At 34.8% G+C, this 144,179-nt stretch overlaps 2 protein-coding genes across 2 annotated transcripts; both read left to right on the top strand.

The window, feature by feature from the left end:
* Positions 1 to 30,631: 30,631 nt before the first annotated feature.
* On the top strand, positions 30,632 to 45,375 carry LOC145693287 (clavesin-1-like). Its single transcript, XM_081769139.1, has 4 exons — positions 30,632 to 30,875; positions 34,492 to 34,602; positions 42,589 to 42,694; positions 45,061 to 45,375. Exons 1-4 carry the CDS (start codon positions 30,639 to 30,641, stop codon positions 45,210 to 45,212), a joined length of 606 nt encoding a protein of 201 aa, XP_081625265.1. The 5' UTR covers positions 30,632 to 30,638; the 3' UTR covers positions 45,213 to 45,375.
* Positions 45,376 to 72,486: 27,111 nt separating this feature from the next.
* On the top strand, positions 72,487 to 126,702 carry LOC145691863 (retinol-binding protein pinta-like). The gene is made up of 5 exons (XM_081767174.1): positions 72,487 to 72,647; positions 78,427 to 78,577; positions 88,391 to 88,640; positions 113,033 to 113,143; positions 126,442 to 126,702. Exons 1-5 carry the CDS (start codon positions 72,509 to 72,511, stop codon positions 126,457 to 126,459), a joined length of 669 nt encoding a protein of 222 aa, XP_081623300.1. The 5' UTR covers positions 72,487 to 72,508; the 3' UTR covers positions 126,460 to 126,702.
* The last annotated feature ends 17,477 nt before the right edge of the window (positions 126,703 to 144,179 follow it).

Below are 144,179 nucleotides of genomic sequence, written 5' to 3'. Positions count from 1 at the left end.
GAAATTAACATATATATATATATAAACTCGAATGTATTCGGAAGGAAACCCGGTGTCGGTTTCAATAAATGTATTTTGCCTGTTATGAGAAAGCTTAAATACTGGCAGAATCAAATGTTTATTATTTGCAAACAAAATAATGAGATATTGAAAGCAGCGATGCCCATCTTCCTACGTCCTCATTTGCAAATGACACCCCCAAAAGAAGTAGTAGAGGAGGCCGCTGCCCCTCAAAAAGTTAATGAGTTCGTAGACTAATTTGTATATCAAATACATTGCAGGCTACTTCACAAGATAACTCATTTCTTTCTATGGAAATATATTATTTTAAATTGTTGTTCATGGTAAGTTCTCCGTCGCAATCAGCGTTCTTGGAAAAAAAAATGAAATCTTTAAGATTTACGTCCCACAGTTATGCCGGTTAGGCTAAAGGAGACGGTGAGAAGATAAGAAAGAATGAAGTGGTGGAATGAAGAAAGTGGGAGGGAACGGGAGAACCCCGAGAAAACCCACGAGCACGGTGTTTGTGTAGATCAAATTTTCAACATAGATGAGGTTTGGGCCTAGAATAGTTTTAATCATTCTACTTTTAAGATACAATGTAGGGGAAGGGGAGGAGATATATAAAAATAAACAAAACTTAATAACTCTTGAATCACGCAATCGATCTCGATCAAATTTGCCACATAGATGAGATTCTTGCCTGGGATGTTTTATATCATTTCACTTTGACGATGCAACTTAGGGGAAGGGAAGGGGAGGAGATATATAAAAATAAATAAAAATAAAGTACGATTGTGACATAAAAACTTTTGAACCACACGACCGATCTCGATCTTTCCACATAGATGAGGTTCGGGCCTGGGATGATTTTTATCATTTCATATTGACGGTGAAACTTACGAGAGGGAAGGAAGAAATATTTTAAAATGAAAGATATTAGTGCCAAATCCATAGTTTTCGGGGTCACTAAGATGAACAGTGAAACTTCCGATGCTGGTTAAATCTAAATTCAGCCCCACAACTTGGAAGAAGGGAGGGATATATATATATATATATATATATATATATATATATATATATATATATATATATATATATATATATATATATATATATATATATATATCGAATCCATAGTTTTCGTGGTCGCTGAGACGAACAGTAACACTTCCAATGCGGTTTAAATCCAAAATCAGATCTTTATGTCCAAAATTAAACTTATCCTTCCCGTGCAAGAAACGGGCATTCTGCTTGTTATCGATAAAATTTAACAACAAAAATAAGAAGCTCAGTCAAAATATTTAATTTGGTGAACTAAATGGAAACTCGTTTAAATAAGTAAGTTAATAAAGTGTATGATTTTGCTAACTACAAATAGTAATACTTTCTCATAAACACGGTAAATTATTAATATGTGCAATGGTCAGTTTATCTTAAAAATGAAATCTTTAAGTTTTACGTCCCACGATTATCTCAGTTAGGCTAAAGGGGACGGTGATGATGAGAGATGAGTGAAATGGTGGAATGAAGAAAATGGGAGGAAACAGGAGAACTCCGAGAAAACCCACGAGCACGGTGTTTGTCCACCAAAAAGTCCACACGGCGTGAGCTAGGATCGAACCAGGGACCCCAAGCACCGGAGATGAACGCTCTACCACTGAACCAGCGCGCTCCCTTAGTTTATCTTACTTTTTACGTTTTCACTAGATGTAATTGTCCAATACTTGTAGAATTTGTGATATATTGTAGTGAATATTTTCATTACATAAAACTAGTCCTTAATGCATAGAATTCTCTTGAAGTTAGAGAGAAAAACTCTCGGAAATCCTAGAAAAAAAACTATTTATGGTGATAACGAGAAAGGAGAACAGCATATGACCATAATAACTCTTTTTTCTATTGATTAGATAAGAAGATCCAAAGTTTCTGGAAGTTCATTCAACTTCTGATATTAATTCCTTGCCACATTGTACACAACGCGGAAGTCCTTTCTGATTGATACAAAATACATCAACCTACTTCTTTTCCTTTTACATATTGATAGAAATTTTGTTTGTTTATTTAATTCAAGTAATTTAATTTGAATAATTTATTACATACTTTTTTCAAAACTCTTGCCTCTAATATAATGATACCTACTAAAGGGATAATTACAAATACATTTACGAAATGTTAAAGACATGGTTTGTCTTTTTTACTATCTTAGTTACTGTCTTTGCTTCCTATTTGTTCCTTATATCAAGCGCACAATAAGTATGAATGGAATTTGTTGATTTTAAATTAAATCTAGTTACTAAGCTGACTTGCCTTAGACAGAACTAACAACCTATGGCTTTCAGTTGAAGCGAAATAGCTTTTCTCTCAAGTAAATATGATGAATACATTATTTAGGGGGGATTTAAGACTTAGATTTTTGGGCTTTCGGCATTGAAGGCCATTTAGCCTGTCACGTTTTGAGGGATGATGTCACTCGGCGAGAACACTATCTGGATAAAGAGAAGGAAGGAAGGATTGGGGAAGAAAGGAAGCGGCCTGGGATCTATAAGTTAGCATTTGCCTGGTGTGAGTGAGGAAAACTCAGGAAAACCTCATTCAGGGTGGCTGGCTTGAAAAAGCATTTTACACTTTTTCAACCGACTGCCCCCACCGGGAATCAAACCCGAGAGGTGCAACGTGATAATATCATATCACTCGTTCCGGTTACTTTTTAATCAATCATATAAAATTTCGTTTGCGGAAGAGTTATGGGCGTATGGATATAAAGTTTGAGTTTATTGTGAGAAAAAATGTGACATTTGATTTACCTCACAGAATGGGAGACTCTTGGGAGCAAGTACTCCAAAGGATGGCTCTCATAGGATGTAACGTAATGAATAAGGTTAGAATATTCAGAATAACCTTTTAATCCGGCCAAAGAGTTGTTCTAAGTTTTCAATGTCTCAGAACTAGTTTTCCACATATATGAACATCATTGACAGAGAGCAATTAGAATGTTAGATGTCATCACACAAAACTTGTGAGCTCCTCTGTGGCTAAGCGGTTAGCGTACGCGCCTTTGGCGTGGGAAACCCGGGTTCGATTCCCTGCGGGAGCTCATGTGGTTCGGATTCCACGTTAATCAGTAGATCCACGTCTCATATAGCCTCGTTGCTGAAAGGAACGTTAAAATCACTTCACAAAATTTGTTTCATTTTCAATTTCAATATCGATTATGAAAAGGATTTCTATTTGTGCTTTCAAGTTATAATACTTTTCTTTTTTGTAACATGAAAGTATAATTCTGATACTCATATTTCAAGGATGTGAGCGTTGGTCATCGATGCACAGAGAACAGAGATAGAAGGTTTTAGAAAGTTTCTAAAAAGAAATTTCTTTTACAGAACTTCACGGTCGACATACTACATGCTATTTACTAAGGAGTTTCTAATTTAAAAATAGTACGTAAACCACATCACAACAAAATACCTAAATTTAAGTTTCTTTGCTTGGAATATAGATTTCGGAAGAGTTTGGGATGGGTTGATGTGAAGGTTTGGAGACAGAAAAATTATATTTGGATTGCCGCATAGTACGAAAAATCCTTGAGAGCAAGTCGTCGATAGATTGGCCTACTTTCACAAGACGTAGTTAACATAATGACCAAGACATTTCAATTCCGCCAAAATGTCGCCTGCAGTTTTCAATCTCTCCGGACTGTTGAAACTCAGCCTATCTTATGCATTAAATCACTTAGAAAATATGAGTTTTGTATTTAAGTCTAATCAATAACAAACCGAACCCAGAAGTTCCTGGCGTGCAAAATTGCGGAACACAGCCTCTTTCACTGGGCTACATGCCCACCAAATTTTGATCCTGTTAATAGTTACCGAGAAAGAATGAATCATTACACCTATGAGTTTTTTCTCTTATTCTTTTCTACGGGCTAACTATCTGTTACCCTGTTCGTTTAATATTTTATTTAACTCTATATAAGTTCACGTATTGTTATACCGGGAGCTAAAAAAGGCGAAGCTTTGTCGAAAGAATACATTCAGTTCACACAAATTCCACCAGCTATTAATGACCTTAGCAGTTTACCTGCTACAATCTGGCAGTTTTAATCAACTAAAACATTCACTAACAGTAATGTTGCATTACTTGGATTACGGTGCATTTTGGAGCGTTTTGTAAGTGGTAGAAAGAATGTCGTCTGAGTTTTATTGGCTTTGTTCTTAAGTTACCATTTATCGCACCAGACAGTGAAGGTATCTATTGTTTGTTACAAGGCTTTGTTGAGTTCCTAAATAGTGAGGTCTATGGCTAGAAATACTGTGTCATTGGCGTATTGGAATAAATGAATGTTGTAAGGGAGAGAAGATATTTCGGCAACACAATAAGGATGATATCGAGAGATCCTCGAGGTACGCATGAATGCAGAAATGTGCTATAGGAGTAGGTTGATTGATGGAAACACAATCTAGGTGTCCAGACAAGAAATTAGAAACAAATCAAACGTATGTAACTGGAAGGCAAAAAATTTAGTAGTTTTTAAAGAAGTTCCTGTTGCCAAACTTTATCAAAAGTCTTTTCTACATCAAACGATACAAGGCAGGAAGGCTTGGAAGTATTATAATGATTAGTAATGTAGTTTAGAAGGCGCATATCATTTATGCCGAATTCCAGTTTGAATAGAGTATTAAGAAAGAACATGATACATATTTTCTTAAAACGCTAAAACGATTCCGAGAAGTCACATCTCGCTTTCTCTTATTTTTTCGCTTTGTGTTGATCAATATTGAATCTCTATGTTACAGTGGATTTGTTTACTTTCCCTTTTAGTAAAGAGTTAAGAATGTAGATGAAATATACTTTTGAGACGCTTAATCGATTGCAGGTCTCTATCTATTATTAAAGTTTCTGCGCTATAATGATCATCTTGATCAATGTTAAAACGGGAAATGATTTATTTCTACCACTTTCAGTTGATGGATCATCTTCATTAACGAACTCGATTCCTAAAGAGCTCTACATCTTGACCAAAGTTAATGGTCATCCATTAGGTATATTTGTGTATTAGATTTTTGTATCCCGAACGGACAAACACAAGGACAGACAGGAAATTTGGTAAACGGAACTCCTTGAAAAATAAAGTTGCAATATAATTTATTCAAGTTGGAAATGGAATTGTCGCCTACATCATTAGTCTCGCAATTTGCCCCCAGGACTCCACAAATTGACGTTACGATTGTGACAACCTTAATGCATTATAAGGAAGTTACCATATATATAGTTGGGAAGGTGCTTAATTTGGGGAAATGAGATTTCTCAATAATAGAAAAAAAATTGACTGAAAGAAATTATATGAATGAATATTTTGTGTTTTGTTCTGTCAATAAGGATCATGCTATTTACTTTGACTGTCAATCTCCTTTGTCTGAGCTGAGATAATGTGGTCTGTGAGTGCTCATGTATTTTTAGTACACACTCATATTGAAATCACTGCATACCCATTTAAAGACACAAAATAAGTATGTAAAGTAGTTTTTGTTTAATGAATAACTTGTTGAGATACGGGTAGGGTTGCCTAGTATGGGGAAATTTGAAGCGCCTAATATGGGGATCACCTTATTAAGAACACTTAGTTTACTTACGGATCTTTGAGTAGTTTTCTCTATCTTTCAGATACTAAAAGGGAAACAATGAATGCTACCCTTTCCAATGTGTGAAAGAGAGAAATGGCCAATTTGGAGGCAGCTCGAAGTCATAATGTGCCTCATTAGAAAGATACGTGAAACATTCAATTGGATCAAAAGAAAATTTTATGATTGTAATCAAGTACAGAAGTAAAGAAGATTGCAAAATATTCCTTAATATATTAAAGAAGGTCTTGTAAATCATTGCATTACTACGGAAGAACAATTGTCTATGACTGATGTAAGACATTTAGCATATCAACTGGCAGTTAGAAGTCGAATACCGAATTAGTTTTCGAATCATGCGAAAGCAAGAAATAAATCTTTGAACCAGTTTCTTAATCGTCATTCCAAATTGTCGATTAGAACATCACAGAGACTTTCTCAAGCTTGGGCTCAAACATTTATTTCTGAAGCTGTAAAATAATAATAATAATAATAATAATAATAATAATAATAATAATAATAATAATAATAATAATAATAATAATAATAATAATAATAATAATTAGATCCCAGCGATTTATCAGATTCGAGTGTTCCACATGTCATAGGAAGGAAGCTCAAACAAAACAGAATGTTTCTATTGTAGTTTGTTATTTTATGAAAATTGTTTACAAGAATGGATATAGTGTATGGTATGTTCATTGTGGGTTCACATTTTCTGTGTAATTGCCGGAGAAGAAGTTTTAATTTACTAGAGATGTTCAGCATGAAGTGTTATATGTCCCGAATAACTTTCATAATGATTTCTGCATTTGTAGATCCTAATTAATTTCACTTTGTTGAGTCGAGTTTCTATCATTTTAAGTTTGTAATAACGGCTGAAACACTTGATTCAAAAGCTACTTTTTTCTTCTGATCTCAGTTAGTTTTGCGATACACAGAACCACATGTTTCCCTTCCTGCAAATGGTATATACGTTGGTCCCGATGTAAGGCTTTAAACTAACGTGTACATCTATCCTTTCAGGTACGCTATACCATTTGCGAAACGATCACGTGCTTAGTGCTTAAAGTGGAAGAACTGTGTGTTCCCCGCTTTTGTTTTAGAATCACAGTCTATGTATTACTTTTCTTTTCAATTGCGGATAATTTTACACTGGTATAAAATGAAATGAAAGAAACGGTTAAGAACTGTTCTCTACTTTTCTTGACCTACTTCGAGCACTATGTGCAATCGTCGCAATACAATTAGTTATTATTGTATGTAATATCATATATAAAAACTAGAAACAAAAATATCCTCCCTAACTATATATAAAACTACATGAGCTGACATAAATTATTGAGCACTTCCTGTAGGGCTACAATGATTAAATTTGGCATGATTGTAGCTTTCCGAAACTAACTGACAGGAAAATTGCCAAAAGTGAATATTTTAAATTTTTAGGAGATCTAAAGAGTGGATGAAGAATTTACCCACGTTATTTAAATGGTAATTTTTTTCTTACATATAATCTCATGTTTTAGGTACTTAGAATTGGAATAAAAACTTGAAATTCGGTATGCTTGTACGTTTTCGTTAGCGTTACCCAAGTGAATCATCAGCAATAAAAATTTCCAACCGTAGGGTGGTTTTTTTATGGGGAACTGAAAAATCTTTCCCATGTTATTTATATGGGATGTCTTCTACATCCCCCAAAATGTTTAGGTACTTCCTACAGGATTAGAATGATGAAATTTGGTATGATTGTAGCCTTCCAGGACTAAGCGACAGAAAGTTGCCAAAAGAGAACATTTTAAAATTTTTTAGGGGTCTAAAGGGGGATGAAGAAATTCCCATGCTATTTAAATGGGCGTTTTCTTGAGGTACAAAATCTTATCTTTTAGATAGTTGAAATAGGAAAAGAAACCATAGAACTGTGGGTTCAAGAGGTGCGAGGCCGTAGGCCGAGCAAAGACAGGGTGTGGGGGGCAAAGTCATGAAATATGAAGAGCAAGTTCTCGAAATTCACTGTTGATGCAAAGGCCGATAGATAAGAAATGCGAGGCCGTAGGCCGAGCAGAATCGGGGGTCTGGGGGCGGAGCCCCCACCTAGCATAAGGCTAGTGTATAGTACTCCTAGTTTTATAATATTTGTGAAAAAAATAATAATATTAAAAGTCTATGTTCATAGTCCAGGAGGAGACGCGCTCCCTGTGAACGACTTTTCTGAATCCATTAGTGATTTGTAGTTTGTTTAATACCGGAACTTTTAAATTTTGAATCAATTTGTAAGTTCAAATCTTGAATTTGTATATTTTTTTGTACTCTTTATTCTCTTCATTTAAAACGAGTCTAAATATTTTATTTAAAAATATAGAATAATGTGTTTACGTTTAGTTCACTTAAAAGTGTAAATCGCTAGTTCATTCCACTTACTTAAGCTGAGATTCGGTTTGTTATCTAATTTTTGTAGCTTATTCAATATTGAAATGCAAAATTTTGAATTTATTTAATCTAAGTGTGTGCGAAGTGTTCCCTTAAAAGCATAGAATCATGTATTCGCTTCAGGTTCATATAAAAGAAAGTTTGAATTCGCTGTTTCATTGCCATTTACAGTATCAAGCGTGTCCATATTTGCCACGAATGTTATTGTGGGAGATATTTCCAAGCGTTCAACTTGGTTATTTTAAGATTCAAGATTATATGTTTTATATTCCTATATTAGGAACCCAATTCAAGAACCAAAAGCGATCATTACGTGTAAGAGCTGTTTCCAAGAGACTTATTTTAGACTTTTTGTTAAATTTGACAAAAACTACCTTTGGTTATATACAAATCCACTTGGAGAACAGTTATGGAAATTTACAACTAGATTTACAACGTTTCATACTATCTATAAGAAATGAAATTTCAATACATTAGAAACTATGTGCTTTTAAAAGTTTCGAAATGGATGACAGCACCATTTCCAGTAACAATTGTAAACTTTTGTAATGTTATCTATATGCGACCACATAAATAAGATTTGAATTTTGATTGTTTTACGGTAAAAATATTTGTGAAATGTACCGTAAATTCAGAAGGAGCTTTCTTTGCCAATTCCTTAATATTGAACCATGGAGATGAAGAATTTTTTTTAAATGTTTGTAATTAAAATACAATATATAATTTGGCTATTACATGTGTTTAAAATATAGTAATTATAGATAGATAAAAATATCACACAACTAAATAACTTACGTATGCACAAAAACATCCTGGAAAAACAAGTAATTGATGGAGAAATGTTCCCAATAAATTCCTTCAAATTGGAAGCATTTCATAAATAGAATAAATAGAATTTAAAAATCACTGCTAATGATCAGTATTTGAAAAAGACGAAATTCCTTGGGTTAAGTTCTGACCCGTTAAGCCGAAAATCTTATTATTACTCTTGCTTACCTTCATTTTTAATATTCCCGCGGAAACAGCGGCTTGAGTGTGTGTCTTGACTTCTGTCATTTTCATACCCTCATTCTGTCCGTCGTGTATCATCAAAACGCCTAACACGAATTTCAGACATCCACCGTTTTTCTTTTTGAAAACGATCTTGCGTATACTATAAGTCATTGCTTGACAACATGTATATTACATCGTCATTTAAAAACCATATATAATAACTTTCTTTAAGTAAAAGGAAAAACTTGTGACTTATTGGAACGTTTCGATTGCGAGCGTAGCGAGCAAAAAAAAAAAAAAAAATCTATTTATTTGCAAACCGACAACAATATTGATTTAATGGGGCGCAAATACTTTTTCGGGACGACGTGTCGATTACTCATTTCTTAAAACTTTTTCTTTATTTTTCCTCGTTCGGCGCTCTCTTGCTATCAGCTCCCAGGGCAACCGTCCCACTCGCCCCGCTAGCTATGGCTCTGTACCCCGCAGATAGTTAGGAATAGCCCAAAAAGAAGCTTGTCACCCAATTTGAAATTTTTGAATAGCCCAACTTAAAAGATCGCCCAATCCGCAATTTGAAGCCCAATCTGGCAACACTGACTTTGCATTTATAGGTATAGAGCCATCAAGAGGTGCAAAAATTTTCTAATTATGTTACAGAATTACTAATAATTTAGTAACATTCGTCAAAATTTAAGAGAAACGATTTTTGTTTACACAATTCATTAGAGCAATTGATTTTATTATTGCATAGCCTCTATGAAATGTTCCTTTAGCAGTAATGCGCCTCAGAAATTAACTGAAGTGCCATCTATTGAACGGAAGTATGATAAAGACAAGCTCTGCCCTCTGTTGATAGTTTCGTTACACTTAGGTTGATGATGTTTTCTAATAGCTAGTCAATATCAAGGACAAGACACTAATAAAAGGGCAACACACACTGTGGTTAATGAGATATCTTGACCTACTAAAACTATTATTACATTTTAAACTATTAATTACTTTAAATTCCTTTCAATTAATACTGTCAGAATTATATATGTTTCTTGAAAAACAAGAATAACTGTGCTAGTTTTGAAATGATTTTTCGTTGAATAAATACGCAAAACAGACCCTATTGTGTTTATACAGTGGGGGCCAGAAACACCTGACGGTTTTGAAAATAGCACTTCAAGGGAAAGTGAAAATACGTATTTAGTTTTTCACAGAGATACATTCTTCTTTTTATGTCCAACTATTATGTATTGCTTTTCTTGAAAATAACATTTCGTAAGTGTCCACAATGCAGATTAACACAGTCCCGTAGTCTGTCCGGGAAAGATAGCATAACTCGCTGGAACAGATTATTTGGAGTCTCTCGAATCCCGTCTTTTAGCTCGTTGATACTGGCTGGACACACAAGTTTTTCGTTTCTTAAAAGGTCGGGCGAGTAAGTTATGTTATAATTTCTGGACAGACTACGGGAGTTTGTTAATCTGCATGGTAGACACTTACGAAATGTTATTCTCAAGAAATAACAATATTAATTCTCCATAAAATAAGAATGTAAGTTTAGTCTATGAATATATATACCTGTTTTTATTATTATTTTCAAAACCTTCAGGTGTTTTGGAACACCCTGTATATAATGTTTAAATGCATCGTGCAAAAATTAAATGTTCAACCCATTACTAATGACGCATATAACTTACAGTTACATAACAACTTGAGTGTAACAACGTATAATGAACTTCAACCTGGAGGGAAAAAGATTCTGTCTCCTCCATGATTTGAACAAAGAAGCATCTAGTTAGATGGTGTTGTTAGATGCGCTACGAAAGGAAACAGAAACCTTTGGGAAACTTTTTGTTTATTTCTTCTAAATTGAGCTTGCCATTGTTACATAACGTATTTCCCTCTCGTTATGTTTAGGTATGCGGAAATGCATGATAATAATTAATCCCAATTATATTTTTTCTTTCTAGAAAATTTATATTTTTTTCATTTGTTTATCTTACCTAAGAATACCAATCAGTATACACGCTGATAGACGCTATGTTCTTAAAATTGCTTCGTCCAAAGTTGTTAAAATTAGTATTGTTGTTTGACTTACGTTATTGTTTTATGGTAGAAGTTTGCTATAAAAGATTGTTGAGAAATGCGTGATTTGATTTGAAGTGACATAATCGTGATCATGCAAGTGACATTGCAACCATATGTAATTTTAAATTTCTGACATGAGCCTAATTCTGGAAGTTCTAAGCAATCTGCCGTGCTAAATCGATGTGAACTTTCAAGTGCATTCGATCATATGTTACAAGAAACAGGAGATTACAATGTAAGTAAAATATTTATTATCGTTATTATGTTAGTAGCAGTTGTCCCATATTCAGCAATATCAACACTTCTATATTAGATGTAGATCTAGTTCAGTGATATCCGAATTGCAGTTAGAATATTATCACCGGAGATGGAACTCTTATCCCAGTAGCAAATGGAAGAATGGTAACAGTTATCAAGAAGTTATTTAATAACTCATTTGAAATATGAAATTCGATTTTAATATGGGATAGGGTTAGGGTTGCCATATGTCCGTATTTTGTGCGGACTGTTTGTACTTTTGGGTCCGTGTCCGTATCATACAAAGCATGAAACAGGAAAATGTCCGTATTTGACAGCTTTGGAGCTGCCCCAAAAATTTCCGAGTCGAGAATCACTACAATCTCGGGCGAAAAGAATTGTGTTTTCATCATATAACTTAAAATTTAGTTACTGTTAATCAAACAGGTTATGTTTTTAATAAATGTGTCATTTTTCCATTCCAGGGTTCTTTTGGTTAGATTTAATATACGTAATTGAATGGTATGATTTATTACATTTGTGTTAATGAAAAAATTATAAAACATGTTAGTTTCCAATAGTGTTTTAAGTATTACAGTAAATAATTGTGTGATAACCTAAGAAGGTGATTTTTAGATAAGAAATTTTAAAATGTGTATTCTGAGTTTCTTTGATGTGTCGTCATTTTAAGGCTTGTCTGTATTTTGGATCAAAAAATTATGGCAACCCTAGATAGGGTGACCACCCGTCCTGATCTTGCAGGAACAGTATCGATTTCGGATATTTTCATTTCATAACAACACACATAAATATTTTTTTTTACTACTCTGTTCCAAAAAAGTTTCTTTCGTCATTTCCATTCTTATTTTATTTCACATTCATACTTCAGATCTTTATTATTAATATTTAAGCTCACAAACTAAATGTCTTGGAAACCCGGGAATTCGTCACCGCAGAAACAAATAATTATATTAGTTACTTAAAATAATCCAGTCAGGATTGGTACTGCTAAGTCCTAAGTAGTAAAAATTCGTCAACTGTTCTATGTTTTCCCCTCCAATTTCCAGTTTTTCTTGTTACTTAAATTGTCGGATTTACGAGAGTCGCGCTAAAATATTTTAGAATCAGTGTAATAAAATAATAACACAAATTTCAACTTAAGTACATTTGTAATCTTTCACCTCACGAGTCAATTATTGTCGGGACAAATCTGTTTATGATAATATAAACTTGTGTTGATCATCTCTTCGCAGTGATCTAGTATTTAGTTTGCGCGTTTAATGCACGGATCTCCGGGTTCGATTCGTGATGGTTGAAACATATAACGGCGGTTCAGATTCTTCCTTAAATTATAGGTCGATGTTCCATGTGTTTTTGGTGCTGAAAAGTGACGCTTAACTTCGACAAGCAAAAATTGGATGTTTTCGAGGAATGATAGTGAACCAGTGACAGCAGCAAACTTGCCATGGAGAGGACTGAAAGAAGGCTCTCGGTTGCATAATTATTACAATTTCATGTATAAGTGTAGGAAACTGAATCGATTGGTGAGAAAAAGTAGTTCTGCATGAGTATCAACTCTTTTGCTTTTTTTCTTAAGAATGCAATATCACATTTCTTTTTCCCTTTTGTTTCTTTTTACACTAGTCTATTCATTTTGCAAAGGAAAGAAGAAACCTGAACTATAGAAAAATTGTCATCATATGAGTTTCTTCGGTTTCCTTTTGATGTTACTTGGCGTAGTTCAAAAGTAACAAGTAGATTTATCTTTCTTCATTTTGTTCTGTTGAAAGTTTTAAAAAGGAGGAATGTTAATGTTATCTCAATAAGAAAGGATTTGGTCGCTAATGATTATGCTTAGAGTTTCAATCGCACTATCGCAAGTTGAACAATACCTAAAGAAAGTACGTCTGAAGCTTCTATTTCTACTAATCAAATTGAAATTCGATGTTCCATAAAAGCTGACGATAGCATTTTTCTTTCGAAAAAAGTATATATCACTCCATCGTAAATATGTCCAGAATGTTTATTAAGTATTTTACAACTGGCTTTGTTAATAGCCGATATTCTTTCGTGTTATATTATACTACGGCATCTAGAAAATATGAGAAAAAACGAATAGCTAAGGATACATAAGTAATTTATGTTTCACAGTGTGAAACCAAAGTAGACTTCCAAACTGTGCGAAATCAATACTCAGACTTGAAGTATGTATAGTACATTTATAACTACTGGTTGCAATAGATTAATAAGATCAAAGGAAGGAGCTGTTCCTCGGACGCTGAATCCATATCAAAAAGCCATTCCTCGCTATCACTTACTACTTTTGTTCTATGGCGATAAATGTTGAATTCGGTAATGGTTAATTTGAACTACTTCCCGTTTTAATAGAGCGTTACTGGTTGTGACAATATGATCTCCTGAGATCTTGAATAGTTTGCAAAAAACTGCATCACGATATCTTACCGTTTTTGCTCTTTGAAAATCAGTATTAAAACCGGTAGTATTAGTAAATTTGAACCACTTCCTGTTCTGGTAAAGTGTTGCGGATAGTCATAGTACATTGCCTTCAAATGCTAAATCGTTTACAAAAATCCACTTTTCGCTATCTGCTACTATTTTCGTTGTATGGCGAAAAACGGTAAAACCGGAAATTGCTAATATGAACCACATCCGGTTTGAATAGTGGTTGACGTGAGACGGAACCTGGGACGTTGAATCGATTGCAGAAAACAGCTTATTGATGCCTCTTCCTGTTTTTGCTCTGATATATGTTGATAGACGGACGGACAAAGCCGTTCTGTAAGACTTCCTTAGAATTTGCATAGCATAGTTTGGAAGTGTAATAATGTATTAGTTGTGTTCTGTTTCAGTAATGATTGCTGAATAAATTGATATTCTCAGTCATATTATGATTAGCCCTACATTGTCTTGCTTCGACATAGTGTACGTGATCCATTTAACAAAAGTCCAGGTTGCACTGGATTTCAAATAGGAGTAATATATTGGTATAAGGATTTCTGCTAACATCTGTATGCTTTTTGGTGCATCATGGTAGCATGATTTACTATCAAGTTATTGCACTTTGAGTGAGAAAGTGTGTATGGTACGTAGTGTCGAATTTTCAGGTGGTGTAGAATGAATGGTCTTGCTGTGCAATGTGTATGTGTGAAATTTTCTAGAAGCTCTGGAACTGCACAGGGACGTTCGAAAAGTATAAGTATGCGTATGGGGTGGACTAGATCAGAAAAAGTTAGCAGTGCTTCGAGTGTCTAAAAGCGCTTCAAGTTGGTCAGCATATCGACAGAGAAGATGCACGTACCAGACTTAGGCCTCATTCCCTATCGTTTGCGTCAACTCAACACAAAATCAGTGTTTTCATTTGCAGGAATGGGCATAGCAGCTATGGTTGATTTGTGAAAGTTTTGCACTGTATTACGCTCCTCAATTCTTACTAGGGCTGATACAAAATACGACCGCTGAACGACTTTCTGCATCAACAAACGCTGACCATGTTGAAAATGTTCGTGCTCTGATCCGCGTAAATAGTCGCTTAACTATCAAAGAAGTTGCCGAGGCATCAGAATAGAATCATGCAATGCTGATTTCAGACAGTGGCAGATACACAAGAAAATATGAGGCAACTAAGACCGATTCCAATAAACGCGTTTCAGCCATGAAAAAGATGTGTGCAGCAGTATGTCACTAGCAGAGAAGCCAACTATGAGGAGGACAAGATTGGTTAAACAAGTCACTTGTCAATACAAATTTTGCATCACCAGTCCCTTATTAAATTGAATGGATATTGTAACAAGGTTCGTTTATGGTCCGAGACCTGCCGCACACCAAATTAATCTATTTATAAAATATTTGAATTTAGTTACAGCAAAAGAAAGTCCGTATATATCCAGTGGCGTGAACACAATTTTATTAAAAGAGTGTTCAAGCTCCCAAGGAGCTCCCAAGTTCATATCGTTTCAGGATTTTTGTATACATATCTTAATATAGTAAGGTATTTTTTCGTAATATTATATTAAAGAGGGTGGTTATAGACCGGGTCTTTTGCATGCACCATTGCGTATATCAAGTTCTATGTCTATATTCCATTTTTTAACTCTTGAATAAAATATTGATGTAGAACTAACTTTAATTCCATTGTTTATTGTCTGTATCAATTCTTTACCAATTAAAAAAATTCCAAGTTAATGTTAGAATTTAACTATAAACTTTGTTCCGTCTTTTACCAATTCTTTGTCACAACGGATGAAGATTGGAACTGTAATTAAGACATTCTTCTTCTTCTTTCTGCTTTTCTCGTGTTTATACGTGTTCAGCATTTCTCCTTAATTTATTTTCTCCACTTTATTTCATTCTGAGCGCCCTCTTATATATATCTTCCATCCTTTCTCTTACAAATCATCTTGCCCTTTCATCTCATATTGGGTCTTCCCCTCTTCCTGCTTCCAGGTACATTTAGTTCTTCAAATCTTTTTCCTACATAGTCGTCATGTCATCGTTCTGTATGTTCCACCCATCTCAGCCTCCACTCTGTTTTTTTGTCGAGGGTCGTATCTTAACAATGTCTTTTGTATAATCTTCCTTATTCCATCCTGCTATTCTATCACACCGTACTACATGTTGAAAATCTCATTTGCGCCACTTCTATTTTTTTCCCTGGGCCCTTGTGATTGCCCAGGTTTGACTATTGTACATCATTATTGCTCTTATTATTGTTTATATATACACAGCCTTTTAACCTGGAAATTACTTTTTTGTCATACAGCATCCCGCTCTCCTTCTTCAGTTTAGCCAATCCGACTGTAATCTGTGTTGAGTTTCGGTATGTAGTCCTCCATCCTAGACGAGGTACGATCCAAGATACTTAAATTTTGAGGTAGGTGGTAGCTCCTCCCCTCACAGATGTAAAATATTTTCATCTTCATTGTCCCTGCCTTACCTTTCGATGTTTGGCATATAAAGACATCATTCGCAACAGCATATTACATATCTCTCTAATTTTTACTTCCTCAGTAACACATCCATTACCAAATTAAACAAATGGACTGAGAGCTGATCCCTGATGCAAACCAACTTCCACAGTAAAACCCACTGCCACACCCACACTACTCTTCGCTTGGATCTCTCGTCCTTCGTAGATGTCTATTACCAGTCGTATATATCTACAGCCTTTGCTTTTACTATTGTCACATCTCTTTTGGATTTCTTATTTGCTATCTTGTATGCCATCTTGTCTTTCATGTTCCATATTTCACTCCATTTTTTAAAATTTATTTTTCATACTTTATTGCCACTTCCACTTCCTCGTTCCCCCACCAAGTCTTCTCCAGCTCCAACTACATTTTCCCTCTTTCATTTGCTTCACTGTAGGAAAGCTTGTATCCTTTCCCGATCTCTCTTGCTTTGTTTCTTTCCCATCATGTCTCTTGTAAATATAGGATCTTCACTTTTCTTCTTGCATCATGTCTACAATCTTCTTGCTCTTTCTATTTAAAGCTCCGATATTCAGTGTTCCAATTCTTACATTGATTATCTTGCTTTTCGGACTATCTTTTTTTTTTTTTTTTTTATAGCTGAATCCGTCTATGTTTTGGTAGTTCTTGCTCATCTTCGCAGTTTTCGGGTGACATGAGTGCACGTCGCTTCTGGTGGACGCCCTAGCCTTAACCTTTTCTTTATGATACGTACAACACTTCCTAACGTGGTTTTGACAAGTTCTTTTTCTTTTTGTTTAACTTTTTTTTCCTTTTTATACGACTCGATTCCCTTCCTGATGCCAACCCCCACCATTCACTCGTTCTTTCGACTGGTTCCTCCAGGAGCTGGATTGTTCCCCTTTTCCTCAATACCCAGTTTGGATGTGTAACTAAGAGCAAGGTAATGCATTTTGAGTTTAATTTATTGTCAGTAGCCTTTATGTAATTTACGTTTGATGTAAACATAATAATCTTTATATAAAAAAGTTGTATTTTTGGGTGAGTTTGAAATTCTTTTCCTGTCGTTAAGTCTTCAATTGAGATTTGTGTAAATAAAAATTATTACACTATTATAACTTTTTGTATTTCAGTATTTACACTTTAAACAATAGAAAACCATTAATATGGCCTTTGCAACTGTAAGTATTCATGAGGAATTGCAGCTTTTGGAGCTACATAAAGAGAACGAAATTGATCTCTCCAAGGACCTCCTACACATCAAAGAGTGGCTGAAGAAACAACCACATCTACCAGCTGTATTAGGTGAGAAGGGGATTTAACTTTAAGTAGATTAGGCAGAAAAATCTGTAAAATGTGCTAACAGAAAATTCCACATACGTGGAAATTTATATATTTATATTTAAAAGTATCTTTCATTCCTGTTTAAAAAAAAAAAAATAAAATCTTCATTTCATTTAGTCTCATATAGAACAGTGTATTGCTGGGGGAAAATATTTTAAATTACTTCCTTTCCCTGCATCCTACTCCTCTTCATCTTCAATATTAAATACGTATATACAAATGGATAACTCAAAAACAATTTTGAAGATTTTGCGCTGAACAGTTTCAGAAACCTAGTGAACAAAATAATAATAATAATAATAATAATAATAATAATAATAATAATAATAATAATAATAATAATAATAATAATAATAATAATAATAATAATAATAATAATAATAAATTATTCAAACTTTCTCTCCTCCTCCGAAGTTTCCCTTAGGGAATACATTTCGCAAAATACTCTTATCTACAGTTTGTGGTGAACAAAAACGTTTATATAAAATTTCAAAGATTTAGGCCTAGCAGTTTCGTAGATCGGGCGAGCGACAACCATTCAACTCCTCCATATCAACCCTTAGAGGACACAATTCACACAACACTCTCTTATTTGCAGCTAGGGTGCAAGAAGAATATTTATACAGAATTACATGGTTCTACACCAGACAGTTTCAGAGTTATAGAGCAGCATGGGAAGGAAATGAGAATACTACCACATTATTTTTTCCCAGAAAGAAGAAAGGAGGGGAATAAATACGATGATAGTTCTTCCTGAGGTAAATCATTCCGGAGGTAAAATAATCCCCCTTTTGCATCTCAGGGGTGGGAACTACTCTGGAAAGAATCATCAAAGGAGCAAACAAGAACAATAATAATAATTTTCATTTCAGTATAGGAACCTGAAACGTATGAACTTTACAAAGTGCCAGTAAACTCGAAAACTTAAAAGTAAAAATGTAAAAATGCAAAGTAAAGGTAGTAGGTTCAAGTGAAGTGCGATAGTCAGAAAAGGGTAAAATAGTACCGGAAAATTACACAATATTCTATTCGGGTGTCGTTAAGGTCGAAAATGGTGTCGTAATAACATTAGCAATGAGGAACAAACTGGCAAAAAGCGTAAATAAAGTGGAATGTTGCTTGTTCAATGTTTGTAAAGCTAAGTGCAAAACCAGTGGATAATGTAAATGTATATGCCAACAACCGAATATGATGAGAATGAAGTAGAAGTAATATATAACGAGATTAATAATATGTTGCATCAGGAGAGAAGAGGTAAGGTTAAGGAAAGAAAACCAAGCTGTATGGGACATGAAAAAGTCCAGGATATAAGAGACGCTACGAAATCGATTACATTCTTGACAAGTAACGTTTCATGATTAATGTATCAGGCGTGAAAACGCTACCGGGAACGAACATTGATTCGCATCACAATCTCCTAGCGGCGGAGTGCAAACCTGGTTAGGTTAATCAAGAAAAGTAGGAAGAGAAATCGAGAATGAAACTTAGAGCAGCTAAGACGTATGGACAGTGATTAAAAGGGGAGATTGAAGAAAAATTAAAAGGGAAGGAAAATTTTGCTAGACACACTCCACAACAACATTGGCAGGATGAAAAAGCACCAAGAAAACCATGGATAACTGAAACAATGCTTAAAAAGGTGGAGAAGCGCAGAAAGTCGAAAACTACTCACATCAAAAATACAGAAAACTGAATAACGAATTGAAAAGGAAGACGGAAAAAACAAAGAAAAGTATGTGGAACAGATATGTGAAGAAATAATGGAACTTCAATGGTACGGCTGATATGATCTGATGTATCAAAAGGCCCAAAAATTAGGAGAAGCTAACAAAAGTACATGCACGTTTGGAATCCAAGATCAACAAGATAATGTAGCCACTGACCATCAAAGAATCCTTAGAATCTCGGTGGAAGACATAAAGAAACTGTATGAGCAAAAGAACCGCCCTAAGGATATTGGTATCGAAGTAAGATGTGGATGATGAAGGAAAAGGACCCAATATATTAAAAAGTGAAGTAATACAAACCATTAAAGACATGTGAAGAAAGAAGACCAATGAAGACTACGACATACCAGCAGATTCACTAAAGGAATTAGGAGATAACGCGAATGAAGTGCTTATTAACAAAATCTATCTGAGTGAAGATTAGCCCAAGGATTTTCTTAAGGTTACAATGGCTGCATTATCCAAGAAAAGCCAGAAAAAGCTAGCAAAGAAGTGCAGTGATCATAGAACCATTGGCCTTATTTCCACACTGGAAAGATTATTATGCTCATACTGAACAGGCCGCTGAAAAGGAAAATAGAGAGATTTTGGAGGAAGATCAATTTGTATTTCAGAAAGGAAAGGGCACCAAATATGCTATTGAGTTGATGAGAACGAGTTGATGATATCAGAACGAGTTCTTGACATGAAGGAAGATTTGTGTTTGTGCTTTATCGACTGGTAAAAAGCTTTCGATCTGATCAATTGGACCAAACTTATGAAAATATTAAAGAAATCGGGGTCAACTGGAGAGACCGACTAATCTTTCGCAACATGTGCATAAGACAACGAGTGAAGTTGTGATTGAATGAACGAAAAACAATAGTGTGAAGATCGGAAGAGGAGTTAGACAAGAAAGTAGTTTTCTCCAACATTATTTAACATTTACAGTTAACGTTTAATGAAGGAAGAGTAATGGGAATTGGAGATTTCAAGATTGGAGGGGAGAGCATTAACAGGATCACGATGCAGAAGATACATAGACGATTATTATAGCTAAAACCGAAGGATTACTACAGGAGATGATGGACAAAACAGTTGTAATACAGGTAAGTAATATGGATGAAAATCGACATCCAAAAATTGAAAGTCATGAGAATATCCCGTGGAAATGCGCCCTTGTGGGTCAGAGTAGAACACAGAGAAGTTGATGTAGACCATTTCAAATAAGTGGGAAGTATTTTGACGAGAGGCACTTACTGTACTAAAGAGATAAGAACAAACATTGCTGTAGCCAAAGAGGCATTCATCCAAAAAGGTCACTCTTAACTAGCAAGCTAAATATTGGACTAAGAAAGAAGCTAGTCAAGTACTATATATGGAATATTGGACTGTGTAAGTCAAAGACTTGGATATTACGGAAGTAAGGGTAGAAAAAGTAAGAGAGCTTCGAAATGTGGTATTAGAGGAAGGCGGAAAGGATAAAATGGACGGAGAGAATAACAAACTTAGATGTTTTAAAACGGGTAGGAGAGAAGAGGATGTTTTAAGCAACCTTCGTAGGAAGGCCAACTGTATTGTACACATCTTGCGAATAAATTACCTTTTACTTATAAGGCCATAGAGTGAAAGATGGAAGAAGAAACCAAATAATCGATAATTTGAAAAATAGAAGAAATAAAATATTGGGAGTTAAAAGAGGAAGTTGAAGATCGGCAGGCAAAATACGTAATAACAGTGAACGGCAAAGAATCATCCAAGCTCCCCCTCCAAAAAAAAATTATCTACAGCCTAGTATGCAAGAATAATAATTTTACATAATTTCAAGGTTCTACGTCTAATAGTTTTGAAGATTGTTCAGTGGCCCCGTGTAGGCTAGTCACTAACTGGGTTCGATTCCCGGTAGGGACATTCGGTCGAAAAGGTGTGACAGGTTTTTCAGGCCAGCCATTCTAAATGTGGTTTGATTTGTTTTTCCTCATTCACACCAGGCAAATGGCGGGATTGTTTCTTCCCTATTTCTTTCTTTCTTTCCCGGTTAGTATGCTCATCGAGGAACGCTTTCTCTTGCCGGTAATGCCCAGAAATAAATAAGTAAATAGATTTATTTATATTTGTGTATTTAGTAGAAATAAAGTTAAAAGGGAATGGAGATTGTTGTGATGAGTGAATCAGGTTAACCCGTGATCTATGTTTCAGATAGTTTGGATATTGTAAAGGGATAGAAATAAACAAAGAAATAATAGGAAAATTTAAAAAAACAAATATTTAATATCTTATTTATATTTATTTCAGATGACAATCTTCTAATATGCTTTCTTAGGCAGTCAAAACACAGTCTGGAAGCAACTAAACAAAAGCTTGATAGCTATTTCACTCTACGAGGATTAGTGCCAGAAAGTTTCGAAAATAGAAACTTCGACGAAAAAATGAAGAGAGAATTGGATAAAGAGTAAGTTGTTATGTTGCGTTATGTTAAACAGCGAATTTATCAATGATCAAATATAATTATTTACTTATAATAAGCTTAAATATTCTTACAAGTTAGGTTGAAGTTAATAATAGACGACGTGATAGCTTGTGTACATATTAAATTTTAAATGTTTCAGAAATTAGATCGCCTCGCTAATTTTTCAGATGAAACAACGATATATATATATATATATATATATATATATATATATATATATATATATATATATATATATATATATATATATATATATATATATATGTGTGTGTGTGTGTGTGTGTGTGTGTGTGTGTGTGTGTGTGTGTTCTCTTTATGTGCAGTCTTTTAGAAATGTACGAATCCACTTTAAAAGATCATTATCTTCTGGTTCAAAATATTTTCCTAGATACCACGGTGTCTTATTACGAAAATAGATTAAGAGCTTATCGCAACAATAAAACAATGAAAATTTTCGCAAACACCCTGCAGGTTTTGCTCAGGATTCCCATCAGATTACATAAATTCTACAACATTGTAGTGAGAGTCAGCCGTGCATCTCGCGGCTCCAATGATACATGTGAGATATTTGATTCACCACACGCCGAACTTAAAACTAGCGTAAATTCTACCTATCTGGCTGTTATTGTGTTAAATCCAGTTGCTTATGTTAATATTGTGTTAAATAAGAATTAAAATACATTTAAATTTCTGAAGTGAAATATTTTCTTATGAAACATACACGTGCATCTTTGAGTCGTTGAGTATTGTAATTATTGTGTTGATAATAATAATAATAATAATAGTAATAATAATAATAATAATAATAATAATAATAATAATAATAATAATAATAATAATAATAATAATAATAATAATAATAATAATAATAATAATTTATTTGTACTTAACACCCGAAGGCAATTACAAAGCACAAATTGTTAATTTTATAATGGTGCAGAATGTGCTACATGTAAAGTAATTCTAACAACTAACCATTACTCATGTTTTGTTCACATACAGTCAATAAGTACCAGATATAATAACAATCTTTACACTTTATTAAGCAACATTTGGACGCATCTTCGTTTAAATATTGAGCATTTTAATTGAAATATGTCCAGACCCATAGAATGTATTTTATTGCCTCTATCACATATCCTATACAATTGATGTTAAGAATGTGGTTCTAAAATTTTAGTACATGGATAGGAGCCCTCTTTTAGTAAAATCTTTAATTTAAAGTTTCATGTTTATGCTCTTTAGGTTAAAGGAGACTAGTGATTCTTTAAATATTAATAAATTATATTTAAAGAATTGGTGGAAGAGAATATGGAAGGAAATACAATAATCTCTGAAAACCCCTGGATACGATGTTACAACCTGAAATGAACTGCGATGGATTGTAGCGCACAGCATTGAAGTATTCCTTCTTTTTAATATTTCGTTGATCTCTTACCTACATGTTCAATCATGAAATGGTCACAGAATTATATTTTTACTTGCTAGTTGTAAGTTAAGGATGTGCAATTACGGTCTACAGTAGTGCTATAAAAATTATTTCAAGAATTACTCAAGTTCGTTTTTCGAATGTTTATGTGCTGTTATTCGAATATCCGAATATTCGTTTCAATTTCAGAACAATTATTTGAATAACTATTCTTTATCGAAATATTTATTTATTTATTTAGTATAATTTATTACTTGAATTTTAACAGCACGTCAAATGTTGTTTTGGAGATAGAAATGCAATATGAAATACCTAAGAAACTTTTAATTGTAATGAATACACATATACTGCACTATAGACACATACGACATACATACATAATTTTTGTACACAAAAACATCGAAGAACAGTACTTTCAAAGTTGTTCACTGTTCACAAAGAAAATGACCTCCCTTCACTTCTACTATTGTATTCGTGAAATAGTGCCCATCAGAATAAAGTAATATATTAAGAAAGAATTATTATTATTATTACTATTATTATTATTATTATTATTATAGAATTAAAAATTACTTTTTTCTGGAAATGAAATCTTTTATTTTAGTATATATATACACAGGGTGGTAGTAACTGCACCGAAAAACTTTGGGAGGTGATTCCTTATATGAAATGAAAGAAAAAAGTTCTAATAAACATGGGATGAAAAACGTCTCCTTTCAGAGTTATGAACCGCCGAAAATTCGAAAATTCACGTTTCGAAACGCTCTGCCTTAGAAACTACAGGACCGATCCCAAGCGGTTTAAGGAATTACAAAGGAACTAGTATGCGAACTATCTAAATATCAATGTTTTACCATCCTCCGTTAACGGCGAAACGAACTGTAAAAAGGAAATTGAGGTATAGGGATACTCCTTTAAGTACTAATACCGCGTTCGTTTCGAAACGAACTGTAAAAAGGAAATTGAGGTATAGGGATACTCCTTTAAGTACTAATACCGCGTTCGTTTCCCCGAGAACGGAGGATGGAAAAACATGGATATTTAGATAGTTCGCATACTAGTTCCTGTGTAATTCCTTAAACCGCTTGTAATAGGTCCTATAGTTTCTAAGGCAGGGCGTTTCGAAACATAATTTTTCGAATTTTCGGCGGTTCATAATTCTGAAATGAGACGTTTTTCGACCTATGTTTATAAGAACTTTTTAATTTCATTTCATATAAAGAATCACCTCCCAAAGTTTGTCGGTGGAGTTACCTACCAACCTGTATATATATACGTATATATATATGTAGTGTGTTTCAAAACAACACCGACAACGTTTGGGAGGTGATTCCTGACACAAAAATAAGGCAAAAAGTACAAACCAACCTGGGTGCACAAATGCTTCCTTTCGGAGTTATAGGCTGCCCAAAACATGAAAAAAAAATGACTTTAATTAGGCCATAGCTTCAAAACTATGGGACCTACCGTAGTTGGGTCAAGACTTTACTTACTGTTAGGAACTAATATGTACTTTATCCAAAAATACATGTTTCAGAATCCTAAAGTACTCACGGAACAATTTTTGTACAGGCAGTTTGGTTACGGCCGTATAATCTGAAGTACTCACTAACTACCTCTATAAAAATTGTTGTGGAAGTACTGCAGGATTCTGAAGCATGTATTTTTAGATAGAGCACATATTAGTTCCCTTGTAAAATTTTGATTCGACTACGGTAGGTCCCATAGTTTTGGAGCTATGGACCTTTAAAGTTCATTTTTTCACGTTTTCGGCAGCCTGTAACTCCGAAAGGAAGCATTTGTGCACCCAGGTTGGTCTATACTTTTTGTCTCATCTTGGTGTCAGGAATACCCTATATATATATATACCTTCTTCTTAGCCTGCTCAAATATCTCGAAATGGGATACTGTAGTTGGGAAAGTTTAGATTATGATGGTTCATCTTACATGGTGATCTGTGCATCCGCCAATTTCACCGCACTCAGACCCCGGTCGTGGTTTGAAGCACACGTTAATAGTAGTTCCCGTCTTCATGTGGTATAAAGACGCAAAACACGAAAACTCAAACTTAACAGAACCATCTTCACCAAGATCGTATATCACACGACCTCTTTTGTGTGACTCTCCGAGTTCTGGAACATTTCCCTTCGCTTTTTTGCTCAACCACAATATAACAAACAAATATTTTGCTAAAAAAAAAAAAAAAAAAAAAAAAAAAAAAAAAAAACCAAAAACATACACAGTGTTAGGAACTACACCACAAAACTTTGGGAAATAAATTCTCACACGAAAAATGAAAATAAAATATAGAGAGAGCACTCAATAACAAAATGTCGGATAGAGGTTAGGTAAAAGAACATAATACTTATTTTGATCCTAGATTACATTAATGCACACTGAACGTGAAATAGGGGCAGCGAAGAGGTTAGGCTTGAAGCATAGAAGGAGATTCATGGGGTCTTGTAGAAACGAAAAATGATAGCTCAGGAACTAAAAAATGGCGCACATTCCATATCTAGTGATGTGCTAATGAAATTTAGGCACCAAGTAACTACAATGTTCTATTACCCGACCCACATTTGACATTTCGTTCGTTCGCCTTTTAAATCGTTCCGACTAAATTTCGGCGAGCTTCAATTCCGAAATGATGTATTTAAGGCGTTCAATGCACGACGGAATCAAGTCCACTTTTTGGTTATTTCAAACATATTACATCTCTAACTTACAAACTCTATCCGAAGCTCCTTTCAAAACTTAAAGGATTCAAAAAACTTATAAGACAAAATAATGTAAACTTTTCCCTGTAATTAAGTATTGTGACACTACCAATCTTAGATTTTATTTCGAATCAAATCTAATTCTCATTTTAGTTTATGAAATATAAGAAAATACATAACTAAGTTCACTTGCAAATAATTGTATGTGAAGAATTAGATCACGAAGTAAACTGTGTTATACAATCATGTCTCTGAATTTATCTTATGCGCTTGTGACAACTTTACTTACATAATTGAACTAATTACGGAAAGCTGGCACAGATATATTTCTTTCTTTCTAAATTCCGAAATTTATTCTGGAACAAATGGAACCCGGATTCGGAATACTTTTATTATTGCGCGTTGCTTCATGTCACGTCCACGAGCTTTTAGATTATCAACCTTAGCAAAGATTCCGATTGTAAAATATTAGGTAATTTTAAAGAGGAGAGTTCTAGCAGTTGTGGCAGATCAGTTGATCTCGGAGGATAAGCGACGTAAAACTCTATGTCCATTGTCGTCATGGACATAGCTTAAGTTGTGTACTCTTTGTTTATCTAACATCAATTTAAAACAGTATTCATACTAAATTTAACTCCGCCGAAACGGAAGGGGGGGAAGGTTCGGCATTGTCGTTGACTTGTAAAAGAGTACTAAGCATCACTACTTCGTCTCCAAGTTAAGAATCCGCCGCCAATCAAGGCCAGATCAGATCAGGATCGGAGCTGAGATGACAATCAAAAGCGTGAAACTGGATATTCATCATAATCATGATCAATCAGGTATGTGTCAGAGAAATCTGTTTGTGTTTGGCTTTCCAAGTGCATAAGACAATTTTCTAACAGACACATAAATTCACATTTAAAATTAAAAACTTTTAATTCACATTCAAAATTTTAGAGAAATTGGAAGCTGAACAAGTTAGGCAAATATATCTGAGGGAAAATACTAGTTAGAAAGGAAATAAGCATTTTTTTTAGCAAACAGAAAATTAAGAGATCGACAAGCTATTTCCGATGATTTTGCTGAAACATATTTATTTTACTTGTCTCGACGACAAGCTATGTGGAAGGCCGCTGAAGGATCGTTTGTATAGCATGTGATTTTTTTTTTTATTGTCGATTTACTGCTATGATTTCCATCGAATTAGCCAGTATCTATGGAAATACGAAATTAATTATTGCAAAATAAATTATATTTAAGAAAAAAATGAAATGAAATCTTTAAGTTTTACGTCCCACGGTTATGCCGGTTAGGCTAAAGGAGACGGTGATAATGAGGGATGAGTGAAATGGTGGAATGAAGAAAGTGGGAGGAAACGGGAGAACCCCGAGAAAACCCACGAGCACGATGTTTGTCCACCACAAAGTCCACACGGCGCCAGCTGGGATCGAACCAGGGACCCCAAGCACCGGAGGTGAACGCTCTACCACTGAGCCACCGCGCCCCCAAATTATATTAAGAATTATTTATGAAAGCATTGGAGTAAAGTAAGTTCTTTTACTATTACATGAATTTTACTAATTCATAATAGAATAGTTAATATGAATTTTAAACAGGTACTCACGTACTGTAGACACATATATGTATATTTCGACATTGAATTCTAGAAGCAGGAAAGTACTAACCTGGAAAGAGAGAAACATAATTGCAAGATTAGACCAGAATAATCAATGGATTTTACTAGATTATAATTTACTAGATAAGATATTTATTATAAGTGTATAATAATACATTGAAATATTAGTGCACGGATGTACGAATATATAAAAATATTAAATATTGAATATAATTCTATGAACAACTACATATGTTGCTTAAGATAATGATTGCAAATAATAATAAATGTAGAGCCCTAAGCAAGAATTAAGACTACTCAAAGAGAGCCATAGGTATGCGTCAGTAAACAAGAAATAAAGATAAAAGAGCTTATTGGGTCAAAGAAAACAATTCAAAGAGTTGTATGGTATTCCCAATTTGCCACTTGGATAATTACAGATATGATTTTATTATAGTGTAGCGCAAAGCACCGACTCAGGATATCATTTACTAGCTGGATTTTAATAATATTAATATAAGAATAGGATAAAACTTTTTTGCACTTGCACTGTGAGAAAAAAATTGTAGGTGGCGTACTTAAAAAGATAGGTTACATGCGTAATTCCTGTAGCTTTGGACTTAACGTACAACAGACGCATAACTGAAAACGCATGTTTTATAATACTTTCTGTATAAGTGTTCCATCTATACGTACTTTCCATATGAAATAATGTAGGCGGTCAGGATCTCACATACAAATGGACATATATTACATATAGCTGACGAAGGTAACATAAGTATATATATGTGATATACGGAAAACTGTTAGATGTCAGACATCCTGCAACGGCATGATGTAACATCTAAGGGCAGTGCTTATGTAGCATACGGATAACGTATGCTCCGTACTGATTTCTATAGTAAGCAAGAGGATACCGTATATTTGTACAATATACCGCTGTCCGGAGAACGGATTTTTCTCTGTGTGATAAGTGACTATTTTTCATGATTTTGACAAAATATATTTTCACGGATATAGGTAATATTTTACTCCTGAATAGACTTAGTGCACTAAAATGTAAGGTAACTAATATATACTATATAATGACAAATAATTTCCAAGAATAGAAACTATTAAGTTTCTAATAACAATGACAATTTTACGGGCACTATAGTACTCGCGCCGACTCGTGAAGCTTGACCTAGATCTACCGGTTTCACCACCCAATAGAACGCGAGGGTGTGTTCCAGTCGTCAACCCCCACCCATGAAATTTTGTCAGTGTCTTCTCTCGCGCTACACGGAAAACATCTCCCAAGAGTACAATGTTGTCGGATTGGCGTCAAGTTCCGTTTTGTTATTTTTTTTTTTTTTTTTTTTGTTGCGTTATATTTTCGTTGTTACTATTTATGCTATTGTTACCATTTTAGAATAGTTGTTACAGTAGTTATTGTTGTGTAGTTTTATTATTGGCAATTTTTAAATGCCTTTTTTATATAGGCCTACTCGTTTACTATGTCTTCAAAGTTTGGCAACATTGTTAGTGAATTTCAGGTGTTCGACGTTTCCCCAAGTGTGCGCTCGGGAAGCGGCTCCACGAATTGTACCGAAGTTTTCCGATATGCTAGAGCTCAAGCAAAATATTTCTATGATTGGTTTAGAGCCCAAGCTTCACGACTCGGCGCGAGTACTATAATCTATGACAACTTCAGTGGTACCTAAACTACGACAAATATCTACAATTACTATGATAGGTAACGGTACATTGCTAGATTATGACTGAAACTAGTGCTAGAATATGATTATTCAATCTATATCTTATATTTAAGCCGAATAATGATTTAAGATAGTGACTATTTTATGGACAAAATAGATCTAAATAGGATATCCAATATATAATGTATCATCTTACTTATGACAATGTTTGTAATCTTTTACACGACTTTACTTACAAAAGATGAAATGAAATCTTTGAGTTTTACATCCCACGGTTATGCCGGTTAGGCTAAAGGAGGCGGTGAAGATGAGAAATGAATGAAATGGTGGAATGAAGAAAGTGGATGGAAATGGGGGAACCCCGAGAAAACCCACGCACACGGTGTTTGTCCACCACAAAGTTCACTTGGTGGGGGCTGGGATCGAACCCGGAACAACAAGCACCAGAGGTGAACGCTCTACCACTGAGCCATCGAGGCCCCGACTTTATTTACATATTATATTAGCAACTATTATAGACATTAAAATTTTGAACTATTTCGGATAGGGAGGACGCTCGTTTTAGCCCATAAAACAAAATTGATACTGTCAATCTTCCCAAAGTTTCGAAATTTGTATTTTGTGTAACAAAATACATCGAATCCATACCCTTGGGTCCGTTGCACAGTTTTTTTTTTTTTTTTTTTTTTTTTGGTATGGCTGTGTTACATGTATCCTCCCTATCCAAAATTGCTCAAGGTTTTCGCCCATAAACAAAATTGGTACGATCAATCATCCTGGGGGTTCGAAAACAAAATACCCTGAGGAATCCATACCCTGGGGTTAGGTACGCAGAACTTTTATTTATTATTGTGTGTGTGTGTGTTTGTGTGTATGTGGCTGTGTTATCCTCGTGAGTTGGGTGAATGTCACCCAACACCCTCCAGCTGTCCCCACTTAAGTGCTCGGCAAACCATTGCACTGCTTGACTTAAATGAATGCATATCGATAGACGCATCCAGTTGTTGGTTTTCTTCTTTTAACCGAAGTTCGCTACATCTTTCTCTCAGATGGTTTCCCAATTCTCCTCATGATGTTGAAACCTTTATCGCACTGCGAAATCCAGGTAATTTCCCCATCTGTCACCCATTTAAATACTGCCCAAACCACCGCACAGCCTGGACTTCGGTTATAGCACGGAAATCTATGCGGAACTAGCGCAACTATGACATTGAATATTAATAAAATCATTATATTTTCTTTTAACATGAGAAGTTAAATATAAATGAGCTAATAAATATAATAATGAAATAAGGGAAGAAATAGTCACTTGACATAAAGTGTAGACAGCTGAAGCATCTGAACTTGTATTCTCAGGATTGTATGTTTCATGCCACGACTCACTCCAGATGGATATCGAGTTCTTGTAGTTCAATTTGCCAAGGACCCTGCAGATTTCGAGTTCTCGTTGATAGCTGCGAGATTTCTGATGTGTATAGATGTGTTATATAAAGTAGATGTTCTCCGTAGAGGCTTGATTGTGATATTTGATGATTCTACCATTCAACTACAGCACATTCTTCGAACTCCTGTAGCAGCGTTAAAGAAACATCTAATTTGTTTTCTGGTAAGTAATATTGGTTTATCCATAACTTCCATATTATTGTATCATATAACTTCGAGAGTAAACAAAGATGCGCCGTAACAAACTCATGCGTTTTCTCTCAGACAGTAATTTTCAACTGGCCGAGGTATAACGTAGAAGTACGATTGTGCGATCAGATTAAGGAAGCAAAGGAGGAGAAGAGTTGAGGTAATACAATGAAATAAATCAAGGTATGTAGTATACTAGTATTCATGGATTCTCACGTAACGTATTTACAAAATCATCGACCACGCCATTGACATTCTTGTTTCCTTGTAAAAACTGTAGGTTTAAACACAGGCTTGATGTTTGCTCCTTGTTTCTTTTGCCTGGTTTGCCACGAATAAGAATATCAAACTGTGACGTCACTGAGCATCCAGTTGGAAATGATTGCTATAAGATAATAAAAGTCTTGGATCTCTAAAGTACTACTCTTGAAACTTTAGTTCAGAACTGAGAAAAATCTTTCCAATTTTGTATATATATATATATATATATATATATATATATATATATATATATATATATATATATATATATATATATATATATATATATATATATAATACAAAGTTAATAATATAATATAATAGTTTTTGCTTTACCGTATTAGGGCTAACGGTATTTCGTTAGAAACAGATTGTTGAAACTTACTGTATATTCGAGTATTTGGGAAAGTTGACGTTTTAGTGTAAAGTTAACGTAATTATGTATTTTTGTGACCTTGAGAAAACGAAACGAAAGAGTTTAATTTTTAAATCTTTTCTTTTAATTTTTAAGTCTTTTGACATCGGGGAGATTACACATGCGACTGTTCCCTATAAGAAAACCAACTGAACGAGATAATTAGAAATAGGAAGAACTAAATTAGAAGCAGCTTTGGACGAAGGCACACAGAAGGATATATAAACAGAGGTTCTGAATACATAGATAAAGAAATTAGGGAAAAGAAAGTAGAAGAAGGGATTAATGGATGTTTCTTCGCAAGATAGCAGGGATCCAAGATATGACAACTGTCTCGCATCAGAAAGACCAGGAGATAAGGGTAAAGTAACGTCATAATCAAGAACTTCGAAGGTACTGAACAGACTTTGTGAAATCTAAGATTACGAGCGAGAGAGAAGTTAATCTTCGAACGAAAAGAAACTTGAATATCAAACTCAAGCAGTGTACACAGAATGAAACGAGTACTGAATATACTCACACATGGATAAATATGGATTCACAACCAGAAATCATCAATCATTCTACTTTGCAAAGAATGGAAAAGCACCTAATGTACAAAGAAATAAGCACGTGTTATCAAAGAACACATATAGAAATTAAAAAAATATATATTCGTTATTAACTAGACGCATAATGTTATATTCTATATGGCTACACTGATCAACTTAATAACAAAAAAAAAAAAAAATAGTTACCTTGTGAACTCCGACTACGAAATTTAATGGATTCAACAATAATTACAGTCATAAGACCTGGTCATACAGGAATTTAAATTATTATGGAAGGTTTTGGTTACAAGAAATGATTTTCCACCAAGAATGGAAAACCTTTGCATTTCAAAACAAGGTCAACTCTTCACTAATCGAATAGAATCGGAAAAGTAAGTTCTTTGTCTAGCATGTGTCTGCTTTATGCAAATGAAGATGCAAATTATTTGGAAATCATTTTATTTAACAGGTGAGACATTGTGGTAATTTCATAACAAATTACAACCAAAGTTGCTTACAATTGGTACGTATTTACCCACTGGATCAATTTCTAGAACTTCATCGGAATTCAGTCAAGCAAGAGATCCTGTAATATGATTCTACTCTTTTCCAGTGAGCCGAAACAAACCTGTAATGTACGCTTATAAACAATAGTTGTATGCTCAGAAATAGAAGCCATAAAGTAGAAAAATTGAAGAACGAACCATTCAAGGCCACCATCGTGTTACAATTGTTTCTCATACCTACATTCTACTCAGCGATCAAAAATACAAGAATACCCTTTCGTTGGAGACAACACATGTAAGTCGTCTGTCAACAAAAACTTCTGCTCTATTTCCAATAAGCTAGATCACTGGTGAGGAGGAAGCTTATGGTCACAGTAGCAATTCACTGTAAACTTCAGAGCAACTCATAGTTTATAACTGTAAAAAGGAACTCTACCCAATTCACAAATGGTAAATGGCCTTTATCATAATCAAAGTGATTAACACTATCTCAGAATCGTCGGAACAATACAAAGTAAACAACAACACTCATGAATCTCCCTTTACAATAAAAAGGACAATCAACAAGTGTAAGCTGAAGATATTCAAGAACAAAACTAGACTGTCGTCAAATTAGAAATTAAAATAACACGAATATACGTGTTATGATTTATGTCCCTCCATTTGTTTTACAACCCCAGGCGAAAACATTTCACTTCTCCAAATGACACTTCAAGTTTTCAAATTATTTCATAACAAAATGTAAATTTAATGGCTACAACTACAGGTACATATGGAATGAACACTCAGTTACGCAAAAGCAAGAAAATTCAGCCACATAGATACTGTACAGAAATTCTTTTTTAATACAACTAAGATTTATCACCTGGAATTGCTATTCTCTTAGTCGAGTAGTGGAGAATACTAATACAACAATTTTAGGAATGATTCAAAAAAGGATCAAAAGATTGCGATCTTGGCCAACAATTAGTTTCTGGATCAGGGACCACAAAATTTTTGAACGGCTCCTAAATCGAGTTTTCGTATTATCTACGGAATAAGTACATCATACTGAATGATAGTTTGTGTTTGGCTACACCATGTGTAGTTCTCCAGGTATAAGACCTACAAGAAATTTTTTGATTGAAATATATTGGATCTTTTGATTAAAAAAAAAAAAGAACAATAGTAAGCGTAAATAGAAGCAAGAAGGTATGGAGCAGAACAATTAACAAGCTATTAACAAGTATTTGAAGGAGGGAGGATCAGTCTTTGAAGTTAGTGATTTAATTCACAAATCTGTTTAAAACACACACTCATAAAAGACAAAGTACTCGAATCACTCTGATATTTTTTTCTTTGCACAGCTCTACACATCTTTGTAAACATCTTCAAAACGCATGTCTTCATATTTTATAAAATTTTCATCCATTTTGAGAATGTTTCAACCAGAAAATTCATAAAAATAATTTTTACTACCATATCTGTATTCACTTATTATTGATTGTAATCTAAATCTTTGTATGTTGTTAAAAACCTAGCATAAAAGCAAGCAACCTGTGTCCAATTTTATAAAAACTAAAATACATAACCTGGTGAGTTCGCCCTCATATTATCAGACCATATAGCACTCAAGAAGTAGTTTAAATTCAATACCTAGGCTATCTTTAAATTCAATACCTAGGCTATCTTCAAAATAGTAACCTATATTTTATAAGTATTACTGCAGGGTCCAAAACTACTAATATAAACTGACCTCTCAGTCACTCCTTTAGCAAAGCCGCTGATGTAGAGATTCAATAATGCACTGTTGAGAACTGGAATTCTGAAACCAGATCAAATGTATCAAATCTAGAATTGTTTTGTACTTAAAACCCGTTATTTTTATTGTTTTTGCAGAAGGGATATCCTGAGAGGTTGAAATATTTAATCTGTGTTAATATGCCGGACTATGCAATAAAATTCCAGAAGACCTTCCTCTGTCTTCTACCAGATAAACTGATGAAGCGGGTAAGTGAATATTGTTTCTTTTTGACTTGCTTTCAATAGGAAAAAGAATCTAAAAAAATAAAGAATTTGATAAACTAGGACTAAAATTATTTTATTTGTAGATAGCTTTTTTCTTTCTTTCTTTCTTTTTTTTTTTTTACATAATTGTATCTTTTTTTCTCAATTACGTTTTCCTGAAGGTATTCTACCTTAAAAAAGGAAATAAATAAAAATAAAATAGGGCTATGTGGTAGTTCTATATATACTGTAAACCTATACGGGGGGAATCGTGTTTCCTAACTTGCTAGATAAAATAGCTATGCACAGACAACAAACGATTTCTAGCTAAACCACTCTGAATCATACGCTGTATGCATCCAACAGTCCTTATGGGAAGGACCTTCCAACATACAGCTGCAGTATTTGCAAGCTTTTACCGGTATTCTATTGGTACACAAAGTCTACGTATGAATAAAATGCATCGTACCATAAAAACAGAAACATAGAGACAGATTGATAGGGAACGAGAGAGCGTAAATGTACTCTGATGTTCAAAATTATTGTCGCATGTCTATAAATATGTTGTTGTAGGAATATAATTTGATAACTAATTCGACCGGTGTTTCTTATAATGTTAGTATGTGTATAATCGGCAAAGACATGTATGTGGTAAATTTCATGTCAAAAGAGCAGTAAATAGGAACAATAAAACGAAAATAAAACTTTCTTGTCCGTTTAGCAACATTTTGTTTTACTCATTCTAATTTTCGTATTTATAATTGTTTTTCTATGAAATTTACCACAAATATACATTTCCCGATTATACACATAGTATCAGTGTTAAAAGTGCCCTGCAAAATCATTATAAAATTATATTCTTACAATAAGACAATTATAGATATGCGACAATCATTTTGGGCATAAGTGTATAAGAAAACGTATGAAATACCTGTACTTGATATCCTTCTCTATTGTGGCATGTGAAATATCTTTAATGTAAGTAGTCTATAGACAGTTTCCTCTGCCACATCTGGATTTTTTTTAAATGTCCTCGATATTCCTATGTTCGTAGCAGTGGCGTATTTAGGATTTTATTTCGGGGTGGCTATTCTAAACACGTGAATAAGCACTTATATTTTTCCTTTTGGGCGCCGACAAATTTTAATGAAGTTTTGCATATAACATTTATTTCGAGGGACTTGAGCCCGACAGCCACTCCATAAATACGCCACTGGCTCGTAGTCTTATTTCCTACAGTCGTGGATATGTTCGTGTTCCACAGATAATTCTTTACGTTCGCTGCATGGCGTTTAATACTACCGTCTACTTGGTCGGAAAGTTATCAGATTAACACATCCTACATAGCATGTTTTCGTTCCTCGCGTACCACAGGCACTCTTCTCTTCAGATGAGAAAACAAAATAATATGAGACATTAGCAAAATAGTTGTCAGAAATTCAACTAAAGTTAAGTATATACATTACAAGAACTATCATTTATTTGGGATGAAATGTAAAATACAACAATTGATTTAGAACACAATACTTCAAGTATCTACTTTATAATATTTCATTCATAAGAATAAATATAATATATACAGGGTTAGCATAAATGATTCATTCGTTTTGAAAATGCTATATTTTCAAAAAGTATTACACGTACAGACATGAAAGGTACATGAAAAGAACCACAAACTCACCAAGTTTGCATTGCGTGATAGCAAGAGTTTATTTATCTGTCCGATCGGGTGTGGCAGTGTGGCAGTTGTGGAAAATGGAGGGAAACTAAGAAAAAAGACGTAGAGTATCGTCTAGACGTGTGTCGTGTCACCAAAGGGGCACATATTGGTAAACATTTTTAGAGAGTGTATAAACTTCATGAGTTTGTGGTTCTTTTCATATACCTTTGATGTGTGAATGTGTAATACTTTTGAAAATATAGCCTTTTCAAAATGAATGAATAATTTATGCCCTGTATTTTCTTCCACAAAATATTAAATTAACTTGAATGCTATTGTTTCATTTACTAAAAAGAATAAAATTAAAAACAATAACACTAAAAAGAATAGATTTAACTGTCACTGAATGTTGTTTCGTCAAAATTTAGGATCGATTTCACTTACATTATTATAAATTTTGCCTAGAATTTTTACTAAATGAACCACTTCGTTATCAATTTTCTAGGTAACTGGTAATTATATATTTAACATTCTTGTTTCCGGCGGTGGGTGGGGGGAATTTACATTTAACACCGCTCAAAATGCATGTAGTAAACAGTATATTAATATCTAATATAGCTAAAATTTACATTACACTCTATATAAAACTTTTTTTCAGCTTGTCCTTGAAGGTATCTTCCGTAGATTTCCAATTTATCATTTCCTTCACTATGAATTATGTAAATTTCAATAGTATTTGATAATAGGCGCAAGCCATGGAATTAATTTATGCTACAACATACCTGCATATGTTATAGAATCTTTTCCATCTGAATTTCCAAATAATTTTAAACTGTAGTTGTCGCGAGTTACTAAAATTTGGATACGGACTATGCTTATTACTTACGTGTACGTATGAAATTATTTACTTACAGTTTAAGATCTGTATAAACTAGTATGTGGCTATAGAAACATAGGATTTAATTTGTTTTTTAAGTTTCAAAATAAGATTAAGTATTTCTAGATACATGACTTAATAAATGATATTACTTGGTATAAAGCATACTTTTCCATTCTGTTCATGTTTATTATTATTATTATTATTATTATTATTATTATTATTATTATTATTATTATTATTATTATTATTATTATTATTATTATTATTATTATTATTATTAAAAGGAGAGAAAATTACTTGTTGAGTGACCTGTATGTATTTTAATTCTAAAGTGTAGGATTTGAGCAGAAAGTGTGATGGTTAAAATTGTAAATAGACTATTTAGATGTTTACGAAGAAAAGACGTTATATATAGTATGCGACAAAACATAACCAATTTTTTTCCTCGAAGGTCAAGATCTAAGGGTTTACTTGTCCATACCATAAATCCTTCATTATAACTAAATTTCGGCGTTGCCGTTCCAATTCAGGTAGAACTGTATAAAGCTCTAAGTATGGCTAACCCCATTACGGTTATCATAGTAGCATCGTACAGTGTTTGTTCCGTCTGGCATCTTCAGCGTTTACAGCGTGATTGAAGAACGTATATTTCGGTAGCTAGGCTTTACAATCAGCCCACATCATGTGACAATATATGAAAGCGATTTTCAGCGATCTACTTTGTTCAGCTTAAAACACAAATTATTTTGTTGTTTATTATGTCGGGAAGTATATAAATGTTATCGAATAGAGCAAATCTTCTTTACTCCCGATCCAAATCTTTGCATTGTTTTTTTTTTCATAAATGACGTAAAGGCAATGCTCTAAATAGAAGAGGAGGAGTATACGGGGTATACTTTCTTAGATCTTCCACTTCGAGCACTGCATAAAGGAATAGCAACACAGTTTAAAACCGAGATCTTCCTATCTCGAATATTTTCAGTGCGTAGCTGATGCTTGTTGCATTGCGACATTGGGTAGGCACAGCCCCTCATGGACCGTAGCTCCAGGGAGTCAGTTTAGTACTTATCTGTATTTCCTAGCTAATTTTCCCACTATTTCAATAAGCATTTATTATTTTATTACAAACGTCCTAGCCACACTGGAATATCACTCCCCATGAGATCAGCGAAGTCAAACAGCCCTGGGTCTTGTCAGAGGAAAGATAGGTGTGACTATTCGTACTCACCAGACGGTGTTGGCGTTGCGGCGTCCACCCAGCGTCGTGAGGACAATTGGAAGCTACTTGAAAGAAAAAAGTAGTGAACTGCAGCCTAGGAAGCAAGCATTAATGGCGAGGGTAGCTGATCTGCTAACAACACATCACCCCACAGGAATGAGTGCCATAAGTCCAGGCCTTCTAAGGGCTGTTGCGCCAGGAATTTAGTTTTCATTAGGCCTATTATTATTTCTAATAATAATAATATTAGTAATAGGCTTAATAAAGATACGGCCTGTTTGCCTGCTCTGCTCGTAAGTACATTATTTCTAACTTTATGATATGCCTATAGTTAGACAGGCCAATAATTGATCAGTTTCTCTCTCATGTGATTCGTCACGTTACTGGACGATAAAAACTGGACAAACTACAAATTAGTATACTATACACAGGAAATTAATAATGATAGCTTTATTACTCAGATATTAACCTGCATACATTAATAAATATAAGGATCTAGGTACTTAATAGAATGCTTTTTAATCATTTCCTTTTTAAAGAAAAAAGTTTTAAATTGTCATTATAGACAGATGGCCTGTCGAATAATAATAATAATAATAATAATAATAATAATAATAATAATAATAATAATAATAATAATAATAATAATAATAATAATAATAATAAACATGTTTCCCAGGACATTCAAGAAAGTTATCGTGTCTTGCAAAATATATTTGAGGAAGACAAGGATCATGTTGTCATCGAGATAGATCAATCGTAATCAGAAAGTGAGGATAACGAAAACGAGAACATGTTTTAAACTCTTGGAGTGTGAAGTTCCAATTCATTTTATCTATTTATGTGAGAATTTTCAAAATCATATTCAATCAGGTCTGATATAGTGCTTTATGTGAGATTGATTCTAAGTTGCATGAATGGCATAAACAACAACAATAATAATAATAATAATAATAATAATAATAATAATAATAATAATAATAATAATAATAATAATAATAATAATAATAATAATGCTATTTATAAAAGACTAACATTAGTGCATCACGCTAACTCCTAATAGTAAATCACGTTCATGCTCATTGCAATAATATAATGCAATAATTTAGATTTGAGCATTTATATTTATGTATCCGCAAGTTCGTTGGTCGACTAACTTAGAAAAAAGTGAATACAAACAATTAGAGCTCTTAAGTATGATTTTAACCTATAATTTGTGCTTGAACTTTTCAGGTAAACAGTATCCGCCCGATACCCGTTGCGTTTGGTTTACTCGATCCTTAGACCTGCCCGTTTGACCCGTGTTTCGCCTGTTTGGACCGTTTGACCCGATAGACTCATTATGAGATCGTACATGATAAGTAGAACAATTTGTGTTACGATAATAAAGTGAAACAACACACCAGTTACGAACATGGCAGACTAAGCTTGTTTTCATAAAAACAGGGTTATCAGGCCAACCTTATTCATACGGTTCAATCGGGCAAACCTGATTCATACGGGTAAAAATACAATGTCGGTCCAACGGGCGGTCCAAGATCGATTCTATTTTCCGAGCATTACCGAAAATGCACAGTAGCCCGAAACATCTGGGACGTAAAAACTATATTATTATTATTATTATTATTATTATTATTATTATTATTATTATTATTATTATTATTATTATTATTATTATTATTATTATTATTATTATTATAAATGGTAGTTCGTATGTATACTTGTATAAGACACTTGTTAGATCTAAATTAGAATTTGGTTCAGTTGTCTGGAATAGTCTATCCAACACACTTGTTAACAAAATCGAAGCTGTACAGAAATGTTTCGTAAGGCTACTGTGTTATAAAATGAAAAAAGATTACTATGCACATGAATATGGATATTGGTTAACATTTTGGGGGCTTCAAGAACTATCGGAAAGGAGGAAAGTTACTGATAAATTATTTATTCAAATGGTGTTGGAAAATAAATATAGTAGCGAATATTGCTTAGAAAATATAGGAATAAGAGTGCCGACTTATAGTGTTAGGAATCAATCGACATTGGTTGCATTAAACTTAAAACGTGAAATACTAAGAAGGATGACAATGTCTTACAATTTAAAATGAACAAATGTTAGAATAAATATCAGAACATTTCTTACAAAATTAAACTGTTTTAACTTTATGACAAGGGTTCTAGCTGCTTATCTTTATTTTATTGTTATTGTGTATATTCAGCGTATTTTTATGTTATAATCTTTTACTCAAAGAACCAGTCTTTTACGTTAAAATATGACAATAAGTGAAAGAGATTTTTGCATGTCAAGGTCAAATTTTAAGTAAGGTTGTTGTTTCATTATTTCAAATGGTAGTTAAATAAGACTTTAATTTGCATAGTTCTTTTAATCGTATATTTTGAGACTGACAGCTTTCTTTTATTTTTTATTTTATATATCTGTTTGAAGCTTATAATTTTAATATATTAATCTTCTGACCTGCTCTAATAGTCATTTTACGTTATATAATTTCTGGTCTGTTTAAAATGATTATATAATGATTTTAACATAGTGCTGTATTTTTGCTTATGAGCTGTTCATAGCACTTAAAATAAAGTTATTATTATTATAATTATTATTATTATTATTATTATTATTATTATTATTATTATTATTATTATTATTATTATTATTATTATTATTATTATTATTATTATTATTAAAAGGAGAGAAAATTACTTGTTGAATGACCTGTATGTATTTTATTTCTATTTTAAATGGCTATTCTTGTTTTATTTATCTGCTTATTGGTTTACAACACTCAGAAAGAATAGTTCGAGACTACATTGTTTACCCTGGCGACAGGGACAGCAGCTAAGCTTTTGTAATACCGGTAACATCCAACTGGTTGACAAACCTCACGTGGCCTCTAAAAACCAAATGACAGTTTTACTGCTGATAAGACAAGTTGGTTTAGCTTTGAAAATCACTATACAATATTTGTTTGTAATTTTGTGTTGCTAAATGGACTTACATGTTGTGTTTTAAAATACAAAACTCACCAAAATTCAAATACATATTCTGGGGAAATAGTTTCTTTCTTCAGGTCATAAGGGAGAGATACGTGACCGTGTCATTCTAGCATGTATTTCAAACACTCGTGGCCCCGTGGAAATGTATTTCAAACACTTCTGGCAAATATTCGTAGCCCCGCGTACTGTATTCGCTAACGCTCTTGCGTTTTGTGCGAGCCGGTCAGGTTCGATTTCCGGTTGCGACACTCGGTCGAAAAATGTAAAAGCTTTTTCAGGTCGGCCATTCAGAATGAGATCTTCCTAGTTTTTCTCATTTAAACCAGGCAAATGCTGAAATGGTACCTACCACTTGCTTCCTTTCCATTCATTTCTTTCTTCCCAATTCCCAGGGAAGTGTGATCGTTCAGGGACAACATATCTCTAACATGACCACATATGCCAAAAGCTCAAAAATCTAATTCCTAACTTATACATATACATTTGAATGTTTAAACTGCTTGCTACACTACCTTGAAGATCTTTACCAAAAGGCAGAGTGTCTTACGAATATAAAATGATCCTTAAAGGCAAATATCTTTGTACTTTATTACTACTCTGTTTATGTATACGCAGTAATCAGTCTCGATTCTAAATTTATCCCTTAACTCCAGTTCCCGTTTTAGGGCATGGTAGCTCAGTGATAGAGCGCTTACCTTTGGTGCTTGGGGTTCTTGGTTCGATCCCTGGCTAAGTAAGGTTGTATTGAACAACATCGTGCCCGTGTGCCTTCTCGGGGTACTCCCGTTTCCTTTCTGATATACTTATTAAAATCTTCATTTCAGGCACTTTCTATTACGTTGTTCCTATTCTATATTGCTATCAAAAGATTACGAATGGTAGGTACAATGTCCTTTTTATAAGCTTGTATCAGTAAGGGAGTTTCTTGTATATTTGGCAAACTGAAATAAAACACTTGTTTGTAAAGCTAGTCAAATAAATTAACACCCTGCATTATAATTAGCAGAGGGAATGTGAATAGATAGAAGCAATAGAAGATGGTTAGACGATACTAGCACTACGATGATAGCAATAAGTCTAATTCAAGTGCAACTAGATAAATTTTGAAAATAGGGGCCCGGATGTTTCAACTAAGTTGTTGTGTTGAGTTTCCACAGCGATATAACTATTATGTATCACATTCTTGAAAACAAATGTGTTAATATCTAATTTATTAATTAGGTTGTTAATTATGGAAAGAACTACTCAGAATTATACGACCTTGTTCCTCGAGAGTGCCTCCCTGCCGAACTTGGTGGAAGCGCCGGATCATTGAGAACGCTTAATGGTATGTCTTTTAACATGGAGTTATTGTAATTAATCGAACTTAAATGAGCAAGAAATATATAATTGCAGAAAGGATATTATAACACAATACTAATAATATGCTACAATGAAATCGCTGTAGTATTACAATGAAGCATGACATGAGGAACACAGTGGATCTAATAGCCCTGAAGATCAATCATTGTTCTTTAACGAGTTTTGGTTTCAACCTTTATTCCATGGATTATAAGCAGTAAGGGATAGCAAGTAGAGTTTTTTTTTTTTTTTATATATATATATATGAATTCAGCGTCTGAGGAATAGGTTCTATCTTTGATCTTTAGATACACTACCTCAAGTTTGAGTTTTGAATTCACATAGTTTGGAAGTCGCAGTTTCACACTGTGAAACAATACATTTTAAACATATGAATAGTATTTCTCGTGTTAGTAATAAAGATGGCATACGAGTAATATTTTCCAATAATGACTTTAGTGACAAATCTTATAGTGAGTGATGTTTACTTAATCTCATCCTGCTTTATAATCACCACAATCAAGCTGTTAATGTGGATGATAACCAAAATGTGTAATTCACTGTATTCATTTTCTGCACAATTATGTATACTGTAAATTTCCCTAAACATGTTTTATTGTACTAAACAAAACATATACTGCCTTAACATTTATTCTAATAATTATTTGAGACTACTGATTTAGAATTGATCAAATCAAATTGATAAGTTTGTAGTAGGTCTACTGATCAGGAAAAATGTAAACAACGAAAATAATTGACAATTTAACTGGAAAAGATTCGCCCAATATGAGACGATAATGATTAAATAATTGAGTGTAAATAAAGATTTGATATTTAGTATATCGTCCCGTTCAAGAGCGTGGCAATATGAGACATGGACCTACAGCTTAACGTGGGATCCGAACCATATGAACTCCCACCGGGAATTAAACGCTGGTCTCCCACGTCGAAGGCGCTAACCGCTTAACCACGAGAGAACTGCTATGGAATATATTTGCTGAGACGAATATCTGGGCTTATGAAGCAATCATCGAGAAAATTGTCACTAAATTGATTGATTGGTTGATTATGGTGTTTAATGGGCTACCGAGGCTACTTATCCACTTATAAAAGACTAATGGGCTTCTCAAAAAGTAAGTTCAAAATAAAAACATTGATGAAAGTAAGACTCACAGGAAAATGTTTATTAAGTATAATATCACTGATATAATGAAACAAAAATTATCTACCAAAAAAATAAAACAGATTGTGAAAAATCTAGCAAAATATAAATTAAAACAATTTAAAAAATGACTAAATGACTCATAATAGTAACAACAAAAGAATGCACGCAATAGATTTTGTTAAATAAACTCAGAGAACATTAATTTTATAATCCCGTGAATAAAAGAAAGAACACGTTCAGTAAATATAGTGCTACCCAATTACACCTAATATTGATAGGTAGTATTATGTGGTCGCTACTGTTCGAGTATTGCAGACACCTTACAAGAACGTGACGGACGATCTGTCATAAAAGCTTAAAATAATACCTACGATATCATTATCGTCTTACTCTAAGAGTTACTACTTCCGAAGTAATCAGTTTCCACTTTTATAAAAACGAAGAAATCAAATAGCAAGCTTAGCAGATGTGGTAATTTATCAGATAATTTCCAAGTCTCCAATTAATCTTCAATCTTGCACTCACAGGAGAGTCAATAATAACTTTAAATATGTAATATGGAAATGACCGAAGGATTCAGAAAACAGAGAAGCCCGCCAAACAACGAATATGTTATTTGTTGTCCAAAACATCAACTTAATAGTCTGAAAAAAAAAAAACGAATTTGACGATACTTAAGCCCAGTGTTAAGAACTCAGAACTCATAAAACTGAATCAAATTTGACGAAAACATTAATTAAATTGGCTTTCGACTGAGAAACAAAATCATTGTAAATATTCAGTGTAAAATTTTTTAACTTGCAATAATGGTATAGAAATCAACTCTTACATCTACATTGATGTTTCTTCCCAATAGCGTTTCAAAAGCGAATTCACAATATAAAAATATTTGAATTAAAAATAAAACACGAAAATCTGCATATTCTTGCTGCACAATTATATTATATAAGAAAATAATAACTCTATTTTGACAATTTTATGATAGTCTATTTAGTTTTGAGGAACAAAATTTCTAGATAGACGTAAAACTAAAAGATTTCATTTCTTTTCATTTTACTTTCTAGACAAATGACATGGTATTAAATGCAGTTGGTTTTATATTTGTTATTGGTAATTTGAGTAACTTTTAGGTAAGTAAAATATCTTTTATTTTTGATTATCTAATATAGGAAACTGTTTACTTTCAGAGAAAACTAATGCTATGTTAATAGAGAATTCAGAGTGGTTGAAAGATATTGGAATGAAAAGATCTGCTGAAAAACTAAGACCTGGATCCCCAAAGTTTTACAACGAGCTCTTTGGTATGGAGGGAAGCTTTAGATCGCTCACTGTTGACTGATTCAACTTGAATATGCAACATGTTGAAGAGTTTTAAGGAAACATCTCACAGATCATTATAATGGTATAAAATAATGCAATTAGCAATTAATCAATATGGGATCTACTTTTATTTTTTAAAAAGTATTTTTAATACTGATTGCTTTTTAGAAACTAATAATGAAGAGAAAGAGACTAGGCTCGAGGCAATGGCGTAGCCAGGGGGCTGATTGGCTCAAGCTCCCTCCCTTAATGCAGTGTTCTTAAAAGTGGATTACTTTTGTGATACCAGTATTTTGACTTTTTTAGGATACGTGAACATATAATTTCACCCAAGAAGTATGTATATGTATATATGTGTGTGTATGTGTTGTGCATGGTACTTTCTAACTAGGTAACTACTGGCCGGATCTAAACCAAATTTAGTGGGCAAGTGGCCCATCGTCTAAGGAATAGAGAAGGCTATATTTGGTCGTCGAGATGGACTAGTGACAGACTCGGCTCGGCTTGATTCATCTTAGTATGGCTGCTTTATTTCTCAGTAACTCTTGGCCAGATCTGAACAAAATTTAGTGGGCAAAGTCACCCATCGTTTAAGGGTCACCCATCGTTTAAGAACTAGAGATCGCTACAGAGGCCAGGAGTGAGCTCTGTTCGGCTCGGCTTATATGGGTAAACTTACTCTATTTTTCAGGCTTGGGTCGGCAACAGAGATGGCGTGGGGCAATGAAAACTTGACCCATGACCCACTAACCCATCATCCACCATGACCCACTCTGATCCACCATCCACCAAAACATCGTCATCAACTCTGACCTACGTTCCACGCCCTTTTCTTCACTGACTAAAGAGTTTACACTTGTAACAAAAACAAGGCTGTGAAATCATCACTAATCGGAGCTCAAGTTTCTATGGTCAATCGCTCTGTTACAATACCGGTGGATCTAACCTTTACGATATAAAATGGTAAAGTGTTTGTCATGGGCCATATTATGATGAATTTCAGTTTAATTATCATAATATAATTATTTCCTTGTTGAATTACAGATACTTTTCAGTGGAAAATAGGATGTGATTTGAAAGTATCAAGGTAAAATAGGCCAACATAAAGGGGGAAAACTTAAAAAAGGTAAAATTCGACTGTCACGAAAGCCAAGTAGTAAGTCCTATTGCTCTTATTGCAATTACAAATATTAATATCCAAAAGCGCCTGAAGGTATTTTTTCACTTAAATATACTCATCTTAGGTACCGTAAGTAAATAGAAACAGATGAAGAAGGAAGAAAAATGGAGGCCTTGAAAAATGGAAGAAATGATTCGTCATTCCCTTGGAAGATTCTCAATGCAGCCGAACTAATTATGTTTTACTGTAGTTATTAATGATACATTTTCTTCTGAAATACGAACAAAATTATATGGGAAAATTTTAAACTAACAAAACTCACCCTACAAAGTAAACTACCCTTTGTGAACTTTTCATAAGAAATTATTTACGCAATATAGTAGAGTTATTAGTAAAAACGTTTATTTATGAAATATTAATAACATCACCTCAGTCGTTTTTGAGAAAATCATCCGGAAAGAATTTACTCCCAAAATAAATTGAAGTTTAGTTTAGAGTTTTCCAGAACAAATGAATTATATAACATTATCAAGTTATTAACAAAATATGTTATGAAATATGAATAAAATCGCTTGAGTTGTTTTGGGGAAAATTGTTTGAAAAGAATTCACCTCAAAGCATAAACATGTTCTCTTCAGTATATAGGTCAATATAAGCGGGGACTATACTAACCATAATATCGTTCAATTCAGTAAGAAAAAGTCCAACATTTTGATATATCACGCATATAAGTGGCGCCAATTATGTATGAGTTATAGATTTTGCAATTTATTAACCACTCTCTTAACCTACATTCAGTAGCATCCTTTCAGAGCTAATACTTTTTAGTGTCCATGTACTGAATTTTAGTTCGATCGGCTTAGTATTTTTTGCTGCAGCATTGCACAATTGTTACATTCATCATTTCCTGGGAAGATTCTTCTTACGGTCGAATCAATAAACGCATGTGAGTTCATGTGTCTATGTGGGAACAACCGTTCCAAAGGTATTAATCATTACTGTAATATACTCAGAAAAAATTTATAATCTTCCTATTACTTTGTGGATAACTATTTCCATTTAATTTTCAAATAAAATGTTTGTCACTTTTAATTTGTTTTTATTTACTTATACTTAAAATAATGGACAATACACGAACAATTTCTAAGGCACTAACAATGTCTAAGATTACAAAAGCATGTTGAGTTTGATAGAGAGATTGGAACGAAATCTAACACGAAAATACGTATATGTTTTTATTAAACATTTATACCAAAAATGAATATGTGATTGTATGATTTTTTTTGTATTATGATATATACAAGATGTAATTAGTGAGTAAAGATACATCGAAATGTATTAAGTAGTACATTTAAAAAGCAATTAATTCACTAAAGAATTATGTTATAACCAGAGCATTTTGTTGTTTTGTAATTTTATACATTGTATCAAACATGTGGCAATGGGGCCAATTCCATAACCGCTTCAATAAAGTTTTCCTATTTGCTGCTGTCTTTTGGTTGAAACCAAATACATTATGTTCATATTAATATATACTAATTTACTATTGTTTAAATAGTGATATTGAATTGAAAAGTGTATTGTATTAAACGTGTATTTTAAACCAGAAATATAATTTTTATTCTTACGACTTTACATGTAAACCATTATTTAGAAAAATGTGTTACAAAATCATTACTTTTGTTTCAAATTTACACTGCCTTTAGTGTTGTTAGGGAACCTCTCCTTAGCATAGTTGAACGTTAAAAAAAATATTCAAAATGTACTAGATAGAATTATCCTTATGATTTCTTCAGATACCTTGGAAAATTGACTCTAACCATTGAAATATTTTCTTAAGAAACAAGCACATTGAAAGATGGTAGTGAAAAACACTCACATCGAAATATTCTCTTAAGGAACATTCACATCGGAATATGATGGTATGAGACATGTACACTCAGCGACAAAAGTTCTTTCCGTTTGATGAAATTAGTTTCGTAAATAACTTCAGATTGGAAGGATAAATTTGAGTGCAGTTTTCAGTAAATTAAAAACAATGCAATTTTCTGTACGTACCACCGTTGTACATTACAGCCATACCACCTTTATTCTCAAAATAAATTTTACCAAACGGAAAGAATTTTTGTCGCTGACTGTACATCATTCCTGACTGTGAGCTCCTCTAAACTGAATGGTTAGTACTCCAGCTTTCAGTTCGGAAGATTTGAGATTGATTGCTGGTGGAAAAACAGTTGTTCGTATCTCAGGTTAAGCTAGGGTTACGGATCATGCAGCCGTGATGCACAAACCATGAGTTAAAATCCAAATAAACAAAAAACTAATGCTGATGCAAGTGAATTAAACAAATCCTTTTCACAAATTATGCACATTGTTTACACTGAATATAGAGATTCAGTTGCTTTGGTTTTTGGAAGACGTACATTATAATGATGGTATTTGAAACGAATGACATCAGTAGATACAAGAAAGTAATTGTCAAAATTTTCCACGCATGTTCATACGAAGAGTATTACTTGAATATTTATGATTCGATTATCATTATAGATCTACTACAAAATTTAATGGCCAAGGACCGACTCAGTATAATGATATTTCACTTGTATTCTCAAGGTCCGAAACTATCAAAAACACATTTAAAATAATAATAATAATAATGAGATAGAAATTGTTGAATATTAGGTTAGTGAGAGTGATATTAAGTCTGACGCCTGGTGAGAAACTCACCTTAGCAACACAACACGGAGATGAACTAAGGTCACGCATATAGTGTCACAAACTCTGTACACGTCCTGCAAACACACGCGGTAACCACACAGTAAAGAGATAGTGCGTGGTTAAACAGGGTCGTATAAAATCGCACCATAAAGAACAAACAGTTGCATGAAAAAATTAACAGTGCATCTGCTCCAAGAGTGGCGAATAAACGCACCCATTCGTGAATGGTTTGTCAAATTACGTTAAGTGACAGCATTGCAAACTGAACCACATTCCACATACACACGTTTATATGAGCTCCTTAAGTACACCGTGGAAGCAGACGGAAAACACTCTCAGAGAAATGTTCGGTCCTCTCGGGATACGGTGTTCCTTAGCCTCAGAGCAGAATCTTGGGACTAAAACTACTATATTATTAATCCTTATCTGGAGGTGTGCAGTTATTCCACACACTTAAATGATTCCCTGCATCGATTGTCATTTTGAAATATGAATCTCCTACCATAATCATCAATGGTCAGGGCAGTGGTTGGGTTGTGATCAACCTCCAACTGCCCGAAACTACCCCTCTACCCATAAAGGTTGTTGCTGTTGTTATGGTGGATGTGATCCATCATGTCTTTTTCCATCGAGGAAAAACAAAACTGATGATAGTTATAGTGCTGAACTCAATGAAACAAACCAAACTTTTCAGCAAGCATCCATCTATGCTCAACACACATCGTGTCCTCTCTTGCTTGATAATTCATGTCTCCATGTCGCTCAATCGACGGTACAAACTATCCATTGAGTTACAATATTAAGCTCTAACTCATCCACCCTCTTTTCCTGATGTCTCTTACTTCGACTACCACTTCTTTCGACACCTTGATCACTTCTTAGGAGGGAAGACCTTCCATAATGAATGGATAGTGCTACGTGCAGTTAAGGACTTGTTACTGTTGCAGACAACAGATTTCTTTCGCCAGGGAATCCAATCTGTCTGAGCAATTGTAAAAGTATGATTGCAGACTGCGACTAGTTTGAATAACGAGATATTATTGGTTCTTTGTTTGTTTTGCCTTTAAAAATGACGCGCCTGGGACGGTCACTTCATTCGCAGAAACATAATAGCGAAGAACTCCGACTATGCACATTCTGTTTCATCACATCAAAGATTTATTTAAAATGTGAAAACTTCTATGTTAAATTTTATATACTGTATAGTAATACATACGTAATTACACTTATGAAAGTTTATCACAAGAAATCTTATCAATTAATTTATCTTTCAAATTAATTGCTGACTTTATAATAATAACACAATTTATACAGGGTGGACCGGAAGTGGGCGTACCCCCTTTAGTTTCAATAGTATAGTGTTAGTTATGGTAGAATGTCTGTACACAGTTACCTTGAAGTCTTAAGAGTCATAAACATCGGTATGATCACCATCCATGTCGTAACACAACTGAATTCTGCGCTAAGTTCTCGTATATGTTTTGCGAGATACTTCGGAGTCACAAGGGTGAAGGCTTATTCCACAGCTGCTCATAATTCCTGCGTTGTCTGATATCGAGTGTTTCTTACTTGTTGCTTTATGAAACTCCAGAGAGCATTGTCTGGTGTCGTCAGATCGGGACTTCTTGGAGCCCAGGCAAAGGGAGCTGGTGAAGATGCACAACATCTTCCAATACAGCGGCCAGGAAACGTCTGATTCAGGTAATTGCGCATGCGAATTGCGAAGTGTGCTGGTGCTCCATCCTGCTGTATCACAACAGCGTGTTTGATACAATTTTCTTCCGGCTGAGGCATTAAGCATCTTCAGGTAAGAATGTGCATTAACATTGTCTTCGAAGAAGTAAGGCCCAAAAATGTGTGTTGCATTCATTCCAGCTCACACCATTACGTGTGGTGGATTTCTCTTCATCTCTTTGTAATGGGTTTTCCTTACACCAAATTACAACATTCCGAGAATGCATACTCTGGTAGATAGCACACTCGTCAGTGAAGAGGACTGCACCACGAGATCGTTTGGAACGGTACACCTTAAAGAGAGTTTAGCATGCCTCTTTCCGCACATCGATGTCGGTGTCACTCAGTTCATTCACATGCATTGGATGGTAAACCTTCAATTTTAGATCTTCTTTCATGTGCCTCATTATGGTGGTCCGAGGAATACCAAGCTCCGAAGACCTTTCACGTGTTGATTTTCAAGGCAACTGCTGCACTGATGTTTCCACTTCACGGCACGTTTCCCTCCGTTTTATCGGTCGACCGCCTCGGGGAAGGTCTTTCACACTGCCCGTAGCAAATGCACATTTTTTCCACCCCAACATTGTTGCTTTTCTTGGTGGATTAATACCAAAGCGGTCTGTAAGTTTCGCTTTAACTCTTTCCATAGTGTCACTTGTGTAACGCCTTTCGTGAAGCCAAACCGCAACAACTAATCTTTGTTCAATGCTATATGGACTTTGATCACACATGTTGATTACTCCAACTTCACTGCAAATAACTGTTACCAAGCAGAAAACAGCAGAAAACAAATAAACATAGATAGCAATGTTGCCAGACAATGCCAAGCAATGTTACCAAACAAATCTGGGTAAAAACTAAAACCGTCAGAAAACACCAATTATGGGTACGCCCACTTCGGAACCACGCCGTGAGAAAGGAAATAATAATAACTTAGTATGTAATATTTAAATCCCTAGTAGGTTTCAAAATGTGGAAACAGAGGTAAGTATAAGAAAACAAATGTATTATCCTTTCCCTATTTTAATTTTTCTTAAGTACAGCATAAATAAAGAGTTCGAATCAACGAATTTACATTAAGATGTTAAAAGTGTTCTCCTGATGAAAATAATGTTGTTATTGAAACATTTTTTCAGGACATTATGTTCCTCTCTGTATAGAATTTAATAATCTATTTATGTTATAGAATATCACTTTATTATCTTTTTGAACATACATCAATAAGTTTTGATTTTTCCGTTTGGCATATTATTCAATGTTAGATTTAAAATTTTTACAGAGATTAGAAATGAATTTGTTTGTTAATGAAATGCTAACCAAATTTTACAGTACCATTTTTTTCTTAAGGTAAATATGATAATTTAAAAATATTGTTCCAAAGATACATTTTAAAAATCATTGTATTACCAACCAATTAAAAAGTTTCAAACATTAACTCATTCTTGTTCAACGTCTTGTCCAAATATAAAGGTATACAGATTAAGCTTTTTTTTTCTTTCTGTTTTACATTCCACGATTATGCTATAAGAATAGGAAAGATGGTGATGATCATAATAACCGAAATGGCGAAATAAAGAAGTGGCGAATCGGGAGAATTCTGTGAAAACCTATGTACACGATGTTTGTGCATCACAAAGCCCAGTTGGCAAGAGCTGGAAGGACAAAGAGACTTCACGTACCGGAGGAAAGACTATAACTGAATCACCAGGGCCTAGGTTAAAATTACTAAGAATATATTGGAAGAATAGAGGAAGAAAATGAAACATTTGAAAAGAGAAAGTGACGAAAAGAGTTCTAGAAGCAAAAATGGTTGCATAAACTAGTAGGTCGAATTTAAAATTGTACGAGGATAGTTCTATATACATTAACTATCAACTATTATATTCAAACCTTCAAGAGCAGATGGTATTCAGAGAGAATTTAGGAGAGGAAAAATACTATTGGTTACTTTGAGTAGCAAGTTTTTTTCTTTTTCAGAGAAAGAGAGGGAACTGAATTATGTTTTTGTTTATTTAGAGAAGTTTTGCAGTGGGAAATTTTGAGAGGTGGAGGCTATTAAGGAAAGACTGAATGCAATAGGAGGATTAAGTAAGTACTTTATGTACGTGTAGCAGCGAATAAGAGAATAAGAGACAAGTGTAAGTACAAGGGTGTGTCTTTCATAAAGTGTTCAGAGACATGCAGAAGAAATAGTGAAACACTTTATTTAGATCTCTCAAGAATATAAAATTATAATAAATATTAGAGGAAAGCAATAGTGATCGGTAGGAAGAGACGTTTAACACTATAGATGTTTCTGGAGAAAATAAATAAGGAATCTTCGGAATCAAAGTAAATTGATAATAATGATGAACATCTGAATTATCATGAACAGAAGGATTCACACCTTGCATTCAGGTATGATGGCAATAAAAAACACATGCTGCTCGCCTTTGGTCCCCATTCAGGGAAGTATGACTAGTTCGTCGTATATTCTGTTATTCGACCTTAAGTGGACGCTTTTGCGTGAGTGTCCCATCTTTCAACAAGATAAAACGAGTTCCCATATCGCTAGGACAACCCAGTGTCTTATGCTTGGTACACACGTTTTACTCTAGCTTGCTTTTCTGGACTTAGGGCCTATCGAGCATGCGTGGAACATAATGCAGTTGAGCCTGAGCACCAAATGGGCTCCAACAATAACCAGCGTTCAGCTACACGAAAATCGAGAACTAACGTACCCAGGCAGATATTCAGCATCTGTACAACCAGTTGCTTACTCGAACTGTTAATTATGTGGCCGCTCGGGGTGTTTATATGTGCTGTTAAGGCTTGCGTGTTTTTGAATGCCATGTTAACAGGTTCGGGATGTTGAGATTACTACCACATTCTCATTTTGTACTAACTTTGGACCAGATCTGAGAATTCCTACTGAGTCCCCACTAGTGCATATTGAATTTATATATATTGGCTGCATGGTTGGAGACCAGGATCAGTGTTAGGCTCCACACATATATTGCACTAGGTGTTCAAGGAATTTAAGAAACTGGCTACAAAGAAAACGCAGTCCTATGAAATTTGCTGTTCCTATGATTTAGCGCGAACAAATGTAACTGACTGTTGCTTTTGTCTGACAGATATAAAGGGCTTTTCCTCTAAATCTAATCAGATTCAGTACCCTAATTTAAAGTCAGCTATTCGACCATTTCCTCACAGTAAAGATCTTCCAGTACCTGAAACTCCAGAACATTACACTATTGATTCAGAAGAAGATACTTCAGATGTTCCAAGCAAATAGAAAATGTAGACTTTTAGCCATCTATATCCCAATCAACGTCACCTCATTTGATCACACAAGAAGAGCTTAACGATCTTTTGCGAGAGTTAAATCCTCCTAAAACAAAAGAGAAAAGAGGCTCTTCATTTGTTGGTCTCTGGGCTTCAAAGTTGGAATCTCTTAGCTCAAGTAGTTAAAATAAGTTTATTTAGAAACCGACAAAGTCATTTTGAGGACTATTTTGTTGAAAATGGAGGCATTATTCATTGCAAAGATGTAAATGGCTTATTTCACTCTTTGGGACATAAGCATAATCCCACAGAGTGGACCTTGTTTATTGACAGTTCATAACTAACCGCAAGTCTAAAGGCAGTTCGCCTCCATATTGGAAATGTTCACCCACCTGTTCCTGTAGCATATGCGACTTATACAGGAGACGTGTGAAGCTATGACGCTGGAGACGTGTGCGATATTGGACTTCATTTAATGTAAAATATTCAAATGATATGTGTGGGGGGGGGACTTGAAAGTTATTGGTATTCTCACAGGAATGCAACAAGGATACACTAGGTATTGATTTTTGTGTGAGTGGGATAGCCATGATAAAGCAAACCACTACGTCTAAATACTGGCCTCAAAAACAAGATTTCATTCCTGGCACCAAGAATATCTCATAAACCAATTGTGAGCCCTCAAGATGTACTTTTCCATCATTACACATCAAGCTTGGGTTGATAAAGTTTTTTCTTAAAGCTCTAGAAGAGAAGGTATTGCTTTCACCCAATTAAAGAAGGAGTATTTGTTGGTCCATAGATTGAAACAATCATGCAGGATGAATACTTTGAAAGTAAACTATCTGAAATTGAGAAATTAGTTTGGCTACCATTTAAATCAGTCTGTTCAAGTTTTCTTAAAAATGTAAAGGCTTAAAATTATGAAGCTATTGTTAGTGACATGTTAGGCAGTTTTCAACTCATGGGATGCAGCATGTTATCAAAATTACACTTTTTGCACTCACATTTTGACTTCTTTCCTCAAAATTTCGGCGCAATAAGTGATGGACACGGAGAACGGTTTCATTAGGATATTGCCACATTTGAAAAGCGTTACAGTGGATATTGGTCTGATAGTATGTTTGGTGAGTATTACTGGTCTATCATTAGGGAGACTCCACAATATATCTACAAGCGTAAGCAACCAAAGAAAGTAATTTAAAAGATAAGTCAACAAAATTTAATATTAGTATAGTACGCCTTCCTACATTAGATAGTAAATATATGTAAATATGTATATTTCGTATATTATGTTGTGATCTGACCAGCAAAAACGTGACATGATGGAACATTTTGGTTTCCACGAATGAATTCAGCACCTATTATTAGTTTAAATTACATAATTTCATTTGAAGAACAAAATAAGTTTAAATTTGTTGCATAGTGAAATTTTAGGGGTTGTCGTGAAGGGGATTTTTTCCTCGGAGCATTTTCCAGATTGGGCTCAAGGTGGGTTACCAGTATTTTTGCAGTACTAGTTTATACCCTGTTTATTTTGAGTCCTCCCTCTGAGGAAACTTTCCTAAATCATTACTGAGGCTGCACAGCCATTCTCAAGCACAAACGTATGTCTCAAACAAGCAAATAAGCCGTGATTTTGCAAAAATACCAGCTCTTGTTGAGTAGAAGTTTAGACGGCCTAATTCGTAATTTTAAATGGCCTAATTCTCTCAATGATGATTATGATGTAGTGCAGGGCTCCCAGGTGTCCTATTTTCCTATTTTTCATATGTTTTGGAAATTTGTTTGTATTTGTCCTATATATGTCCTATATTTTAATCTTGTCCTTTATTTCCTATATTTTTCAGTGATTGAATTATTAAAAATTCAAGTCAAGGACAATTCCAGTGATGATTTAAATTGCTACATATTAGTAACATGCTAAATGTGTCAGCATTTTTTCTGAGGGACTAATCACTAATCCTTACTATTATTTTTTAAAAAATTTGCTTTCCATATCCTCTCATGTCCAATCTTTTTTTTTTCCTTTCTTTATTTCATATGTGCTTATTCTTCCCCAGTGAAACTTAGCTGAGGAACTTTGCCATGCTCCAGTTTCTTATAACGCAAGCTGTGTTAGCATTTTCTTTCAGCAGTGTGTGCAGCAGTATTGGCTAGGCATAGAGGTGTGTTGGTATTCACCAACATACCCCAACGACATCCAATGTTGCTGTATATAGTATGCAGGATTCCCACGCGTCCTGGAAAACCTGATAATAAAAATGTATCGTGAAAACACTCTGGAAAAGTCATGGAAAGCAGAAAAATTGTGAAAACCCTGGAAACATTCGGCTTCAGACAGCAATAAAGCATCGGCTCATGGATGAGTTGAGTTGATTTTGGGTTTAACGTCCCGTTCAGCAGCGAGGCTATATGAGACGTGGACCTACTGATTAACGTGAAATCCGAACCACATGAGCTCCCGCCGGGAATCGAACCCGGGTCTCCCACGCCAAAGGCGCTTACGCAAACCGCTTAGCCACGGAGAAGCTCTCGGCTCTTGGATGGCCTGTCAGCTGCACAAACCCTGATTAAAGCTGGAACCAAAAGATTTTAAAATGTCATAACAAAGGTGCCAAAAGTAACACGTGTATTGGTGTTTTACAGTTCATTATTGTAACTTTAAAATGTAAAAGTAAAAATGTATAATAGTGGTGGATCCAGGAAAAGGCATGGGCAACTCCGACATTTTTTTCTTTTAATCAGTAAATCAAATTATTTATTTCAATGTTCCTTTCTTTAAAAGAAAAACAATACAGTAGATCTACTAGGTTTAAAACGTAAAAGATTATATACACTTTTATTCTGTATTAATGTAAATCTTATTTCCAGTTGCCCATTGGAGTTGGCATTTTCTTACAATACATTCATGTTTTCTTTTCTGTGCATCAGTGCATAATATTCTATTGTATGAATCAAACTGTCCTATATTTTCTCAATGTTCTGCTGGGTGGCCTGTGTGGTGTTCTGCCTGAAGGTAGGTGTAGACCCGGAGGTCCCTGAGCATGGTAGTTTGCCATTGTTTTCCATGAGATGATGATGACGTACTAAGGTCAGGATCTATATGAAGGAAGCTTAACTTGGGAACCCGAACCACTTGTGTCCCCACCAAGAATCGAACCCGGGACTTCTTGATTACCAGGCAATGAGCTTAACCATTCATTTGGGACACATTCTCTCAATACTAGCATGTAATTTATTTATGTAGGTTGTAATTTACTGTCCGAAGAAAATGCATCCTATTAATTCTTAATCATTATGTTATTTTTATATTTCATAATTTTAGTTGAATTTTGATTGAATTTCTTAAATATTTACTCTTAAATATTTACTCTTAAGATGAATAATGACAGTTTTATATATATATATACTGAATTTATACATTAAACATGCACGAAAAAAAGGGCCAAGAACACAGAGAGCCGAATTGGAGTGGAGCTTTAAAGCGTTCCGGTGCAATAACATATTCGCTTGGTAAAAGTATTTGTTGGTGTGTGTGTGTGGGGGGGGGGGGTGTTGGGCAAGTGGATGTGAAGAGGGATGGGTCGTTTTGTTGTCGACAAGAGACGTTAGGTACATTTTCGTGAGTTTTTCTGTTATTGCTGCAAGTACATTCTGTTAACATTCTCTTGCGCATGTACAGTGTACTACCATTTGCGTACATCCTGTTCGTTCCAATTGGTCCATTTATTGACAAATGTGTAAACAGGACCAAGGCGGACGTACTATGTTCATGTTTTTATAGATATCCATTCTACGTCCAAGAGTGAACGTTCAGGGAAGGTCCAATGCGGTACCTTAAGTTATTAACTCCGAAGGAGATAGGGCCTCTTGAAATTTGGCTTTTTCACGATTTTGGACAGCCCTAGCTCTGAAACTATGCACTTTCCGCGGTAGGTTCATATGAACTTTTTCTCTTATTTTGATGTGAGAAATTACCTCTTAAAGTTTGTCGATATAGTTCACTAACACCCGATATATATATATATATAGGTTGTACAGACCTTGGTGTAAAGTAGTTGTAAACCTGGGGGCCCCGCAAAATGTTCGCAATCGGGCCCCGCACCACTTAAGACCGGCCCTGTATAAAGGATATAACTTACTTGGTTTATGATTATATACTTCAACCTCATAAATGACATTTACTCTTGGAATTGTCATTGACAACTTCCTTTATTTCCTAATAACACTTGCAAAATGGCTGGCAATACATTACTGACAAACAGCAGAATATTTTAACAGCATAGCATATATGTCAAACGTTTCAAACGTTTTTTTTTTTTTTTTTTACACACTTCTCATATCTTTCTCTTAAGGATTGTGTATTATAGGAAAATAAAAATTAATTATCGTATTTCTGCCATAAAAAATGCATTTATACATTTTTTTAAATAGTTATATTACAGTGTGTAGTAGGATGCTTACTTCAACATGAAAAAGGTAAATTAAGCTACGTATTATTTCATCTTATCAGTTTTATAATACTTCCTGTGTCAAAAGAATAATTCCATGATTAGCACTAACAATGGAATGACAAGGTAGGATAGTTAATTGTGAGAATATACTTGAGTATTTTTCCCCCTTTCTTTTCTCATCCACAAACTGCCCGAAAGAAAAAATAATTTTAGTTATCTGAGAGAAATTTATTAAGTATTATCTAATAGGAGGTGACTTCTCGGGTGATAATTTTTATACTGAACATTTAGCCAACTCATTTTGGAGTGGAGGTTACACTTATGAACTGCTGCAGTAATTATTACCAAAGGTAAGTGTTTAAAGAGAAAGTTTCCTATATGTACACCATCATTACTTACTCAACTTTTATCTGTAAAATGTTAAATACAATAATAAATGAACTCAGAATATATTTCCGATACCAAGAAGGAGTAAAATCCGCATTAAATCAGCATATTTCGTAAGTTTTAGATTTACAAACTATGCGAAGTATGGGAAGTATTGTAGAATTGCTAAGTACCGTCTATCTGTCAACAAGTATCAGAGCAAACACAGTAAGAAATATCAAAAAGTGGATTTCCGGAATCGATTCGTCATCATCTTCATAGATATTCTGCCCTTATTGGCAGGTCACTTGCCGCGGCTGAGAGGCTTCCATGCTCCACGGTCTTCCGCTAACCTCTTCGTCTTCACGTATGATTTTACTGTTTTGATATCGTCCATTAATTGTAGTCTATTTCGCCCCTCCTCTCTTCGTTGCCACCATACTCTCTAGCATGTTCCTCAAAATGCAGTTTCTTCTTAGCCAATGTACCAACCAGTTTCTCTTCCTTTTCTAGATAATATCTAAAATTGTTCTTTTCTCTCAAACCATTTCTAATACCCCCTCATTCGTTTTCCGCTCAACCCAACTATTTATCTCCATTCTTCTCCACATCCACATTTCGAAAGTTTCCAACAGAATCGATTCAGCACTTCAAAATTAAGTTCCATCTCATCTATTAACTTTCTATTCAAATCGGGAATGTTAGAGATCAATTCATCGCTAAAGAACAAAAAAGATAACAGCGACAAGTTTTTTTTTTTAATCTATTCAACGTCTGAAGAAAAAATACTTATTATCTTCACCATATCTCTTTACTAAGACCGAAAGTGGTAGGAAATTACTACTACTTCCGGTTTCACAATGAATTTTCTTACAGTAAAAACCAGTAAGAGGTAGTAATAAGCGAGTTTCCTGTAATCGATTTAGTGCCTCAACTATTCCAGTAACACTCTATGTAAACCGGAAGTGGTAGAAATTAACCATTTCCTATTTCAACATTGATCGCAATAATAAAAAAGCATAAGAAAGCAGCGACAAGCAGTTTTTAATGTGGATTCCGTACCTCAAGAGTATCTTCGATTATAATCCTCTATTGCTACCGGAAGTGATAAACATCAACTATCACTTCCGGCTTCCGTTTTCATCTCTATAGAACAAACCTAATAAGAGATAGCAATTCAAGTCATTTTGAAATGGATTCAGCGCCCAAAGAACAGGTTTCATCTTCGATATTATCCCTTTATTGCAACTAGAAGTTATGTACTACCACCAGTTTCAGTATGAATTACATTACACTGTGAAACGGAACTCACTCGCTTCTTTCAAATTGAAGGAAATTCACCCCCATGCCCTTAAAAGATTTCAACTACGAGCAATAGGGATAATTAATAAGCCTCAAAGAAAATATTCATTGTGCTTACTGAGAATCCGCAAATTTTATTAATGCCATTTTGAAATATTTTCTTAATCCTTGGATTGACAAGACTGTTGAAATTAACACAGGTACTCGAGAAATGTTACTGTGTTAACTAACACATAGACGCCTTAAATACTACGTATTCTTCAAATACACTGAGACGACAAAGAAGAGATAGCTTAAGACAGAAAGGAAGACCTTTCAGACTTTGTGTCATATATGAGAATACTGCGATAACGTAGCAGAACGTCCAGCGGTCTTAGCATATAAGTCCACCATGGGCTTCCAGAACGGCTGCATCATGACAACACATAGGAAGGAGTGAGATACGTTACTAAGCTCATCAACTGCAGCTGGAGGGAGCCTCTTTTGTATGAGGTATTTGTCAATCATAAACCTGCGAGAGATAAGTGAACGCGTTGGCCACCAAGATCAATGGAAGATCGTATCCATCTAGGAAGAATGTTGAGCGTCACGTACCTAGCGCATTATCCTGTTGATGATAATTCCAAGCAGAGACCGGGATGGAAAGGGACCACAGCCGGGTCGATATACTGTTGGCTGGTCAAAGAACCATCGATGCATCTTAAGCGCGAGAGGACACGACGGAATCCAATAACACCCTATATCGAAACACCATGTACCAGACAGGTGTGGCAATGTAGGATGTAGGTATCGACGTGTCTGTTTGCTACGGTACCGTTTGCCACGGATGTAGTCATCATATGCAGAAAAGACAAGTGTGATGCGTCCGAAAAGAGGATGTCGTGCTATTCGGTTCTCCATGACTGATGTTCGCGATTCATTGCAGCTACACGTGTCTATGTTATACCATCAAGGGAAGCAATGCAAACGTGACCCGCTCGCCACATGAGATCTAACTGTTCGTGAGGACTCTCGTTACTACACAATAACTCATAATTCGTGCTCCAATGTTTGTGATGCTACTATCAGATCCATCATAGTCATATGCAGAAGTTTTTTTCTCTCTGGATCCATGGACTATTGCAAAGAATAGGCCTAATCCATAGTCGTGATATTTCGCCACTCTTCCGCGATCAAAACCGGATAAATTCTTTAATTGCTGCCGCAATTCTACGAGACTTTCTTCGATCATCAAGACACACACATATCACGCCAATACTCGCTCACTATGCTCATGTTCTCTGCGCTGCCTTCGAGTGCTGTTTCCTGGAGTTTTATCGAAAATCTTTAAGTTTAACGTCCTACAGTTATGCCAGCTAGGCTAAAGAAGACAGTAATGATGAGAATTGATGAAATGGTGGAATGAAGAAAGTGGGAGGAAACGGGAAACCCCGAGGAAACTCACGCACACGGTATTTGTCCACCATAAAGCTCACTGGTGGTGGGATCGAACCAAGGGCCCCATGCACTTCCTGTGGTTGTGGCTAATCATTTTGTTGTTATTTTATTCTCTACATATTCTACAAATGTGAGGTCAATCCAATGTCATCTTCTTCGTGTTTTATTTTTAAGGTCAAGCATGTAATCGGTTTGACTTGGCTTTTGACACGAAACAAACCGAGAACAGACTTTCCGTTTCTTTAAATACTTTATCAAAACAGTGAATAATGTCTTTCGTCGAATGTAATTTCTCCGCCATCCATCTCTTAGTCGAATTCGCATCGTGGACTATCATTTCTGGCACTTGTTCCACCAACTCATCGCGATTTCTCTTTCCGGTCTGCCTGGCTTTGGGTCGCCTTCCAAGGACTCACGACCGTCCCGGCATCACGTATACCACTCAAACAAACGTGTACGAGATAAACATTCATCACCATACACGGTATTTGTATGGTAAATGTGTAAATGTATTGTGTAAATGTTTTACCTAGTTTTAAACAAAATATAATATTTTCTCTTTGCTCCATCGTGTTTTTGTAACGAGGTGACACCAGATATTTTTGCATTGTTTGAAGCTTTGTGTCTTCGTAACTAAGACACAATTTTTGAGACACTTGGTATACCTTGGTATATTGAAAACTAGCTGTTCACGATCGAATCATTAAATTAAAACTTTTGTCGGAAAAAAATGTTCATTGAAGTTTATCACTGTGCTTCTCGAACCACTGGAGCATAACATTGGTCTTCTGACAAGAAGTGTTGTCCTGCTTGAAGATTCTACTGTCAGCTGGAAATATGACATGAAAGGATCTACATGACCTCCCAATAGCTAGGAACCATCATGGTGACCCCCACACGCACTACTGTATTTATGGATGACCTATGAAGGTTCTCCAAATCATTATGGAGCTACCAGTTGTTGTCCTACTGTGTACATATCAACGGATTCTTGCCCCAGACATCAAGGTTTTGAAAACAGTATCGTGACCATGTAACGTTGTGGCATTTTTCGGCGATCTAATAATGACGAACACATGCCCATTGCAGTCACAATCAGCGATATCGTCGGCTAACACCGGTACACTGTGGGATGTGAGCTGAGGAGGCTTATATCGAACAGTGTATGAAAAACTGTGTGCTCAGACATACCCGAAATGCTCGTTCCCAGCCCTCTGGTCATCACAATTTGCCTCCTATGAAACTGATATATTTGCCGTTCTTCTCTATTCTACACACAAGTAACACACTGACTGCTCGAGTGTGATTAGTGCCAACATCTGACGAACGGTTTTGTTTTGCTTCATGACTTGTACGTTAGCCCAAGGACTTCGTTCAAAAAGCAGGTCATGATGATTTGGCTAGTCAGTATTAGTGTTGTAAAGGCCTGGAAAAAAACGGAAATTTTGGGTTTTAAAAAAACAGTTTTTTACCGTTTTTCCCGAGCTGGAAAAAACGGAAAAAATGGGAAAAATTGAAATTTTCGAATATTTTACTACGTTATGCTTTTAAAATGAAAACTATTTTATATTTACTAGTTTACAGTTAAGATCAGTGAATAGTTATATTTCTTGTATTAGAATAAGGAAATTTTGTAACAACAAATATATTTGCATCACTCTTTTAAAGTAAGCACTTTGATAGAATGGAATTATGTCTACAAAAGATACTAAAATATAATCCTAGTTAGATTAATTAATATAGGCGTATTTAAATTATCTTAAGTAATCTTATAAAGTTACCGTTTTACGGCAGGGAAGTGTTAAAATAACAGGGCCAGAATAATTTTAGTTATAACCAGTATGTTAAAATCAAATATATATTTTATGGAGATACGTATCTTTCTTGTGATGCGGAAAATTTTCGAAAATTTTGAACTCATTATAAAAAATATTTTGTTCGGAATTATTGGCAAAACCTGGAAAATATAATTTAAAAACTATTTCTTCGTCTGATGCTAATCTTATTTGCTGTAACGTGTTTGCAGAATTTATACCTAGGTACAATGTATTTCGCTAGCAGGAAAAATATTTAAAGCAACAGCTTTTAATTTTACATTTTAGTTTTCTGATTTCTGATAAAAATCCCTCTTTATTATTTATATATTTTTCGAACAACTCAAAAAAAGAGATGATCTTATTTAAACATACACACACATACGCCGTACAAGTGCGTAAATTTGAGCAGCGACAAATATATTAATAAATTTAACATGTGTAACTTCTGTTCGTTACTATTAAATACTAGCAGAATACCTGTTCTTCACACTGGAAGAATAAGTTTCATTTTGAGTATAAGGGGCACCAAAACTGTCACCAATGAACTTAGGAACCCCAAAAACTATGAATTCGACATAGTATCAGTAATTGTCAATTACTTTTAAATGTCACGCTCCCCATTTACTAGTACTAATGGGGCTGAATTTGGATTTAAACAGCTTCAGAAGTGTTCATGTTCATCTCAGAACCCCCAAAACCATGGATTCGACACTAATATCGGAAATCTTTCCTCGCCCCTCAAGTTACGAGGATGAATTTTGATTTAAACGGCATCGCAAGTGTTACTGTTCATTTCAGCGACCCTAAAAACTATGGATTCGACACTAATATCGGTTATTTTCAATCATATTTATATATCTCCTCTCCCCTCTAGTTACAGGGATAAATTTAGATTAAAACGGCATCGGAAATGTCACTGCACATCTCAGCGACCCCGAAAACTATAGATTTGACACTAATATCGGCCACTTTAAGTTATTTTTATATATCTCTTCCTACCCAAGTTGCGAGCCTGAATTTGGATCTAAATGGCATCGGAAGTGTTACTGTTTATCAAAGCAACACCAAAAATATGAATTCGACACTAATATCGGTCATTTTCGATCATTTGTATATATAACTTCCCTCTCCCCCACCACCAGGTCACGGCGCTGAATTTGGATTTAAACGGCATTAGAAATGGTACTGCTCATCTCAGCGACCCCAAAAACTATGGATTCAACAATAGTATCGGCCGTTTTCGATCATTGTTATATATGTGTCCCTTCCCCCTCCCTAAAGTTCTGGCGTTGAATTTGGATTTAAACTGCATCGGAAATGTCACTGTTCACCTCAGGGGCCCTGAAAACTATGGATTCACACTAATATCGATCATTTTGCATCATTTTTATATAGTCTACCTCCCCTTCCCCAATTTGCGGGGATAAATTTGGATTTAAATGGCATCGAAAGTGTCACTGTTCACTTCAGCGTCCCCGAAAACTATGGATTCAATACTGATATCGGCTATTTTGCATCTTTTTTTATATACCTCCTCTTCCCCTTCCCCCAAGTTGCAGAGCTGTATTTGAATTTAAGCTTCATCGTAAATGTCACTGTTCATCTCAGCAACCCCGAAAACTATGGGTTCGACACCAAGATCGGTAATTTTCAATATATATCCGCATTTCCTTCCTCCAAGTTGCACCTTCAAAGTGAAATGCTAAAATTCATCCTAGGCCCTAAATTCATCTATGTTGAAAATATTTATTGAGATCAGTCTGGTAGTTCAAGAGTTTTTAAATTACAAATATATTCACTTTCATTTATATATATATATATATATATATATATATATATATATATATATATATATATATATATATATATATATAGATAGATATAGATATAGATATAGATATATAGATAGATAGATAATTTGTCGCACTAGAAAACAGGTATTTGTTTACTTACAAAATTTTGTACATAAAGTTTATAGTAAATTCTGTATTTGAATATTAAATAATAGTAATTATATGCCTAAGTGCATGAGTAATAGTGAAACTTACCTACTGCTCTTTCTTTTAAGAAATAATTTGATTAAAATTAACAAAATTTCATCAGATCAAAGAGCACATTAAGGACTTAGTTTCATTCAAGAGCCCTATTTGTTGCAAAACAGAAAGCTTCATGATTGTAGATGTATATGCAATTGTAAAAGTTGTGTAATTAATGCACATCCAGGTGTAAACGACTAAATGGCACATAAAGGAAATGTGTACAGACTATTAATTTTCAAGAATAATTACAACAATTTTATTTCCGAATACTTCTCTTTTTTTTTTTTTTTTTTTTTTTTTTCAAATATTCGCTATATTGAAATTTATCAACTTACATGGGACAAGAAGGTCCCATTACTAGTAAAACTAACCTAATACAAAGATTTTTATTTACCCAATTTTTCCGGAAAGAAACCGGAAAAAACGTTTTTTTTTAACCAGCAGGTTCAAAATTTCCGGAAATTTTACAACACTAGTCAGTATATCATTAACCATACTGTGTAACGTCATCTCGATAGTGCAATAATGAGAAATTTGATAAGAGTATATCTCGTATAGCCTCGCTGCTGAAAGGGACATTTAACTCAAAATCAACTCATTCTTGGATTTTCTCTGTGTTAAGAAACATGTGAAAAAGTGGAGGTCAAACCCTTGAAGTACAATTTTTAAAACAAATTGTAATTGTACATCTTTATATGAGATTTCACATGGTGCAATTTAATACAATGGCTACTTGATTCCTTTTTGAGACAAAATAAAGTACGTTTACGACTTCATGCATCTTTCAGGGTTGCAGTAATAATACTATTAAAATAAGTAGCATCATGAAAAGATTTCGAATAACATCGTTTAAACTTATCTACTACTCTACTGAGTTGCTTGAATACGTGTCGCTTCCCCTTAAGTAAATCTTGGCTTAATCGCTTCTCCTTAAGTAAAGGATTTTTTATTTCATTATATGAATTTACGTAATTTTTCGACCTTTAATTGTACAATTACGTATTAACTCCTAATGTTGTTTGTGTGTCACAACTCAAAAACATAATTATGTTTAATTACTTCTTGGAAAATAGTTAGTCAATGGATATTCTTAATATTCGAATGATACCATACGCATTGGGCAGTGTCGGATTTACTTATAAGCTAAACAAGCTATAGCTTAGGGCCCCACTCGCTTGGGGTCCCAAAAAATTTAAAGGGAAGAACTGATTGTAATGTAGTTTTCAAATAACAAGAAAAAGCTAATAAGATAAAACGCACATGCAACAATAATGTTTTGTATTGTTATGTACTAGGCTTATCAAGCAAGTAATAGGACTCTTGTTCAATAGTTTAGGGCCCCATCAAACCTACATCTGGCACTGAAACTGGGTGAAAAGATTATCGTTGTGTGGCATTTTCCCGTCGTTCTGTGATTTTCTACTTTCGTGGTTATTGCCCAAAAATCACGAGCTCCGAAGCCGATTCCGAGACTAATGTTGAAAAGTTTCTTGACCATCTGAATCCTAAATCGCGAATAAAAGCAACAAAATTAACCAAGAAAGGTGAATAAACTCGTAAAAAAAAAAAATCATCTTCAACTGAAACAAACCGCCACACCATAGTCGAAAGAGAAAAATAGTGTATACATATTATATTTTAGAGAAAGATCTATACATTTTAGATGTTTGAGATAAGAAGAAATTAAGTTTAATATCTGGTGGTTGAATTGTATGAGATCCTTACCTCTTTTGTTAATTTCCTCGAAAGGCGAGCATTTTTCAATAGTAACTTTTAATTTGCAATGGGTTTTCAAATGTCTTATATTAAACGAAAGGTCGGTAGGTTAAAGGAAATATAGTTTGTGTAAAGATGAACAGATATATCATTTCATTTTAACATTTTTGTTCGTGGTTTGTTCTTTCATGGATGCAGAAATTCTTTTATTCTATTTTTACTAATCTTTCAGTGTTTCGTTCCAGTTTTGATTTGATTTGATTTTCAGTTTAGTGCCCGTTTCAGCAGTGAGGATATATGAAACTTGGACTTACAGCTTAACGTGAAATTGAATCATATGAGCTCCCCTTGCTAAAGTCTGTAAACACCACATCTACTTTATTTTTGTTATCAATTTCTGTAGTTAAATAATGAGTAAATTCAATAAGGTTTGCTAGTGCTGGCTTGTTTGGCAAGAAGCCATGTTGGTCTAGGGAAATAACTGGACGTAGGCGTACATGGGAATATATTTGTTCCTCTGTAACAATTTCGAGTTCTTTGGCTGGTGCAGAAATGCAATCGGTCAATGATTTTTTTTACCTCGAGTGCACCAGCCACGTTGGGTATTGAGCAGACATTTGCAAATTTAAGTGTTTTAGATTATGCTTTGATAATGTGCGGTGGAATTTTGTCTGGTCCAGGGAATTCTAGGCTTAAGCTCTTTAACATTTTCAACATCATTAATATAACAACATTCAATATAATCAATTTAAATTTAATCGAGAATGCTAGACTTGACATGGTCAGGTAAAGGTCTTAGATTGTACTCGGACTTGTTAGACGCGCCTTGAAAGTGTTGCATGAACGCATTTGCCACACCCTGTTCATCATCTAGAAGCTTTCTACCATAAATCAGGATATTGTATTGTGTGTTTCGTGTTTAATTCTTTACATAAGTCCAAAAGAATTTAGGATTAGCTAAAATGCTGGATTCTTAATTACGAACATAATGTTCATGCGCAATAGAAATTTCCCTCTTTGATATAGCTCGAATTTCTTTGAATTTATTTAAATGGTAATTAAAGTCCCCTATGCCTCGCCTCCATTTTTCCCTATGATACTCTTACTCTTTATTAATATAATTATGAGACGGGTGAACCAAGTAGGATATTTCTGGTTTGTTTTCCTACGCAGTACACATTTGTCAAAAGAAGTGTACATTATTTTAACAGCCAGGTTTATTTGGCACTACAACCATCTGATGAATACATACTGAACGTTTGAAAAAATATACGCATTTACTTTTCACCGTTCACGCAAAACGTGGAGCATATTTCTCAGCGAGCGACTTCTATCTACATATAAATTTAACTGACAACTCTATTTGCAACGTTGAAAATTCTCCGTTCGTTACAACTTGTCAACTCTTCCCTTCCCGCATCTAGTTCCTACACGAACTACTTTACAGTGCAATCTCTCCTGATTTTATCCTATTTACTCTGTCCGTCCGGAAGACAGTCTCAAAAACTACTAGATGGTTCACTATCAACTTTGGCCATGATGTTGAGGATGAAAAGTTAGGATTAGTTCGTTGGTGGAGATGATCCATCGAAGAGAAACGGTGATATCAACCATTTCTGGATTTAACTTTGATTACTACTGTATAGAGCAAAAACGAGGATAGGTAGTAAGAAACAGTTTCATGCAACCGATTAAGAGTCTCACGTTTCTATCTTTAACTCGATACTAATGCTGTCGAAATCGGTTTTTAAAAACCGAAAACCGGTTATTGAAAAAGTGAAATTTCATAAAACCGAAATGTCGGTTTTAAAAACCGGTTTTCTCAAAAACCGAAAACCACAAATGTCACAAGAATTCTACAGCACTACTGATATTACCGTCAATTTAGGCATTTGGTAGCATTTCTTCGTTGAGATAAACAACAAGTTTATAAGACACTGATTCATACAGGTTAGCGATACAAATATAAAAGATCTCAGTCTAAGTGGATGAGATTTCAAATTGAATTTCATGAGTTGCACGTGTAGTGATCTTAAATAGGGATGTATAGTACGCGACAAAACATAACTAATTTTTTCCTTGAAGGTCAAGATCCAAAGGTGTACTTGTCCCTACCATAAATCCTTCATTGTAACTAGATTCCGGCGTTGCCGCTCCAACTCAGGTGGAACTGTATAAAGCTCTCAGTATGGCTAACCCCATTACGGTTATCATAGTAGCCCGAGCCCGTGCAGATCTCTAAGCACATTACCTACACAGAAATGAGTGCCATTAAGTCCAGGCCTTCTAAAGGCTGTTGCGCCAGGAATTTAGTTATCATTATTATTATTGCTAATAATAATATGTAATATTAGTAATAGGCTTAATAAAGATTCTGCCTGTTTATCTACTCTGCTTGTAAGTATATTATTTCTAACTTTAAGATATAGTTATACAGGTCAATATATAATTGATCAGTTTCTTTCTAATCTGATTCTTCACGTGTATAAAAACTGGACAAACTACAAATTAGGATACTATACATAGGAAATTAATAATGATAGCTTTATTACTCAGATATTAACCTGCATACATTAATACATATGAGGATTTAGGTACTTAATAGAATGCTTTTTAATCATTCTTTTAAAGAAAAAGTTTTAAATTGTCATTATAAACAGATGGCCTGTCGAATAATAATAATAATAATAATAATAATAATAATAATAATAATAATAATAATAATAATAATAATAATAATAATAATAATAATAATAATAATAAAAGACTAACATTAGTGCATCACGCTAACTCCTAATAGTAAATCAAGTTCATGCTCATTGCAATAATATAATGCAATAATTTAGATTTGAGCATTTATATTTATGTATCCGTAAGTTCGTTGGTCGACTTACCTTTTTTTAAAAAAAAAGAAAGTGAATACAAACAATTAGAGCTCTGAAGTATGATTTTAACCTATAATAAGTGCTTGAACTTTTCAGGTAAACAGTATCCGCCCGATACCCATTGCGTTTGGTTTACTCGATCCTCAGACCTGCCCGTTTGACCCGTGTTTCGCCTGTTTGGACCGTTTGACCCGATAGACTCATTATGAGATCGTACATGATAATTAGAACAATTTGTGTTATGATAATAAAGTGAAACAACACACCATTTACAAACATGACAGACTAAGCTTGTTTTCATAAAAACAGGGTTATCAGGCCAACCTTATACATACGGTTCAATCAGGCAGACCCGATTCATACGGGTAAAAATACAATGTCGGTCCAACGGGCGGTCCAAGATCGATTCTATTTTCCGAGCATTACCGAAAATGCACAGTAGCCCGAAACATCTCGGACGTAAAAACTTTTATATTATTATTATTATTATTATTATTATTATTATTATTATTATTATTATTATTATTATTATTATTATTATTATTAAAAAAAGGAGAGCAAATTATTTGTTGAATGACCTGTACGTATTTTATCCCTATGTTAAATGGTTATTCTGGTTTTATGTATCTGCTTATTGGTTTGCAACACTCAAAAAGAATAGTTCGAGACTTCATTGTTTACCCTGGCGATAGAAAGAGCGGCTAAGCTTTTGTAATACTGGCAACATCCAACTGGTTGACAAACCGCACGTGGCCGCTAATAACCATATGACAGTTTTACTGCTGATAAGAAAACTTGGTTTAGCTTTAAAAACCACTATACCTTATTTTCTACTTAGCTGTGACTTGTACAACCAACGAACTATCCCTTTCGCACAGTGCTGCATATATTACCATAATAGTCTTGGAGCAAATAAAAAAAGTTAAAACACACATATAAATCAATACAATTGTCTCGATTGATAGATACTTTCACAATTGTTAAAAGGTGTAATTAAAAAGAGTAAACATTGTTTCTTCTTTGAAAAGGACAAACATGGTTTCGCTTATAAAACCGCAAACAGTTTCGGGCGGCTTTCGCTTTCGAAAAGAGCTTTTGCGGTTTCCGTTTGGAAATCCGCTTTTATGGTTTCGGTTTTGGAAACCGCTTTTGCGGTTTCGATTTCGAAAACAGCATTTGCGGTTTTCGGTTTTCAGAAAACCGGTTTTCTCAACCGAAAACCGCAAATGTCACAAAAATTCAACAGTAATACTCTCTACTAAATTTCTACCACTTCCAGTTATAGTAGAGATATGCCATGAAGATATATTTCCTTCAGACACTTAATTGATTCCAAAAGAACAGAGATAATACTGTATCTATTCAGTGCTCCCAAAACAGGTTTGATGTTCTATTAACGTTAGAATCAGAAATTGTTAATTTCTACCTCTTTCGATTTGAAGGAGAAAATCAAACCTGTCGAGAACGCTGAATAGATACAATTGATTCTCGCAATATTAAACCATTACTGCCGATCTGAATGGAGGGTTAACGGAATAAATGAAACCTATTGTTAGGATGCTGAATCGATTCAAAAAATATATTGACGTTATCCTTTACTATTTTTCCTCTATGGAGATTATAGTGAAACTAGAAGTTCTACTACTTCCGGTTTAGTAGAGAGAGATACTGGTAAGGATAGTAGCTTTTCTTCAGACGCTGAATCGATTCAAGGGAACAGTTGGTTGCCATCTGTAACTCTTTTAGTTGTAGGGCAAATAAGGGTAATAGCTTGACTTCCACCATACCTGTTGACCGTTATCACCTGTGCGCCACTGGTAGTAGTCCTCATGATAATACTTTGTTTTCGCCCTATAAGTGTATAATTTTCATTGTATATGATTTCGCATATACGCGAATGGACATTAAATTTTGACTTCTACACCATATGTATGTAATTGTATACACATCTATGGAACGAACGTGACAAAAGTGCAATATATTGTTTGTGAATGGAAAATCATGTACACGCGGCGCTGCACGGGAGAGCCGTGTGTATAGAATTCCATACACATGGCTTTCAACGTGTCAAAACCAGAAATTATCAATTTCTACTACTTTCAGTTTTAATACGGGCTTAAGCGATAAGATGCTGAATCGATTTCAAAAGAACTGAATCGAAAAAACTTTGCTCAGGATGCTGAATCGATTAAAGAAAAAACTGCTTCTAAATATCTCTTAACTGTGTTTGCCCTAATACTTGTCGGACGACGAACGAACATACAGACAAATGGGCATAGCTGTTCTATAAGTCTTCCGATACTTATGCACAGCATAGTTAAGAAGTCTAGAAAGGAAGATGGTATACGTATGTAGTCAACATTCTAAGCCAAGCAAAGCACTAATCACATTTGCAATTTTCTTTCATGAATATTATTTTCTCTTGTTGCAGTGGAAGCACCAGTTAGCGCCTTAGTTATGGCACTTGCACCTATTAGTAATGAGGAGAAACAAAGGCTTCTGAAACTTCACAAAGAAGACTCGCAACAAGTTTCCAAGGACTTGGAATATATCAAAGAATGGCTAATGCAACAACCTCATTTACCACATGACATAGGTAAATACATTTCCTTTCATTCAACTTCTCCACTAGCATGTTCATTTGTTAATTTTCCCTTTTTACGATTTCACTTCAATAAAATAGCTAGTAATAGTACATTATTTTGGTATTTTCAGTGCACTCCACTTTGATTTCGTACCTGTTTAATTGGATTACTTCTTGAACAATGCTCTTTCTCATAAGTAGCTCATGGTGGGAAACAGTTTTACTTATTTTATTTCCTAAAATAGAGTGGTTGCTTCGCTTGCTGCTGTTTCTTTGACCTCAGTTTCATGTTTGCAGTAGTTTTACTTCAGAGTTCACCGTTATTCGCTTCAAAGCTAACCCTCTCTCATTATCTTTTCTTTTTCTTTCCTTGAATTAACATTTTGTTATGGCCTTAGTGAAATAACAAATCATATTATAAACAAGGACCTTTTCATACCGTTTTTAGTGACAAACATTTACTTATGAAAACGGCCCATTGCCTCAGTCAGATGTGGCGAGCTCAAGGAATCGACCCCGAACACAAGAGGATGCAATAAGTTTTTGCAAGCAGCTCAATTCGAGCCACTTGCTGGATAATAATTTATATATTAATTATATTTATTGATATTATAATTTATATTATTATTTACATATTTATGCGTATTAGTTTAGTCCGGTTTTTTTTTCAACCTGGGGGTCGCGACGCCTAAGAGGGTTGCGAGAGAGTTTCATTGTGGTCGCGAAGATAAGCGGAAGAGATACATATAATTAGAATCTAATACCGGAAAATATTTTTAAATATCATTTTGGTAGGCATAGGTCTACTAAACATTCAACAGGTACAGAATTGTGAAAAAGTTAATTTAAATGAAAGAGGTTCAATATGAAACTAATTAGAACTGCGTATTGAAATACCTAAAAAATACAAATGCAACAAAATCTGCATATTGAAATACGATTAAAATTTCAAGCTAATGAGATACCTGAGCATGATGTGATTTCACTAGTACGGCAATGTGCGGCTCAATCTTCGTGACGTACATTATCAAGTCATTTAAACTACTAAATAACATTTTAAAGAGCTATCCATATTTTTTAACCGAAATGAGAAATCACTTCATTTTTCTATGATACGATTCAAAATTAAGAGAGTTCTGAAGTTTTAAAATTTTCAAACAGCTTCATTTTGAAACAGTATGACGGATCGGATTCGATAATATAAATGAACTCACCAAATTTGGTTTCAATACGTTCGCTTTCAAGGAAGTTACTGTATCCACTATATACAAGAAATGGATTCTACTAATACAGAAGTACAAGAATATCATGAGATCTCCGCAATAGGTGTAGGCCTATTAAAAATCTCACACAAACTTATTACAAACTAAAAAAATAGAAGGGGATCGCTGGCAAGAGAATGTGATAAAATGGTGGTCGTGATAGGAATTAGGTTGAGAACCACTGGTTTAGTGTAATCAAAAATGAAATGAAATCTTTAAGTCCCACGGTTATGCCGGTTAGGCTAAAGAAGACGGTGATGATGAGAGATGAGTTAAATGGTGGAATGAAGAAAGTGGGAGAAAACGGGAGAACCCCGAGAAAACCCACGAGCACGGTGTTTGTCCACCACAAAGTCCACACGGTGCGAACTGGGATCGAACCAGGGACCCCAAGCACCGGAGGGGAACGCTCTACCACTGAGCCACCGCGCCCCCATTAGCGTAATCAAATCTGGCATTAAGTTACATAATTATAAAGAACTATTATTATTATTATTATTATTATTATTATTATTATTATTATTATTATTATTATTATTATTATTACTGTTATCCTTATATATATACATATATAATGTTATATTTGCATAGGCTCTGTGTATGTCTATATTTACAGCAGAATCTATAACATAAAATAGTTATAAGATAATTTTCCTTTTTATACTTTTTTACTTAAGTAACAACATTGCTTTTAGTTGCAACTGTACATTTCTGGCCAAACCACAACGAGAGGGGTTAAGGGCCAAGCAGTCGTGAAAAGGCTGTTCCATACATATTATTATGAGAATTGTACTGGGGCGGCTAGTGACGTCAGAGTCACAACCATTTTGTTTCTTACACAGTGGAGTCTCGTTAATTCGAACTTGGATAATTCGAAATATTGGATAATTCGAACGGAAGTCCATTCCCCTTGAAAACTGTATTGAAAACAATAGTAAAAAGTCGTGGATAAATCGAACTTTTGATCCTATGTTTTGGATAATTCGAAGTAAATACAGTTGAAAATGTTTAATGTTGGATATATGTAAACAGAGAAATACAGTTTTAACGTGTTTTCAGTTATCCAGATGCAGCCATAGAGAAGAGTAATACAAAAGATAAATAGAAAATCTATGTAATGATAAAGATGAAGGTGAGTTGGGGAAGAAGTAAAGATAGAGAACGTGTGGCAATCTCATCTTATTTCACAATTGGTTGAAAATTTAAGATGAATTGTTGATAAAGTCAACCAAATGTTATTAATATCGTATTCCACGCAATACATGAAATTCAAGATTTATTGACGGAACAAAAACAATCAAATTTAAGCAAATGAGGTTTACGACTTCTTAAAAGTGAGAACAGAATATTTAAATTGTTACTAATGTATAATTCTTTGGGCTTCAATGTATGTTTTAGTGTTGTACGTAAATATATTTTCCATTGTACACGTAGTTTGAATTATGTGGAGTCAATATCGTTTGTTAGTTTGCAGTATTCGATCACGCAAATATAAGCTGCTTTAAAGGTAAAGTCTATACCATATGAATATGTTTTAGATGCACAGTACTTTGGTTTGTTTGTTGTTATATGTGTGAAAATGAATGGTGTTGGATAATTCGAATTTTGGATAGTTCGAAGTTTTTTCTTGTCCCCTTGGACTTCGAATTAAAAAGAGTCCACTGTATAAGGGATCGAGGTCTCTTCGATAGGACTGATGAATGAAGGCGAGAGCGATAGACTTAGCCGGGCCAGTTGGTTAACTTATTCTAACGTTACAGTCTAAATGCTGACTGTGGAAATATGTTAGGTTTTCCCATAGATATAGGTTTTTATTTTAAAATACTTTAGATTTTGATGCACTCCTCTTTTGAGGATAGTGGTTATAATTTATTTTTATTTCGGCAATTTCTGATCTTTAATTATCAGGATATGAATATTTAGTGTGTACCGTCTGACAAGTGGCTATTTAAGGCTTTTCTGATAGTGTTTTGTGCAGATTAACTCCTTGATGGGAAAGCAAAGACAGTTTTGAATTTTAACCTTTCAATCCGATGTTAACTGAAGACCGTTCGACTCTTATTGAGGTTTTACTCCTATCCCTGTCAATCTGATCCTTTTACATTTCGTGTGTTAGTTACAAACAATTTCATTGTATCTAAGAACGGTACTCGAGCATGAGTAAGGTCCATAAGCCAGCTACTTGACAAATTCCGACTGTGCCTTTAGAAAACCGAGGGTCTGAGAAATTGCTTGTTATTGAATACTTTTTTTTTTTTTTTTTTTTTTTTTTTTTTTGCGTCCATAGATGTCCAAGCCACTAAGATTTATATATTAATGATTTAAATAACTCCTCGACACACCAAAGTTCTGTTAAAAAAGTGAACGAGTTCTCTGAAGAAATTGTGCTTAGAGACTATTGGAAGAACAGGCAGGGGTTTTAGGATTTTAATTTTCAATTTTGGGTAGGCCCGCTTCCTCTCTTATGGATACCTATGCACATTCGATTGATTACTAACACTAGAAAGTTACTTTTACAGTAGTGGTTGGTGCTATTTGTAAAATAATTGTCTACTATTAATATAAATAGTGGAAAATATATCTTCTAGCGCTTAAATATTTTTCAAAAATTTTGGGGTATGGCCGAGCCTACCTAGCCTACTGGCTAAAACCGCCACTGAGAACGGGAGTCCCGCTTCCATGTTGGGAATAAAATATTTGAGAATATATATTTTTTTAAAGTTTCATAACATCCCAACTCAATATAGAACCAAAAGAGTACCATATAAAGAGGAATTCTCGGTCCTTAACATAAAGAGATGAATCTACTTTCAAATTAGAAATTGAACTCCTAAACGAACGTGCTTTTCATCACAGGTATTCTTTCTGTGTTAAAAAGGATACTGGAGTGGCTTATGAGTTAAAGGGGCAAAACCTCTGTAGAATCATAACCTTTTAATTTTATTAATTGCTAATACCTTTTTTTCTTACCTAAAGAACATAATCGCAAGACGTAATGTCCGGATTGACGTGGAGAATGTCAGGGGATTTTCCCCTTCACGAAGATTTACCCCCCCCTGCCTTGAAGAAGAAAATTTTCACCCCTGGCAGAGAGAATTTTCCCCCTCTAGAATTTTCTCGAATGGTCGTGAGGATTTGTGAAGGTACAGGGAACAATTATTAAAGAGGAGCATCTGCATAATTAAGAGTATCTCTTCCATTGTTAGGAGTATTAGTATCACCATTAGCAGGACAAAAAAATGTATACAATCAGTTCGTTAACAGTCTATCTTTGCATATACAGTACATAAATTAATAAACAATATCTTTAAGCAAAGAACTCATAATTAATATTGACAAAAAAACTACATATTTTTAGCAGCATAAAAATGAGTTCTTCTAGATTTTCCCGAAAATTATGCGTGGGAGTTTAACCTGAAACATGTCATTTTATTCACTTTGAAGTCATTTGTCGACTTATATGACAATTTTAAAATATATCTCATTAATCATTTTATGAAGGGTCATCTTGCTAATCTCATAATGAAGAATTAGATCGTGATATACTTCAACATAAGTTTCACCTTAGAAGGTAGCTTGGTTTTCATATAGCATCCGTTTTTAGGTTTACAAACAAATCGGTTTTTTAAAAAAATATTTCTCATCACTTTTCTTGCTTTAAATTATGCTTAGTATATTCTGCAGTGTTATTTTTATGTGCATGCACAACTATTGAATACAGACTGATAGTGTGCGTGCAAATGGATGTGTTATAAAACCTTTCATCGAAAGAAACACGCACTAACCTGTGTCAGTTGGTCAATAAAAATAAAAATTATATCTATTTATGTTCAGGGCAGAGAGGAGCTTGTGTGCCCACGAAGTTTCGTCCGTACGGAGCAGACGCGAAGCGACGGTGGGTATAAGCTAAAATGATTTTTCATGTGAAGAACAAATTTGGAACCACAAACTAGAATTGTATTTATTTTCACTATGTAGGTATCATTGTTCTTGGATTAGAAAAATATTACCATTCCTTTCTTCAAACAATATTGACTAATTCGATAGTCCTGATAGATTTATGGATAGTTGTGACGCTATGTATTGTGCAACTACTGTAAAAATGGCATTCGGGTTGCAACATCCATATACCTGGATCATTGTTATGTTATTTTTTTTCTGTGTGTTATGTGTTTCAATGTTTATGAGAAATATACGATGAATTTTCAAAAAAAAAAAAATCATGATAAGAAGCCACTTCATGCAGCAAAATTTAATGTGAGTACTTATATATGCGACTTAGTAGTAGTGATTTCGTATGTGTAACCCTTCCCTATTAGGGATAAATGCAACTTTTCTACATTGTGCAGAAATACTGCGCCGATTGAGATTAATGTCTTATATGCCTCTTCTTCATGTGCAGTCATTTTAATTGTAAAACATCTTTACACCTGGTAAAATTGCACGATTTTTTTTTACCTCATCATAAAATTCATGAGTATATTTGATATTGGATGATGCTAACGTTTAACATTTGTTCATTTTTACAGATGACTCTATTATACTAACGTTTCTACGCCAATCAAAATATAGTCTGGAGAAAGTGAAAAAGAAGTTGGACAATATTTGGACAATACGAGGACTTATACCAGAAGTATTTGATATCAAAGATTATCAAGACTTTGTATTAAACAATAAGCAGTAAGTTGCTTCAAGCCGTAAGGACTCTAATGCTGTATACAATGTTTACATATCATCTTTCTATTTAATTTATTTTGTCCAAAGCCAGATTCTAACCTATTTACCTAATATAGCTAGACGGGACACTAAGATCCTAATAAATTTTTTCTAGTATGATTCAAAAGTATATCGAAAAATTGGAAATTAAGAAGTGAGGGTAAAGAATAGTTTTAGAATTAAGATTAATTATACTGCATAATAAAATAAACAAATATTATGACTTCATTGCGCAAATATATACTTGAGTAGTATTATTTTTGCGATATAAAGGAACTCTGATTTCTTGCTGTCAAAGAACCAGTCTTGACAGGTATATTTTTATGTAAATTACAGACAGTTTTTTTAGACTTATGGTAACGAATTTGATCGCTAGATTGCTACATACGTGAACACGCCCGAGAAGTTATTGTGAATAATTCGAAGGTGATGCGCATTGACTTACAACAGGGGTTAAGTTCCAAAGTTGGGCGTCCGTTTTCAGCAAAATTTTTAAAATTTACAGGAAAGATATGGATAATTTGATCGTTTGTGTGCTTGATAATATATGAGAGTCTCGAAAAATCTGTTTATTTGTTATATATAAGCGACTATAAACATGGAACTATACGGCGAGCGGAGGGAACTACTTGGCGCAAGGTAACCGAACAGTTGCATTGTGGGAAAGAAACGAGCATTTATGTTATCAACATGGCGAATGTACAAGAGCAATGAACTAACAGTTTTAACATTTGAGAAGCAATACGTTGATAACGAGCAAAATTTTTTAAAAGTTTGTGAAGAGCAAGGATTAATGAACCTAATAACAAATTGCAGAAAGTGTGCAAAAGATATAACAACGAAAAAACGTGGCGAAAGCGGACGCCCGACTTCGGAATAAATGCCTACAACAGTGTAAATGGCTGTTGTATATATGAGTGGCAGGGCCGGATTAAAGGGATGCTTAGTGGAGCTGTAGCCCTGGGCCTCCAGATGGACAGCCGGACTCTGATCAAAATTTCAACTGGCCATCTAAAATGAATCATAAATATACAATCATCATCATTAAATAAAAAATGACCAAAAATATGAAACATATTCCCTTCACTTTCCTACTGTACTTTCACAGAAAAGTAATAGCCAAAGTCAGAGGGGGCCACATATTTTTTTCTAGCCCCGGACCTCCAGATGAGTTTATCTGGTCCTGATGAGTGGTCATATGGCTTCAAAAATTACGACCTTTTGGAAAGATTACATTTATGTCCTTTCCTTCATTAATTTAGTTATGTTATAACAACTAAATAAGCAAACAGTGTAAGATAAAAGGTTGCTATAAGCCAAAGAAATGGATTAACGCTGTACTGAATCGTAGTAAAACATGTAACTCTGATGTTGTCGGCCCCTACAATATTGGGCATCGTAGATATCGGAGGTTCGGATGCATTCCCGATGTAATCCAAGAAATGCGTTTGTGTGTGTGTGAGAGAGAGAGAGAGAGAGCCGGGACGTGAGAATTCATTGTTTCAAAGAAAAATAGCAAGAGCAGTACAACGTTCGGCTGCGACTGTAAATTACATAATTGCACAAGATTAATATCTAGTAAAGAAGCATAAGGTTCGAGTTCATATGCTCCGTCCTTCGCATATCATGGAGAGGAAGACGAACAGTCGACACCTGTATGAACACCATCTTATCGAAAACTATTAGTGATTTTGAACAAGGTATAGGTGTATCTGTCGGAATGTGATGAAAAAAAAAGATATATTCTATCGTATTGCTTACTTTACTTACTTACTTACCTACTTACGTAAATTTACGTTGCGCGAAGTGGACAAAAAGCTAAAATCAATTCAGCTATAAAAAAAATGCAGAGTAATATTTTGGAGCCACTATACCACCTGATATTTCATCCTATTTGGCAGTGACACACCTCAATTGTCATTCAAGATGACAAGACGTTTAGTTATATCATGAAGTCAATTTTGACGTAGACATGGAGTGGATGGCGCGTGAAATTGATATATTGATGAATCACGTTTAGAGACTTCCTGTGGCATCCTCTTATGTATCTCCCATGCATTCTTGTGGGTTGCTTTTGTTGAACCGATTGTTGGTCTCGTAGTACAAGAGTCATTACGATTTCTTTATTTTAAAATATCTCCCCTTCTCCTCCCCCTCCTCTAAGCTCTATCATCAAAGTGAAAAGATAAAAAATCCCAGGTCCAAACCTCAACTATGTTGAACATTTGATCGAGATCTGTTGGGTGGTCCAAGAGTTATTACGAGGGCCATCCGGAAACTGGTACCCGTTTGTGCAATAAAGACACAGTAGTACATATTAACAAATATACACATTTTTATTGGAAAGAGGACACTTTACACTACTTCTCCACATAATTGAGGCATTTGTCATACCGTGTGACGAATTTTTGTATTCCAGCGTCATAGTCCTCCGCCGCCAGCGTATTCAGATATGTAGTCACGCCTCGTTTAATTTCTTCATCGCTGTCAAATCTTTTTCCCGCCAGAAAGTCTTTAAGCTTCGTAATGTTCACAGAGTTCATCAATTGTGACGCGCCGATCGTTCCTCACGCATTCGTCTACTGACCTCAGCAGTTCGTCTGTAATGACAGATAGTCTCCCTGAACGCTTCTCGTCGTGTGTACTCCCCCTCCCCAGGTTGAAGTTGCGACACCAACGCCGTCCATCACATTGTCTCCATACACCTCTTTTAATTGGCGATGAATTTCACAAGGTCGAACGTTTCGTGCATTAAGAAATTTAATCACGGCCCTCACTTCACAACTGGTGGGGTTCTCAATTCGTTTAATCATTATAAACAAGCACAGACAGAACACAGGCATTGCTAGCGTCACGCAACCTCGCACAGAGCAGGCAGACAAGCCAGTGACGCGGTCTGACCTTGCCCAGTGGCTCCCCGAGTCGTCAGCGCTTCATGCGGCGCAAACGGGTACCACTTTCCGGAAGATATATTTTTATATATTTCTCTCTTCCCCCTCCCCTAAGTTGTAATGTCAAAGTGAAATGATAAAAGCATTCCAGGCCATAATGTCATCTATGTGCAAAATTTGATCGAGATCGGTCGGGTGATTAAAGAGATACGAAGTCCTCACGCCTACGAAAGATACATAGTGACTTTCAATTTTTTATTATATATAATGAGGACCATGGATGATCACAGATAGAGCGCTCTCAATTCTAGCGCATGGAGTCCATTGTTCAATCCCAGTTCCCGGCAAGTGGGCATTGTGGTGGACAAACGAGGTGTGTGTGAGTTTTCTTGGGGTTGTCTCACTTCCTTACACTTGTGTCATTCCACTATAATCACTGTGTTCCTTAGTCTCGGTGCCTAAACGTGAAACGTTAAACTTACATGTAAACTAGCTGAAATGTCCATTTTTTGCACGGAGAGAATAGGTTTAAGTAAAATATGTGAAGCCCTTCGCCTCCTGAGATTACGAATGGAGATTAATCGGCAATGTCACTATTTATCGCATGGATTTTATGCTAATATAGATCATTTTCGATTATTTTTATATGCCACCCCCTCACGCCTACAAAAAGAGTCAGTATATTATCTTTAGTTGAGGCTACTCATTGACATTTCATTGCATAATGAAAATAAGTTTCCCTTAGTCTCTATTGCTCACTCTGTGTCACTAAAAGAAACTTTAACAATATAACTTCTTCTTAATAGTATTAAATATGAGAAACATTGTTGGGTCGTGTATGGTAGTCTCAAGGTTTTAAACATTTTACTTGGGTAAGAATGTGAATATACGAAGATGCCTTGTAACATCTCTGAGAGGGACAGTAGGGGAAATTAACACTGGGAAATAAAATAATGATCAATACGTAAAATCTTGAATTCGGGTTCAAAGAAATATCGCAGAAGAAAATTTCATCAGTCCTGAAAAAGTTGTCAGTTCTCAACATACAAAATTAGGATTGATTAAACAATGTGTGAAGGCACTTGACAAGAAAGGACAACGTTTCAAGTTCATATGCAAGAAACTTCCATCACTCTCATACGACAAAGTGAAAGATGTCTGTTGGGGCAGACATTAGGATATTAATGAAAGATAAAGACTTAGAGTCAATAGTGACTGAAAATGAAAGATGTATATGAGTAGCATTTCAAAATGTGATAATTAACTTCTTGGGAAACAATAAGTCCTGATTGCAGAGACGTTTCTGTGAATGTATTATTTAGCTTTCAAAATCTGAGTTATAATATGAATCGAAAATTGTACATTTTTGCGTTCACACCTTGATTACTTTCCCAAAAATGTTGAAGAGCTGCGTGAAAGACGAGGCAGACGGTTACATCAAAACACGAAAAATATGAAGAAAAGGCATCAAAGACTTTGGAGTGTCAGTATGATGGCTGACTATTGTTGGACTTCGTATAGAAAAACTTCAGGGGAAAAAACAGATGTAAGTTAGGAAAGCTTATAGAAGAAAGTGTTCTAGAAAGAACTGAAAAATATCTAGACCATAACGACTTTGTTGATTTCCATTGCCTATGCCTTTGCTATATGTAGTAATCTGTATGTGTGTAGGAGTCTGTACATTTCTTTGTAAGTGTGTTTAGATTCGTCTTAAAGAAAACATGTTGGCGTATTTAGTGATAAGCACTTTAGCTTGATCGAAGATAAGAGATAATATAATAAAACAGTACACAATATTTGAGGAAAATCATTTTGAAGCCTGATTTGCCAAAAGATCATGCATGATAGTTAAAATGAATTTCATATTGTAATCAGCACGGCACAAATAATACAGATCACCTATTAAACAAAACAGCAACAACATAAACATTGATATTAATTTGCAGCCCTGTGTAAGAGCAGGGCTCACATAAATAAAACTTTATTACACACAACAGTCACATCACTGATATTTCTAATTGAATTTCAGAAAGTACGTATGAGTCGAGGAGTTACTATACTAATCAAACCATAACTTAATAATTGCTAGTGCCAACTAACTTGTGGACCACATGGTATAATGAAAATTCAATTTAATATTTTTTTTTCACACAATTTCCAGTAACTTGGTGTAGTTACTCTGATAAATCACATAAAGTTGTTTTTTTCTTTAATTTCATTGTTTTATCCAGCGTACTAGTAGAAACTTAAAAATAAACCAGAACCATGGCCATTGAAGAAGAATGAATTAATCAATCTAAATAAATATATAAGAGACTATAAAAGACCAATAATACTCACATGCATATCTCCTTACAACTAGTTCTTATTCAGCTGTCCACAATTAGCCAACATTATGACTAATTACTTTTCATTAAGTTCTCAATGATTGCCATGTATGTACAAGTGCAAGCAAATTAAATGACGCGTCTCTTTAATCTGACGCTTTTTAAAAAAATATCTCCGTTTTCTTTATAATTCGAAATTTTGGAAGGTTTCAACAGCAGGAAAAGTTAATGACAAACCTGTATTCAATGTTTGTGTTCAATATTATTTTAAAATAAAGACACTAGAAGCAGAACACCTTAATTTGTTCCAAATTAAGAAAATTACCAATTTTGTTGAAAAGGGTATTTTCCTAGACCAGGAGGGAATTCTGTAATTCAACGTAGAACTGAGACCTCTCCGTCCCTGACTGTGAGAACAATGTGGAACACGACATTTCTTATATCCATGCAGACATAAGAAATTCAGATATAACATGCAGGAAACAGTGGAAATTCTCTATCAAAAGAGACAAAGTGGAACACGATCATAATGAAAATCAAGTCTAGTAGTAAAACAAACTTATCTCCCATAAGAAGTCGGTAGCACAGTTGATTAGCGCAAGAACATGAAATCAATTAAAAATGTGAGTGAATGCGGTTCGGGCACTATCCACAGAACTTCGTTCTACTATCATAATTGTTTTTTTTTTTTTTTTATCCTTTTGTATGTAAAAGGAATAAACTACTACATATGTTTAAAACTCATCACGATATCAAAGTAAGAAAAATGCCATTCTTCATCTGCATTACCATTCTTCATTTTTGTTATCAAAAGTTTCGTAATTACTTTCTGTATGCTCATTGGTGCATAAAGAATATTTTCCAGTAAATTTTATTTCTTCAAAGCAGTAATTTAGGGAATTTTATAATCTATTTTCACATTACTTATCGTCCCGAAGATTATATGATTGTCTCGTCTCGTGGCATCTCTACTTAATTAAATACATCATACAATTTTCCCCTCTATCTACTTCTTTCATAACATACTTCCCTATTAATTGTTTAAATTTCTATTTAAACATTTATTGAGGTGAAAAATTCTATAATACATTTAATTAGTAGTGTCACTTCGAGACGAGACATGACGATATTTTAAACTGGCTCATGTCGTATCGTAGCAACATTAGTAATGCCACGAAACAAGATACTTCTCGTGTACCATCTCGATAACGAGCGGAGAATCGAGACGAGACAGGCATAAAATGTTCAATACGAGACGCTATTTGCGTGACACCAGATGAGATAGCCTACAATCTCGTCTTGTCTCGTGTCGTGGCAACATTATTAAATTAGGTAACTTTGCTTTAGGAAAAGTATCAGTAACCATCGAAAACATTTAATTAAATGAACAAGTAGTGAATTCCTGACACATCGAATTTCGAACAACGCGAAAGCATTCTTCACTAATTAGGGAATTGTTCATTGTGTATTAATACATTTCACAAAGTATTAACAATAACAAAAGTAAATTGTTTGTACTTTCAAATGATTTCTCACGACAAGACTAAAGAATTATCCAATACTTCGCGCTTTGTGTGAACCGTTGAAAGGTGAACAGAATAGCGGAGGAGTTTAGGGCATAACGCTTGTAATCTCATGGACGTACAATAGGTTCTAGTCCCTATCAAGGTGAAAATTTTCGTTTTCTTTATATAATGGCTCAGTTTTCTACGACTTACGAAGGGTCTTTTCATCGACAAACGCAAAATCAGCTAAAGCATCGGAGGTGATAAAATACGCAAATAAAACGAAATATGGTTGTTTCATGATGCCAGTCTTGAACCAAACTAATCTTTGGAAACAACACTTTCCATCGCTTAACCATCTCACCCAAGAAGAATTCTAATTAAATTAGGAAAAATAATTAACAATACCATTGAAGAACAAATATTAGTGGCATCACTAGTGTTGTCAAATGTGAACATCAGTAATACATTTGACTGAAGCACACTGTTGGTAATTTTTTAAACAATTTATTTTCTTTACCCTCTTAAGAACATTGATTTATTGATTAGAAACATATTTGTTAATTTCTTCATATAAACTATATATGTACTTAGTTTCATATCTTTCGCTGCTGGCGCTCATAGAATTCAAAGGAAACTAGTTGAAAATACTCGAAGAGCATTACCAGAAGGAACTTACAAAGATTTTTTTTCCAAATTTCTATGAAATTGTATATTAAATTTATTTGATTAAATTCAATAGATAATATAATTACATTTTTAGAACCTGCGTTTTACGGGATCTATTGAATTTTGTATATGGAGCTGTCACCTTTTATCAACATATACTGAAAATGCAGATATAACTAGTGACTACCAGTTATTATTTGGTACCTAAATGTTCACCATCCTCTTAGGCATTGATGAACACCAATATAATCTCTCTATCGCTTACGGTTCCCGAGATATGGCTCCTTATATCTCCCGAAACTGTCTTTTTTTTTTTTTTTGGCCAATATCTTGGAAAAGGTGACCAGTTGACCAGTGGCTGCCGGTTACTACCTTGGTACCAAAATGTTCACTATTCTCTTAGGTACTGATCAATATCAATGTCATCTCTCTATGATTTACGGTTCTCGAGATATGCGCTCCTCATCCGGGAAGTAGTTCTACGCATGTACCCATACATTAGCGTAGTTTCGTGTCATTGCGTTATACCTGCATACACAATTGGTACTTTTTGCCCAACAAGTTTCAATCTTAAATCTTTCAAAATCGGAAATTTTTGACCAATATCTCGGGGATATTAAGAGTGAGGCGAAAATTTACATCACTTTTTTGAGATAGTCTTTGATGCTCTATCGAATGGAGAGCTCAAAATTGAAAAACTTGCAAATAACAGAAACACCCACCCACACAGACATAGAGAATTCAGTAACGAACTTTTTAACTTCGTTTAAAATACTCCCGTTTTCACCTTAAAGCAATATTAATGTAATTGTTAGTAAATAACTACATTCGAAGTATTCGAAATGCAGTACGTATCACGAATTCGCTATACTTGTTCATTTAATTAAATGTTTTCGATGGTTACTGATACTTGAAGTTTTCTTAAGGCAAAATTTCCTAATTTAATAGTGCTTCCAACAGACAAGATGAGACAAGATTGTAGGCTGTCTCGTCTGGTCTCTTCGAAACGCCATCTCCTCTCGAAAATTCTCGGTATGTCTGTCTCGTCTCGAAGTTTCCACATGTTATCGAAATAATACACGAGAAATATATTGTCACTTAGCATCACTAATGTTGTTGCGAGACGAGGCAATTTAACATATAGACTCGTCTCGAAAATTATGAATGTCTCGTCTCAAAGTATCACTACTTAATTAAATGCATTATAGAACTTTCATTTCAATAAATACTTTCAGAAAAGAAAATAAACATTTAATAGGGAAGTCTGTTATGAAATAAGTACATAGAGGGCAATATTCTATAATACATTTAATTAAGTAGTGATGCCACGACACAAGTCAATCATATAAGTTTCGAGACGATACGTAACGTGAAAATTGATTATAAATACCCTATTTTTTGCTTTTAAGAAATATAGTTTACTGGTAAGCATTCTTTATGCACCAATGAGCATACAGAAAATAATTATAAAACCTTAAAAATGAAGAATAGCAATACAAGTGCAAGAATGGCATTTTTCTTACTTTTACAATGTGTTGAGTTTTAACCATATCTAATAGTTTAATTTTTCTTACATACAAAAAAAAAACAGTTACAGTAGTAAAAAAAAAAGTTCAGCAGACGTATCTCGAATCGCCTTCACTCACATTTGTTAACTGAATTTACATTCGCGCGCTAGGCTACTGCGCTAGTGATTTTCTACACATTATTCGTCTGTTCTACTACAAGACATGTATTTCATTATGATTGTGTTCCATTTCGTCCCTTTTGATAGATAATTTTCACTGTTTTCTTTATTTATATGGATTCTACATGCTATATTTGTATTTCTCATATCTGCATGGATATAAGAAATGTTAGAAATATTTGGTTAAATGTTTTGTTTGTGGGTATGAATTCACATTGTTCTCACTGTTGGGGACGTAGAGGTCTCAGTTCTACGTTGATATACAGATTACCCTCTCGGCCTAGAAAAATACTCTTTTCAATATAGTTGGTAATTTTCGTAATTTGGGCCAAATTAAAGTTTTTTGCTTCTAGTTTATTTAATTTAAAATAATATTGAACACAAACATTGAATACATGTTTGTCATTAACCTTTCCTATCGGGGAAACCTTCCAAAATTTCGAACATAAAGGAAAAGGTGATATTTTCAAACAAAACGTCAGATTAAAGAGACGCAACATTTATTTTGCTCACACTTGAACATTATCACTATCATGATAGGAATTCTGCCATTATTGGCAGGTCATTTGCTGCAACTGAGAAGCTTCCATGCTCCACGATCTTTTCACTAACCTTTTCGTTTTCACATACGATTTCTTTGTATGTACATAGTGCAATTTAAATTCTAGAATTAATTTCATTACATCTTTTTATTTCAGAATAATTGCGCTGGTACCCCGTCTAACTCCAGATGGATATCGTGTAGCTGTAATGCAGTTTTTCCCAGATGTAAAATATTATAACTTTGACGAAGACTGCCAGCGAATTGCTATCCTATTTGACTTACTCTATTATTTGGATGACTTTCGAAGAGGACTTATTTTCATACAGGATCAGAGTAATTTCCGATGGGAACATTTGCTCAAAATACCAATACCTGTGCTGAAGAAATATGTGACCTGCCTAACGGTAACTGATTCGTTCCTAAATTTAATTTAGAAGAATTATTTCCGAAGTTTCCTGAATGTTGACGGACCCGAGCTTGTGCTCCTCGTCTAAAAATAGTTCCTCCCTAACATTATTTTATTTACGTACTATTACATTATACCTGCATACACAATTGGTACTTTTCCCAAACAAGTTTCAAGTAATTTTTCGCTAAAATTATAAGTAGCATGTGCGTCACTGTTAAGGTATATGTGTTATCTTTACGAAATGACATACAAGAGATACAATCTGCTACTTCACACTTTATTTTTTAAGGAGTTTGGTTTACCAAAGCTGCTTTATAAAGGGTGTTTTTTTAGGGGGTGGAGAACTTTATGTTGAAATAAAACACAACAATTTTTTTTAATATCCATGAAATTGGCTTTATTTGACAGCCATTTATATAGCAGTAATGTTTAAATATGATTTCAGGCGTGTAGCCACGGCGGCTAGCTGGTACACTCATGTGGAAAATTATTGTTGCATGTCTATAAATATGTTGTTGTAGGAATATAATTTGATAACGAATTCGCCCGGTATTTCTTATAATGTTAGTATTGTATAATCGGCAAATACATGTATGTGACAAATTTCATGTCAAAAGAGCAGTAAATAAGAACAATAAAACGAAAATAAAACTTTCTTGTTCATTTAGCAACATTTTGTTTTACTCATTCTAATTTTCGTGTTAATAATTCTTTTCCTATGACATTTACCACAAATATACATTTCCCGATTATACACATAGTATTAGTAGTAAAAATACCCTGCAAAATCATTATCAAATTATATTCTTACAAGAAGGCAGTTATGGATATGCGACAATCATTTTGGACATGAGTGTACATGGCGTAATCTGGAGGTCCAATTTTCACACACTTTTCGCAGTAAATCATCAGCTGTATTTCGGCAGTAACGCGTCGAATGTTGGCTTCCAAGTGCTCCATTGTTTCTGATATCTCGGCATAGACATACATCTTTACATATTCCTACAGAGAATAATCTAATGGCGTCAATTTTCATGAACGAGGTGGCCAGTTAACAGGTCCATTTCGTGAAATTAATCATTTGTCAAGTGTTTCTTTCAGTGGCGCCATCCTGATGAAGCCACATATCTTTATCATTAATGTCTTTCAATTGAGACACGAAAAAGTTTTTATTATGTCTCTGTATCACTCACCGTAGACTGTAACGTTCTGACCAGCATCATTTTTGAAGACATATGGATCAATGATTCCACCGGCCCATAAAGCTCACCAAACGGTTACCTTTTCTGGATGTAATGGTGTTTCGACAATGGCTTGTGGATTACTATCACTCTAAATGGGACAATTCTGTTTATTGATATAACCATTTAACGAAAAGTGTGCTTTATCACTGAACAAAATTTTCAAATGAAATTGTGGATCAATAGCAATGTTTCCTTCAGCTCATTCACCAAATGTACGACGCGAACGATGATCGTGTGGCTTCAATTTCTGTACCAGCTGAATCTTATAAGCACGTAAACCAAGATCTTTACGCAAAGTTTTCTATAAAGTGGCTGGACACAAGTTTAATTGATGAGCAGAACGACGAATTGACACATTTGAATCACCATCAACACTACGCTGCACACCATCAATCACTTGTGTCCGCACTGTATGACGTCTTACGGAATGCGTATTATCATTTTAGAGTAAACATATTGCAAAAACGATCCATACTTTCTCGAATTAATCGCTCTGATGGACGATTATGAGCACCGTAAAATGCACGTAATGCCCGATGAGTTTGTCGAATTGAACAATGGTTTTCAAAGTCAATTTGCACAAATTGCAAATGTTGCTCCAGCGTGAGTCTATTCATGATGAATTGCCAAACCAAACTAGCCTCAAAACAACGGGGAACTGTATTATCAGCTATCACAGAAAATAGTGTTGCCAACTTAGAGCTCTCCACCCCTTAAAAAAAAATACCCTTTATATTTACCTGTTCATCCGGTAGACAAGATATTTCAAGAACTACTAAATCAATCATCACTAAATTTGGTCAGAATGTAGAGGATTAAAAGTTACCATTTGACTACGTTTTTGGAGCCGCTTTTTAAGCCGAAAGTGGTAGAAATTAAAAATTGTAACGATGCGATTTTGATATCTAAAGAGGAAAACTAGTAATGGATAAAGTTTTCTGCAATCGTCTAAACGTCCCAAGAATATATCATATCTCACCCTCAAACCTGAAGTGGTAGAAATCCATTACAACTTCCGATTTCAATATTGATCTACATAAAAACGATAACAGCGACTCAGCATTCTAAAAAATAGCTACCATCTGCTCTCTTAACCTTTTATTCAAACCATAAGTGGAATAATAAGTGCCAATTTCGGTTTTAGCATCAATCGCTATAGGACAAAAACTGTAATAGATAGCGAGAAGCGGTTTTCAATGATCAATTAAGCGTCCCAAAAAAAATATTTCATTTCCATTCTAATCTCTCTATGGAATCCGAAACCACTTCCAATTTTAGCCTTGATTGCCATAGAGTAAAAAATATAATAGACGTCCTAGATAGCGAGAAGCGGTTCTCAGCAACTAGTTTAGCGTCTCCACAATGTATTCTACCTCCAATTTAACCTCTCTACGGAACGAAAGTAGCAGAAATCAATCACTTCCAAGTTTCATATTGATTGCCATAGAACAAAAATCGTAAAGATCATAAACGCCGAATGTACCATTCGGATAGTATGCTCCTCTTGTACCCCTTTGTATGTGAAAGAAGATATTTTTATTAAAAATCGTAAGTCGAAGAGCTACAGATTCTAAAAGTTGATTGAATCATCCATCTCCTTCTACATTAAACCTAAGACACGAACCTTTTAATACTTGAAAATGTTTACTTTGATACTGAACAACGTGTTCTTTGAGATAAACCTAAATTGTTAATCCATAACTCTACTGTTAAAACTTCTCCGTATCCACGTCGGAACAAAAATCAATCTAAATTTTGAAGAAAAAGAGAAGAAAATCGTTCATTTTATCACTGAGAGTAATAAACTAAATGTTATTTATAGTACGAGATATCTCCATGAAGCGCATAAATATCTTTCATTATTATTATTTTAAATACGTCCCATCAACGTCGGAATCAATTTTAACAAAATAGAAGTTCTTGTATGTAAAAACGCGAATACGGCTACATTTTATAGAAGTGTAAACAATAGATGGAAACAACAGCAATCAATCAGAAAACGACAAATAAAAACTAGGGAGCAATCTAAAATTTTACTCATCGTGAGGACAATTGGGAACTTACTTGAACGAAAGAAATACCGAATTGCGGTCTAGGAAGCCAGTGTTAGCGCGAGGAGAGTAGGGGTGCTAACCACACATTATTCCAAAGGCATGAATGCCAGAAGCCGACTCAACCAAAGTCCTCAAGAGGTTTTGCGCCAGGAATTGACTTTAGTTCTGCTATGGTTATGAGGTAAAAGATATTTTTTCTGAAATAGATGAAATGTACGGGTGCTTCTAAAATTAATTCTGACTTTACATTTTCTATAATATGATTCAGAAGAGGAAGTGAAAGAATTCTATGAAGAAATTGCAGAGTTAAATAACAGAGGAAATAATTACGTAAGAATTATCGGCCAGAATAGATCAAAAAAGAACCAAATGAAAAATAAGTAGGAATTTGGAATATGGTGTGAACGAGGAAACTTCTTAGTAGAATTCACAGAAGCCGAGCAGATGTGTACTATAAATGTATTCTTCAAGAAAAATCTGCACAGAAAATGGAAGACATTCTAGTGGAATGACAAGTAAAATTAACATCCGTTCATTTCAAACAGAATATGGTGTGATTGAAGACTGTAATGTTCCGAACAGGTTTAACACAGAAATGACTGTCGAATGGAAAGAAATATGCCTGTAGAACGACAGGAACGTGCAGAATGGAAAATTCTCCGAAAGCAAAGTAACGTATTTCACTTGTAACTAAAAAAATGTTTTCCCACTTTCGAGGAGGATGTGTACATTTCAGAAGCTAACACAGAGATTTCAAAAATTCTGATGGATACAACTACGAAGATAGGAAGCATTACGACGAAAAAGAGTGAGAAGTGAATGTTCGAAGAAATATTCTGTCTGATGAAGGAAACGAGAGAAATGAAGATTAGTAGTGACAATGTGACAACGAAAATGAAATATGTGGAACTTTGGAAGACAATTCGGAAATGTGTTACAAGAAATACAAGAGCCATCTCGTGAGAAAAATGATTGAAAAGAACATGGGTCTCTAGAAGGCAAAATAGCCTCAGCAACGGACTAAAGCAGATTATGTCTCTTGAAAAAAGAAAACAACCGCTAAAAACTGCGAAAAAATATTGAAAAAATTACAATTATTCTACAGCAAATTATATTCAATTGATGAACCGGAAGTGAAAGGAAGAGAAGATGAAATGGAAACAGAGATATCCCCCGTAATGCAAGTTGAAGTCGCATCGCTGTACGAAGCATGAAACGAGCGAAGGCACCAGGAGAAGAGATATTATAAGAAGCAGAAGCGGAAGAAGTCCTAGTGCAGTTTTACTGTTAATGTCTACAAAACGGTCGAATTCCTGAGAAGTGGAGAAGTGCAAAGATCATACTGCTGCAAAAAAAAAAAAAAAAAAAAGCAATTGTACACTTTTTAATTTATTTCCTGCAATTTACAAAGTATTTAACCATTTCTTCCAAGCTTATTACAAACGTGCTTTAATATGTGTTTCAATATATCAACTATAAGAATAAAAGAATACATGTAAGTGGCGAATACATGACTCATCCTTGTATCATTAATGATATAGTTCATTTCATAAACAGAAACACAGATCTGCAAGACTTGATGAAAGAGCTTAGTATCAAGTACAAGGAATGAAAATGAATGTGGAAAAGGTGGTGTTAAACAATTCCTCAAGAAAGTCAATGGATACAAGTTGAAAATACAGAATTCGAAGTCGGATAGAAGATATTCATGAATAACAAGACATTAACCAACGTATTAAGTTAGGCTGGAGTGTATTCGGCAGAAAAAGTTTCACATTAAAGAGCCAAATGCCAATATGTCTAAAACGTAAAATTTTCAATGAGTTTATTCCGCCTGTTTTGACATATGGACATAGATGTGAACACTTACAAAATCAGACATTATTATCTGCAGGCTATACAACGAAGCATGGATATATATATATATATATATATATATATATATATATATATATATATATATATATGTGTGTGTGTGTGTGTGTGTGTGTGTGTGTTAGGAATCACTCGCAAAGATATGTAAAGAAATAAATGGATCAAAAAGATAATAGAACTGACAGATATCATGAAAATCAAAGCAGTGAAGTGACAATGAGCTGGGTATATTGCAAGAAGAAATGATGATAGATGAACATAAGTAATTCCTCACTGGATACCAAGAGACAAGAAACTACCTTCGAGACGTCCTCATACAAGATGTGACAAAATCAAGAACCACTGTGGAGTCACGTGGAATAAAATTACCCAGACAGATGATTGTGGGCAAGAGTTGGAGATACCTTCATGGAGCAATGAATTGATAATGGTTGTTGGTTGTCTATTATATATATATATATACTATGTGATCAAAAGTATCCGTACACCAGGCTGAAAATGACTTACAAGTTCGTGGCGCCCTCCATTGGTACTGCTGGAATTCAATATGGTGTTTGCCCACCCTTAGCCTTGATGACAGCTTCCGCTCTCGCAGGCATACTTTCAATCAGGTGCTGAAAGGTTTCTTGGGGAATGGCAACCCATTCATCACGGAGTGCTGAACTGAAGAGAGGTATCGATGTACGTCGGTGAGGCCTGGCACGAAGTCAGGCTGTGCAGTATGAACAGGTGCTCGATAGTGTTAAAAGATGCAATCTCCATCCCTGAATGGTGTCTTCCTGTTGTGCCTAATACCTGTTCTGCCTAATGACCCTCCAGCACTTTGTAATGCATTTTTGATTTAATCTTATCTCTAGACACAACAGGAATTCCTGTTCTGCCTAGCTCCTGTTCTGCCTAATTCACACAAAAAGGGATATTTAGATTTGAGGGAAATTTATTAGTACCTATTTCCCCTTGATTTTCAAATATCATTCAAGAACTCTAGATTGAACATGCGAGTAGAACGAATTGTTTCATGTGACCAAATACGCCTAAGAATCATTTTTAGTATAACAAATGTAGGGAAAGTGTCCGGTATAATGTAAAAAGCAAAACACCACAATTACGTTGAGTAAAATGATGACACAATTTATTAGAGATAAATACCTCCAAATATCTACAAAGGATACTTTACAAGAACAAAGTTTGCTCTAGAATAACAAATTAAAGTATCGGAAAGGAAATACAGTTTTAACTTCTTAAAGTCACATATATCTTTCCCATTTGAGAGAGAACAAAACTTTGAAACTTCGAAACACATACTTAACCCACACACAACCTTCATTGTTATAAATGTAAACTGTAAGCTACAGCGTCTACATAGGAAATCAAATCCAATTGACCCGACGCTAATCTACTTTGAGAGAACTTGATTCTCTGTTGAATACGCTTATATTTTAGTTTCTGTTCTCTTGGTTTCTTCCCAACTTCTAGAAGCACCATTGATCTTTCATTTTCGTTCTGCTCTTGCTGTAAAAGCTGGATAAGGGTAAACATATTCGGATGTTCCTTTGTCAGCCTTTTATTAAACTTCGAATGCCAGCCCTCCACTATATTGGTTGTCCTTTCTTTTCCGTTGTCATAATGGTTCCATAGTTCACTGGAAAACATTTAATTCCAGCCCGAATTTTTTTGTGTGTTGGAAAAACATATGTTCACAGTATTTCCTGTTGCAGTGATGCCACGTCATAGATCCTCTGTTTTGCTTCAGCGCGAGTAAGTAGAGGTACCAAATTATGTGATTGACCTGAAAGAACAGTGTTATGATTACATGGGGAAACTGCATGAATTAATATTAGATTTATGATTATAAATGGTAGTGATTCCAAATGTTATCATTGGGCTGGAAAGGGTTTAAGAGAGCATTAGTATTGAACAACACTAAGCAAACAAATTATAACGTTTACGAATAGATAATTGTCTGAAATATCTGTTGAAGTTTCAACAAAAAGCGCATCAAGTTTCCTGCCAAAATGTATTAAATTCAGCGTGCAGTAAACAGACTGAAGGTTCTAACACAGAGCACAAAATAGCAACAGCCAAAGTGGGAGGAGACAGAAGTACAAAAAAAAAAAAAAAAAAAAAACTCTTCACACTGGAATGTATCGACGTGCGGAGCTCAGATATTTGAATATCCATAATTATTACACTTACACAGCTAACCATTAATTCAGCCATTAATAACATATGAAATGTACGTAAATTACATATGAATTACTGTAATTAATTTGGGGGCTTTTGACAATGGTGTCAGTGTCACTTTATTCAGTGACAATCAGAGCCATTTTCGAAAACTATATGTTTGAGGAAACACTGGAATTGATCAACATAAGCAAATAGTTCTGTCTGTCTTTTTTATTGCAATATTGGACCACTTACTAAACCCAAATCGGTAATGAGGAAAAATTACGGCAATAGGAAATTACATATGTTTTATATAATTCGTAAGAAAAAGTAAACCTAACTATACAGTACTTAAGGTGTGAACTTGGCGTTTGCACCGCCCATCCACGTTTCAACCAAATAATCGTGAAAATCGTCTTGATTCGGCACTTCTGGTGCATCTTCTTGTATATGTAAGTAAATATCACCAATTTATCAATGGGTACAAGTGGTAAAGCACTAGTTCGCCGTATCCACCTTCTAACTTGCATATCTTGACTGTACAATGAAGAAAAACCCAGTGACTGGACTTTTCTCCAGATGTACTAAGTATAGTGGAAGAAATAAACACGAACAGTAGCATTAGGAAAAGATCTAAATAGAGCATTGATAGCAGCCCTTTCAAAGTCCACAACAACTTTGGCAGGATGCAAGGTGAAACCATTATCAACAGCCTTCTCCACAATTAAGCACAGCATTCTGTAATAACCGTCCTCTTTTTTGCTTGGCAGTAGACAAAATAGAAATGGAAAGACCTGCCCCAAATATTTCCCGTGTAAGATATAAAGTTGATGAAATAGACGTGGAGCAGCTTTAAATGTACCATCCATAAATAATGTATCCCCGCTTACAAGCTTCTGTAAATTTTCAACCATATCAAAGACCTGCATGAAAAGAAAATGTATTTCAAAAGCCAGACTCTAGTTAGACAATTGCATGTGTAAAATTAGTAAGTCACTTATATTGTAATCATCAATGCAACCATAAGCTTCCATGTAGACAAGACGGGGCTACTAAAGCCTCTCTCTAGCTCTTCAGCATTGGATGCAGGTTACCTATTATATGCAACTCAAAGCTCAGAATTTCACTTAACTTACCCATTACCAGGATTAGCAAGATAATATACTCGTTATGTTTTTTTAAGTAAATTATGCATAATTTACTAGTAATTTATGTCATGTAGAAAACCAGCTTTTCACAACTTTCTACTCAGACGTAAAAAAACAAACAAAAAAACACTTTTCTTTCATAAAGCTGGTTTTCTACATGACGTAAATTACTAGCAGGCCTAAATTATGCATAATTTACTTTAAAAAACATAACGAGTATATTATCTTGCTAATCCTGGTAATGGGTAAGTTAAGTGAAATTCTGAGCTTTGAGTTGCATATAATAGGTAACCTGCATCCAATGCTGAAGAGCTAGAGAGAGGCTTTAGTAGCCCCGTCTTGTCTACATGGAAGCTTATGGTTGCATTGATGATTACAATATAAGTGACTTACTAATTTTATACATGCAATTGTCTAACTAGAGTCTGGCTTTTGAAATACATTTTCTTTTCATGCAGGTCTTTGATATGGTTGAAAATTTACAGAAGCTTGTAAGCGGGGACACATTATTTATGGATGGTATATACATTTAAAGCTGCTCCACGTCTATTTCATCAACTTGATATCTTACACGGGAAATATTTGGGGCAGGTCTTTCCATTTCTATTTTGTCTACTGCCAAGCAAAAAAGAGGACGGTTATTACAGAATGCTGTGCTTAATTAAGGAGAAAGCTGTTGATAATGGTTTCACCTTGCATCCTGCCAAAGTTGTTGTGGACTTTGAAAGGGCTGCTATCAATGCTCTATTTAGATCTTTTCCTAATGCTACTGTTCGTGGTTGTTTCTTCCACTATACTAGTGCATGTGGAGAAAAGTCCAATCACTGGGTTTATATTCATTATACAGTCAAGATATGCAAGTTAGAAGGTGGATACGACGAACAAGTGCTTTACCACTTGTACCTATTGATAAAATTGGTGATATGTACTTACATATACAAGAAGATGCACCAGAAGTGCCAAATCGAGACGATTTTCACGATTATTTGGTTGAAACGTGGATGGACGGTGCAGACGCCAAGTTCACACCGTAAGTACTGTATAGTTAGGTTTACTTTTCTTACGAATTATATAAAATATATGTAATTTCCAATTGCCGTAATTTTTCCTCATTACCGATTTGGGTTTAGTATATTGGTCCAAAATTGCAATAAAAAAAGACAGACAGAACTATTTGCTTATGTTGATCAATTCCAGTGTTTCCTCAAACATATAGTTTTCGAAAATGGCTCTGATTGTCACTGAATAAAGTGACACTGACACCGTTGTCAAAAGCCCCCAAATTAATTACAGTAATTCATATGTAATTTACGTATTATCTGTCAGGAAAGTAAATGTACACCTATTTATCGAGTCTGGCATTCCTGCGCTCCATCCGTGGTGAGTATAAGAATTAAATCAATCAAATGTTTACTGAGGGGCAAAAAGAAAAGTTTAATCTGAATAAGACATTGTAGAGGAGCACAAGCTGTGAATACGAATAGTGCATAGTGTAAATAAAGGACGACATCGAAAGAGGAAGCCAGAAACAGCTGTTAAACTTAGAAAAAAGAGTAAAAATTGTCGAAGTGGGAACATAAAACACAAATACAACAAATACGCCGACAACTAAACATTCACCACGCCGTGATCTTGGTGTAGTGGTTAAGGTGCTGGCTTCCCAATGAAAAGGACGCGAGTTCGAATCCACGTCAAGGACGTTTTTAAAAATTTTGTTAATAATACATACAGCTCATGAGAGATGGTAAAAGAGGTCGTATTTATTCTTTCGTAGCAATTATTATTGGTAATGTTTAGTACTGATAATACTTTTTGTCTTTGCGTATTGCTTTTAGTCTCTTCTTAATTTTGAAAGAGAAGAATATCCGAACAAATGCTACCAAAATTCCTCATATTTTGAATGTAAACGTCATTTGCAATTAGTAAAGAATAAAAATTGAACGTTCCGATGTAGCTGCAAAAAGTAAAAAGAAAAACATGGAAGTGGAGTGTTCGAATCCATACTCATGGTTATTAAAAATACAATTTCTACATGCTTTACACCTCCCGACCACGTTTCTACGTTAGCAATTAAGAGGTTTGTGTTTAGGTTAGGCTGGTCAATACGTTTTGCAAAGGGGCCCGGTTTAGCTCTGACGCAGCACAGGCGCGAGCAGGGAGCAAAACACCTTTTCTCTCTCCCTCTGTGTGTCTATTTATCTATCTATCTGTTTATATATATCTGTTTATATATATATATATATATATATATATATATATATATATATATATAACGCTATTTGTGAATGCCATAACCACCCTAATTTTCAGTGGATTGAGACGAAACTTGGCACAAACATTAATTGTTGAAATATCTTGATGAGTTCGTTAACCAGAATAATCAGATGAAAATGTTCAAAATGGCGGCCCTTCAAACTCTTAAAAACTTCCAAGGGAACCAAATTTCACCCATAAATAGGTATTCAAAAAGTTTGAATAACTTATACTCTTTTACTGAGATATTTGTGTGCAGGGACTTATTGAAATATTGGACCCGATTAATCGCATAAAGAAGGTTCACGCCCTTTCGCTACGGTCAGGCTTTTTTTCAGGAGGGAGTTATTTTCGTATCGGAACAAGATGATTGTTAGTGATGATATGAAATTACACATTGAAAGTGAAGTAACTTGTGAAACGTGTTATTTGAAAGAATAATATAATAAATGTGCTTTCCCCTAACACATAGAACTGGAAATCATGTATTTCGAGTTCGGGAGCGTGAATGGCGAGGAGTGTTATTTGATTTGCTTTTTAGTAACACATTACATTGCAAATAAAGGTAGGCAACATTAGTGGTAAGTAAATTATAATAATTATTATTATTATTATTATTATTTGCAAATCATAATATAATAATAATAATAATAATAATAATAATAATAATAATAATAATAATAATAATAGGTGTTGTTTGTGGCAAGGCAATATCTTCCTCAATTCTTCTTCAAACGTAATAATTGTAACGCCATATCTCCCTTACAAACAAAATATCAGCAATTTATTTCGAGAGAACGGGAAATTGTAGAGTGATGGGAGCAAAGTTGGACAGTATGCACTCATAGTAATCAGAAAAATAAACGATTTCAATGCAAAATGAACGAAGAGTCATTGTCATGGGTAGTCATGGAGCCACGGCAGAGCCCTCTTTAGGCAAAATGTCGATAACTTATATCGAGAGAACAGCAGGTGATAGTGAGATGGGACCAACGTTGGACACTGTGGACCCATAAGGCGCATCGAAAAAAATTAGTGGAGGGGGGGCGCCAGCCAGCCTTACTTATTTCCACATAATAATATAAAATTATATTGTCGAAATACACACACGAGTTAGCTAATAATATTTGATATTATTATTATTATTATTATTATTATTATTATTATTATTATTATTATCGACAGCGTCTTTTCATTACGTGTGCATGTTTGACATGAAGCCAAAGAGAAGATCCATCATTCGTAGAAAGAATAAGAATAGTCAGTTACTTTAACTGTGAACGACAGCGAGAAATACGAAAAGAGTGATTAGCTGTAGCGAAAAGAAACAATACTTTCTCTCAAATGAAAAAAAAAATCCAAGCCGAGATAGATTCGAACTCGCATGGATGGCGTGAAAAGTCAGTGCTTATGTCCACTTTTTTTAACTGACTCACCGAACGTGTTTCAGTAACTTACTTATTGCTAATTTTACTTGCTTCACTCGTTCAATTTGCTTTTTCTAATAACTTATAACGACAGAGACACTAACACAGAAACATAAGGAACAGTTAAAAATCATAGGTGCTTCCCCGCCGGGAATCGAACCCGGGACACCAGACACCAAAGTCGCACGTGCTAGCCACTAGACCAGAGGGGAGGGCACTGCTCGTTATCTGTGTCGTTAGGGATTAGGACCACTGTATTGCCAGCTATCACTTCTGTGGGTTGTATACTATGATCACATGTTTCTTCTTTGCTGGAAGTGTTAAACCTACAATCTATGTAATACACGAGGTATTTAGACCTACATGCTCTTCATATAATGTAATAAAAGGGTCATGCTGGGAATAAGAAAAGGAATATTCCTTGGACAAAACGAAAACTATTGGCATCATAAATATTTATCTACGAGGCATGCGCAGTAGTATATTTCAGAATAGTTACTGTTTAGTTCAGTAAACGAAGAAAGGGGTGTAAAAAAGCAAATATGTCGCGTCAACGGGATCGACCTGAGTTGACAGAGGCGGAAGCAGATGTGTAGTAATACAACAACTTGGTTAAATTGATAATTGGTTCTTTATTCTGTAGTAGATCGTATCACAACTTTACGGGAGAGCAGAGAAAGACTTACTAACGCTGTCATATAGTAAGCTTTAGTAACACGATCATATAGACACAAATGGATGTAACTGTGAGTACTACAACTTGGATTTAACGAAAGCCGTTTAGATATTCAGTGGTTTGCAGGGTTGTATAAGACACAAAAAAGATAAGACTCAATACAATTCTTCATACCTCAGCTTCCAGTAACTAGATACATGCAATTTCTGGTTAGATACTCAAATTGCTGTCGGATTTTAGTACGTGACGTATTGCAGGATACAAAATGCTTTGCATTACTTGTTTCTTTGTAGACAGCTACTAGTTTAGTGTTCTGAAAGGTTGTGTATAAACTAGGGATAGCCAATTCCGGAATTATTACTTTCCGGACTCCCGAAGGTAAAACCGGACAAATTCCGGAATTCGGAAAATTTCCTTTTTGGAATAATTCCGGAATTCGGAAAAATCCGGAATTTAGAAATTTCTGATTTCGTTAACATTCCGGAATTCGGAGCAATCCGGATTTTTTTCGAAATCCGGAGTTTTTCTCAATTCCGGAATTTTCTAAATTCCGGATTCTTCCCGAATTCCGGAATTTTTCTGAATTAGGGAGTTTAACTGAATTAAATAATTTTCCGAAATCCGAAAAGTGAAAGTTCCGCTTCCAAAAAATGAATTTATTTTGGTTAATATGAATCGTGGCGGAAATAAGTCTTTGACCAGGTAATGGCGACTGCTTTGAAAGAAATGGGGTGTATGAGAATTCAATCTGTCATATTTGTAGTTTCGTGTGGAGAAAAAACAAACTTGTGAACCAACGGTTTAAGAAAAACTCAAGTTATTAATGTAAACTTTTTCCGACTTCATAAAAGAAATACGAAAGACATTTTGAATCGAAGAAACATAACACAAGTTTGCAAGCGGAGACAAAGAAACCTAACGTAACCAGACTAAAGACGAATCGTTTACCGCGTAGCGATCAAGGTCAAGCTGTTTTCGAGGACAAGTTTCGAGTTGAGTCGAGTTTGATAATGGCTCGCTCGCTCGTTCAGTTCGTTTTAACTCGTTTTGAAATAATGGCCTGATTAGACTGGAAAGCGAAAGCCATGAGAAATGTAAGCAGTAATGTGGAATACTTTTAGTGTTGCTCACGAGAGGCGTGCGTCTCGTCTCGTAATTTTAATGCATCTCGTGGGGCAATTGTAGTGTATCTCGTGGGGCAATTTTAGTGTATCTCGTCTCGTCTAGATAACGAGAAGACAGGAGGTTTTTTTTAGGAGACAGCCTCAAATGTCGTAATCACCAATATAAGTATACACTGTAGTTCTTAAAATCAAGGCTGACACCTGCACTGTCGAATTCTTGAGCCCAAGCAGAAGACCAACTCGGGTAATGGTATCAACCGGCTCGGCTCGTATCAACTGAGCGAACAGCTCGAGTGGGCTCGGTTGGGATGAGCGGATGACCCGAGCCGGCTCAGTTAGAACGAGCCATCGACTCAGCCCAATTGAGCCGATTGCTCGAGCTTTCTCGGTTGAGATGGGTCCCCTACTCGGCTCATGTGAACCGGTTCAAGCCAGCTAAGTTGAAACTAGTCCATCGGCACGTTTCGATCTAGCTGAACTAAGCCGATGGCTCAAATCGGCTCGGTTGGGTGAGCTGATGGTTCGGCTCACTTCTCGGTTCGGTTCGATAGTGAATGAGCTGTAAGCTGAGCCGCTCGAGCCATTGAGAAGCCTAAACCCGGTCCCAGCTGTTTTGAACATGTTTGGCTGAACCCTATAACTTTTAACAATTTTTGGCTCGAGCCCGAATACTTGCCCCTTCGGAACTCAATCCCAGAACGTGACCGATGTCCTTCCCTCCTGAAGACTTCTCGACGACCGAGATCGACAGTCAATTGGCTTTTACTATTCAGATACAAACCGTATATCTTTTAAAGATTATACACGGTGTTGATATAATAATAATAATAATAATAATAATAATAATAATAATAATAATAATAATAATAATAATAATAATAAAAGTTTTAAACTTGCCGTTGAAATTTAGCAAAACTTACTTAAAAGTAGAGATTTCGGGGAAAGGGTTCCGTACCTTCAAGACACACCTCTGCAACTACCAACATTTTAAACTACAACGTTCCGTTGAAGTTTCATGTAGAAAGTATTCTACTGTATGTTTTAAGGAAAATAACTGTAATAAATATAACTGAATATCACGCAACAGTAAGGCATATAATAAATTAATTTTTAGGATATGCAGAGGTAAATATAAAACCTTTGCTACAAAATATCTACACAGAGCATAATTCAATGAACTCTGAAATATAATGTAACGAAATAGCCTATGAGATTCAGTCTACAGAGCAATTGTTACTTAAAGAATGGACATACACTATTTCGAGAATCGAGACAAGACGGGAAAGGTTTACCATACTTTTCGTCTCGTCTCGATTCTCATCTCCAAAGAGACGAAAATTTTGAGTTAGCCTTGACCCGTCTCGAATGTAAAATGTTAATTCTCATGTTATTTTATTTGTTTTAGAAACGAGATGAGAAACTCCTCTTCTCGTGAGCAACATTAAACCAAACCGAAATATTCTTTCCAAATGTCACGTTTCTGCTTGTAATGGTATGACCTGAGCGATAATTAGCTCCTAGCTTTTAATCTTCTACGAGATAATAATAATTATTATTAGTTTATTATTATTACTATTATTATTCCTGAAGATTTGATAGTTCAAGTATTGAAACATCCGAGTATTCAAATATCTGAATATAATAAAACGTATGTTATCGCCGATCAATCGCCATCAAAAATCCTAAAGTAAAAAAAAATACAATGTGCATTCGCACAAGCACCGTGACCACTGAACCGCTATCGCTACGCGGTAAAAGATTCGTTTTTAGTCTGGTTACGTTAGGTTTCTTTGTCTCCGCTTGCAAACTTGTATGTTATATTTCTTCGATTCAAAATGTCTTTCGTATTTCTTTTATGAAGTCGGAAAAAGCTTACATTAATAACTTGAGTTTTTCTTAAACCGTTGGTTCACAAGTTTGTTTTTTCTCCACACGAAACTACAAATATGACAGATTGAATTCTCATACACCCCATTTCTTTCAAAGCAGTCGCCATTACCTGGTCAAAGACTTATTTCCGCCACGATTCATATTAACCAAAATAAATTCATTTTTTGGAAGCGGAACTTTCACTTTTCGGATTTCGGAAAATTATTTAATTCAGTTAAACTCCCTAATTCAGGAAAATTCCGGAATTCGGGAAGAATCCGGAATTTAGAAAATTCCGGAATTGAGAAAAACTCCGGATTTCGAAAAAAATCCGGATTGCTCCGAATTCCGGAATGTTAACGAAATCAGAAATTTCTAAATTCCGGATTTTTCCGAATTTCGGAATTATTCCAAAAAGGAAATTTTCCGAATTCCGGAATTTGTCCGGTTTTACCTTCGGGAGTCCGGAAAGTAATAATTCCGGAATTGGCTATCCCTAGTTTATACACAACCTTTCAGAACACTAAGCTAGTAGCTGTCTACAAAGAAACAAGTAATGCAAAGCATTTTGTATCCTGCAATACGTCACGTACTAAAATCCGACAGCAATTTGAGTATCTAACCAGAAATTGCATGTATCTAGTTACTGGAAGCTGAGGTATGAAGAATTGTATTGAGTCTTATCTTTTTTGTGTCTTATACAACCCTGCAAACCACTGAATATCTAAACGGCTTTCGTTAAATCCAAGTTGTAGTACTCACAGTTACATCCATTTGTGTCTATATGATCGTGTTACTAAAGCTTACTATATGACAGCGTTAGTAAGTCTTTCTCTGTTCTCCCGTAAAGTTGTGATACGATCTACTACAGAATAAAGAACCAATTATCAATTTAACCAAGTTGTTGTATTACTACACATCTGCTTCCGCCTCTGTCAACTCAGGTCGATCCCGTTGACGCGACATATTTGCTTTTTTACACCCCTTTCTTCGTTTACTGAACTAAACAGTAACTATTCTGAAATATACTACTGCGCATGCCTCGTAGATAAATATTTATGATGCCAATAGTTTTCATTTTGTCCAAGGAATATTCCTTTTCTTATTCCCAGCATGACCCTTTTATTACATTATATGAAGAGCATGTAGGTCTAAATACCTCGTGTATTACATAGATTGTAGGTTTAACACTTCCAGCAAAGAAGAAACATGTGATCATAGTATACAACCCACAGAAGTGATAGCTGGCAATACAGTGGTCCTAATCCCTAACGACACAGATAACGAGCAGTGCCCTCCCCTCTGGTCTAGTGGCTAGCACGTGCGACTTTGGTGTCTGGTGTCCCGGGTTCGATTCCCGGCGGGGAAGCACCTATGATTTTTAACTGTTCCTTATGTTTCTGTGTTAGTGTCTCTGTCGTTATAAGTTATTAGAAAAAGCAAATTGAACGAGTGAAGCAAGTAAAATTAGCAATAAGTAAGTTACTGAAACACGTTCGGTGAGTCAGTTAAAAAAAGTGGACATAAGCACTGACTTTTCACGCCGTCCATGCGAGTTCAAATCTATCTCGGCTTGGATTTTTTCATTTGAGAGAAAGTATTGTTTCTTTTCGCTACAGCTATCACTCTTTTCGTATTTTTCGCTGTCGATAATAATAATAATATCAAATATTACTAGCCCGTGTGTGTATTTCGACAATATAATTTTATATTATTATGTGGAAATAAGTAAGGCTGGCTGGCGCCCCCCTCCACTAATTTTTTTCGATGCGCCTTATGAGTCCACAGTGTCCAACGTTGGTCCCATCTCACTATCACCTCCTGTTCTCTCGATATAAGTTATGGACATTTTGCCTAAAGAGGGCTCTGCCGTGGCTCCATGACTACCCATGACAATGACTCTTCGTTCATTTTGCATTGAAATCGTTTATTTTTCTGATTACTATGAATGCATACTGTCCAACTTTGCTCCCATCACTCTACAATTTCCCGTTCTCTCGATATAAATTGCTAATATTTTGTTTGTAAGGGAGATATGGCGTTACAATTATTACCTTTGAAGAAGAATTGAGGAAGATATTGCCTTGCCACAAACAACACCTATTATTATTATTATTATTATTATTATTATTATTATTATTATTATTATTATTATTATGATTTGCAAATAATAATAATAATAATATTTTACTTACCACTAATGTTGCCTACCTTTATTTGCAATGCAATGTGTTACTAAAAAGCAAATCAAATAACACTCCTCGCCATTAACGCTCCCAAACTCGAAATACATGATTTACAGTTCTATGTGTTAGGGGAAAGCACATTTATTATATTATTCTTTCAAATAACACGTCTCACAAGTTACTTCACTTTCAATGTGTAATTTCATATCATCACTAACAATCATCTTGTTCCGATACGAAAATATCTCCCTCCTGAAAAAAAAAGCCTGACCGTAGCGAAAGGGCGTGAACCTTCTTTATGCGATTAATCGGGTCCAATATTTCAATAAGTCCCTGCACACAAATATCTCAGTAAAAGAGTATAAGTTATTCAAACTTTTTGAATACCTATTTATGGGTGAAATTTGGTTCCCTTGGAAGTTTTTAAGAGTTTGAAGGGCCGCCATTTTGAACATTTTCATCTGATTATTCTGGTTAACGAACTCATCAAGATATTTCAACAATTAATGTTTGTGCCAAGTTTCGTCTCAATCCACTGAAAATTAGGGTGGTTATGGCATTCACAAATAGCGTTATATATATATATAAACAGATATATATAAACAGATAGATAGGTAAATAGACACACAGAGGGAGAGAGAAAAGGTGTTTTGCTCCCTGCTCGCGCCTGTGCTGCGTCAGAGCTAAACCGGGCCCCTTTGCAAAACGTATTGACCAGCCTAACCTAAACACAAACCTCTTAATTGCTAACGTAGAAACGTGGTCGGGAGGTGTAAAGCATGTAGAAATTGTATTTTTAATAACCATGAGTATGGATTCGAACACTCCACTTCCATGTTTTTCTTTTTACTTTTTGCAGCTACATCGGAACGTTCAATTTTTATTCTTTACTAATTGCAAATGACGTTTACATTCAAAATATGAGGAATTTTGGTGGTATTTGTTCGGATATTCTTCTCTTTCAAAATTAAGAAGAGGCTAAAAGCAATACGCAAAGACAAAAAATATTATCAGTACTAAGCATTACCAATAATAATTGCTACGAAAGAATAAATACGACCTCTTTTACCATCTCTCATGAGCTGTATGTATTATTAACAAAATTTTTAAAAACGTCCTTGACGTGGATTCGAACTCGCGTCCTTTTCATTGGGAAGCCAGCACCTTAACCACTACACCAAGATCACGGCGTGGTGAATGTTTAGTTGTCGGCGTATTTGTTGTATTTGTGTTTTAATCCCACTTCGACAATTTTTACTCTTTTTCCTAAGTTTAACAGCTGTTTCTGGCTTCCTCTTTCGGTGTCGTCCTTTATTTACACTATGCACTATTCGTATTCACAGCTTGTGCTCGTCTGCAATGTCTTATTCAGATTAAACTTTTCTTTTTGCCCCTCAGTAAACATTTGATTGATTTAATTCTCATACTCTCCACGGATGGAGCGCAGGAATGCCAGACTCGAAAAATAGGTGTACATTTACTTTCCTGACAGATAATACATTTCATATGTTATTAATAGCTGAATTAATGGTTAGCTGTGTAAGTGTAATTATTATGGATATTCCAATATCTGAGCTTCGCATGTCGATACATTTCAGTGTAAAGAGATTTTTTTTGTACATCTGTCTCCTCCCACTTTGGCTGTTGCTATTTTGTGCTCTGTGTTAGAACCTTCAGTCTGTTTACTGCACGCTGAATTTAATACATTTTGGCAGGAAACTTGATGCGCTTTTTGTTGAAACTTCAACAGATATTTCAGACAATTATCTATTCGTAAACGTTATAATTTGTTTGCTTAGTGTTGTTCAATACTAATGCTCTCTTAAACCCTTTCCAGCCCAATGATAACATTTGGAATCACTACCATTTATAATCATAAATCTAATATTAATTCATGCAGTTTCCCCATGTAATCATAACACTGTTCTTTCAGGTCAATCACATAATTTGGTACCTCTACTTACTCGCGCTGAAGCAAAACAGAGGATCTATGACGTGGCATCACTGCAACAGGAAATACTGTGAACATATGTTTTTCCAACACACAAAAAAATTCGGGCTGGAATTAAATGTTTTCCAGTGAACTATGGAACCATTATGACAACGGAAAAGGAAGGACAACCAATATAGTGGAGGGCTCGCATTCGAAGTTTAATAAAAGGCTGACAAAGGAACATCCGAATATGTTTACCCTTATCCAGCTTTTACAGCAAGAGCAGAACGAAAATGAAAGATCAATGATGCTTCTAGAAGCTGGGAAGAAATCAAGAGAACAGAAACTAAAATATAAGCGTATTCAACAGAGAATCAAGTTCTCTCAAAGTAGATTAGAGTCGGGTCAATTGGATTTGATTTCCTATGTAGACGCTGTAGCTTACAGTTTACATTTATAACAATGAAGGTTGTGTGTGGGTTAAGTATGTGTTTCGAAGTTTCAAAGTTTTGTTCTCTCTCAAATGGGAAAGATATATGTGACTTTAAGAAGTTAAAACTGTATTTCCTTTCCGATACTTTAATTTGTTATTCTAGAGCAAACTTTGTTCTTGTAAAGTATCCTTTGTAGATATTTGGAGGTATTTATCTCTAATAAATTGTGTCATCATTTTACTCAACGTAATTGTGGTGTTTTGCTTTTTACATTATACCGGACACTTTCCCTACATTTGTTATACTAAAAATGATTCTTAGGCGTATTTGGTCACATGAAACAATTCGTTCTACTCGCATGTTCAATCTAGAGTTCTTGAATGATATTTGAAAATCAAGGGGAAATAGGTACTAATAAATTTCCCTCAAATCTAAATATCCCTTTTTGTGTGAATTAGGCAGAACAGGAGCTAGGTAGAACAGGAATTCCTGTTGTGTCTAGAGATAAGATTAAATCAAAAATGCATTACAAAGTGCTGGAGGATCATTAGGCAGAACAGGAATTAGGCAGAACAGGCAGGAACCCCCTGAATTGCTCTTCAACAGTGGGAACCAAGAAGGTGCTTAAAACATTAACGTAGGCCTGCGCTGTGAGAGTGCCACGCAAACAACAAAGTGTGCAAGCCCCCTCCAAGAAAAACACGACCACACCATAACACCAGCACCTCCGAATTTTACTGTTGGCACTACACACGTTGACAGATGACGTTCACCGGGCATTCGCCATACCCACACCCTGCCATCGGATCGCCACATTGTGTATCGTGATTCGTCACTCCACACAGTGGTTTTCCACTGTTCAATCGTCCAATGTTTACGCTCCTTATACCAAGCAAGGCGTCTTTTGGCATTTACCTGCATGCAGCCGCTCGACCATGAAATCCAAGTTTTCTCACCTCACGCCTAACTGTCATAGTACTTGGAGTGGATCCTGATGCTAATTGGAATTCCTGTGTGACGGTCTGTATAGATGTCTACCTATTACACTTTACGACCCTCTTCAACTGTCAGTGGTCTCTGTCAGTCAACAAACAAGGTTGGCCTGTACTCTTTTGTGCTGTACGTGTCCCTTCACGTTTCCACTTCACTATCACATCAGACATAGTGGACCTAGGGATGTTTAGGAGTGTGGAAATCTCGCGTACAGACTTCTGACACAAGTGACACCTAATCACCTGACCACGAAGACCGTGAGTTCCCCGGAGCGCCCCATTCTCCTTTCTCACGATATCTGATGACTGCTGAGGTCGCTGATAATGAGTACCTGGCAGTAGGTGTCAGCACAATGCACCAAATATGAAAAACGTATGTTATTAGGGTGTCCGGATACTTTTATGTGGAGAAAACATTATGAGCAATGGAATGGTACGGAAATCGAATAAGGCTTTTAAAAGTGGGCGCACGAATGTTCGTGATAAGGAATGAACCCCATGGGGAATTGCTGCCGATGTCCGCCTCCATAAAGAAAGAGCCACCCGTGACTATCTGACTCGTGTAAAATATGCTACAAAAGTAGCCGTACCGGCACAACAACGTCGAAACTACTTCCCACAGGTCGATTTTGGGTCGGCAAAGGCGCAGCAAATCTATTACATTGATTATAAAAAGACGTCGGAAAGATAAGATTCTGACGGTTGATTTACGGTCGACAAAATGGTGACGTAGCGGTAGGCAGTGTGGCGTTTCAAAGGTTGGTTTAGGATCAAAAATTAGGCGGCCTAGCGGCTAAATCGTCTGGAAAACGACAGCGGCACAGAGGCTGTCAGTTTCTTCAGTAGAGAGTCGGATCTGTGATAAGCCATGCCGCGACGTTGCGTCTCTTCCGACATACAGTCTGCAAAGAGTCGGCGGCTACCTGCTGCCTCTGATTCGAGCCGGCAAAAAGATGTTTTTTCTGTACATAGTCGTGTATGATCCGTACCGGCGGCCCATCATCGTCGGCTGTGGTCCTCCCACTTTTCGACCGCGATTTACACATGGGGAAGTAGAACACTTTCTGTCATCACTGAAGACTTGGTGCTGAAAGTTGACAAAAACCTGAAAGAGAACGGATGCTTTACGATTTTGTCCTTATCTGATAACTTTCCTCACATTTCAAGAAGTATTCAGTGCCATGACCCAGAAGCATCTGGGCGGTCAGCGCCACGAGGACGATGATGAGGTCATCACGGCCGTGTGGCAGTCATTTTAGGCTACAGACTACTATGATAATGGTATTCAAAAGCTTGTTCTGCAATATGATAAGTGCCTTAATATCGGTGAAAACTATGTAAAAAAAGTAGATTAAGTTACAGATTTTATTGTAACAATAAAATTGTTAAAAAAAGTTGCTTGTTTTATCCTTCACGAGTATTTCAAAACGGTATTACTTAAACAATACGCCTCGTTCACCCACCACCTTCGAACATCGATATGTTACCTAAGACGTACCTGGGAAGTCAAAAATATTCCACATCAGCATTGACTACCTTCTGCCAACGTTCTGAAAGGCCATTGATTCCATCGCGGTAGAACTTGGTGGGCTGTGAAGCGAAGAAGGTTTCAAGTGCATTTTGCGCCTCTATTAGGAATTTGAGCTGGTGTCCTCTAAGGTGTCCAAGGAATGGAACAGGTGATAATCGGACGGTACGATGTCTAGGGAGTATGGCGGATGCAATAGTGTTTCCCATCCAAGGCGTAGAATGGTATCCTGGGTCATCCTAGCCACATGAGACTTAGTTTTGTCCTATAACAGAAGGACCTCTTCGAGATTCAAAAGTGCTGGCTCCAGAGTTTTGAGTTTTTCTTGAACACGGTTACACTGCTGAGAGTACAAAGGTGCTTTGATGCTCTGATCAGCTGGTAGCAGTTCCCGATGTCGCGAGCAGTCCATCAAACACACAGGAGGACCTTCTGATGCAGTGCTGGTTTCGGCTGTTTTGTAACTGGTTCAGGGATGCTAACCAATGATGACGGCGCCGTAAAGCTTCGTAAAAGACCCACTTTATCATCACATGTCAATACACAGTCCAGAAATGGCTCCTTGCTTAGATGATACAGCAAAGAAACAGAGATGTCTGCTCGCGTTGCCTTCTGGCCCGGAGTCAAATCATGTGGGACCCATCGACCCAACTTGTAGTGCTTCCCAAGTTGATGGAGGCGCTTCCGCATAGCTTCTCCACTCACACTGAATTGTAGTTCCAGTTTCTCATATGTTTGACCACTGTTCGCCTCAATTGCTGCCTGAAGATCTTCATTTTGTACATGTGTTGGTCTTCTGGCACGTGGTGCGTCTTCGAGTGTTTCGTCACCGTCCTCAAACTTGTTGAACCACTGCTGCACTGTCCGAGTAGTCACGACACCCTCACCAAAGGCCTGGCATATATTCCGGCCTGCTGCATTGGCGTTTGAACCCAGTTTGAACTCGTACAGCATACACGTCCTTATGATGCTCTGTGGAGGTCCCATGTTCACTCTGTCCTTACGCAAGTTCACGATGTAACTGAACTGCCACAACCAGGTGGTATCTTGGGTATACCCATACCAAAACTGACCTTTGCCTTGTCTCCATTCGCATTCAACTCACGGTGTGAGGACCAATTGAACACAAACCTCCACAAAAAGTGACAGAACTTTCTTGGTTACCTTAGGGTTATTGCATAGTTTTGTTCATTAGATATACGTGTCTCATTTGAAAATCTATTTTCTTGATTTCTATTTAGATTTATGTGTTAGCTAAAGTCAAGATTTTGTTCAGATGTATACTTTAATGCAAGTTAGGTGTAACAAAAAGTTTGATATAAACAAATCTGAGAGTTTTATAAATTAACATTGTTTAAAATGTTAATATGAATTTCACCGAGGAGGAGGATTGATTGATCGAAATCTAAAAATAAGAAAATAAGATTATTTTCATACAATAGTCTAATATAAATAAAATTTTATTCTTTTTTGCGCAGAAAGGATTGCCAGAGAGAGTGAAGTATGTAATTCTCACTAATGTTTCTGAATCAGGATTAAAGTTTATGAACTTTTTTCAACCACTTCTGCCCGAAGAAATAGGGAAAAAGGTAAGTAATTATCACTTAATTTCATATTTTTCCCGCGGAATGAAAAATGTCAGAAAATTGATTCAAAGTGTTTTAGAGTGGATAGACCATCATATCTTTCGGTACAGTAGATTGTTTGATATTGAATTTTAAATATAGCTTAAAGGTTAGTAATATCGTGATATGGGTAATACCATGATATGGGTAATACCGACGTATTAGCAGCTGCCACACCATATCTATGCGTGGAGTTCAAATGTTTACACGTTCGTTTACCTACGGGATGTAGCCCTACAGTGAGCGTAATTTCACCATAAAAGCTTGCGCAACACCGTAATATGAGATCCAAGAAGAAGCAGACGCAAAACATAGTAAGGTAAATGAGGATCTGAATATTATAAAGAACAAAAGAATCTATCTGTCCCAGATTAGCATTACAAAAATTTTCGTATTATAGTATACCCTATATAATGTAGACAAACATATGAATTTGTATTCGTGATCATTGTTGTAAACCTGTGAAACATAGACCATTACTCGTATGATTCTGCGTCCTGTTTTTACGGATTCAGCACTATTCGCAGCTGAACTGAATGGAGAAGTGAAACGACGTTGTTACAATACATAACAGTATAAACTGCAATTAGAATGGTGTTGCAGGACAACTGTCTTGTATACAAAGCTACAAAGATCATGGAATATCCTGAAGAACAGTGTTAGCCGAATGCTTTAAAAGTGAAGGTGTAGTGGACAAAGACATGGCAATATACTTTACTAAACTTGATCGGCTTTTATTGTAGATAGAAAGTGGAGAGTAAGCTAATGTCGCACGGGATTCCATGCTGGATCTAAGCTGTGGACTATCTTAAAGTGAAACAAATATCGTCAGTTGTGTGAGGTGACATAAAAAAAATGGTGCAGGTTGGATAGAATGTTTGTTCTGTGACAGCTGAATCCACCTGATGTGTACTGGAACAGATCGTAAGCAATTTTTCTGTGATGAATGTTCCATATAGCCGATGACGATTTTACCAATCAAAATAACTGGAAAACGTAACAAAAATAGTAATTTTTACATACAAAGTGGTTGATAACACTTCTTGTAGTATTTATGGTTTAGTTCTCTTTCCATATGGAGTACATGCGTATCCGTCCATGGGGTCACGAGAGAAAAATGACCTGAAAGATCGGTTTTTGAGGTACCGTTTGTATCAATAGTAAAAGTACCCACGCTACAATACATTTCTGACCCTAATATTCTAAATGGATAAATTTGAGGATTATGAATCTAATGGAACTATTTTCAAATATCCGTCCATGGAATCACAAGAAAAATTACCTCAGTTGGAATATTTATATTTTAAATATGATATCTTTTTCTAGGCACCCCATGGACGTATATGTCTAAAAAAAATTTCCCTAAATACAACGTCCTCAATTTAAAATTAAAATTCCAATTAGAAATGTATTCAATCGTGTACACTTTCTATTGGCATAAGCGGTACTTCAAAGATCCCAAGTTTTGAGGCCAGTTTTTGTAGTAACAACATGGATGGATATATAAAAATACTTCAATTGGATTCAGCGTCCACAAATTCATATTAAAAGTGCAAGCATGGACATTTTACTATTGGTATAAGCGGAACTCCAAAAATCCCAAGTGTTCAGGCCATTTTTGTTGTAACTCTAACTAACTAACTAACTCTATGGCCTATGGAACCCGGAGGTTCAGTGCCGCGTCCACAAAAGCTCTCCACTGACTTCTATCCTTAGCTAATTGCATCCAGTTTCTACTTTGTATTCCTATCTCTGCGAGATCCATCTTAATATTGTCCTCCCATCTGCGCCTAGGTCTTCCTAATGGTCATTTTCCTATGGGTCTACCAGTCAAGACTTTGAAAGCGTTTCTACTTTCTTCCATTCTAGCTACATGACCTGCCCACCTAAGCCTCCTAGACTTGACGACCCTAACAATGTTGGGTAAACCGTATAAACTATGTAGTTCCTCGTTATGAAGCTTGCGCCATTCCCCATTCTCGTTCCTCTTGGGTCCGAATATTCTTCTCAGGATCCTGTTCTCAAATATTTTCAGTCTATGTTCTTCCCTCAGAGTAAGCGACCATGTTTCACAACCATACAGAACAACAGGCATGATTATCGTTTTATATATTTTAAGCTTCAAATTCCTCGACAGAATTCGCGACGACAAGAGATTTTGAACCGAATAGTAACACGAATTCCCTGCTTTTAGTCGACATTTAATTTCTCCGTGAATATGATTTTCGTCTGTTAATATTGATCCTAAATATTTGAAAGTATCCACTTTATCAAAAGCATTATTTAATATTTTAACGCCTCCACAATTTGCCGTATTACGGTCCTGACGCACTTCCATGTATTTAGTTTTCTCTGCATTTACTTCTAAACCCATGTCCCTGCAAGCGTTTAATAAGATCTTTGCATTTATTTCTACTGTTCTCCTATCATCCCCTATTAAATTTACATCATCAGCATATGCCATAACCTGGTGAATGCCGTTCAACTCTAGGCCTTGGTTGCTATCTTTGATTTTCCTTATGGCGTATTCCAGCACAAAGTTAAATAATAATGGCGACAACGCATCTCCTTGTTTCAGGCCATTTTCGACGTGGAAGCTCGTGGACAAAAATTTTCCTACCCGGACTTTACTTTGGGATTCACTTAAACATATCTTAATTACTCTAATTAGCTTTCTCGGTATTCCAAGTTCTGTAAGAACGTTGTATAATGTTTCTCTCTTAACCGAGTCGTAAGCCTTTCTAAAATCAATAAATAGTTGATGTACCGGGGTATTGTATTCCCACTTCTTTTCGAGTAGTTGGCGAATGGTAAATATTTGGTCGATAGTTGATCGATTTCGTCTAAATCCGCACTGATAATCTCCAATAATTTCATCTGCGTATGGGGTCAATCTTGCTAACAGAATATTTGAAACTCTATTGATGGGTATTTTAAAAAGTTCCATTGGATTGTGTGTCCACAAATTTATATAAAAAATGCAATAAGAAATATATTCAAGCATGGACACTTTTACTATTGGCATAAGCGGTACTTGAAAGATCCAAAGTTTAAGGCAATTTTTGTTGTAACCCCATGGACGGATATTTAAAAGTAGTTCCATTGGATTCAGCGTCCACAAATTTATATCAAAAACAGGGGCATAAATAAGGCCCCCGCAGACCCCGCATTGCGGGGGGCCCAAAATCGTGAAATGGGACGTAGAGAAGGGGCCCCAATCCATGCTGTCTGCGGGGAGGTCCCCAAGCCTTTAGTTACGCCACTGATCAAAAATGCAATTAGAAGTATATTCAAGCATGAACTCTTACTATTGGCAAAATCAGTACTACAAAGATCCCAACTTAAGGTAATTTTTCGTGATTCAGTGGAAGGATATATAGCTAAAAATAGTTTCATTGAATTCAGCGTTCGCAATTAGTATTAAAAGTCCAATTAAAAGGTATCCAGGCATGGATTCTTTTGCTATTGGTAAAAACGGTACTTCCAAGTTGCCAACTTGGAGGTAATTTTTCTCATGGCCTCATGGGCAGATATATTCAAACGCAGTATCATTGGATTCACTATTAAAACATAGTCTTACTCGTGTATTAGCTATATTACTCCGAGTGAGTACGCAAAAGCCGGTACTGAAAGTGCATTAATAGCTTTAATGTGTTTTTATTGTTGAGGTTGGTTTTGCATCACTGTTGGTAATTTTGAGTTATTTCTGCTCTTATCTGTTTTATGTTCTACTCCTCTGGATTGGTTGAGACCTAAATATCTGTATGATCCTTTCGGATTCATGGCTTCTTTTGTCTCTTCTGTAGTTAACTTATATTATTATTATTATATTTATTTCCCTTGATTAAGCTGCATTGTTTTGCATTTCACTATTACAAACTTCATTTTTACGTCTGTCGAGAACATTTCAGTGATGGTCAGTAGTTCCTCAGTTTGTTTCCCGTATAGTTTGATATCAACCATATACATTAGATGCATTATTTTAAGTCTTATTTTGTTTGTTTAGTTTATGTTCATGTTGTACAGTAATTTTGGCAGTGTGTTGAGTCCTAAGCAGCATAGCAGCTGGCTTAAACTATCTCCTTGGAAAATTTCTCTCCTAATTCATATATACAAGATGTTTCAAAACAACACCGACAATGTTTGGGAGATGGTTCCTGACACCAAAATAGGACAAAAAGTATAGATCAACCTGGGTGCACAAATGCTTCCTTTCGGAGTTATAGGCTGCCCAAAACATGAAAAAATGAACTTTAAAGGCCCATAGCTCCAAAACTATGGTATCCACTGCAGTCGGCTACATAATAAGTGAATCAAAGGAAAAAGCATAGCCTATATGTTATCTGTTTCTTCGACTATTGTTTGGATAGATATCTTCCTTCATTGATTTTGGGTATGGTATATGTATTTATTGATGTGATGCATTCATATTATAATTTCACAGAATTAGGGCTAAGAATTAAAACAAACTAACGCTCACGCCACTGACAAATGTGCTCACACTTGGACAAACTTCTAATTGCACTTTTTATACTAATTTGAGGACACTGAATCCAATAAGAACTATTTATAATCACGTCCATCCATGCGGTCACGAGCAAATTGACCTCATACTATGATTAAACGTACTTCCATTAGATTCAACGTCCTCAAATGAATGTGAAAACCGCAATTAGATACGTATGTATTCAAACATGGGCACATATATCAATGATAAGCGTTATTTCTTTACATATAATTGGCTTTTCGGCAGGGATTGTTTCCCCTCCCAAAAGCACTGTGTTTACTAGTGATTTGCAAAGACTAATCAAGGAATATCTTATCTACATTATGCCTTTAATTAATTACACAATATATAACTAATGTTTCTTTTTGATAAACTTTGACTAATATTTAGCAGCATGTCATGGTTTTATAAGTCCTGATGTCACATTTATCTTGTAAAAAGTATTGTGTTTATAAGAAAAAACAGAGAATACCAATAATATTGAGTAAAGAGATGTAAATTAATAAATATTAATATTATTATTTTTATTACATAAGTACTACTATAATAATACTCCTGTTCTCAGGTTAAAATTTTCGGAAAAGATTTGGAGAAACTTTACGATTTTGTTCCTAAAGAATATATTCCAAACGAGCTAGGAGGTAGTGCAGGATCAATGGAAACATTGCAAGGTGAGATTACTTCGATGGTTTAATGTTTTGATATTCTAGATGTAAGTACGATAAGTAATATTTATACATTTAATAAGTATATAGGTGTGACACCCTAGGCTTTTATCAAACATTGTTAAAAAACATTTTCTCTCTAACTAACTCTATGGCCTACGGAACCCGGAGGTTCAATGCCGCATTCGCAAAAGCTCTCCACTGACTTCTGTTCTTAGCCAACTGGATCCAGTTTCTACTTTGTATTCCTATTCTTTCAAGATCTAGTTTTTAAAAAATCAACTTTTGCAAACGTTATAGTTCCAATTTCTGGTTAAGCTAGAACGTTTTGCAACTTTGTATATTTTAAAATGTAACTGTAGCATTTTTACATCGTGCATTTTTAATAATACCAACTAAACTTTTTTTTATGAAAACACGGTACAAAAATGCTATGGTGACTTTTAAACCATACAGAATTGCAAAACTTTTCAACAAGAAGTTCGAACCTAGCATCTCCATCATGTTACATGACTGCATGGCAATAATATTTTGAGCAACAGATTCCAATTAACGAAGGATAAAAATCTACCTTGTGCCCTGTCGCTATCTTCGGGGATGTTACTTTTAACTTTCTACTACCGATGCTGAACTTCGGAAGAGATATATCAGGATAGTAAACCAAATACACAAAGAACGGTTTGAACTGAGCTCCTTCAATTAGATGGGGCTCAAAATGTAGAGTATGTTCCCTGTAATTTTAGTATTTGAAACCCAAGTTTTGATTTCGTAATAAATTTCCAGCAAGAATAAAGGTTGAAAGGGTGAAACTTTAGAGGGAGTTATCATAAGATATTTTCCAGTGTGTCTGATCAATTGTACAGTACCTTAGTAAAGACAGATGTTGAAATCTTCATGTTCAATGTTGGACAACGAATCTTCAATGTTACTACAGTGATCGTTCCTTCGCTTCCACGTTCCAGCCACGAGACATCTCCGACGGGAAGTTTTGTAAACTCGGTGGGACCTGTAAACTCCTCCACAGATGACCAAGTATGGTTATAATCGAAAGATGAACGTGAGAGTGATTTCTATGGTAGCGGACGTTGTCTTCTTCTGGTGTCAAGCGACAATCCTCTAAATGCAGATACTTAAATCCTCACTTTCGTGTGTTGAAAACTTATAAGAACTCCTGTCCACAGTATGACAATAGAATTGTCACATACCCAAGTAGAAAAAAAAAAAAGATTATGTTGTGGCAATCGGGTTTCAGTCTATGTATTTGGATTACGGATGATGACACAACAGAGCTTAACTGAAAAACAGGAAAGGTAACTTAAATTGAAACAAAGGAGAAAATGCTGTATACGGGGAAATTGAGATTATAGGAATACGGAAATTTGCTATACGCACTTATTTTAACAAAAAACAAAGTTAGTGGATTTCAAAGTACTTCGTAATGAAGCTGAAAACGATACTGAATTTTGGTAAAGAAAGGTGAACATTTCCTTGATAAATGACCATATGCAACTCGAGGAGTGAATGTTTCTGGCACTGAATCTGAGATTGCAGCCAGATCGACTGGTTACTGTTCCTTTTCAAATTACATCTCGCAATACTTTGAAAGGGACGTTAAACCCCAAACTATAATGTCTGCAAAAGCTGATTTTTTAAAAACAATTTCTCGTAGCAGTTCATGTTTTTCAATTTTGAAAAATAATTATTGGCATCATTAAATCTGTCTATTGTCAACGGATGTGTATATCATTATATCACATTATGATATATTATTTCATTAACATTTTTAATTGAATAATTTATGATTAACCTGTAGCCCAAGCCCACCTAAGGGCACTGGCGAAGCGTAATCCCACAAGTAGGGTAGGTCCGATAAACTAATAACACAAATAACATTTAATGAATCATAAAATGTTTAAAATTATAGTCACAATTATATTTTCCTTATTGAGTTAAACAAACAAAAAAAAAAAACCCTACCAAATCTATTTATTTTAAAGAACTTTCTTAGCTGTACTGCTAATGCTGTTTAGAATTAAATATATATGCATGTATACATAGTAGTATTTTGTTGTTTGATTTAACAAGAAAGAAAAGATTTTTTTGAGTTTTACGTCCCATGCTTATGCCGGTTAAAATGAATATTTATATAGGCAAAAGTAGACGGAAAAAGTATATTATTATTATTATTATTATTATTATTATTATTATTATTATTATTATTATTATTATTATTATTATTATTATTATTATTATTATTCAACAAATATTTACATGGGGGAAATATGCAATGTGTATTAATGGAATATTCCCATTCAGCTCCATTACAAATATTTTGAAGTGCAGTTCATATTTTCTTCTGCCTGGGATTTGCAGGGCAGATGAGGGAAATTTCCTCCTTGCTTGCTGTTTTCATTTCCTGCATATTTGAAAATGGAGGGAGAGAAAAAAAAAGTACATTCTTACAGTTAGTTGTCAAATTTCTTGGATAAGCATTTGTTACTTACATCTCCAACTTTAAAGTAAGTACTTTAATTAATGCATCACTTGATAATGACTTCACTAAAAATGTTAATGCTCAAAAGGAACTTCATTTGAATCAACGCAAGATATTTAAATATTATATACTATACAGTGACATATTTAAGGGGGTGGCTTCCGGGCTTCAGCACTCACCGAAATTTTATCGCAAGTTTTTATCGTTTTACATATATATTGCAGAATTTTCACATTTCCAGAAATAAAGTTAGCAAAGCTCCTTCCGAAACAAGCGAAGCCTCCCGGAAGAAAATCGTAAATACCCCACTGATTCTATGAAATAGAAAACAACTAAAATTACACACAAATATTATTTTATCCTGTACGGTAGCGTTTGTTATGTTTAATGTATCAGACTTATATTCTACAAGCTATTATGGCCGAGGCATCATGTAGGGGGAAGCAAACAGCTACTCTGAATAACTCCTGAGAGTATATACCTAAATTAAACAAATTATCACTAATAGAAGCACATAATTGTACACAGAAACTTCTTACCCTGTATTAAGGAAACTATTTTATAACATATTAGCATTGAAAGATGCCTTCAACTCTAAAACTAAACTCCGAGAGGCGACCCTTCGCACCTTCCCAACAATGCGTGGAATCCCCAGCGAAAATAGCTTCGCTCCCTGAGCAGCATAGCACGTAAACTTGTCTAGCGATCTGGTGAGGCTCAGACGGAAAGGTCCCCAAGTGTTTCCAACCTATTATTTTGTTACTGAAGAAACCAAAATGTTGAAGTATTGGCTTTATTTTATAAGAAACCAAAAATTTAAAAAAAAAAAAAAAAACGGTAGAAAACGGTAGGTTCGGCCTCAGAGCCTCATAATACGTTTCACCACTGCCTAAAGAAAAAAATAGTTTCAGTTCTGAATACAGAATATCGGTTCAGGATTGTGTCAACAAATTCAGTCGCCAGGTAGAAGGCCGGCAGCTTGAATACGCCCGGCAAATTGATGAGGACAGTTCGAAAGTGCTGTCTTTTGACTTGCAGCCAGGCGTGTGATAGTGATCATATAACTCCAAAAATTACATACTTTTTGGGAGGGCTACACTTGTGCCCTTTCAGACATTTATTATAGGTAGGTCTATAGCTAAATAAGTAAACGGTATTCAGCAAAAGGTTTCCGAGTGGGCTTTGCGCTGTAGTAAATCGCAGCAAATGGACATCCTTGCTAGATCCTCCACTATTGGCTCTACGCCATGGCGTACCCCAGATACAGCGCAAGAAGTGCGTTCCTTGGTGCAGCGTGCAAATGCACCGTCTTAAAAAAACAATAACGAAGGCAGTACAACTAATGGAGTCTATTGGCGACTTTATCGTTATAAACTGGATTAATATATCGAACTTCGTACAATGAATCTACACTATTCACACGTCGTTTTGATAGGGATGTGTGCGACTTGTTCCACCGTCATCTTGAAATACGACGCCATATTGGATTTTTAAAATCATTTAACAACCCTTTTCTAGATAGTTAATGACTCGATTTGAATCATTCTTTTTTAATGAAGATCAAGAGCCAATAATCATCTAGAAATAGTCACATTGATAAGTTAATTTATGATTTTATAATGTGTGTGTGTGCTTGTTTTTTTTGGTCTAAAAATAATATTGTTGGATATGAAGTGATTATTCTTTGGGATTGTTTTAAAGCATTCTACGCCTGATCTTTTCAGCGTTGCCATTGTGTACCAACATAATAACAATTATAATAGCTGAGGTACTCGTTTTATACAATAATTTTACGAAAGAATAAATGTATTTTCAATTATTGGGATAATCAAATTTGTCAATACTGATTCAGATGTCAGTCGTTTTCATTGTATCAAGAGGTGAATTTGTGTCCACAATATCTTAGTGCTCATTGTTATCAGTTTGAAGCAGGACGTTATTTTAGTTATTGTTCTTGTAGTATATTTTGTTGTTCATATATCTATATTACCGTATATTTTTATTAATTCAATAACTATATTTAACTTCATAATAATGAATTGATGCCTGTGTTATTTACCCTAGGAACACCAAGGTATTTTGGCTTCCATTACAATCTAATGCCTGTGAGCCTCAGAGGCTTCTCCCATGGTGTTCCTAGGGTTTACAATTCACAGGAAGATGAACTTGTATGAGTCTCAAACCATGACTCTTACACAGATTTTATTTCATATTCTTAGGGTCTCAAGAAATATATTCATTTCAAAGCAAAGCCAAAATGCAAAAGTATTTCATATTTTCCCTATGGGATTACTGAAAAATAAACCAAAATGTCATAGGGCTTGTCGATTTCATTGTCGAAGTTTCAAAGAGCACGGGAGCGTCAACAGAATAAATGCCAAGGCGATAACAGTGTAAATCGAAATGGGTATTCACAGAAATTCCAAAGACTATCGTTAAGCCTGAATGATATTCCATATCCCGAAATCACCTTGTTGTGAACTGTAAGAACACATCCACTGATTTTCAAGAATCCTTTATACTCCCTTGCCATGTACTTCAAATTGAGGAATTGCTGGTCTGTGCAGTCTGTCTGCGCTAGTGTGTGCCCATCTCAAATAAGACAAAATGTATTTACTGATGAAACTATCGACAAACACACGTGTAATTGATTATAATCCTTCGTCAACAACTTCAGAGGGTTCTTTTTATGGGATGGCATAAGCATGTTTCAGTTTCCTACGAAGACAAACTCAGAAATTCGAATAGAAGCTCTGTATATTTGAAATGATTTTTTAAGCAATTCGTCCCTTCCAGATAATTACAGTTTTATAATTCCTACACTGAAACCTTCAGTGGGGGAAGATAAAACATTCCTACAATACGCCCAGTTTAGGCAGACCATGATACTGAGAGTGCTTTAAAAGATGAAGAAAAATAGATCCTGAATACAATTCCTTCAATGACCCAAACCGAATTAAATAGGGAAAAAGAAGTAACGTGCTCAATACATCATTAATAGAAAATAGACACAAAAAAAAAAATAATATTGTCCTCTTCCTTTCTCGTTCCTTCGAGACATTTACCACACTACCAACGATAAAGTATTCCATAGACATTGATAAAGCGATAACTGAGATTTGCAATTCTGGACAGATTCCAGTTTTAGTTACAGATCAACCAGTATATGTTTCGATGAAGCAAGTATCGTGGATTTGGTCAAATTTATACGGCAAAAAGCATTACATACCTTCGTTTGATAGACTTCATATTGAAATGGCACTATGAACAACAGCAAGATATATGCTTGGAAATTTTGGGTGAACAAATGTTTTAAGAATCTGGAATTATTTCATCAGGAATACCAGAATTGTTAATTAAAGTATCTCGTCTAAAGAAGACTCGACACTACTATCAAGTTACCGTTGCAGTCCTTGAACATTTGCTAAGGACTGTATTTCCAGGAATGAACTATGGCGATTTTGGCCCTGAACAATTCCAATTGTCTCAAAGTCCATAAATTCTAGAAGTCAGATGTTTATGTTTTAGAATACGAGTTTTTTTTAAAAAAACAATCACGTATTATTTTGATATTTGACCTTTCCTATAGACAATGAAACATAAGTTTGTATATAAATGTTTTGGAGACGCTTATATCTTAGTTTGTTGCATTGGATAATCAAAATCATGCGCATTGCGTGACAGATCACATTTGAGACCGGCGAAATTTATTTGAGATCGAACAAAACTGGTCCTACCCAAAGATCAAAAATGTCCAACGATTCTATTAGTTGAGGTTCACGAACTTCAGATAATCACAACTGTTGGTGATACTGATAGACAGAATGAAAATCCTTCAGTATTTAAACGATAGATGATTTCAAGTCCAGAACTCGCAACACTTGTAAATGACACATGAAAATCAATCCTAGCCACCATCCCTTTCTTTGAACACAACAGAATTGTATTTCCAATACACAAACCAAAATTGTTAAATTTCTTTCAGCATTTGTAAGATGGTATTCCAAAATTTGACGGTTCAAGTATCGTTCACGGACTAACATCAGAAAAAATATAAACTTTTAAAGAGTATTCTATTTCTTTTTTCTTTTTTTTTTTTACACTGGCTGCGTAGAAATTACAAACTTTTGACAAAGTATGGGACTTCTTCAAGGAAGAAAATAAGAGAAAAACGGGTAAAGAAGAAAGAAGAAAGGTGTTATTTGAGGCTAAATTCTCCCAAAATTTCTTTTTGAGAAATTCATAAAACAAAAAAAGAGTTATTCTTGCTCCTGACTGAAACAACTCTAAACTTTGTAACTTCATAGAAAACGATTAATTATAACATGGGAAGATTCAGTTATTTTGACTTCTCCAGATTGTGACATGGCGGTAACGAATCAAGAAGAAGCAGACACAAACATAGTCTTGCATATTATAAGTGTTGCACAGAAGGTTCACGCAAAATAACGGTTATTTCACCCAAATACTTTTCAGGTTTTGGTCGGAGAATTTTATAATTTGATAAGAGATTTTCCAAGTTTTGTATAATGGGTTGCACTTGGAAAAGAAAAGCTCTAGATTTTTCAACATGAACTCAATATACAGTATATTGAAGGGGAAGAACAATTGGCAAGTTCTTTGCTTTTCTGTCATGCGTTTACTGGATGTGCCACCACATTTTAATTCGCTAGCAAAGGATAGAAACTTGTATTTAAAATTTGGAAAATGCATGTCACACAAACGTTTTTGTATCCTAGCCGATGTTCCTTCGTTCTATTGACAAAAGTAAAGAATTCAGAATAATTGAGCAGTTTATCTGTTATCTGTTAGGAAAACCACTATGTGCTCTAAAGTAAATGATTTACGGAATGAGTTATTTACAGATGGAAAAATTACTAAGGACATAATAGTTTCCCCTACTCAAGATACTCCACTCCACCACACGAATCGAACAAATTATCGAGCCAGTATTTGATTAACAATTCATCAAATCCTTTAAGAATTACGTTCACTTGAAATTTTTGGGTAGATAAGTGTTGACAATCGTTGGAAGCCATTATTGATGTCTTCGCTATAGGTGCTGTTTTCACGCAAGGAACTTATCAAGTGTGGGTGCAAAACAACTCCACCTTGAACTAAAAACTCTATTTGTGGAAAGCTTCCCTAGATGATATATCTCTTCATACGTGCAAAGGGAATTATGACGCAAAAAATAAACAGTAATCAAGTTTGGAAATGTTCAAAGTTGTGATATAAGATTGTCAGGTTGAGGGAGGGACACTATACTGTAGAATATAATTACTGAATTATAATTATTTATGTAGTCTATTTTTTTTAACGTTCTCAACTACTGTGTGTGCTGTGCAATTTATTTGAATTTTATTCTTTTGCTGTCTTTTTTGTTATTATTCATGTTAAATTTAGGAGGACCACAGGATCACCTGAAGGGCCACATGCTGAAAACGCTGTTCTATGACATTGGGAAATACGAGTACAAATAAATTATATTAAATTATTCTTAAACTATTCTAAGAAAACGTTTGATACACATTTCTGTATTTGCTGGCAGAAGTAGAACTCATGCTTAATTCCTTTCTTCTTATTATTTTCACAGCGAAATCAAGCGCATTGATTTTGGAACACGAAGACTGGCTCAGGAAAATGAAAACAATGAAGTCAGATGAGTCTAAAAGACCAGGAAAGCCTAAGACGTATAACGACATTTTTGGTATGGAAGGAAGCTTTCGATCTCTCGCTGTTGATTGATCACAATGTAGTCTGCTTCTTTGAATAGAAATCTTTATATATATTCTTCTATCTGTGATGTAGATATTCAAGCATATTTTGAGATAGACATGTACATTTAATATGATACTGCACAAATAAATACTTCTAACTTACTTTGAATAAATAGTTTTCATTTCTTAAGAATGGAGGTTTATTCTTATACTTAACATTGCCTACTGTCTCATATTCATGGAGAAGAAACAGGATCAATTTTCCCTCCCCATAAACCTATATATACACAATAGTTGAGGTCCTTCAAAGTTAAGCTATTATTATGTTACAACGATTTTATTTCACAAATAATCCCTCGGTCAATGTCTATACCAGAGAATAATTATCCGTGTTCCTCAATTATACTATCCGTAGAAACAGGGGCGAATCTGCGGACAGGAAATTATGGAATTTCACGTTCTAAAAGTCATGTAGAGACGGTATGAATCGATTATGGAGAAGTTACAGGAATATATATATATACACACAGAGTGGTAGGAAACTCCACCGAAAAACTTTTGGAGGCGGTTCCTTCTACGAAATGAAAGAAAAAAGTTCTAATAAACATGGGTCGAAAAACGTCTCCTTTCAGAGTTATGAAAAACATTTATAAAAATCAACGTTAAAATAAGAACCTTCAGTAACATATTAGTACATCTCGGGGCGGCCAATGGGTTAGTGCGTTCGCTTTTTGAGAGCGTGGGTACGAGTTCAGTTCCCGCCGGAGCCTATTAAACAGCATGGTTCAGAGCCTACTTTACCAAAATCCATATGTCCCGTCCTTACAAACTCACCAGTTTGTTTAAAATGAAAAACAAAAAACAAATTCAGTTATTCATTCATGTATTAATAAAGTTATAATCAATTAAGGCGTAAGTGCCAAATGTATTAGATTGCATATATGACGAATAGAAATATATCCATGTAAGACATATTTCTAGCGTGATGACGTCATATTAAATGAGCATACTACAGGTCTTCGGAAGAACTATGATATATCATTTAGACAAGGCTATTATATTGAAGCTATAGTTTTTAGCTGTATGAGTAGAACGATTCAATTGCACTGAAATTTATTTAAATGCTTCTCCTGTAAAATTATATTTTTGACGCCTACGTCTGTACGTCATGTAAGCGACTATATACATATAGGTAGATAGATAGATATAGATATAGATAGATAGATAGATAGATTTAGGTATAATGTTTAATGGTGGAAAAGCATCCCCATTGCTTAATATACAATTTTCATATTATCACTTTCATTATAGATCAATAGTAATATCATACAGGAAAAACTAATTAGACCCTATATCTCGACTAAATATAGTATACTCTGTATAAACCTAGAAAAAGTTAAAAATATGGGACTTTCATTAACATTTCACCAGAAACGTTTGTGTAATAAACATGTAAAATTAAAGGGTAGGGATGATACAAAGCCTTTAGGATTTATTTTAACTCAATACAATAATTTTAAGAACATTGACAGGTTATTTCGTTGTACAAGGGTTTAGTGAGATCAAATTAGACTATGAATCTGTATTATAGAATTCTATCGCTGATGTACATTCTCGAAAGATAGAACAGATATAAAATACTCATTAAATATATATATGAAGTTTTAAAATTGGATACGATTTTACTGCTTTTACAATGTTGCTTTTGTGTACTGCCATGACTCATTAAAACAGACACAGCTAAAACTACTAAAATAACTAAACAATAATAACAATGATAACTAAACTAAAACAACAGCTAAAATAACTAAAAAAAAAAGAGAGAGAATAACAGGCTGATAATATTTTGTGGATTCTTTAAACAAAAATTACCTTGCGAGTTTGAGAAGCGTCTCTTAGGATTCCTAGGGCTAAACAAAACCACAGTCCGTAGAAAGTTTAAAAGTTGTGCAAAATACAGGAACACAATAAGAGAGAGTTGGCAAGGAGCAAATTGTCAAGGTCCAATTTAAAACATTTTACTAAGGAGTTCCAGATGCAAAAAAAAAAAAAAAAAAAAAGGCAAAGAATCAGGGGCGTCATTTCACACTTCGCTTGAGGGGAGCAAGAGCACCACCGACATAAGACTTTTACGTTTTGTACTAGTATATTAGTAGACAATCGATTAAAGTATATGTATTCCCCAAACTCTTGGGGGGGCAATTGCCCCCTCCTGCCCTCCCTAAATGACGCCCCTGCAAAGAATACTCATACATCAACGGCTGTAATAGGTCTGTTCTAGGTAAATTGTTAAAGAAAAGCTACAAAACAAAAAAAACAAAAAAAAAAGAAAAGAAAAGTAAAATAAATCACACATTTCATCTTCTAGTACTTTTATAGAATAAGCAAGGAGTAAGAAACTTCAAATTCTTTCTTTATCTCATTTTTAAGAAAGGAATTGTAAAATTCCCTAATCTGGATTCTTGACGTACTTGTAGCTATGTGTATTTTATTATTGTTTTGACATTGTACTGCATCTAGCAGATTGCTTTCCAAGCATAACAAAATAAATAAATTATTAGTGTATTATTCAACATATTTACACAAATGTGAACACAGCACTTTATATACAAAATTAGCATTTGCTATTTACATCATCTAACTACCTAGGCCTATTTTAAATATCATTGAAATGTTTATTTGCCCTTGAACCTGTCTTTTCTGTAAACATATTTATCTTCATGAAAAACAAATATGCAGAAAATGCAGTTTTCTATCCCTTGTGTACAGTGCAATGTTTTAACTGCAGTAATATGGACGACAACTACATATAAATAGTTAAAAGTTAATTATGGATTTCCGCCAATTCGTTGTCATCATCATAAATTCAACACGCAATCTGTACAAAACATTATGACGTATTTGAAGAGGGTGTTTACATTTCTGGAGATTTCCCACTAGATAAAAGAAATTTTATTACTTTGAGAAAGTATTATCACGAATTCTCACAATTATTAAGACTATAATCAAAGATACTGCTAAAAGGGAAGATAAACTGGTTACAATTGAAAGATGCACGTCTAATATAATACGTATCTTTGTCTTGAGCCATAAATTTGCTATGTTACTTGAAATGCACGGTAGCCCTATTACATAAAAATGAAAATCTCTACATAATTCTGGTTTTTTACTTACCGTATTCCCTTTACACCTGACAGTTACGGCTTATTGGTTAATAAACAAAACGTTTTGTTTCGGTTAGATGAAACAAAAAAGTTTCAAAATCGTTTAATCAAAGTAGTCAAGCAATGTTTGATTCTGACAACCAAGTTTCTCTTGATTTTTTTCTTTCTGTTTTGTGTATTAAAGTTATTTTGTGTAGGATTCTCTCTGAAACTTAAAGAACATTTAACGGAATATGAACGCAATAACATTTTCCAATGAAGAGGAAAATGTTAACCAACCTCCTTTTCTGGCAGATCTTATTTGTCAACTTACGGTATATTTGATCTTACATATTAGATCTTAAATTTTGTATCCCAGGCAATAGAAATGAGGCATTGGGTCTACAAAATAGCACGGAGGATTAAGATTCTACCTTGCTTTTGACTTTAATACTGTATAGCAGAATTTCTCAACCTGGGGGTTGCGAGAGGGTTTTATGAGTGTCGGGAAGATAAGCGGAAGAGGTAAATTAATTAGAATCTAATACCGGAAAATAGTTTTAAATATTATTTTGAATTTTGTTCTGATAGGCATACTTTTATTTTTATACATATTGTTAAAGCTTTTTAAACAGGTTTTTAGGGGGTCATTCCCTCCTTAGGGGTACACTCATAAAAATTGGTATGTGCAACAATGAAGTAGGCCACTACATGATATCCTCCTGTATTTGTACTTCTTGCTTATGTGGGGAAGTAGACAGGGGGCAAATTTGGCCATTTTTTTTGGAACTTAAATTACATTTATTTTTACAACAAACATCAATAGCTCAGCCTCTAATTAAGCTAGAAAGATGCTTTGGTACCAATGTATTCCTGAGGGATGAAGCTTTCCCTAGTATGCATTTTATGTATGTGGGGGGAGTTACCATGGCCGAGGAGGGAGGGTGAAGTTCGTTTATTTATTTTTTTTAATCAAATTTTCTCATCAGGTTTTGGGGACAACTCTTCCGCTCTCTGTGTTACATCCATAAAAATTAGTATATGAAATAATGAAGCAGTCCAATACATGATGATAACCTGTATGTGTACTTGTTGCTTATAGAGGAGGCGGGGGCGGGGGCAAATTTGGCTAATTGATATTTATTTTCAGGACAGTTCCATATAAGACATCTTTCACTAAATTGGTCTAGAAGCAAAATTCTCCATTTTTCTAAATATATATATATCATTGTCACAAGTGTCTGGCTTACACTTGTCAGCATAGGGTGACTGCAAGGGTTGCCAAAGCCCCGCAAAGTCATTTTTTTTTTAAATTTTTTTATGAGTTTTCTTTCTTCTTCTTCTTCTTCTTCTTCTTTCTTCTTCTTCTTCTTCTTCTTCTACGAACAGCCCTTCGAAACTGATATACAGGGCGTTTTTTTATAGGAATTTCATTATGAATTCTCATCTCGCTTTGTAATGCAGCAACAGCTACCTTTTTTTTTTTTTTTTTTTGTAGACTTATTATTGTCACAAGTGTCTGGCCTATACATTAGCATCATTTTGTCAACGTAGGATGACTGCAAGGGTTGCCAGGGCCCCGCAAAGTCATTTTTTCATTTTTTTTAAAAAAATTGTTTCTTCTTCTTCTTCTACGAATATGCCGGGAATTGCATGTACGTTACCTCCTTGGAATTTATGCTCTACAAGATTTCCATTGGTGTATATGAATCATGATTCTGATAATTAGAGGAGTCACCAGAGTCCCCAACGTGAGAGTCTACGATTTTGTTAAAATCCCTGGCGGGCGTCTAAAGGTTAATTGTGTTTTTATCCCGTAGACACTAATCATTGTTAGTTATCCATGTTGCAGATAGAGATGAATCTTGAAAACTGTTTAATTTAAATGTGCCATTTGATCCTTATAGACTAGTCACTGCTCTTTTCTTTGTGTTGTATTGTATTGGAATTTAAGAAATGTTCAAATACTTCACTTGGATTTCTGTTAGTATAGTTATAAGCACATTATTGTGTAGAATTTCGTTCAGTAATTGCTGTTATAATAAGAATATAACTCTGCTTGTAATTTACTCCATGAACAAATCTTGAAGAGGATGGGTTGTGTTTGTTAGCAATTTAAATTAACTTCTACAATTTGACATTTTAAATATTTTAAACACGTTCGACCACACTCGAAAAAATACACGTTTAAAACAATTTGTTTAAAATGTTTAAAACAAACAATAGAACAACAGCCCTCGTTTTAAACATGTTTTAAATATTTGACATTTGTTTTATACATTTTGTTTTAAACATATTAGCCCTGTTTTGATGCAATAATTCGGTTAACGAAATGATTTAGGAGTAACATTAGTAGTTAATGAGATACAAAGTAGTATGAATTAAACTAAAATTAGCAATTTTGTAATACATACTTAACTGTCGGAATTTCTGTTAGTTGTTTTCTTCAAGTATGTGCTACTCACCTGAAAGAAGAAAGAAACAGATTTAAAAATTATTACTGTTCTACCATACAACACATTAAATTGTTCTGCCATACTGTTCTGCCATACCGTGTACATACTTCTTTCACTAATATCAATTTACATGCTAAAAGCGCAATATTGATTTCCAACCTATAATTACGTGTACCTATGCATTAATAGTCAAATTGAAATACTTTAATCGTTAAAAGCACGTAAGACAAACATCATATAGAAGTAGAGCTGCGAAAAAAATAATTGATCTGAAATGTGTTACTTACAAACTAAATTGAAGTCTTGAAAAGGGGTTTAGAAATTGAACAGTCAACAGAAATGGAAGAGGGAGCTAACAAGCTAAAATGAAAATAGAGCTAACTTAGAGGTGGTTTCATAGTTCATCTAAACATTGTGTTGAAGCAGTATTAAATTCGAATTCATTGGCACTGCAAGGAAAACAAATGGGAGTGCCACACGTACACCACATGAACGAATTTGGTTTGTATGGCGTAATATTTTCTCAATTAATATTGAAATCGGAAGTGGTAGTAGTTTTTTACCTTTCAGGTTTTAGTAGATAGTTAAGGAAGAGGATGAAATCTATTTTTGGGGACGCTTAATCGATTTACAGGAAACCGCTTCTCACTATCTATTATTACCCTTATTGTTCTATGGTGATAAACTTTAAATCTGGAAATGACTGACTTCCAGTGGATGAATCGCCTCCATCAACAAACTCCAATTACTAACTTCTGAGTGGATGAATCGCTTCCATCAACAACACTAACTTCTGACCCTCTGTATCCTGGTTAAACCTCGAAGGTAATTTATCAATTAGTTCTTAAGATTTCCTTTTCTACCAGCGAACAGACACATGGAGACGCACGGTAAATATATAAAGGACTTTTTTATTATTATTATTGGTAAAACAAACTTCTTAAACATTATGTTATAATAGCAATGACAACTCTGGTCTAATTGGCTAATGTAGAAGGTTGGAACAGATAATGTCACAACCATGACAAATGAAGAAAACTGTCACATACAGTAGACCCACAGTTTACGAGCCCCTTGTTCACGAACAGATTAGTTTACGAATCACTTTTGTGAACATTCCCCCCCCCTCTATTTACAAACAATATTTCGATATACGAAAGCACACACAGGTTTGTACACACAATTCCATGCGCTCAGTATTCTTTTAAGTGTTTTTTTTTTCTGATGTCGATTATTTTTGTTTCCGTTTGTTTAATCTTTCCACTCTTTCGTTATCTCAGATATTCCGTTTCAAGCATCTATCTAAACCAAAGGAAAAATATTAACTTCTTTAAAATGTTCACGAAACATGCGTGAACACTTTCCTTTCATATGTTACGGAATTATACGTGAACTTACACACAGTAGCAGTATTAACACTGATAGCCATTGAGGAGTATCATGATACATAATAACTCCGAAGACTATTAACATATCCTACTGAAATTTACATGAGACCTCAATGTAAGAATATTCTTTTATAATACAACAAAAATAAATCAATAATATTGATGAACCTATGTCGAAGTTATGGGTCATCATTAAATATGATTGAATTTACACAAAGCCACCAGAAAACTATACTCTTTCAAACAAACAAAAATCGTCACAATCGGTTAACGCACATCAAAGTTGTGCTTGAACACACACACATTATATATATATATAAAGATAGATAGATAGATACTTATACATACATACATTGACAGTAAGAAGGATAATCAAAAACGTAAACAAACGTAAACAAAAACGTGGCCACCACATATTCTTAATGTGCACAGAGTTAACTGTTAACGAACACAGTGAGATAATCGGTCTATCTATCTATTGTAGAAAATATAATTTAAAAATTCGGTTTTGTTTAAGAATTATCTTATCGAACGTAGAGAAGTGGTCCCCATATTCTTAATCTGCTCAGAATTTCCTCTATTAACAAACTCAGCCGATATATTTTTTCTAGTTGTCTATTGCAAGAACAGAATTCAAAATTAGGGTTTGCCCAAGAGTTTTCCTGTGAATTAATGGACGTAAAGAAGTGGTCCCCATATTCTTAATTTGCACAAGATTGGCTGAATTAATAAACTCGGTCGAAATAATCGCTAATAATAATAATAATAATAATAATAATAATAATAATAATAATAATAATAATAATAATAATAATAATAATAAAAGAAAAGAATTCAAAATGCACTTTCGTTTAAAAGTTATCGCATGGACAGTTCCAGTAAAAATATCTATAAAAAATGTGCAAAGCCAATCATATTAATGTCTCTTAAAATTATCATCGAAAGTAATTTTATATTTAGTGGTACATGTAATGATTTTATATCGCAGAAATAATTTTTACTATGTATTATTTGGTTGGTTGGTTCGAATCTTAATATCGCTTACAATATCGAGGCTATATGAGAAGTGAAAATCTTAACCTACAACTAAAACCATATGTGAGCTCTCATGGAATCAAATTTGATATATATTATTTACAAGATACAAACTAATGCGTAGGTAATATGTACTTATGCATTAGATATGTTACGATCTATAATAGTCATTGCTTAAAAAAGTCGAGCACTTCTCAAAGGAAGCAATGTTGTTCAACATAAAATACGTATGTGTATCTAGGAGGGGGGTGTATGGGCGTAAGAAAGCAAATAAATAGTGTACTCAAATATCTTATTTTTTCTCTTCTTTAAAATCAAATTTTAAAAGTAACATTTTAACAATACAAATATTCACTTGAACAAAAGCATGCATTAAAATCGCAAATGTAGTACATTCGTCAAAATTCGTGTTAAACTAATAATTTCGGAATAATCTTAACGATTTTATACCCTCAAAAAAGAGGACATTTGCCCATTTTCCTAAAAATCCACCCGAACTAATTTTAGGGCCCGAAATAAGAATATCGTTGCATGAGAACTAGAGGAACGTAACTCCAAAACTGCAGTTTTCGTTTTCTTCATGTTTGGACATAATTTTTTTTGAAAGCCCCACTTGGTGTAAATGGAACGTAACGCCATCTGTTCTTGTAATCGATCATCTGTTGTAATGTAGCTTAATTACCATCTTATTAAAAACACATGTTTCTAAGAAAATAATATTTTTGTCCTCTCGCCTGTAAACTTACGTAAATTGAGTTACGTTCCTCTGGTTCTCATGCAATGATATGTCCGTGTAAAAGAGGACTTCTGGTAACCCTGAAGAAGAGCCTTTCCTACAGGTTAGTTTTAATGAAATATTCCATCTTGTAAAAGTTGGTAGTTCCTAATTTAACGCATCCTCTACTTAGCGCTAGTTACTGAATGATTGTGTGGTAAGTAGAGACACAAGCGGGAGATTTTGTAACTAAGTGTTGAAATATCACCAACGTGATGTCTTCGGTTAAATAACTCCCAAAAACATCCAGTTGACTTATTTCAACTTCCGGTCGTTATTGTTTTCATGGGAATAATTAAAACGATGCTAATCTGTGCCATAACTTGTGTGTGGGGGGAGGGGGGAGCTTCCCCCGTTCAAGAGGATAAATTTCAAGATAAAACTGCTTATTAGATGTGACACGATGCGAACATAAATACATAACTGAAGCATAAAATACACTACATTAGAAAAAATCTAAATTATACGAAAATATGATCCGAGCCCATTTAAGTAAAATGCCTACTGTTAAGGATCTCCATTTCTTAAGATTTTAAGTTGTTTCAAATTTACAATTCTACCATAGATACAGAAGTTTCTCTGTTTTTTAGTTAAATTAGCCCTAATTTGTAAAAGTTGCTGTTTCTACACTTAACTCAATAGTTTAGCTGATAAAAGGGTGTACTTCGTTATATCATAAGAAATTTTTCAAATACAATGGTTCAAAATAATAAAATAATCAGATAATATTGTATTTTCCAATATCGTTGCAAGGCTTTCTTACTCTCCGTTTGCTCTGATATTCGCTAGAACGTACACTTAGGGGTCTACCTCTGTTTCAGAAAGAAAGAACCATAATCGTCACCTGCACTTACTTGACCAACTTTGCAAATCTTGCGTGAACAGCACAGTCAGCACTATGAATGAAGGATACAGTCAAATGGAGAGTCCGAAAATTAAGGAGAAACGCGAAAATTTGAACTTAAGAAAATTAAATAGCAATTTTTGCATTAACTTATAACAGTGTCAAAAATTGCCCTTTTCCTCTAAATGAAATTTCTGGCTACGGTCCTGATAGCGAAAATCAGAAATACGAAGCATATGATTCCATACTGCGCACGCGGCTTATGACATTCCGTGAAGTTACCATTTCCTCTAGAAGTGTCCTTTTCCCGAAAAGTTTACGCCCCTCAAAGAACATTTACCATTCTGCCTCCCCCAAAAGTACTTTTCTATCCCAAAGCTTATCATTCTCCACTATGATTGTAGAGAATTATACGCCTCCCAAATAATCTCAGAGCGCAATCTGCGCCCTAAACTCAACGTGTGGGCACCCCTGACTTCCTCAATATTTCCATCCTTCTTTATAGTGACAGGACATCGAAGACATGGGGAAAGAATAATTTATCAAGATCTCAAGCAAGGAAGACTTCAAAGGGATCTGAAGATAATTTGGGCTTATTGATTCTTCTGAATAGAAGGTAGAAAGAAAGCAAGATCATATAATTCGGTCTCCAACTCAATTCGAGTAATTCCCCAGATTTCAGCATTTTGCCTCAAAAATTCCCTTTTCCCATGTTTCCTACTAAATTTCCCTAGATTCGAGAAATTTCTCGCAAGATACGACCAATTGGTTCATGTAATACTGTGATTTAATATATATATATATATATATATATATATATATATATATATATATATATATATATATATATATATATATATATATATATATATATATATATATATATATATATATATATATATATATATATATATATAAAAGAATAGAAAATCAGCAAAACCTGAGGAGAAAGCTAAGCAGAATTCCAAAGAAGTAAGATAACATTGTAAGAGCAAACTCAAGTATATTTTAACATTAATCTGTAGAAACTTTTATCTATGCAAGAAGTTTTATTTGTTATGTTTATCTGTTTTGGTTCACCAATATTTCGTCAACAGATCGCAATCTTCGTTAGAAGCTAAGCAAAAATGAACAAGCATCTTATTTAGATAATGGTGAATTGTTGCAAATATTAACTCTTCAATTTCGAATTCTAATCATTTTATTATTTAACTTAGATTTTGTGGCAAAATTATTATTTTGGAAAAGGAGTTATTTGTACTGTATATGCCAGAAGTTGCCCATTGTTGCCCACGTTTTTAAAGTTGAATTCACAGATTTCCCTCTGCTCCTGCGCCTTCTCGTTTCTGATTGCTTAGTACTTTGCAGAAATAAGTTCTGCGTGGGATTAGAATTACATGTATTGTCAAGATATAGTGATATTCCAAAGCTTTTGAATAAATGAATTGATTGTATTCATATAGGTCTAGTAATATCTATAGTTTTTTTTTTCTTTGAAATAAAAAAATCAGTCCTAAATGAAATAAAATGTCTAGTTTAAAATCTTATAATTATGAAATATAGCCAAGGGAAATAAAATAGAACAGTTTATTGTTATTGAACTTTACAAGTGATAGACAATATCCAAATGAGATATACATATAGATATAGATGTGAAATAAAAAGTCATACAAACATTTAGTTGCCTGTTAATACTATAATAAACAACCTAATAATATTCAAATAAAAGAACACTGCAAATTACATACAGTTTCTTCTCATTCACTGAACTGTTGAATCGAGTAAAATGGATTCGCTATTAACCAATCGGATAACTTTTCATATAAACCTTTAACGGCAGCTCGTGCATAGAAATTGTTAGTTTATTAAACAGTTTCTGTTCTAAGACTAAATAACTATTTTCGATCTTCGATAATCTAGCAAAGGGTACATCAATTTTCTTACACCATCTAGTATTATACTATGCAGGCCCTACTTGATCCTCAATTGTCACATTTGCAAGGTTTTGCTTAGTGTAAAGTAGCACTTAATAAATATATAAACAGAGGCGGGTCTAAAAGGTAAAAACTGGGAGGGGGTAGATATACCAGACTATGATAAGTATATCATGAGTTTACTATAAACTTTCAAAAATATATAAATAATAGCTTAAATTATTTTTATCACTCAAAAACTGGGGGGCCTATTCCCCCCGGCCGCGGGTTAGATTCGCCACTGTATAAAAATTAACTACTGTCGTTATGTTAAGCCTGATAAATAGTGGTTTACAATGTTCTTTATCATGTGTTCCAACAATAATCCTGATAGCTTTCTTTTGCAAAACTAGAACATCATGTACTTGTCCCATGAAAATGGATAAATGAAGTGAATTACTATGAAAGAATTCGTGAAATAAGACTGTGATTGGAAACGGGAGATTCGAAGGGAAAACGAACACGATATTGCCCAACACAAACCCACATTGTCTTTGATCGAACAAGGAATATTTCACACCAGAGGTAAGCGCTCTACCACGTTTTTCAAAAAATTAAAACTATTTTTTGACAGTTTTGAATCTCTACCGGACTCACCAAAGACCAGTCTTACCAACAAGACGAGAAATTTCTCGAGTTTTGTAGGCAACACTAGTTCACCCATGCCTTGCCTCTCAAACACAGTTTTAGTGTTCATGATTCATAGTGATATATAATGATTCATGAGTCATAGCAAAGTTTTCTGCAACAACAATCATAAGTAAGAACAGTGGTTGGTTTTTGATTAGACAGGATGGTTTCTGAAAAACCCTAGAAGATGTTATTGGTGTGGTGATCTATGGTGGGTTTGATCCACCATATCTTTCTCTGTCGAGGCGAGACCATTACTGCGGATCGTTACAGTGCTGGGCTCCATGAAACGTACCGTAACTTTGCCCGCAACCATTCACAAGTATTCAAAAGACATAGTGTCCTCATGTTGCAAGACAATGCACGTGCAAATGTTGCTTTCAAATGTTACAGATTCTCCATGATTTTTAGTATTAAACCGTCATCCATTTCATCCTTAAGGATGTGCACGAGTCGAGTCGAGTCGAGATTTAAGCCTGTCTCGACTCGTCTCGAGAAAATGTTGTTTCGACTCGAAAATATATTTCTGTCCCGACTCTTGTCTCGACTCGACTCGAATTCGAGACAATATATACGAGTTAAAATATACGCGCACATCAGCCAGAACATTATGACTACCTACCTAATTGTCAGTATGTCCACCTTTAGCATGGATAACAACGACGACGGGTCTTGGCATGGACGCAATGATCCTTGGGAGGTCGCTGGAAAGAATTGGCACCACATGTGCACACACAGTTCACCTGATTCCCGTAAATTCCGGGGAGGGGGCGATGCGCTCTGACGACACGTTCAATCACATCCCAGATGTGTTCGATTGGGTTTACATCCGGCGAGTTGGCGAGCCAGCACATCACTTGGAACTCGCCCCTGTGTACCTCGAACCACCCCATCACACTCCTGGCCTTGTGACATGATGCATTATCTTGTCGAAAATGCCACTACTGTTGGGAAACATGGTCGTCATGAAGGGGTGTACGTAGTCTGCAAGCAGTGTGCGATACGCCTCGGCCATTATGGTGCCTTCTCGAGCTCCACTAGATACATGGATGCTCACGTGAATGTTCCCCAGATAATAATTAAGCCGCAGCCAGCTTGTCTCCGTCCCGCAGTACAGGTGTCAAGGAGCTGTTCTCTTTTAACACGTCATTTTAAAGAACACCTATCTATAGAAATGAAAGGTACCTATCTGTACTAGTTCTTGGCATCCAAGCAGTCTATTTATTGTAATATACTATATAAAATAGTCTCGTATCATAATATGTGTTGTACAACAAATGTTACATTATATATTATCAATAACTCGTGATATGCTGCAACACGTTAAAGCCTCAAAATAGTTGGGGAAGTGAATAATCCACAAGTTATGTTGCTCTATTGCGTTCATGGGAACGAAAACACAATAATTATAACTAAGCTAAATGACTATAGACTGCCAATTGCCTTTAGTAGATATATGCTACGTACCTCAATTTACAAAGCAATCATATATTTCAGTTAACAGGCTGATTTGAGAATATAAAATAAGGAGTTTGTTGAACATAAAATTAATACATATTATCTACAATACATTTAATGCTGAAAAATAAATGTAAATATACAGTATTGCATATTTATCTTCAGAAAATAATATACTATGTAGTAAAAATGTTACCATCATCACACAATTCGTTACAGAATTATTCAGAGGTGGCTCAAATCGCACACAGCCATGCATTTAAGACTTTTTCTTACAGGAAGAAATGAAATCTTTAAGTTTTATGTCCCATGTTATGCCGGTTAGGCTAAAGGAGATGGTGATGATAAGAAATGTATGAAAATGGTGGAATGAAGAAAGTGGGAAGAAACGGGAGAACCCTGAGAAAACCTACACACACGGTACTTATCCACTACAAAGTTCACTTGGTGCTAGCTGGGATCGAACCAGGGACCCCATGCACCAGAGGTGAACGCCTACCACTTAGCCACCGCGGAGCTTAGAGGAAGAAATTTCTGCATAGAAAGTTATTTTTTATTTTTCTTAAATGATATTTTACAATTACACCTGATAGGAGGTATTCCAGTGCAGGGTCACACTGAATCGGTTCGTCTTTAGCCTACGGGGTTTTTCCTACCAACCTCGCATTCCAATGAGTCACTGTATTTTCTTAAACTTTTAGATGCCCCGTTTAGTACTAAGTCTGTTCTCCAAGGTAAGGCCATTAGTATTGAGCGTTTTTTGTAAAATGCAAGAACGTACCTTAAACTATAATTGGCCTACACATTAAACAAGAAGCTTACGGAGAATACAACAAAGATTCAGAAAATGTATAACTTACGCACATTCAGCAAACCTTTATCTCAGCGGTCGTGGGAGGAGGAGATGGAAAGTGGAAAATGATCCCCAAGTTTGATTCTTATTTTCTTCTGACCCGCAGTGCGATAGAAATTGACCATCACATGATATAGAATACAGACCGCTATATTTGATAGCCGAGTTCGGCCAGGAACAGGTTCGGCTCAGCTCGGCTCACATACTATGTCGTGTTTTATTTCTTTGGTAACTAGTGGGTAACTACTGGAAGAACCTGAATAAACTTTGATGAACAAGTAGCCCTTCGTCTAAGGAATTAAGAATTTGGTGGCCAGCCCTGTCAGGGACCAAGTTTACACGCCGGGAACTTCTGAGCTCGGTTTGACTGTCATCCGCTTGTGTTTCTTTTGAATGTCAATATTGAAGAGCCTACACTGAGAAAAAAAATGTAGGTGGCGTACTTAAAATGATAGGTTACATGCGTAATTCCTTAGTTTTTGGACTTAACGTACAGCAGACGTATAACTGAAAACGCATGTTTTATAATACTTTCTGTATAAGTGTTCCATCTATACGTACTTTCCGTATGAAACAATGTAGGCGGTCACGATCTCACATATAAATGGACGTATATAACATATAGCTGACGAAGGTAACATAAGTATACGCATGTGATATACGGAAAACTGTTAGATGTCAGACATCCTGCAACGGCATGATGTAACATCTAAGGGCAGTGCCTATGTAGCATACGGATAACGTATGCTTCGTACTGATTTCTATAGTAAGGAAGAGGATACCGTATATTTGTACAATATACCGCTGTCTGGAGAACGGATTTTTCTCTTTGTAAATATACTGATCCTATTCGTTAATTCTATTAGTTACGAAAAATGTTTTTAAAAAATAAAACAAGAAATTTAAGTATTTTTGGAGTAAAAAACTAATTGTGGTAGATTATGCAATGATTTAGTTGAAGACAAATATTTACCGGCATGGTTGTAATGCACACGGCTCACGTGCCATTTTTTTCTGAACTTCTGAATAACTTAGAGAAATATTTTCCAGAACACTTTTGTTGTCAGGGGTGTCATTTGGGAAGGGCAGGAGAGTAATTGCCCCCTTGAATGTGAGAAACACCTTCATTTTAATAAATTGTATACTAATATACCCTAAAAAAGTGAAACTCTTATGCCAGTGGGCAATCTCCCCTCACACTACTCCTGTAGGACTATTTTACCACGTTTTTTTTTTTTTTTAGAATTTCCAAACTCACAAGCCAAAAATTTAATAATCTATTAGTTTCTGAACCAATAACTGCTATGTAAGTATTACATAGATCTATAATATTTGTATAATGATCTACTAGATCGTTCATAGTAACAAAATTTGAACTTCATTATACTATGTAGATTTTCTCATAATAAATCTTTAACAGAGTATAAGCAACCTCGTGATGCCTGAACAGTTCCATTCACTGGATTTATTGTAGTACAACGTAATATTAGTTGCATTGGATCTATCTCAAGAATTAATAATTTGGCTAAAGAGCTTAAAACACTGAAGAAAACGAAGTTTTCACCTAGTAATATGGTTTATCTTTCCACAATATCCTCTTTACTAAAAGTAACTATTGGAATATCGGAAATAGATGCTTAACCAGTTTCGTGAATCATTATTTGATATTTTAAACTTTTAATCGAATTACTGATATTAGCAAAGTCTTTTTTTTCGTCTATTTATAAACTAAAATTTTGTAATATCACTTACAAGTTGTATGTACGTAAAGGACTGTGCATGTCGTCACCATTATATAAAGATACAATTATAGATACAATCTGCTAGTCAGTGGCGTATGCAGAATTTCATCAAAGGGGAAGGGTTCTAGCACTGAATCTCAATCCTTTCAGGGCGAAGGCGATTTTTGTCCACACAGACACACATACATGTATTTTATATAGTAAATGTTTATTTTTCAAAACATTTTGTTCAAGGGAGGGGCTTAAACCCCGAAACCCGCCCCTTAATAGAGAACTTTGCTAGATATAATTACAATACGTTAATAAATAATAATTTCTTCCAACAAAATAAAACTTGTCAATTATTACTGGCAACAAACGATATATCTGTCAGTTTATTATTATTATTATTATTATTATTATTATTATTATTATTATTATTATTATTATTATTATTATTATTATTATTTTCTTCAAGTCTATGCTCGAGAATTTTGCCCCAAGCATAATTTTGTTCAATTCGATGTGATGAATCGACTAACGTATGTCGTATCTTTGGACTATATTTTAATTTAACAGGAGTTAAAAGTAAATAGTTAATGATAATTTATTTGTCTATGTTATTTGCCTTTTGTACACAGAAAGTTGCCAAGAACAGAGTTTTTTAATGTAAATAAATGCATTTAAAAATAAGTAAGTATTTCTCAATTCTAACCCATTCCTCAGATGATAACAAGCGACAACGTTGAAGCTAATGTAACAAAGGTCATTAGTTCTGAGAACAAAGAATCTGTGAAAGCAATAATTCGAGCTACAATTCAGCTGTCAATCTTATCAGCAGAAGCACAGTTTCCAAAATACTTCCCTGATTATTATGAATGTACAAGAAGTTTAGCATTAGCTACGAGGAAACGTTTGTTCTCAGCAACCACGTTCTTTGGGAGAAACGGTCAGAGGAAAGGACGCTGTCTAGACAATATAGTTAACGATAAGGTAAGACAAAACTTTTTTCTCTTTTATCTATTGACCAATTAGTAAGTTAGGTCAAACTGAGATAATCCGAAGAAGCAAGTGGAAATGTTTCTGAAAGAGGAAATATTCGATGATAATGCGTATTTGAACTATAACAAGTAAGTTTTATTTCACATTGTGAAATTACAGTAGACTTCCAAACTACGGGGACTCAATTTTGGTCTTCTGGTTGAAATAGGGAGATTAGTTGGAAACGAAACCTGTTCTTGAGACGCTGATTCTGTATGAAAAAAATACCTATTAGTATCAATTTTGCTGTAAGGGGATTGGAATCTCAAACCGGAAGTTGAAGCAGACTTTTATTAT

Source organism: Thermobia domestica, chromosome 8, assembly GCF_964235325.1.
Source record: "Thermobia domestica chromosome 8, izTheDome1.hap1.1, whole genome shotgun sequence".
In the NCBI taxonomy this organism is placed as follows: Eukaryota; Metazoa; Arthropoda; class Insecta; order Zygentoma; family Lepismatidae; genus Thermobia; species Thermobia domestica.
The sequence above is the reverse complement of the archived record's forward strand: the minus strand, read 5'-3'. Positions and strand labels throughout refer to the sequence as shown.

Excerpts from the sequence above, each read along its gene's own strand:
- LOC145693287 (XM_081769139.1), top strand. The coding sequence starts at position 30,639 with ATGCCACGACTCACTCCAGATGGATATCGAGTTCTTGTAGTTCAATTT. Across the intron at positions 34,603-42,588 it reads CAGATAAACTGATGAAGCGG|GTTGTTAATTATGGAAAGAA; the intron begins GTAAGTGAATAT and ends TTTATTAATTAG. Across the intron at positions 42,695-45,060 it reads ATCATTGAGAACGCTTAATG|AGAAAACTAATGCTATGTTA; the intron begins GTATGTCTTTTA and ends GTTTACTTTCAG.
- LOC145691863 (XM_081767174.1), top strand. The coding sequence starts at position 72,509 with ATGGCACTTGCACCTATTAGTAATGAGGAGAAACAAAGGCTTCTGAAA. Across the intron at positions 72,648-78,426 it reads TCATTTACCACATGACATAG|ATGACTCTATTATACTAACG; the intron begins GTAAATACATTT and ends TCATTTTTACAG. Across the intron at positions 78,578-88,390 it reads TTTGTATTAAACAATAAGCA|AATAATTGCGCTGGTACCCC; the intron begins GTAAGTTGCTTC and ends TTTTTATTTCAG.